Below are 144,179 nucleotides of genomic sequence, written 5' to 3'. Positions count from 1 at the left end.
AATCCCAAATGCAAACTCGACGAAGGTATTTTTTCGTACTTGTTCTACAGTCTTGTTCATGGTGACTTTTTTTTTCAGATAAAACCAACAAAACTGCCCCATTCCCTGGATGTTGTCCAATCTTCAAATGCGAAGAAGGAGCGAAATTAGAATACCCTGAAATTCCAACCGTAGCTCCAGTTCCTGCCGACGCGAGTTCGACAACACCTAAAGCCTAAATTTTAAATTCTTTTTATCTGTTTCTTCTTAGTTGTCTTTCTTACTTTACTTTTCTTTGTTTTCTAAAAGAACAACTTGTCTCCTTCTTTCCTGATAACGATGAAAACTTAGTCATAGTGAGACAAATTAGATGTCTTTTATATGTGATACATTTTTAAGTTTTTTAGATGAGTTTTCCGGTTCATAGTCATATTGACATTTTTACTGTTCTAAACTTTTCTATGAATTTGTAGTGATGATTCGGAAATAAAATTTATTTATTGACGTAGTGTGTTTTATCATTTACGACGTACAGTTTCAAATTCACTACAGACACACGTTAATCACTGCCGTTAACAATAATAACTTATTGATAACAAAAAAACTGAAAACGTGTTTTCTAAATTTCGATAACTACTTATGGTTATTTGTCATAAATTTTAATGTCATGATTTGTCCTTTTTGCTTTCATTTATTCACAATGTGTAGTGCTGGCAACTAATTGTTTTTATTTTTAAGTTTTCATTAAGTGACTCAAAAGCTAACCTTATAGCTTTGTATTTCTCCTGTAAACAGAAAATTGTGATCAAAATAAAAATAAGATAACAGTGTGTGTGTGTTTACCGAATGTCGATATCAGTGTCACTTTTAGACCAAGGAAAATAAGTATTTTTAGAAAAAAATGCCTAAAAACTGAAATAAATGACGAAGAAGTCTCAAAAAATCCCTCTCCCCCTTCCAAAATCTTCGTCAAATACAAAACTTCCTAAAATATTATTAAAAATGGTTTTAACTTGTGATCTGCCTAAAAGTTTGTTAAAAATGCATTTGGCGCAAACAAAAATACATAACTTTATGAACTTGAAAATTTAGGGTAAAAATTGTACATAACACGAGTTGATAAAATTAAGTTAAAAAATATAAATGGATTGAAAATTATGCAAATCATGTAGAACGAGAAAACTATTAACTGAATTCAATCATAACCACAATTCAACCACAACTAGACCAACGTGTTAGACATGTATAACAAACAAAAAATATTGATTCCATTGTCATGAATTCCAAACATATATTTTATCTGAGCAGGAATTTGGGCTACATATACTGAAATAGTTTCCTAATATTCCTACCATGAAAAACAACCAGCAAATTTTTTCAAGTACTATTTATAATTATTATTATTATTTTAAGAAACTCGTCCCACAATTGGACAAATATGGGTAAATATTTTTACCACTACCGTCAAATAATGAATTTGTGCTACATAAGCTACATTTAAAAAAACTGGTCTAAAGTGTTCACACAGTACTTCCCTCGCTGTCGAAAACGTGACGACTACTTGCCTATTATGTTTTTTTTCGCAGTAGATTTCAAAGCGTTCGGTTTTGTAGTTCCTGAATAAACCAAAAAAATTAATTTACGCATTCATTTTTTTTTACTCACCCGGTATATGCAGATTCAAAAAATATGAATGGAATGATAAATTACAAGTACAGACTCATCATATTTTGTATATTCTAGCTAGGAGTTATTCGGCAAACTTTTGAGCTGACGTCATCAGTTTTTTGGAGAAGATAACCAAATATATTTTGATTAAAAATTTATTATGCTCTTTATAACCTTAAAACACCTGCAAGACTTGAGGACCCGGTGGGTGAGGTGGCTTGGCATCTGCCCACTACACCTTGGGTCGTGGGTTCGATTCCCGCTCTGTCTCTGGGTGTTTTTGTATGTCCCCTTTTCCTGTAATTGGGCCTCTCGGCCTGTTGGAAAAGTAATTATTAAAATAAAAAAAAAATAAAAAAATAAAATATTAAAATAAAGACTTCAAAACATTCGGTTCTGTAGTTCCTGATTAAATCAGTAAAATACATTTATGCATTCATTAATTTTTTTGGGTCACCCTGTATATGCAAATCCAAAAAATATGAATGGAATGATAAATCACAAGAACAGACTCATCATATTTTGTACATCTTAGATAAGATTTATTCAGCAAACTTTCGAGCTGACGTCATCAATTTTTTGGAGGGGATAAGCAAATATATTTTGAGTGAAGATTTATGATGCTCTTTATAGCCTTAAAACATCTGCAACATTTCAAAACATTCGGGTTAGCAGATTCAAAATTAAATTGCAAAATGTTGTTTTATAATTTTGATTTTTTTTCCAAAAATCTGGACGTTTCGAGTAAAAACTCAATTCGGAGTCTTAAACTACATGTGTAGGACTATGTTATTTTATACAACTTAAAACCCATTTACTATGTTCAATTTTAAATTGACGTCATCGCATTAGTAGTGGGGATGATTAGACAAATTTTGGTTAGCATTTTACCATTTACATGATATTCCTAATATAAGTACAAAATTTCACAACAATGGGTACAGTATTTTCGGAGATTAACTGTCTAATCCGGGACGGCAGACAGACGGACAGACGGACAGACGGACAGACGGACAGACAGACAGAAACGAGAGACCTATTTCTTCGTCTTCTAGGGGTCATGAAAGATCAAGAAAATGTAAAAGTAGAGAATCGGCCGACGGACTCGATTACAATACTTCTTTTGCTTACGCTCGGGAAGTAAAAATTAAAGTCAATTGCAAAAAAGCAGAGTTTAAAGAACTACTTATTCAAAATATACCTCAAAAACTAAATCAGATCTTATAAAATTAATTCTAAAAGAAGAGCTCAGTGCTGGCGATTGGTTTAATAAATTAAATAGACCCAATACAGGTGTTCTTGAAAGGTACGTACAACAAAATTGACAGTTATTCGCGAAATCTAAGAAGTCTGAAAAACTTATTTTTTGTTATCAAAATTATAAGGGGAAAATTAACCCTTATCCAACCTTTTTAGACGTTACTGAAGAATAAATAGGTAAAATTAATTTATTTTAGTAAATCCTAACAACTGTAACAATAAAACTTTTGTCAAGACTAAATGTTGCTATAGAAACGAGAGATGATCTGTTTATCAGAGGCGTACAACGAAGTTGGGCAGAAATTTTAATAATTTTTTTCTCTAAAAGGAGAACATATTTACCTGAACTTTTTTTACTTTTAGCACCCATACTTCGAGACCAATTGCCGATTTTATTTTATACGTACCTTTCAATAACACGCTGTATAAATAAAATCGATTGCTAAAAAACTACACATAAAGATAAAACAAAATATTAAAAAAAAATAGATCTAGTGAATTGAATTTCAGAAAATATAAATAATGAGAATTTAAATACATTTCTCAACGAAATCGGATCATCAAGGTTAAAAGCATTATTAAAGGAATTCATGTCAAAAATCGTCTCGAATAAATCGATAAAAGAACTAAGAAAAATTGCCAAACATAAGAAAATCAAAGGTTATTCAAAAATGAAAAAGGCAGAAATAATTGGTGAGGAACCTTTTATGTTTGAAGATGATTATTTTACATAGTTTTTGAAAAAACCTAAATTTAAAATAATAGAAACAAAAGTTGAGCACACCAAAAAATGGAAAATTTACTATAAAATTATATTATTGAAAGACAGACAAGGCCTGCCCAGAGTGGAAGACGAAGATGAAGAAGAATCATCAGAGTCCGATATTCTTGACATAATTATGAAAAAAAAATTGCTGTCATTAGAGAGGGATTGAATGATATGACTAAAACAGTAAAAGAGAAAACAAATTTCAAAGAAAGAGACTTATTAAATATAGTAGTTAATCACAATGATCTTTGGACTCCTGTTTCCACAGGAAACATATTTATTCTTTGATTATGACCAGAGTTAGGCAGAGCCGAAGTGATGGGGAATCAATCAGACAAATATTAAATACGACAGCGTGGCGTTACGAGATAAATTTGGTTGGCCGACTGTGCAGTCTCAACCTCAGTGGCTTTTCATTCAGTTAAGGGTTTATCTGGTTAAGATCATCACGAAAATTGTGATGGTGAACAGTATTTTTAATTTTTAAATCATTTTAACATCTAGGAGAACTGGTCTAACAGAGGAAAACCTAGAAAAAGTAGTAATTGTTATTAAGAATTTACTTCCGCGATGCCGATGTCTGATAATTAATTTAGTTACAGCTCATGATTTTGAAAAAAAAAGTTAATTCTTTTAAGACTAACGAAGATTTCTGTAAATGTTTATTTTATAGACATCATTTAGGATATGCACATAAAGGATATACAGCTTTGCACATTATAAAAAGGGGTATGATTCTTATTCTATTTTAAAATATGGCGTAGAAAATGGTTTTAAACATTTCTGCATGTCTAATCGATCTAAAATTATGTTAATGGAAATAAAATCTATTAATTTAAGAATTATTTATATTTTGTTCTAGGACCTTTAAAAAACTTCCCTAAAACATTCGGTCTATAAGAACTTAAAAAAGGATGTTTATAATAACACGGAAAATCAGAAGTATATTGGAAAAATATCTGCTACAAACTGCTATGGCGTTAACTATATACGTTAATCGGTAATTAAAATCGGCGTGGGTAAAACTCAACAATTTATTTCTTAGGAACTCGAATTACACGACTTATTACACAGCGATTATATACAAAATAATGGACTTCTCCCATTGTCTGGACATAACTCTCCTGGTCCCGACGATGGGTCCCATTTAAAGAGCCACGCGGTCCTTGTCGAAACGCCTCCGTCACCGCTTCTAGACTTGTCTGGAGCACCCATTCGCTACTTCCGCTTCCAGGCTCTTCTCCGGCCGACGTCACCGTACCGGGGCGGCCTATGGGTTTATTTCGTAACCATATGAAAGAATGTAAAATATATGATTATGGTAATAGTCATAAAACTGAGGCATACAGAGTTGATGGCTGTTGCAATCATTTTTTAGAATGCCATAAAAAAAGAAAAGAAGATTATTTCTTTGATTTTAAAAAAGAACTTTATGATTATTGTAATTCTGATGTGGATGTATTAAGAAGAGGATGTCTTGAATTAAGAAAACAGGTTCTAGAAATAGCTAATACAGATCCTTTCAGATATATCACAATGCATGGACGTTTTAGCTGTTGCAATAAAGATTTTATTAATAATAAAAAACTAAAAATAAAACAACTATGAAAGATCTTTATGAACAAACAATAGAAAGACGTGAGTAATTCAAAAAAGCTGGCTATAATATAATATAAATGTGGGAATGCAATTGGATCAAATCTAAAGAATACAAAGAAGAAATGAAACGACTTGAAAAGGAATTTGAAAAATCGCTTTTGGCTCATGATGCTTTGCTGAAATTCGAAGAACTACTTAAGTCCTAGAAATGCATTCTTTGTAGGAAGAACTAATGCAACAAAATTGAAAGTTAAGGGGAAAAATGAAATACATAGATACTTGCAGTAGAGATCCTACTAAAATATTCAAAACCTTTTACGTATAATTCTAAACGGTATGGATTAATAAAATGTGCTATTTTACCACCTAGAAATTTATATAATAAAGTTAGAAACAAGTGAATGGAGAAATGATTTTGAATCAGAAGAAGAATATAAAGAGCTGTAAGAGAAAATCTAGGTATAAAGTTGGGTAAAATAGAAAATAATCCTGGAAAGAGAGCTGTAGCAAAAATTCCTTATGGGGTAAATTTGGTCAGAGACAAAATGTGGGCGAAACGGAATATAGGTTACAGATGTTAGGAGATTTTCTGAAGTTTTATTAGACGACAGACTTGATAATATACTCGTACATAAGGTATAAATGCATTAAATGATAATATGTGACAAATTGATTGCAAGTTGCAAGTACAAAATATGCTACGTAGAAAATTATTTCAATGCTAATGTATTCATAGCAGCTTTTACAACTACAAATGCAAGACTAAGATTGTACGAACTGTTAGACATATTGGGAGAAAGTGTGGTTTATTATGATACAGATAGCATTGTATGTAGATGATGGTAAAAACATTGTTAAAACAGGATGTCTACTGGGAGATTGGACAGATGAATTAGGTAAGGACGTATGGATTATTGACTGAGTATCAACAGGTCCAAAGAGTTGTTATAACACATACAGGTGAAGTTGCTTGTAAAATAAAATGATTGACATTAAACTATGAAACGTCCATAGTATAAATAATATTTTAGAAAACAAAGACAGTAAAATCAGTACACAATGTCATCGAATGACCAGATATCCCAAAACTAAAGAATTAAATAAAATAGAAACAAAAGAATTTGGTTATGTTTATATCAATAAAGTTATTCTAGAAAAGTTTGATACAGTATCAGTAGTATTAATTTATTATTTGCCTTACAGGCGTAATAATATTCCCAGTAGGGGTACAAATTAACTTAATCTACCTCTGATAAATCAATAACAATAAAAATAAATAAAATAAAATAAAAATTCGAGTGTTATATAATAAATATTCTATTCTTTCTGCTTGCCCACCCCTTGCCATAGTTCCCTTAACTTCCATACTTCTTTCATCCAGTCCAGTACTCTTCCATCCTCGTTTAGCACTTCTTCCCTACTTTCCTCCGATTCTCTCAATCCTTCACATCCTTCTAGCATATGCTCTATTGTTTCTCCCTCTCTCCAACATATCCTACACCTTCTGTCAGTTTCATCCATCCAAAAATTATTCTCTTTCTCTTCATTTCCACACCTAAATCTCGCCATCATTCTTTTCTCCTTTATACTTTCTCTATCTGTGTACTTTGGTACTTCATCCTTTACTATTTTTCTATAGTCTGGATTATATCTAGACTCCGATATTCTCGATCTACGTTCTTGACCGTACTTTCGTCACGGTCAAATTCAAAGGATGTTCCTGGTCTTTCATTAGGATTGTTTTACAGGAGGTGGACCATCAAGCGTTGCAAATTTTAGTTCAATATGATGCTTACACATCCATAGCAACGAAAATTTCAGTGGTAGTACGAATTTTTAGTTTTTTTTACTTTATTTGTGTTGTCAATGATAACAATGTAAACATATTCAACTAAAATTTGTAACGCTTGATGGTCCATCTCCTGTAAAACAATCCTAATGAAAGGCCAGGAACATCCTTTGAATTTGACCGTGACGAAAGTACAGGCAACTTAAGCAATTTACCTTTTTTAAATGTTCATCATATTAGTAATAGTACAATTAATATTTATGTAAATGGATTACCTAAACAATACATTTTTTCAAAAATTTTGCGAAATTAGAAATAATCTTGTATGATACACGTGAATAAACGAGTTTTATCCACTCAAAAACATTATCATACTCGGCTTCACATCGTGTGCTACACTGTTTTTTTGTTGGATAAAATTAGTTTTTATTCACTTAATTATAACATAAATAGCTATTATTAAATAAAACAGTTGGAAATTTGAAGTAGTATTATAGTATTAAAAATAACATCTTGCGTTTATTATAACTTATCATAATCCACACAATACAATACAAACTGTTATTTTTTTTTGTAGGTACACAGGACTCGAGGCACCTTGCCCTTTACCCGCATCATGGGCTACACCATCTCCACCATCGTCAACAAAATTTATATATTAATAACATAATTAAATTTATATTATTATTATTATTATTAATGCATAGTGTCCATGGGTAGGGAACCTATACCTTTTAATATGACCTAAAGTGCAATTAAATAAATCAACTTGATTCTCGATGTCCATTGCCTACATAATTAAGAACCATTTGAACAAGTGGAGAACCTGCTCTACTGATAGTGCGTATCACTGGACAAATAGAAGGTATTTTTACTACGTATGTTTTCTCTGTTGATTTTAACTGACAAATTTCAAAGTAAATCAGGACACTCTTGCAGTCTTTTGATAATTTATTTATATAACTATTTTGATAATAGAGCCATTGCACCAATAGAGATAATTACCTACATAAGTTTCTTTCTTTGGGACATACATTTGGAAAATCTCATTTAACGTTTGATAGAACTGAGAAACAGTTTCCTCGACAGTGTTAAAAGTCTTAAGAACCCACCAGTCCACAACAAAAGTTCTTCGTAGAGAATATTAAAATAACATTATTATCAGACTCCACTCGTTACCATTTAAAATATTATGCATTGTTTAAGATCGTAAAAAGAAATAAAATTTGTATGCACTGATGAGGAATAGAGGGTAAGGTTATGTTTGATGTATCTCGAATAAACTCCGGACAACTAAAGTCCTTTTCTATTCTAACAATGTTATCCAATTTGAATTTTTTTTTCGGAAAATCTGGACGCCCGGAAAAAAATTAAGACGAATACATAAACCACACATACAGAAGTATGTTGTTTTATAAAATTTAAATAGCATTTACTAGGCAAAATTTTGAGGTGACTTCAACAAATTGAGGATGATCATACAAATTTTGGTTATCGTTTTACTATCTACACGCACACGCTAGTCCTAAAATACATTTCAAATTGAGTTAAAAAGACAGAACTAAAATGTTGCTTACAGTGCACTATTACTGCTATTTTTAATTACGAAATTTTGCATTCTTGCTGTAATGCTTGGCTTTAAAATTAGAGACTAAACTGTCAAATACGACAAACAATTTTACTCCAATTAGTTCAGGTTACGATTATTATTAACGCAAGCCTACAAACCCAAAATTTAAGAGATAAAATTATTACACTATGTCGCCAAAAGAAAAATTTTATTAACATGCTAATGTTGAGAACCTGACCAAATATTTGCACTTACAAATACATATGTCTATGCTATTTATATTTGAGAACACGTGCAGTGGACTATAAATGTTTGTTCATGATCATGACTTTCCATTAAAATATTATTTTATCAGGTTTTTCTATAAAGAGTTTAGAGGTCACAAAAATGTTACTGGTGGAAACACAACGTTGCATAAATCAGCTTGGACAATGAATTAATTTATTACCATTAAATATACGGCAATTACTGAACTTGCAAAAATAGAAAATGTGATATGTAAATGGTTATTAAGTTTAGTTCACCTAGTTAATATTTCGCTTTACAGTTTTAATTTTAGTATGATTCATTTGATAATTTGTGAAAGTTGTTTATGTATAATTTTACGAGTTACACTTGCGTTGACATTTGCAAGGAGAGTATAAATTCGAATATCGGCGAAAAAATTTTGCATATTCCTGCTTGTTCTTATTTAAACTTGACGTGATTTATTACAAATTACAATTTCATAAAAAAATTGAGACGTGCAGCTTTTTACTTATACTATATTTCCCGACTGTAATAAGCAAGTTCACGTTTTCTCGACATTTCGTAGCTCATAGAATATGAAAAAGTAGGTTTACCGTTTCCATTTCTGTATCGTCGGTGCTTGAGAAAGTAGTATAATTTATTAAGCTAAACAGATACATAACAAAACGTAAAATGTAAATATATAAAAAAGATATAAGGATATAACCATTACTAACAACTGCTAATATAAAATGAAAATATTGCACAACTTAAATAAATTCGATTACAAGTATGTGACAACATGCTAGCAACTAATTAAAATTTGAGTGTAAGAAATTCTTCCACGCTATAGAAAGCATTTTGGAGGAAAAGTTTCCTAATATTATATTTGAAAGTATTGGAATTTAGGGTTCCGCAGCTTTGAGACAAGTGACTGTATGCGTTAGTTTATAGATAAAGTTTTTGTTCCAGTGTTAGCTGTTCTCATTTTATAGCCATATCTGATTTTGCAAAAGACATTGGTGAAGGGTTAGAGCGCAGTGCTGAATGAAATAATTATGAATGTGTTCCCCGCAACGAAGTTTTGTACGATATGAATAGCTCGTTTCTGCAAGAGAAAAATAATTATGGGGGAGGTCAAACGATCTTGTAAAATATATTTTTGTAGGTAGAACCCAAAGAAATGTTTCCTAGGAAAATTATTAAAATATGTACTCGAGTTAACCAATAACACTGGATATTTGAAGGTAGTAAAATTTATTGGGTTTTATATAGTTAGAGATAAAGCACTTTTATGGCTAAATGTTTTACTGACAAGATGTTAAATTTACGATTCGATGTGTCGAGTGTGGTGTTATCAACTCCATCTGCCTGTTAATCTATCTGCTGGCCGTCTGGAGCTCGATACTGTTGTCGATTTGTCAGATACCCGAAGACGAAGAGCAACTTCAATGCCACATCTCTAACTCCATCAAACACCAATTTACTAAATGAGGTGGTTGATGGACGCAATCAAAGACCAAATCTTGCACATCCAACATTGGAGCTATTGTTCAGGTATGAACAAAAATGTTTCTGCAAAAGTCAAAAATGATCTCATTGGAATTTCAGTCAGTTTAACGTCTTATAAAGTGTCTTAAAATACGTCATGTAAATTGTCAATTTCTTGAATCAAAGTTTCACTATTTCCTTGATTATTTTTCTGAAAACTCTTTTGATATAATCACACTTTCGGAAACATGATTAAACTCATATTCCCCTACCGAGTTGTTTCATATGAATAAACATAATTTTTGTCCACCTTGATCAACATGGACGTGGTGGTGGCGTAGCTATGTACCGTGTGTTTAGATCAAACGCATGTGCAATGTTGGTTGTATACTGACCTAAATCAATTTACAAATGAAGGTTAGCTCTTGCATGTTAAAAACTAGAAAAAACTATAGTGAAAGAAAATAACTTCTGCAGATTTGTGAATAAGTTTACTTAAAAGGCGAAAACAAAGTTAAAGAAACTTTTGGAAATTGTATCCATTCTTCTGAATACATAAATCGACACGTCTTTTCATGTTATCAAACACATTTTGTAGTGTAGCAGGAGTAATGTGAGCAGACTCTTCGGCAATTCTGTCTTTTAGTTCTTCTATAGTGTGAATGAGAGTTTTAAAAATATTGTTTTTTAGATGACCGAACAAGAAGTAATCCAGAGAGGTGACCTCAGGAACTGAATGTAAACTTATCACTCTATCATCCAAGAATTCACGTAAAAAATTCAAATTGTCTACTGTAGTGCCGTGGCACCGTCATGTTGAAAAAATCCGTCTTGGAGTTCATCATCTTGTAACTCTTGAACAAAAGCAGTTAGGATATTGTTTCGATATCTTTGTGCTGTTACGGTTTCCTCAAATAATTTGGGTCCAACAATACGTAAGAGTTAACATAACCTACAAACAAAATCTCATAATTGTGACTCAAATTGACACAAACTTAGTATCGGTGAGAAGAAACCAAGTTTCATCAGAAAGGATATTAATCCAGCAAGTTATCATCATTGAGATATTCAAGAAACCATCTGTAGTAGGCAATAAGTCTATTAAAATCCGCCGGCAGAAATTCGTGATGGCCATAAAGTTTGTACGGGAAAAGGTGGAACTTTTTTTTCACAATATTATGTCATGTACCGATGGAAAGTCTAACTATTTGCGACAGATACCTCAATGAAGTTGATGGATTATTTTCCATGCATTCTTCAACGTCTTCTATGACTTCAGTGGTACTGTTGGTCGTCCAGCACCTTTTTTGTGGTGGACACTACCTGTTTCACGAAAGACTCCACTGAGTGACTAGTGGATGTTAAAATATACAGGGCGAGGCGCTAAGCGCGTTCTTCGATACCTGATTAATTTTTAGAAATAGAAAAAGACCAAAGACATCCTATGTATCTTTAATATTTTGATTGACCTCGTCCTAGGGTTTAATTACAAATTTCTTGAAATTTTTTGGTAATTGAAAGGTCCGCAAAAAAAATAGCAATAAGGTTGTGTTTAAAATCTGTATTACAAATTTTGTAGAGACATAAAGAAAGATCCGCGCTCTGTTGTGGTATAAGTGAGATTGAATTTTCGTATACAGAGTGTTCATAAAAATGTTTTAGTGATTACAATTTTCATTAAATGCATCAAATTACTGCATCTTATTTTATTTTTTATTCCCTTGCTTTTTAGCTGAGTATTTTCTATATTTATAATTTATAGTTCCTGCAATTTTTTATTTTTTTAAGGAACAAATCGCCACATTAGAAGAATGGGGACAAATAATAGAGTAAGGTACAATAATAAAATCAGGTTGTTCTTTTTGAAACATCTGAAATATCGATATTTGAAAATTCTAAAGTTTTAGATTTTTTTATAAACAGTTTGTATACTTATTATAATTTGACTTAGTTTATCCTTCCACAAAATATTGTACGACAGACTTTAAAAAGAAGCCTATTGCGATTTTTTGTGAACCCTTCCATTGCCAAAAATTTCAAATTGGAATAACGTGGCAATGTTGCATCGGAAGTTCAAAAGTAAACTATAACTGTAAAGGCTAAGAACAGGGTCAATTAAAATATGTAGATACCAAAGGCGAAACTCTTCTGGTGGGAAGAATGTGGTTATGGCCTTTTCATGGAGACGTGGTGGGGGAAACTGTCGTGGGAATATTTGACAGATAATAACCATTGTTTCGGTTGAGATTATGAGGACAATTATGGATTTCAATAGCTTCACGGATTTTCCGGTCATAGAAATGTGGTGCTTTGGACAGAATTTGGAAATTGTCAAACAGAATGCTGTGATTGGTTTCATGTTGGTGTTCAGCTACGGCAGAGTGGGACAGAAGACCTGTTTTGAGACAACGTTTGGGCGAATTTTTATGGACCGATCAGTTTCTCCTATATATTATACACCACAGAAGCATGGAATGCTGTAGATTCCTCAACTTTGCAACTTTAGTTGCAGGTTTGAAGACTGTTTTAACTTTTTACCTTTTGAGTATTTTGGCCAGACCTGAGGAATGAATGCAGTCGATACGAGATTAGTTGGGCGATTTGAAGTATTGTCAGAGTTGGGATTAGACCGACGTTGAATGGCTGACTTGATAGTGTGGTGGTTGTATCCACTTTGTTGAAGAGATGTTTGGAGATGTTCTAATACTTTTTGGAGTTTGTCTGGTTGACAAATGGTAGTGGCTCGATGAATTAGGTTGTCAATGGCAGACCTTTTTTGTTGACTGTTGAGATGGTCGTGAAAGACTGAAAGGGCGTTTTGACCATGGGGCCATGTGATAAATGTGTCTTCAAAAGCTTCCAGGAAAATATTGGCGACGGCTGGTGACAGAGGAGATCCCATGGGAGAACTAGAGATTTGTTTGTAGAACTGGCATTGGAAGGTAAAATATGTGGAGGTTAGACATTTCTCCCCGAGATCGTTAAGAAGTGGAGCATGTCCGTCACTGGAAAGCAATTCACGGATTAATGTTAAGAACTCGGCTACAGGGACTTTTGTGAATAAAGATGTTACGTCGAAACTGACAATTCTATCTTCGGGATCAAGAGAGATTTCGGAGATTAGTTGCACAAAATGTAAGGAGTTAAGAATATGTGATTAGTTTTTGGGCTGTTTCGTAACTGAGAGACTCTAAAGTACTGACGATGGGTCTGCGAAGGCAATTGTTTTTGTGAAGTTTGGGCAGACTGTAAATACGCGGTGGTTTGCAGTTTCGGGGTACTAGACGTTTGAGTACATCGGTTGGGAAGTCACCCGATCTCAAAAGAGTTGGGATCTCATGTTCAATGCGGGAAGTTCGGTCGCGAAGAAGAATAGAATAGGAACCGTCTTGTAACAAGGAGTGTATTTTGTCGACGTATTGTGTTCTGTCCAGAATGAATGTGGTCTTTGTCGGCGGACAGGATGACTAGGTCGGTATTAGTTTTTAGAGAAGTGAGAGGCGGTCCTTTCTTCTTTAGACAGATTGGGTTTTGGGGCGCGTGCTGAGTGCAGGATTTTGGCTGTCTCGAAGCGAATAGTGTCTGCGTTTTCTCTTGGCAGATTTCTGATGGAAGTTTCGACAACACTAATAATTTCCTCAGTTGGAATTTTCTTAGGAGCGGTGGCAAAATTAAGACCTTTAAGGGTGTTCTCTGATTCGGAAAAGGGGTAAGAAGACAAATTGACGACCGTTTCAGTAGCATGTTTGGACGATTTTTTGGTTTTGGAGCAAGGGAATGAAATTTTCGGATATGGACTTGTTTCTTTTGGTCTAGAGTTTTTTGGGATTGGATGTAGGTGATTCGATCAAACGTTGAGCCCAAAAATTCAATTAACACGGTCCCAACCCAGAAAACGATCATATATTGACTCCGACCGTTTGGCGCAAATAGTGTTAACTGGCCTTACGTAAAACTACTACAGGGCTGGACCAGAAACTTGCATTTTTGGACAAACTGTTTTGATGATGGAAACTTTGTCGATTTAGTTTACTTCGATGTTACTAAGTCATTTGATTGTGTCCCTAATAAGAAACGTTCATTGTTAAAGTTATCTTGCCATAGGATTACCGACCGTCTGCTAATGGATAGAATCGTTTTCGACTAATCGCTTATTTAAAATTAAGATTGGAGATACTTTCAGTTCGTGCCTGTAAATATTAAGTGGTATCACCCAAGGTTTAGCGTTGGTTACTCTTTTGTTTCTTGTCTATACAGCTGATATAAGAAAGTATATTTCATCTCCTACCTCATTTTACGCCGATCACATTAAAATTTATACTAGTGATTACTTCGTATTGTCTATAAATATCCAGAATGTGTTTTTTTTGGAGAAAATTGTGGTTAATGCTCTTAAATATCAGTAAATGTCTCTCGTGGTAGGCTCACATTAACGAGCGAGTAAAGAAAGTTAATATATATATTTTTTTTTATTTCTATAGTCATTTAAAAAGTTAGTGAAGCTTTGCAATTGTTACGTCAGGCCTTTGTTAGAATTTGGAATTTGGTTCGACGACGTGTAAATAGTATGTATACCCTTTGGAATTACACGTCCTTCATTTCATCGAAGGCTTTTATTAATGTTTTTACAATTAGTTACATATCGTCAAATAAAGGGTGACGCAATTACCACTTTTCAAGTATTAACTAACATCGAATCTCTAATTAGATCCATTTACAACTTAAGTATCCGTGCATTAACGTGTGGTCATTCCTTCAAGCTTTTCGATCGATTCCACGTCAAATTTCCAAAATTTGACCAATCGTCCCCACCAACAACGGGATGACGTCATCTCCAAAATTTACAATGGTACATTTTATTTAAATTTTATGCAATAAGATTAGTACACTTATTGTTTTTGAATCCGTGCTGAGTTTTTATCTTAGTTGTCTAGATTTTTAGGAAAAAAATCGAAAATGTATAACATTTTATTAAGTTACAAAATTAATTTTGATTATCGCATGAATGGCCGCAGCCACTTCATTTAGTTTTATTTTAGTTGATATATGTTGAAGTTGCCACGCGTCGTTAGGGTAGGAACAGAACTTTGTTACCGCATTTCTCAAGATACAACTTTGTCAACATCTGCAGTTGTCCAGAATTTGCAAGTAATGTTTTGGTATAATTATGGCTAAAAAGTATGAAACAGGGACGGCTCCTAATATAGGACACACGGGCTTGGCCCCTAGTGGGGCGCGGCGCCGGGTTATGTGCCCTCGTTGTTTTAGTCAAATGTAGTCGTCGTAGGGGTGTGTGTTATACTCTGTCGCCCATGTTCTATTTTTAAAGCGATAGTAATCAATGCTGCGAAGTAATTGTTAAACTAAATAATTATGAAATGCGGTTGGAAATGAAAATTTTGAGGTCTTGGAAACAGTAATTAGGCACATAAATCGACAAAAGAATTTGCGATAGATTCCACCTTTTAAATACGTCTACAAGATTATGATTATGCTGTTGATACGAACATAGTTTTTTTCTAATTATTATTTAATTGTAAAATGTCAACATTTCAAATGTCATTTCGGTTTTGAAATGTTTTTTTGATCAGTAGCCTCACTACAGTACACATTCCTGCATTGGTATGATATACCATTTTCAGTAGAAATACAGTCCTTATTTTCCATTCTGTATCTGTGTAAGAAGTTGCATTCCATGGTTTCCAATCCATTATCTTATCTTAAGGGTGGATCTCCAATAGAGTCCTCAATTCGTACCGTACAACGTACAACCTGTCTTAATTTTATAATAGTTATTCGAGGGAAAAAAGCCACCACGGGTCCAAAAGATTCCCTTTATTCGGTGAGGCAGTCCGCTTCTGTGTGTTAACTCAGTGTGTTTTATTCGATCGTCTTGATGCTTTCCCGTCCTCAATCCCTTTTCTCCAGTCCTTGATCCCAAAATTCCTGATGTCCTCAAGTACTTGGTTCGTCCATCTCTGCTGCTGTCTCCTCTTTGGATATGCCCAAACCATCTTGGTCATTGTTTTTTTTATGAATGTTGTTATTCTTCTCCTCTATCATGTTTTGTAAGTCAAAATTCATCGGCCTTCTATATTCGTTTTAAGCTATTTTAAGTGGGCTGTGTATTCTTCCGGGTATCTTCCTTTTGCAGATCTTCAGCTTTTCCTCCGTTGGCCGACTTTCTATCTTTACGTTTTCTCGACCTTTCCTGGCCCCTGGAGTACAAAGAAATAGGTCTCCCTTTTCCGTCTGTTTGTCAGTCTGTCTGTCCGTCCGTCTGTCTGCCGTCACGGATTTTTATTAGACAGATAATCTCCGAAAATATTGGGCCAATTGTTGTCAAATTTTGTACTTATGTTAGGAATAGCATGTGGATGGGGAAGCAAGAACCAAAATTTTTCTAATCATCCCTACCAACAACGTGATTACATCCCCGTAAAATTTTGAATAATTAATATATCTTAAGTTTTATAAAATATTATACTCCTACACTTGTTAATTATTATTATAATTATTAATTATTATGCTCAGCATCACTGTTCTTTTACCGCATAATACGTCGCCTAGTAATAGCAGAAAATGGTTCAGCTCTATGAGAACGTGCTTTCCAAACAGAAGATCCGGTTACAATTCTCGGCGTTTTTTTTTTCCTTCAAATCAGAAACAGCACATCCCATTTTCAAAATGTGAGAATACAATAATAGAATAGATAACTGTTATTATTGCACTGTGGTTAATCCATGTTCTTCACAATGCATTCATATATTTCCATTATTGTTGGTACGATACAACACTCAATGCACTGGATATAATAAACAAAACTAAAGTAAGATTCATTAATGAATACATAAAAAAGTCTCTCCCGGAAACTTTACAAGAATAACGTAATAACTTTAAAGCTATTATTGAGTGATGCCTTTGTGGAGGTCGAAGAGGGCTATCGGCCAGTATTTTTTTCAAATCGTTGCATCGCGGTCATTTACTATAAAAAGGTTTTAAAAATCGTATTTTGAAATTCGCACCCGATCCGATTTGTCGCTAAATGTTCCGTCACACTGTCGAAGTTCGGCGATCGCGTCTTTGGATTAATCAGGCAAAATCTAAATGTCAAAGTGAAATTAGAAATTATTCTCAGAAATCAACGAACAACTCAAACTGAATTATTTTATACAGTGTGATGATTATTGTAGGACAAATTAAACGGAATAAATGCACAAATTGATCCATTCATTCGTCATAGTGCGCGACCCCGTCAAACGAGCCATCTCGAACTACACTCAGGCCGTATCCAAAAAGCCCGAGATGAAGACTTCGAGCAGATCATCTTCCTCCAAACCCCATCGGCAGCATTGTGACATGTTCTGGGAGCCCGTCAAGCTAGGAATGTACTCGTGCTGCCTCACTCAGTAATCACTGAACGAGTCAAATTGAATTATTTTATCCAATATGACGATTATTGTAGGTCAATTTAAATGGAATAAATGCATAAACTGTACAAAATATTTTATTAGCTTCTGTTGCTGGTGCTGGTCGAGTCTTTATTACTAAAATCTCATTAAAATGCCATGTTCTACTGCGATTAGATGAAAAAGAGATGATAAGATTTATCATAAAAACAGCTGGGGCTTTTGAAGAGAACCTCTTAATTAACCATTTAGATAACTATAAATAACAAACCTCAACAATTGTTGATGAATGAAGTAATGAAATATTGTACGAATCTGGAGAAGTATTGCACTATTTTCAAGAATTGCTCAAAAAGACTGCTCTCAGCAGCTGTACATTAAATAAGCCGATCTTCAAAACTCCTACGCGTGTTGATTAGCATTTGAGTTGAAATCTGAAGACAATATTGTTGGATTGCTTGTTTCAGCGCGTCTCTGTTTGTACAGCTGGTATTGTTCGAATACAGATGGTCGTGAAGAAATCTGCAAAGAAAAAATTCTCAGGGGTTTAGATCCAGCGAATGCACATGCCAATGGGGCGGTGCAAACTTTCCATTCCAACATTGCGGGAAAATACTGGTTCAAATAAACGACATTTATGGGAGCCCTATGGCTGGAGATTTGGTCCTGCATGTTAAAGGCCTGCTGCAGATGCCACACCCTTCGAGTCCCAGGAAGTATTTGCTGAGCTAGCAGATTGTCCTACTTCTGAGCATTCAATCCAGATTCGATGAAAAAAGGTGCAATGACATGATGTCCTAGAAGCCCCAGTTACACACTGACAGTTGCACGCCATTGATAACGATGGTCATGGACCACGTGAGGGTTGTGTATTGCTCAAATTTGATCGTTCTGACGATTATAACTTCCCATTAAGACCAAATGAACATTCGTCAGTAAAACAAATGTTCCTCAAAAACTCTCCATCAGCATAGATTCTCTCAAGCGTTCCTTTGCAAAACTCCATACGTGAGAAGTAGTCCTCAGGCTTCAATTTTTTGTCATGATGCTTTTTGAAACTCTTCTATCCCATCTGTTTAAGATCCCTACAAAACGTTGTGCCCACCTGATAAGAATCAGAGCCAGTGAATTGTTTCTACCACGGATCGTACAAGAGCTTGAGATAACCTGATTGGTGTCAATGACACGGCATCACTTACAATTAGTTACTAATTAGTAAAAATCATATTGGATAAAATAATTCAATTTTAGTGGTTCAGTGATTACTGAGTGAGGCACCGCGAGTACATTCCTAGCTTGACGGGCCCCCAGGACATGTCACAATGCTGCCGATGGGGTTTTGAGGAAGACGAGCTGCTCGAAGTCTTCATCTCGGGCTTTTTGGATACCACCTGGGTGTAGTTCGAGATGGCTCGTTTGACGGGGTCACGCGCTATGGCGAATGAATGAATCAATTTGTGCATTTATTCCGTTTAATTTGTCCTACAATAATCATCACACTGTATAAAATAATTCAGTTTGCGTTGTTCGTTGATTTCTGAGAATAATTTCTAATTTCACTTTGACATTTGGATTTTGCATGATTAATCCAAAGACACGATCTCCGAACATCGACAGTGCGACGGAATAATAGCTTTAAAGTGATCTGGGGAGATAGTATAAAATAAAAACCAATTCCTATGCTAATTCCCTATATCTAGACTTGGATGCGGCACCCTGTATAAAATACAAAATGAAATTTTACCTTCACCTCATACCAATTTTCGTTCAGAGACCATTCACACAATTATTTGGACTTGGATGTTTTTGGAGACAAGATGACGTTTCAAAAAGTAATAATTTTATAACACGATCATTTATCAATAGGCATCTTGCACGTTTTTGAGTAAAGTCAGAAAATGATTCAGCAGAACTCATAAAACAAGGGTATTGTTGTAAAAAGTGCATGGGATTATTCATAGTGTAGCAATAAATTATTAAAAATTAATATTTAAATCACGCGCACTTTTGGGCGTGACGTCATAAGCCATACATTGTTGCCAAGTCGAGGATGTTTCCGTATTAATATAGGGACTTTTTATGGTCGGCTGTACTGTCAAGTGCGGCTCTGCCAAAAAAACAGCGTTGGACAAATAGCGCGCGATTAAAAAACTGCGACAAAACAGCGCCGAGACAAAAAAGCGCTGTAAAAAATGGCGTAGGACAATATCATTTAGAGTCTAAAGGGCGCTAGGACAAATTAACACGCGACAAAATAATCTGCGACAATTAATAGTTACCTAATACATAAGACAATTAATAGTTACCTATTAATTGTATTATGTATTGTCTTATTACTATTAGGCATATAGAACACGTCAGAAAAGGGTAGACAAGCGAGAATGATGTCCTGATGTGAATATTAATATGAATATTGACGTAAATGTTAAAAATTACCTTTACTAGCCCAATAAAACGTCTCAAAACGGTAATACTATAGCCTCCAAATAGATCGGTTATGAATAAACCACACAAAATCAACTCAACTTTATTTCAGAACTAGAAACAGACTATTCAAAAATTAAACAAACAATAAACGATTAAAGTGATAAGTTTAACGCCACAGATTTCAAATAGTTTTCAACATTTGCAAATGAGTACTCCGAAACCAATAGGTTCAACCGCTTTCTCAGCTGAACATATTTACAGTTGGCCGATTCTCAAACTCTCATTCCCGATCTGTACCTCGCCATATGCATTTCTGTAGCACTTTGTTCCCTGTCTAATAAGCTTATAGATTTGAGGGTGTTGGCAATCCAAAGAGTGTTTGAAAGAGTTGGGCCAAGCTTCTAACTAGTTGTTCGTCCTTGGTCCGTTAACATTCGACCAAACAGATTCCAGATGTTGATATCGTACCTAGACCTCAAATTATGCATTCGTTTTCCGACGTAAGTTTTCTCCCAATATTCTACTAAAGGTAGCAGTTCATGGGGAAAATTTTCATCGATAATCTCCAACGCAAAATGCACGTCCCTTTCAGGTACAATTGCGAGAGCAAGCAACATCTTACATCCTATTCTGACTTCGCTGTTGTTCCGTTAGATGGGTTTGCTGAATTGTTCGCCATAAATTTTGGCGTAGATGAAAAAACCGCCGACGGTTCTTGCTTGCCCGAAACACCTTCTGACTGCACTCAAAGATGCTATTTCGAAGTCCACGAAAACTGTTTCTGGGCCCAAGTTTGGTTCCACTTCCACTATGCTTTCGAAAAATTTCATGTAAGTTTGTTCTTGCTTGTTGGGCAATAGACCGAATATCACAGGAATCGCTTTTCCGTCTATTATTACGTGCACGGTAAATAATTATTGAAATAGTGGAGACGAGGTTTTGAATGTACCGTCGATCGCCCAGTGGCGAAACAAACTCCTTTAATGTGTCCAAATTCGTTCTGGTGCCAAAAACAAGAATTCTTCGGTTATCTCCCAAGTCTGTGTCTAAGAGCAGAAAATTTTCACCTCTTTCCGAAATCCTGTGGTGTTCTTCAATTACGACTTCCTCTCGGCAAGTAAAATTACCAGAGCTTCTCGAGTCGTATGTCGGTAAGAGGACTGCGGCTTCTTCGAAAGTACCTCCGATGGAGGTTTGAATTATCTGCCTTGGTTTTGGAAGTTTCTGCCAATTCCCTCATAGATTGCCTCACCCTTCCGACTTCTCTCTTCGCCGAATCTGAGCCGTGACTATGAGCCGTTGTTGAAGTCGGTTCACTTGAATTTTCTGACACTAGCAATCTCCCTTTCCATCCTTCTTGAGAACACCTCCAAGAAACGGAATGGATGTTCTCTTTGTCTTTGCGGTAGCGGTAACCACCATAAAACAATATTTTTCCACCTTTTTTGTGATTTCGCAAATTCCATGACGGGCGTTTGAAAATTTGACAAAATGAGAAAAACCTTGGATTGGCACAAACCTACTACAAAGCTAAAAATGCTGCGCTATTTCATGGCGCAATAAAATGTCCCAGCGCTATTTAGTCCCGTGCTGTTTTGTCTCGGCGTTTTTTTTTTTCATATTATTTAATTACTGGGCTTTTTTGTCTCGGCGCTCTTTTGTCGCGGTTTTTTTAGTAGCGCGTTATTTTGTCCAGCGCTCTTTTTTGGCAGAGCCGACATCGTAAAATAGGTTATACAATTATAAGAGGTTATGTATGACACGTACATAACCTCAAGTTATGTACTCGTCATTGAAGAACAAGTTCTTCAATGTTGCCATGTTCAGCACTGATATGATTGGACTATGGCTTATGACGTCAGAGACCAGGTTCCGCCTTTAAAATAAAACTCAAGAATTAAGACTCTGGATATTTTTTACAATTTTTTTTTTCAACTTTTGTTGAGGACTTTAGGTTCTATATTACATAGGGAACACTTGCACCAATTTTTATTAAAATTGGCAGTTGAGTGCAAGTACCCTATTCTACTTAAAACGATATGATAACTGAAAATTGATTCGAACTGAAAAGAAAAATTGCCTGGCAACAAATTACACTAGAAAATACTCAGTTAACTAGTTTCATCAATGCCGCAACGATTACGTTCGTAATTAACAAAGATGGTGAGGTTTTAAAATGTGTTATTACTTCATTTGATGTAATAAAAATTATAGGTATAGCTTATTTTTAACCACACTTCTATGACTATGCGTGACGTATATGATTTGCGCCTAGTGATAATGTCTACATCAAAATTTGAATTTTGGAAGTGTTTACGGAAACATGCTGTCCCAAAATTTTTGAAACACAATGGTATGATTAACTTCTTGAAACTTGTTTAGTTTCGATTTTGTTAGTTTGGAAACAATTATTGTAAATAATCTTACCTGATAAGGTATCCCTACCTTTCCGGCTATATGCCTACGTATAATCGGTGTATATATACTGCAACAAAAAATTACATTTTTCAAGTTTTGCTTTAGTCTTGTGTCGTTGGCCACTGTAGGTAAGATAAGTGTTTTGGGTTGATAGAAAAAATTTCGGTAAGTGTGTAGACATTAATTTTGGTCAAAAATAAGAAAATATAACAATCCCAGATTTTACTTCCCGAGCTACTCCTGGACTTGTGGTCTATGAACCCATGTTTTCTTTATTATTATTATTATAATTTTTATTGATTAATTCTTCTACTTTAGATATATAATGAAAGGCCCGGATTCTAAATCGATCCCCGGGCATTTCCATTTTTTTATTGATCAAATCAAGAACGGTTGACACCATTTTGCCGAAAATCACTCAAATTTAATTTTCTTTGATCTATACGTGGTAATAGTCGAATTCTTTGAAATATACACATAAACAGGTGAAGTTAATATTATTTCTTCCGTTGCTTATCTGTTATGTATTTCATAGTGGTCATTGGTTTTTAATTTATAGAGGTTATCACGAAACAAGAAACGCAATTTCAAATTTTATAATTCTTCATTGGTTTGAAAAGAAGTTCTGGCGAAATAATTTTAATTGTAAAATTCAAAATATTTGTTCTTTATTCATACATACGTACCGAAAAAGATTGATATAAATGATACACAAACATGTGCTGTGTAACAGTGTATTTACTTGTTGTTGACTGTTCGGAGTCTATGTACAAAGTTGTTAAAATCGGAAGCGATACATTGCAGGTAAAAGAGAAAGTTGGGGACGCTTGTTGACAAGGGTTGCGGTTGGTAGGTAAAACCGAAACCCGAACATGGTCCGGCGCCTTGAAAGAACTAACTTTCAACATGACAAAGTATAACAATTGCAAATATGAAATACATAATATGTGTCTACATGACAGGTGCATACATTGACAATGAAATAGAGTACAGAACACATAGAAAAAAAGGGGTAAATTTAGACACTGCACATTTGTTTATGTCGGAAGCACACACAGCTTAGTCACTTGCAGGTTAATCACATCATGCGCGGTTCTCACTGTCACTACGCGAATGGGGGCATGTAGACCGGGATGAACAGTAATAACGCGTCCCAGTGGTCCATATAAGCGGGGGTGTGTGGTCTTCCTTAACGACCAGCAAATCGTCCACCTTATGCTGTTGCGGCTGGCCTTGGTCCATTTTGGGCGATGATGAAGTTGACCCATATGTTCTGCTGTCCACCGTTTCCAAAATTGCTGCTGAATGCGGCTGAATTGTTGCCACCTGGAGAGCCGGTTCGTTGAGACCGTGGTGACGTTATCCTCTGGAATAACAGTTAGAGGGGTTCCAACGAGGAAGTGACCGGGAATTAAAGGAGTCAGGTCATTTGGATCTTTGGACATGGCGGTTAACGGGTACGAATTCAAACACGTTTCGACTTGTAAATTAAATAAAAATATACCAGTAACGCGCTTCAACTGACTTTTCGCAGATTTGACCGTTGCTTCCCTGATAGTCCCCATATGTGGCGCGGAAGGCGGAATGAAATGAAAATCGATGTGGTTAATTGTCAAATCATTCAGCAAATTTGTATTCGAAGCCCATTTGGCTAAAGTGACACGTGCTTGGCAAAGCACGGGATCATCCCGCAACAAAATTCTTTGATATCGTCTGTCTTCGGGATGAAATAAAATTTGATGATACATGTTACAAATGTCCGCAGTAAAAGCGACCTCATGCGTCCTAGATCGAATTATTGAATCGGAAATGTCGTTTTGTATTTTTGGCCCTGTACTCAGACAAGCATTTATGCTTTTTCCGACTAATGGTTTGACTGACCCGTCAAACACTACGCAAATCTTTTCAGTGACCCCGTCATTTTTGAAAACCGCGTGGTGAGGCAAGAGGTAATAGGGTTCACTTTCGATTCTATGCTCTGTCAATGGACCTAGTAAACGCATGTGATCTAAATTAATGTTTTCTTTTATAAAATTATGATAGTTGATTTCTAACATAATATTTTTTGCGAACTTAAGTTCCGATGAGTACAATCGTTGAAGCGCGATTTCTTTCGAATTCCTCAAAATTGGGAAACTCTTGCTAAAGGTTAATCTGACTTGAAATCGTCCGTTGGACAATCGAGTGGCATTGTTAATAAAATAGTTCTCATGTTGTATTTCAAGAGCTGTGGGCGGCGTATCATCGTTTGAATAACTTTCAAGTTTCCAGAACTTTTCAACCTGGTTTTCTAAATTGACATTATTGACCGCGCAATGTAGATTTTGACGAGTGTTACTGGTGGGGCATCCATGCAATGGCCCTCCTGCAATCCAACCTAATAAAGTTTTTTGTAATATTAAGCCATGTCCTATCGTTTGAATTTGACCTACACATAACAGTTGCCAAAATAATCCAGTTCCGATTAACAGATCGATTGGCTGTGACAAATTGAAATTAGGATCGGCAAGTTTTACCGCTTCAGGTATGTCCAGCTCATCTTTAGAAAAGGTACGGACAGGTATGTTCTTCGAAATTTTTGGGATTACCAGACAATTTAAAGCTGTTGTAAATGAGTAATGCAACGACTCGATCTGTACCTGAACCTTTTGTTTAGCGGTCGTATTTGAACATTGAATACCTGCTACGACCACATTTGCATTTTCTGTACTTAAACCCAATTTGTTAGTGGCGGCTTCAGTAATAAAATGCGATTCTGAACCCACGTCTAACAAAGCCCGGAATTTTTGAAATTTGTTTTTACAATCCTTTATTAGAATTATTGCTGTAGACAAAACGGCTTGTGGAAAAAGGGCGGATGAGCAATAAACTCCACTGGTACTAGGCTGGTTTTCGTTTGAATGGGAGGGTTGGTCACTATGTAAAAGTGTATTATGTTTCAATTGGCATAATTTACATGACATAGATTTACAGCTATCGGACGTATGCGATGGTTTGAGACAATTTTGACATAATTTCAACCTATCTACCTGAGACCTTCTTTCCGAAACACTGAGTTTTGAAAAGGTAACACAGTTGTAAATTAAATGAGATTTTTTACAAAAATAACAAGTGGATTGTGTACTATTGCGATTTACTGCCGCTGTAAATGTAGACAACTTTTGTGTTTTAAATGTATTATAAAAAGGTAGCCATTCAGTATAAATTCCGCTAAACGGTTTAATAACATTCGGGAGCAACTGCACCGATGGTGACGGTGTGCTCGTAGGTGCGTTATCTTGCGGTGCAGGTGAAGATGTGTTAACGCGTTTTTGTTCAATAGCATCTTCGACATCTGCACATAAATCGTAATACGCGTTTTCGAAATAAAGTCTTGTGGTAGCTTGTTCTAAATCGGGGGTGGCGTCATCAAGAGCTTCAATCTGAGAATGGATTTTGTCAAACTGAGCCTTAATACGTACAAAATCGCGCAATCTTACTCTTAATCGAGAAGCGGATGTACTTAGATTGTTTGTTTCAAACCACAACTTGAAACGCGATATTTCGTCGTGAATGCGATCTCTTTTTAAGAATAAAATTTGTAAATTTCCTGCATCCTCTGGTGTAGGATTTGAGTCCGAAAATGTTTCGGCATTGTCGTCACCTTCCGCGCCTGCCATGTGTGGAGTATCGAAAGTTTGCGAACGCGTCATAACCATTTGAAAAACCGCTTAGTTGAAATACGTAAAACTGGTACAGTTCGGGCAAGGTAAATGGTACTTGCCAATGAAATTTAAATAAAATGACGTACAATTACGGTCGAATGCGTGCTTGACCGGAAATAGATAAAGAAAAGGAATAGTTGGAACCCACTCACCGCAATAAGGCCCTCTGGCACCTGGGACGGCTAGACTGATTCGCTGCTCTCTTGTCCGGTTGGGAATTTCCAATGGCTGGATCCCATCTCCCGATGCAGGCGTCGAAAATTGCCAAAACCGTAATAAGATCACCTGGAGCCTGGGTGAATTGACTGGATGGGCTGAATTCGCTGCTCTCCTGTTCGGTAGGGAACTCCGATGGCCGGTAGGTCACGTCTCCCGATACAGGCGTCGAAAATTACCAAAAAACGTGATAAGGTCACTTGGAACCTTGGATGAAACGACTGGATGGGCTGGATTCGCTGCTCTCCTGTCCGGTAGGGAACTCCGATGGCCGGTAGATCACGTCTCCCGATACAGGCGTCGAAAAATGGCACCACCGCGTTTTATTGTTGAATTCACAGCACTGGATCACACATGTGGAGAGATCCGGCTCGAAGGACCAATGTTGGATGTATGATTATTATTCATACATACGTACCGAAAAAGATTGATATAAATGATACACAAACATGTGCTGTGTAACAGTGTATTTACTTGTTGTTGACTGTTCGGAGTCTATGTACAAAGTTGTTAAAATCGGAAGCGATACATTGCAGGTAAAAGAGAAAGTTGGGGACGCTTGTTGACAAGGGTTGCGGTTGGTAGGTAAAACCGAAACCCGAACAATATCGAAAACTGACTAACACAACAGCTAAACAACTTAAAATTCTTTAAAAGCTGCTGATTTTAAAAGTAGGGTGTTATCTGTAAACCTTTGAGTAAAAACAATTTTATGATCCATGATTGGTATGGAGTGTGGGATCGCTCAAACACTTACAGGGTATTTATAAACGTAAATTGCAGCATGAACGTACTTAAAAAACTTGAACTTGTTATTACGTAACTTTTTGTGTTTCTATCGCCATAATAATGTAGCCAGTCTAATAAACAACAAAGAAACAGTTTTAATTACCGCTTTTATCATTGTTTATAAAACAATGTTCTTTTATTAGAAACAAACGACTTTAAAAGGGTTTTGTTGTTTATTTATGTTACTTTATTTTCAATAAACTATAATTTATATTCACGACCTTTTTATACCTTAGTGGTGCATGTTTGTAAGTATTGTAATCGAGTCCATGTGGCGACTGGCTACTTTGATGTTTTCTCGATGTTTCATACCTATAGAGTGCGGAAAAATAAATCTCCTATTTCCGTCTGTCTGTCGTCCGTCCGGATTTATATCAGACAGACAATCTCCAAAACTACTGGACCGATTGTTATCAAATTTGGTATGTATATTAGGAATATCATATAAATGGTAAAACGCTAACCAAAATTTGTGTAATCATCCCCACCAACAATTTAAATTTCATAAAATATTAGGTAATAGTACTCTCATACTTGTGTTTTGTTTTATTTTCGTTTGTTTGTGAAACATAAACTGCATCGAACTGATTATATATACATAAAGGTTTTTCACTTTTATTTTATCTTATTCATGTAAACCGTATGAAAACAGATTACAAATTGATTTTAAAATGCTAAAATGATAACGAAAGTTGAAGGCCAAAAATCATGATTATAACTGGGTTAGAAGAAACTAACTGGTTATTTAATTTATACTTCATTTGTTGTGCTGAAGTGAGTTAGGAAACTAGTGGTTTTTGGGTAAAACTTGTTTACAGTAAAACATTATGCATACATCAAGTGAAATTAATTGCGTTCATGGTAAGTAAATTAAAAATTGAAACACACTACAATCAATATTTTATTACCCTATTTGAAAACGATTTGAAAATTGTGTCTTATAAAATCATTAACAGATAACGAACAGAAAGCGGACATAGAGATGGCAACTGGAAATTGCATTGTATTGTACACGCACAAAACACCGAGTTTCACACACAACACTGTAAATATCCTGAAGTATTATCTGGTGTGTATAGGTTAACTAAGTTTGGATTGGTTTGGCACTTGACACTAACACTAACTAACTAACTAATAAATGTAGCACATACATCAACATTAAGTGACATAAAGAGATGGAAACAGGGGTTAAGAATTATCCGATATTAATCATCCATCATTTACTCCGGGTCTTGCAGTACTTCCTTTACTCATCGTTCAGAGAGTAAAAACTTGTTTTTTTATATATTTGGATGATATTGTTAATCGCAATTTTTATTTTCTGGATGTGAACTAAGCGTGTCACTTTTAGGAGTGTCATTTGTCTGTAAATTTTAGTTGAATTTTCCTGCTGTATGGAAAATTGGAAACGATGTCTGCGATAGCTATCTTCTGATACCGATGTGAACAAGTAATTGACTGAATAGCAACAATTACAATTAAAAACAACAGAGTAGGTTAGCACAAGTAGACCAGAGTAGTGTGGGTCATTTTCACGTGATGCGCCGATAAATGATCGGTAGTCATGCTCATGGGGATGAGACGAGATTAGCGAATATTTTCTTGTAATGTTCCCGAATGACAAAATTTAAAAATCAAAGCTCTTGTCAAGCTGGTTTACCTGAATAGTAATAGGAAGTATTACAATCATACAAATAATTGGATCGTATTTTTTGAACATACAGATAAAGGTGAGCAGCATGATAGTAAAAAACAAATTATTGAGTTATGTACATGCATCTTAAAATAAAATAACTTCACAACTACTTTAAATGTTAAAAAGTAACATAGTCTTGAACTTGTGGTTTATGAATCCGCGTTGAATTTTTTTTGTTGACATTGAGATTATTCGATTTTTTGGCTCTTCGATTTCTTGCTTTTTCAACTTTCGAATTTTCAATTTTCCGAAATTTTACTTTTGAGATTTTTCAGTTTATTTATTATGTAATTTTTGGATTTTATAATTTTTCAATTTTTAGTTTTTCGATTTTTTAATTTTCCGATGTTTCAGTTTTACGTTTTTTCAATTTTTCTCCTTTTCGATTTTAGTATTTTTAAATATTTCGATGTTTTAATTTTTCAGTTAATCGATCCAATGTTTTGATCTTCCCATTTTTTGTCTTGCGACTACTTCGATTTTCCATTTCTTCAATTCTGCAATTTTTCGAATTTTCAGGTTTTTGATTTTTCAATTTTTCGATTTTTCGACTTCACTTTTTTGATGTTGCGATTTCTCAATTTTTCAATTTTTTAGATCCTCAGTTTTTGGATTTTTCAGTTTTTCCATTCTTTAGTTTTTCTTGCACTTTTCGGTTTTTCGATATTTCGGTTTTGAGACTTTTCAATATTTCGATTCTTCGACTTTTCGATTTTTCAATTTTTCGATTTTTCGACTTCACTTTTTTGATGTTGCGATTTCTCAATTTTTCAATTTTTTAGATTCTCAGTTTTTGGATATTTCAGTTTTGGGATTTTTTAGCTTTTCCATTCTTTAGTTTTTCTTGCACTTTTCGGTTTTTCGATATTTCAGTTTTGAGACTTTTCAATATTTCGATTCTTTGAATTTTCGATTTTTCAATTTTTCGATTTTTAAATTTTAGATTTGTCGATTTCTCAATTTTTCATTTCAGTTCATCGATATTTCAATTTTTTATGTTTTCGAATTTTTCGAATCTTTTAATTTTTTGACTTCCCGGTTTTAGTTTTTCTTTTTTTCAGTTTTTCGTTTTTTCAAATTTTCCATTTTTTAATTTTTCATTTTTTAAACTTTTCTATTTTTCAATGTTTTGATTTCCCGATTTATCAGTTTTTCAATTTATAACTTTTCAATTTTTACTTTGGCCTATTCGGTTTCTCAATTTTTCTATTTTTTCCGTTTTGTTATTTTTCCCCTTTGAGATTTTTCGATTTACCAATTTTTCAACTTTTAACTTTTCGTTTTTTCGATTTTGACGTACTTCAGTTTCTCAATTTTTCGACTTTTCGACTTCTTGATTTCTCGATCTTTTGATTTTTCGATTTCTCGGTTTTTCGATTTTTTAGTGTTCGGATTTTCGGTTATCGATTTTCCAGTTTTTCCATGTTTCGATTTTTCAATTATCCAATTATTCAATTTTTTGATTTTTTTAATTTTGGAGTTTCGATTTCTCGTTTTTCGGTTTTTTTAATTTTAGATTTTTGAATTTTTAATGTTTCGGTATTTCGATTTTTAGATTTTTCGATTTTTCAGGTTTTTGATTTCCCAATTTTTCGATTTTTTTTTAAGGTTTAGATTTTTCGACTTCACTTTTTTGATGTTTCGATTTCTCAATTTTTCAATATTTGAAATTCTCAGTTTTGGATATTTCAGTTCTAGGATTTTTCAGTTTTTCCATTCTTCAGTCTTTCTTTAATTTTTTGGTTTTTCGCTATTTCAGTTTTGGGATTTTTCAATATTTCGATTCTTCGACTTTCTGATTTTTGACTTCTGGATTTTTCGATGTGTCGTTTTTTCAATTTTTGGATTTTTAAATTTTACATTTTTCAATTTTTGATATTTTAATTTTTCAATTTTTAAAATTTTATATTTTTTGCTTTCTCAATTTTATATTTCATTTCCTCCATATTTCAATTTTTCTTGTTTTCGAATTTTTCAAATCTTTCGATTTTTCGACTTCCCAGTTTTAGTTTTTCTTTTTTTCAATTTTTCAATTTTTCAGTTTTACGATTTTTTTATGTTTCAATTTCTTGACATCTTGGTTTTTCGATTTGTAGATTTCTCAATTTTTCAGGTTTTTGGTTTTCCAATTTTTCGATTTTTTTTAAGATTTCGATTTTTCGACTTCACTTTTTTGATGTTTCGATTTCTCAATTTTTCAATATTTGAGATTCTCAGTTTTGGACATTTCAGTTCTAGGATTTTTCAGTTTTTCCATTCTTCAGTTTTTCTTTAATTTTTCGGTTTTTCGCTATTTCAGTTTTGGGATTTTTCAATATTTCGATTCTTCGACTTTCTGATTTTTGACTTCTGGATTTTTCGATGTGTCGATTTTTCAATTTTTGGATGTTTAAATTTTAGATTTTTCAATTTTTTGAAATTTTAATTTTTTAATTTTTAAAATTTTATATTTTTTGCTTTCTCAATTTTATATTTCAGTTCCTCGATATTTCAATTTTTCATGTTTTCGAATTTTTCAAATCTTTCGATTTTTCTACTTCCCAGTTTTAGTTTTTCTTTTTTTCAATTTTTCAGTTTTACGATTTTTTTATGTTTCGATTTCTTGACATCTTGGTTTTTTGATTTTTAGATTTCTCAATTTTTGAAGTTTTTGAATTTGCAATTTTTCGATTTTTTTTAAGATTTCGACTTTTCGACTTCACTTTTTTGATGTTTTGATTTTTCAATTTTTCAATATTTGAGATTCACAGTTTTGGATATTTCAGTTCTAGGATTTTTCAGTTTTTCCATTCTTCAGTTTTTCTTTCATTTTTCGGTTTTTCGCTATCTCAGTTTTGGGATATTTCAATATTTCGATTCTTCGACTTTCTGATTTTTGACTTCTGGGTTTTTCGATGTGTCGATTTTTCAATTTTTGGATTTTTAAATTTTAGATTTTTCAATTTTTTGATATTTTAATTTTTCAATTTTTAAAATGTTATATTTTTTGCTTTCTCAATTATATATTTCAGTTTATCGATATTTCAATTTTTCATGTTTTCGAATTTTTCAAATCTTTCGATTTTTCGACTTCCCAGTTTTAGTTTTTCTTTTTTTCAATTTTTCAGTTTTACGATTTTTTTGTTTCGATTTCTTGACATCTTGGTTTTTTTGATTTTTAGATTTCTCAATTTTTGAGGTTTTTGAATTTGCAATTTTTCGATTTTTTTAAGATTTCGATTTTTCGACTTCACTTTTTTGATGTTTCGATTTCTCAATTTTTCAATATTTGAGATTCTCAGTTTTGGACATTTCAGTTCTAGGATTTTTCAGTTTTTCCATTCTTCAGTTTTTCTTTAATTTTTCGGTTTTTCGCTATTCAGTTTTGGGATTTTTCAATATTTCGATTCTTCGACTTTCTGATTTTTGACTTCTGGATTTTTCGATGTGTCGATTTTTCAATTTTTGGATGTTTAAATTTTAGATTTTTCAATTTTTTGAAATTTTAATTTTTTAATTTTTAAAATTTTATATTTTTTGCTTTCTCAATTTTATATTTCAGTTCCTCGATATTTCAATTTTTCATGTTTTCGAATTTTTCAAATCTTTCGATTTTTCTACTTCCCAGTTTTAGTTTTTCTTTTTTTCAATTTTTCAGTTTTACGATTTTTTTATGTTTCGATTTCTTGACATCTTGGTTTTTTGATTTTTAGATTTCTCAATTTTTGAAGTTTTTGAATTTGCAATTTTTCGATTTTTTTTAAGATTTCGACTTTTCGACTTCACTTTTTTGATGTTTTGATTTTTCAATTTTTCAATATTTGAGATTCACAGTTTTGGATATTTCAGTTCTAGGATTTTTCAGTTTTTCCATTCTTCAGTTTTTCTTTCATTTTTCGGTTTTTCGCTATCTCAGTTTTGGGATATTTCAATATTTCGATTCTTCGACTTTCTGATTTTTGACTTCTGGGTTTTTCGATGTGTCGATTTTTCAATTTTTGGATTTTTAAATTTTAGATTTTTCAATTTTTTGATATTTTAATTTTTCAATTTTTAAAATGTTATATTTTTTGCTTTCTCAATTATATATTTCAGTTTATCGATATTTCAATTTTTCATGTTTTCGAATTTTTCAAATCTTTCGATTTTTCGACTTCCCAGTTTTAGTTTTTCTTTTTTTCAATTTTTCAGTTTTACGATTTTTTTGTTTCGATTTCTTGACATCTTGGTTTTTTTGATTTTTAGATTTCTCAATTTTTGAGGTTTTTGAATTTGCAATTTTTCGATTTTTTTAAGATTTCGATTTTTCGACTTCACTTTTTTGATGTTTCGATTTCTCAATTTTTCAATATTTGAGATTCTCAGTTTTGGACATTTCAGTTCTAGGATTTTTCAGTTTTTCCATTCTTCAGTTTTTCTTTAATTTTTCGGTTTTTCGCTATTCAGTTTTGGGATTTTTCAATATTTCGATTCTTCGACTTTCTGATTTTTGACTTCTGGATTTTTCGATGTGTCGATTTTTCAATTTTTGGATGTTTAAATTTTAGATTTTTCAATTTTTTGATATTTTAATTTTTTAATTTTTAAAATTTTATATTTTTTGCTTTCTCAATTTTATATTTCAGTTCCTCGATATTTCAATTTTTCATGTTTTCGAATTTTTCAAATCTTTCGATTTTTCTACTTCCCAGTTTTAGTTTTTCTTTTTTTCAATTTTTCAGTTTTACGATTTTTTTATGTTTCGATTTCTTGACATCTTGGTTTTTTGATTTTTAGATTTCTCAATTTTTGAAGTTTTTGAATTTGCAATTTTTCGATTTTTTTTAAGATTTCGACTTTTCGACTTCACTTTTTTGATGTTTTGATTTTTCAATTTTTCAATATTTGAGATTCACAGTTTTGGATATTTCAGTTCTAGGATTTTTCAGTTTTTCCATTCTTCAGTTTTTCTTTCATTTTTCGGTTTTTCGCTATCTCAGTTTTGGGATATTTCAATATTTCGATTCTTCGACTTTCTGATTTTTGACTTCTGGGTTTTTCGATGTGTCGATTTTTCAATTTTTGGATTTTTAAATTTTAGATTTTTAAATTTTTTGATATTTTAATTTTTCAATTTTTAAAATGTTATATTTTTTGCTTTCTCAATTATATATTTCAGTTTATCGATATTTCAATTTTTCATGTTTTCGAATTTTTAAAATCTTTCGATTTTTCTACTTCCTGGTTTTAGTTTTTCTTTTTTCAATTTTTCAGTTTTTCAGTTTTACGATTTTTTTGTTTCGATTTCTTGACATCTTGGTTTTTCGATTTTTAGATTTCTCAGTTTTTCAGGTTTTTGAATTTGCAATTTTTCGATTTTTTTTTAAGGTTTCGATTTTTCGACTTCACTTTTTTGATGTTTCGATTTCTCAGTTTTTCAATATTTGAGAGTCTCAGATTTGGATATTTCAGTTTTAGGATTTTTCAGTTTTTCTTTCATTTTTTGGTTTTTCGCTATTTCAGTTTTGGGATTTTTCAATATTTCGATTCTTCGACTTTCCGATTTTTGACTTCTATATTTTTCGATGTGTCGATTTTTCAATTTTAGATTTTTCAATCTTTTGATATTTTAATTTTTCGGTCTTAAAAATTTTAGATTTTTCGGTTTCTCGATTTTTCATTTCAGGTTTAAAATTTTTCAAGTGTTTCCACTTCCTAGTTTTAGATTTTGTGTTTTAAATTTTTTGTTTCTTCAAATTTTCGATTTTTTAATTTTTCTATTTCTGAATGTTTTGATTTCCCGATTTATCGAGATTTGGATGTTTCGATATTTTGATTGTTCAGTTTCTTGATTCATCAGCTTTTCAATTTATAACTTTTCGATTGTTTTTCTATTTTTCCGCTTTTAGATTTTTCGATTTTTAAATTATCCAGTTTTTCCATGTTTCGATTTTTCAATTATCCGATTTTTTTGATGTTTTAAATGTTGGGGTTTCAATTTCTCGTTTTTCGGTTTTTAAATTTTAGATTTTTGAATTTTTGATGTTTCGATGTTTCCATTGTCAGTTCTTCGATATTTCTATTTCTCAATTTTTGGATTTTTGTTAATTTTACATTTTTCGATTTTTCAATTTTTCGGTTTTACCATTTTTTTGTTTAGATTTTTCAGGTTTTCGATTTTTCAGGTTTTCGATTTTTCAAATTTTCGATTATTTTAATTTTTCATTTTTTTTTCTTTGAGTTAATATACAATGTATCGAAAATAACCACAACAATTGTCATTAAAAACATTTAAAATTTCATACAAAGTAGAACATCATGTTTCGAAAACATAAAAATAACTTTCTCGAAAAAAATCCATTGGATTATTATGATTTCAACATAACCCTGTATGAAATATTAAATGCACCCTTAGCAGACTATTTCAAAGTCAACTATCGCAAAAGAATGCATCTCTATTTTGTAAGAATTTTGTTTGTTATGATATGTTATCAATTCCTACCAAGAACTTTCGTCGTTTTCGACGTTTAAATGTAATTTATTTCAATTTATTCGTAATGTCTGAATACATGTTAATTTTTTAAATTTAATTTAGAGTTTCGTGTTGTGTTTATTTAATTGTCTGTGTATTTTTAGGTCTTCGTATTTAATAATGATTATCACTATTATTATTATTATTATTATTATTATTACTGACTGATGAGCACACCTAACGTAGCTAAAGCAAGATCAAGCAGTCTATTACAGTAATGATAACACAATTTTATTTTATAGAATAACTCAAAAATTTTGAAAAAAAAAAACAGTGTCAAAGTATTCAAATTCTCCATTAGTGCTTTTATCGATCCTATATTTTAAACTGATGATTGTGTGTTTTGTAAATTACTCAACTTTATTAACTGACCAAATTAACTTAAAAACCAATTAAATTACTGCATGTTGTATAAAATTGGAACACATTTTCCAGTATAGTCAAATTCTGTGAACCATTTTTAAAATTTTCACCTGCGCTTTATCCGAGTTATCGGGAATATGTGGTTCCTAGTTCATGCCGAAATAAACTCGTCCAAAGAGAAATACCTAAATATAAAGACATATCATCGTTCTATAGATTTCTCCAGTTCAGTGGTGTATATCTGGGCCAAGCAGTCACATCGGGGGCGGCCGTGGCGCCTGCGTCGGCGACATCCACCCTGTGAAAATACCGACGCCAACAAAGACCGTTTCCCTCCTTGTTTTCCACGGACGGTTCGACCTTATCCATTCTTGCTGTCGGTTCACCAGCAAACCTTCCATCCTTGTCTGGCACGATACTGCCACGCTGATGATTCAGGCATTCCACTGGCCGTCGCCTCGCTGGCACGAACGTCTTTCTTCTTAGTAGGCGGCGATACGTTGTGGTGCAATAACGGTGGCCAAAATGGTAACTTGATTCGCTAAAAATGTTCTCGCACAAAAATATAAGGGGTTGAAATGTTCGTGGAAAATGTAAAATTGTGCCAGAGTATGTGGAACGATTTTTAGACTGCTAGTGTAGGGACACCGGTCAGTGTGAATGTTCGAATGGAGCAGGTAACTATTAATTAGATGAATTAACACGTTGTCAAGTTTGATGTAATGGGGGTTGAAAGTTTAATTGAGTGGGGTGCAATGGGAAAATTTGCATAACTATGTTGTAGCATTGTTTTTTTTTTGTGTGTGCACATCAGTGAAAACTCATTATGAACATTTGTTCCATTTTTTATGGTCTAATGGACAGTAGATATGAAAAGTTGTGAAAGTCATCTCGTTTATATAATGCCTTTTTTGAAATATCTCTATTACGGTTTCTATGGTTCCACCTGCAGCTGCAGCTGTCAGTTGTGTGCAGATATGTACCGGTATATGTATAGTTATGTAGCTATAAGTATAGTGGCAAATATTTTTTAGGCATTTGGTTTACTATAAATATAAATTCATATACAGTCATATCGATCAAGTCAAGAATATTTTACTTAGCAAAAATGACAATATTTTTATCATTATTAGTATTAGTAGAAGTATTTTGTCCACAACGTTGGAATACAACTGTTCTTTACGCTTTTATTTAACGTTTCTACATTATACAGGGTTGAAGGGAGCAGTTTAATATCGCGAGAACGGTTTGTTGATTTTTTTTTAAATAGTGCATTTTTTTTCTTAATTCAGAAATGGCTTATTTTATTTTTTCCAAATATGATAAAATAAATTGTTAAATTGTTAAAATCAAAATACTAAAATCAGAAAATCATAGCTAGCCTTGACAATACAATCACCTGTCATAGTCCTAGCGTAGGACACTTATTCAAAAACTATACAAGTGACCAATCATTGTAATAATGTTTCCAAATAATTTACAAAGAATATATTCTAGAAACTAGCTGACCCCGTGAACTTCGTTTCACCTACAATTTAATTTTGAATCTGCAAAACCGAATGCTTTGAAATCTTGCAAATGTTTTAAACACATGATAAGCATAATAAATTTTTATTCAAAATATATTTACTTATCTCCTCCAAAAAATTGATGACGTCAACCCAAAATTTTGACAAATGAATCCTATCTAAAATGTCTAAAATAGGATGAGACTATACTTGTGATTTATCATTCCATTCATATTTTTTAGTTTTGCTTATAGGGGGTGTTTCAAAAAAATTAATCACTGAGTCAATTTATTTTATTGATTGAATCAAGAATTGCAAAACTGAATTTTGAATTATTGCAGACGTTTTGAAGTTACTGTTTGACATGGTAGGTTTTTAATCAAAATATATCTGTTTATTAAGTCCAAAAACTTGATCACGTCATCTCAAGATTTTGCCGAATAAATCCTACCTAAAATGTGCAAAATATTATCAGTATATTTTCGTAATTTATCATTGCATTCTTATTTTTTTTATTTGCTTTTACAGTGACTCAAAAAAATGTATGGATCAGTCAATTTATTTTATTGAATAACTCAAAAGTTGGAGATCTTGCAGACGTTTTAAAGTTATTGTAAGCATGGTAAATTGTTTAGAATATTTATTTATTCCCCCCAAAAAATTGACGGAACGGCTCACTCGATTTTCGCAGATAATACAATACAGTTATTTTTAGTATTACACTGCACCAATCCAAGGTGGTATACGTGTTGATCGTAAATGTTGATTAGGTCATCACAAAATTGTGTGAAGAAAAGACTCAACTCGAAAATGCTGAATATGTTTCATTATACTTTTGGTGCGAAGGAAGTTCTGTCGAAACAACGTTCGATCAATTTTTTGACAATGGTTGATATAAATCAAACTCAGTAGATGCTCAAACTCGAAATACGAAGTATCTACTCGAATAATATCAAATCAAAATATTTCTAGTTTTTCTAGATGATGCTAATACTTCAGTAGGTAACAGTTGATGCTCAAGTAGCATCTCGATACAACAAAAAAGGAAAACAGTGACAGTGTTCAACCATCAGGACAAAAATCGAGTCACCAAAATACATATAAGTTAGTATGGGGAAGACACCTTGAGATGGGAATCTCTATGGCCAGTGTTAGAAAGAACGCACTGCGCAAATTATGCATAAATAAAAGTTAATTACTAAAGTTTTCGATATTCCCGCTCCTAATGTATTTTTCAAAGTGAATGCGCCTTTTGACGACGTTCCACGTTCATGAAAGTCGCCATGTTTAGTCAAAATTCACTCTTACAACGATTCTACTCGTTTTCTAAGCTGCTTTACAGACAGCTCAGTCATTTGCCACGCCGATGCTCATTATTAGATTAAATGCTCACAAAACGCGTAGATGTTCAATTTGTGTCCGGGGAGATAAAATGTTTCCAAGTAGGTACTCAGTAAATAAAGTAGATCCTCAGGTATATAAGAGTAATAATGAAGTAGGTACTTCGTACTTCGAATATGAGTATCTACTCAGTTTTATTCATAGCACCCAATGTCTCGCTTCAATGTTTGATTATGTTGATTATGAGCACAACGCTGATCAACTTCCTTATCCGAATTACCCATGAAATAAATGATTGCGGTTTGCACCTGAGGTAGTTCGTCGCACATTTGATTGACTTGGTGGAGCTATGTCAGCTTGTCGTCTTCTCGGCATTGTAATGAACTTCATAAAACGACACAGTCACAGTCAATCAAATCTGTAAATTTTGTCTTGAGAATTTTTAAAATATTGAAAACTTCGAATTAAATCCTCGAATAACGGTAAAGTTTGAGGTTTTGTCGAAACCAACAAAGCGAATACAGGTAAATAGAATGGCAGATCAAAATTAATAAGAAACTTTCGCAATGTGTAACTAAATTCACTTTAACCAAGACTTTTCTTAAAATAAACGACTTTTTTTTTTACGAAAAAACAAAGAACGATTTGAAATGCAATATACTTTTCACAATCGCACGGAAGAAATAGTTTTGTATGACACGTCAGTTAGACGATAGGTCCGTCAGGAACGCCAACTATTGAAATTAATTCGAAGTGGTGATTCCCATACAAAATTTGTAGAATGTTTTATTTTTTAGCTGTTCATTTTTTTATAAATTTTCTTACACAAAAACCTTGCCCTGACAATGAGGAACACATAAAAAAAAAGAATCATCCAATTTGGTGCAGTCGTTCTGAAGTGATGCACGTACATACATTTCGGCGATTCATTTTTATTTATATAGATAGTTTTTGCCATTTCTATTGAAAGACCACCTGTTGATTTTGCCTAAAATTTAGCAATTGCTAACAGTTTTCGGTTGATTGACAACGGCTTTTAGTTAGAAAATTGTGTGAATATGAAGGTTGCCAAATTTACGATCAACAAGTGGTGTTTCAATAGAAATGGTAAAGACTATAGATGCATTATTATTTTAGAACAAATTTCATTACCATAAAAAAGGTTATACGGAACAAATTCGTCATACATGATTTTTACGTAACTTTAACCGTTTAAGCAGCGTAAGCAACGGAAGCTGTCAAAGGAGGAATAATTTTCCCGTTTTTCCGAATTTTTCATTGCTACTTCGCTCCTATTGATCGTAGCGTGATGTTATATAGCCTATTTGTAGATACGATAAATGGACTATCCAACACAAAAAGATTTTTTGAATTCGAACCAGTAGTTTCTGAGAGTAGCGCGTTCAATTAAACAAACACTTCAGCTTTATAATATAAGTATAGAAGTATAGATAACAATACTCCGATTTAATGATTGTCAACAGTGAATCCATTGTTATGAAAGTTGTTTGAAAAATTTAAATAAAAAATTACATTACTGAAAAAAGATCAAATAACATTTAAAAAACAATAATTTTACAACAAATGTTCGAAATGCTCTCCATTTACTTCCTGGCAATAGTAAATACGTTGTACAAAGTTTTCAAATAAATTTAATATGCTTTCTTGGAGTTCTTCCATGCTTTGTGGTCTGTAATATAAACTCGGTTTTTGACAGAATCTCATAGAAAAAAGTCAAGTGGGTTTAAATCGGGTGACCTAGCTGGCCACTCAACTTGTCCCCTTCGTCTTATCCACCTTCCAGGAAAAGTTTCATTCAAGTAATGCCGCACTTGACGTCCGAAGTGAGGTGATGCTCCATCTTTCTGGAACCAGATCGACTCTGCAGGTAAATTTGGGTTTTCATAGTTGTCAAGTATTTGTCCAAGTCAAGTCATTCTCATTCAATTCTTTAAATGAATTTTTTATGTATGATATTTTTCCCGTTTGAGTATTTTTTGAATTAAAAAACAATAGAAAATATAGCCCAAATTTCAAGAACAATATACGAGAAGTAGAAAAAGTAACGTATCAAACAGTTATTCAAATAGAACATTTAATTTATTGTGTCAATGATATGCATCTTTTAGCACCTTAAAACAAGACCGGTTTGCTTGTCACTTTTTATTTTGCTCAACTTGTAATAAATATCTTTATGGAGATTATACGGTATAAGATTCGATCACACTAGTAGAACATGTTGTAATCGTGATGTTATGAAATACTGACCCTGAAAAAATTACTTAATACTGTTTCAGCGTCTTTGACACGACGTAACTTTTTTCATTAATCACTAAAATTATGTTATGTTTACTTTTATATTCAAATCCTTGTTCTCTACTTTAAATTGAGACCAGGGTTTTTAAATGACAACTAATAACAATAACTATTATTCCAGGCGTATTCATTAGTAAGTCGAATCTAATTAAAATAATCAATTTACTAGAGCAATAAAGAGGACCTTAAGGTACAGTCTAATTACTGAAATGACTCCCAGGAGTCTGACGCAATCTAAATATATTCTAAAAACGTATCGTTTAGTTATAATCATGCGATGAAAACCATACAGAAACTATATGGAAAGAAATCGACCCTGTAATTTTATAGAAAGTCAGTCACTTTTTTTATCTTGTGTACTTTAAAATTCCGAAAAGTTTGATTACTGTTGTAGAAGTTATTTCGTCTTTGATATTTTTACTTCCCGGAAGTTTGTTTTGTCGAAGTTTTATGGCCTCTAGATATGAAAAAATAGGTCTCCCATTTCCGTCTGTCCATCTGTCGTCTGTGACGATTTCTAATAGTTGATTGACTAAGAATGTTTTTGCCTAAAAATACAAGAAGTTGAAATGTTCTTGGAAATTGTAAAACTGTGCCAGAATAAACGTGGTTTAAAAATGTAATTAAATGGGGAGCTATTTTGTTTCATTTAAATTATTTAACACTACTTTGGCGTTTTTAACACGGTGTACTTTTTTATTAATCAGTATAGTTATATTATGTTTACTTTTACATCCTTTCTCGTAAATCTTTACACCCTTGGTTACCATCCTACTTTGGGTCTCGGCTTGAAACTGCGTACAACTTTTCCATATCAGAACAAATAATAGTTGTAATGAAGGCGTAGTTATTAATAGACACTTATTAAAATGTTCAATTCCTAGAGCAATCAATTTATTAGGATCTTAGGTTATAGTGCAATTATTGAAATGACTCCCAGGAGTTCGACGTAATCTGTTCTAAAAACGTATCAGTTTAATCATAATCATGCGATTGAAAGTAATACAGAAAACATTGTAATTTGATAGAAAGTCAACTGTGGTTACAACTGGTAAAATTGACAAAAAAGTTCGGTTACTGTTTAGAAATTATTTCAATCAATGTATGGGATTTTTGTGTTAAGTTGGCAGCATTCAAAATGTTATAGTGGCATACCTGATTGTCAAATTGAAATTGACAGCTATGAATTGACATACCAAGCATTGCTGCCAGTATAATATTTTTATGTTTTATTTTTATCAAATTTCCATATTTGAATAATTAGTTGAACTGACTCAATCGAGAAATGTAATATTAAATACCTCACTATACAGATTTTTGTTAAATAAAAAATATTATACAGAATGTTCATAAGGTCCAAATAAAATTCATAACCCCGTTAATTAATCAAATTTGCGACATTTTCTGACATAAAAATGTATTTTTCGTAACCAGCCATTTAGCACAGTGACGTTATCAACGATTTTTTTTAAGCGGCAGCCCCAACTTCTTTCGGATTTTAATAGATATTTTTATTAGTTAAATGGTCGTAGAAAAAAGTTTAACGGAATTATGAATGTTGTTGAACTTTATCAACACTCTGTATATCCTTATGTAATACAAAATACGGTGGGCAAACTGTTGTGTAAGGACTTAGAATATGAAAAATGTGAAACTGTGACAGAATATGTATTTGGAATGATATTTAGACTGCTAATTGTGTAGGGACACTGGAATTCGAATGGAGCAGGTAACTATTAATTACATGAATTAACACATATGGAGTACCGGTGTCGGGGGTATTGAAAGTTTAATTAAGTGGATTGTGATGGGAAGTTTAAAAAAAATCTATTATGTTGCAGTGTTTTTTCCGGATGCACATGAGTGAAAGCTAATTAGTAATTATGAACATTTGTTCCATTTTTTTATAGCTTTATAGATAGTAGTGTGATGAACTGATGACTGATGAGTTGTGAAAGTAAGTCGTTTTATTTAAGTAAGCCTTTTTTTATAATAGGGAACTTTATTATAATCTCTAAAGTATACACAGAGGTATTTACTCATTTTATGCAGCTGTCAATCTGTGTACTTAGATGGCTACATAACGCTATTCACAATCTATTTGGGCATTTGGCATTTTTTTAGTTTAAAAACGGCTTTAAAAATGAGGTTATGAATTCAATCATTTAATGTCACAAAAGTTGCCAAAGTTAGATTTCCTTTATAAGATGGTAAGATAAACTTGGCTGTTAACGAATCTTTATCATTTGCTAATTTATTTGATGTTTCATTACTCTGTTTAAGATCATAGGTACAGTTTATTGGTTTTATACGTATCCAACACTGTCAGTACGAATAAAAAAAGCAAATAATTAGAATTTTTATAGTTCGTGATTTGAAAACTTGCTTCTTCCAATTTTACATAAATCATTTTTGAAATTCATCTTTGCTGCAATAACGATAAATAGGTTAAAATTTGAAAACAAAGAAGAGTAAGTATACTGGCTGAGCGTAATCTTTCGCTACAATCACTTTAGAAAATTGTATCACTCGGTGCATTGTCCAAAACCACTACACCTTGTCGCCCTAGCTTATTCAAACTAGGAATAAGCTGATTATTTATTCAAAAAAATGTTGTCAATTTGACATTTTTTTTTTGTCGTTTTTGAATTATTCGAAATTTCGCGCCAGATTTGTCAAAATTATTAATTATACAGGCTTGCTAAAAAGTACGAAACAGTTGAATATCTTGGGAACGGTTAGTTGGATCTTCTTGAAATTTGAGCTATACTTAAAAATACTCAAGCTGTGTTTTCTGGCTAACTTGATTTTTTTTCAACAGCACTAATAGTCAAATCGTCAATTTTTGAATAGAAGAATTTTTTTCTGGATTCATAACTGTAACACACTTTTTTAACATTGTGTAGATTTAACGAAACCGGTAATGTTAGAAATCGCCATCGCATCGGAAGATCAAAAAATGTTACAAATGACGAGAACTCTTTTAATATCATGTTAGATGTAACTGAAAACCCAAAAACTTCAGTGCAGCAATTGACATTAAACCACAATATGAGTAGAGGCTCAGTTCGAAAAATACTCAAACGGGAATAATATTTATTATCCATACAAAATTCATTTACTACAAGAACTGAGTGAGAAATGTTAAATAAACATTTCCGTACTAGGAAAACCCAAATTCGAAAAATGTACCATAAGAACATCGTCTGTGTAAGATTGACAACTTTTTTCTTTGCACCAATCAATGAAATTCTGTAGGCAAATTCATACATTCTACGAGACTTTGGTGAAGGCAAATTGAAAGAAACTTTTTTGCACAGTCCAATATATCTGCAGGTATAGTCTGTCAGATACTACAAGGTTATATGGCTGTTGTAAAATTAAGGTATTATGAAGATGACAATGGAGAAGTTAATAAGGCAAACCCACAGTTGTAAATTGTGTTTGTGTTGGTTTAATGTACCATAAATGTTTAAGCTGATTACCCAGCAGTAGATATTAAGGTGGCAAGATATTGAGACAAATCCTTGATTTACGACACTTGGATTGAACGGGTAACCAGCCACACAAAAGGAATTATAACATCCCATTATTAAGTTTAGTGGGGCCATGTAACCTTATAGTATCTGACAGACTATATTTAAATCTTCATTTGAACTCATTTTTATGAAAATTTCACAAACTCAACACTCACAAATACAATCAATTACTTGTCAAAAAATCTTGCACTTTTATTTTAATATCATAATCTACTAAAATTTGATACAAATACTGTTAAAAGTAGGGTTTTGACGTCTGTCATGAAACGTTAAAAGTGCCATTTTCTGCCACCAATGTTCGAAGTAAAATTGTTCATAAAAGTCAGTCCAGGATATATTTTATTTCAAGGTTTTATCTAAATATTTATAGTATAATTACTGCAATTGGACATTGAAGCACCTTGAAGGATAGGTTTGCTGGCGATCTCTCCTACGTATGTGGCAGCAGCAGGTGCGGAAACAGTAGATAGATGCATTCGTCGAGGCCACGGATATGGAAAGAATTTGACAAACAATATTCTTGCTCTCAGTGTCCCAGTTAAAACTCTGCGGCCTAATATCTTGAGAATGGATACAGATATTGAAATTCTGTAAACGCCATTGAATGTAGCTTGAAGGGGAAGCTTCATTTAGTACATTTCAAATACGACGTATAAGTGTCGGTGTTTCTAACGGATTTTAATTGAGCAATAGATTACGATTACATTTATATTAACACTTAGATTTTTTTCGGCAAAAAAAATAAAATTTATAAAAATAATAAAACGAAAGTTGAGTGAAATAAAGTACTCACGCTTTATTTTCTAAACAACAAAGCAGTTATTTTATCGAATGTTTGAACTGGCGCGACCTATGCGTCCTATTTACAATGTACCAAATTAAGCTTCACCCTTCAAGCTAAACATAATGGCGTTTACAGAATTTCAATATCTATATCCGTTCTCAAGACATTAGAGGCCGCGTAGGTTTAACTAGGACACCTGTATATCCCTCTACTATCGTTCTATATTTCCATCGCCCATGTCTTTTTAATTGTGGTGAGGTTAGGACTAGCATCTACCAGCACACTAACCGAATGCCGACGGAAACAGTGTGCAGTATAACTTGAGAATCAAACAATTTCAGGAATTGTGCTTGTTGACAGGCATCCTCCCAAAAGTGTTGATTCCAAGCGGAATTTTCATACACGTATTTAATAAAAACTCCTCGATGGTTGACATTTCCTGGATGTTGTTACTTTAAATCGTAACAATGTTTATAAAAATTGATGTACACTTCACCAATAACGGTGGTACTTTGGTGTTCGTGCTCCAAAATCTTCAATATTGTCCAAAGTTAATGAATAAAATAAAAATAATAAAAAAAATAAAGTTAAACGGTAAAGTTGTAACAACAAAGCGAGAGTTTCTGTGAATTTGTTCACATCTGCCCCCATGTTGTTCATTTCATTTGTAAAAATTAATAATAATTGTGCGTTTTTGTTGCTTTTTACAGTGTTTGTATAAAAAATAGTGTATGATATATTAAAAGTGATTTTATTTTGTTCGTTCTCCAAACTTCCACACGCACAAAATAAAATCTCACTTTTAACATTTAGGTACATCATAAATAACTATTACTACAAATAATATAAATAATATGGTATTTAGAACTAACATTTTCTAATTAAATGTAAAACAGCAATAAACCAAACTACGTTTTTATAAAATACAAGAAGTAAAATTACAAAACATAAAGCTGTAAGTGTGTATGTCTTTTACTATATTCTAAGGGAAAATTGCAACTATTATAATCGCAGTTTGGTATTCTAATAAGTGTTATATTTGGTCACATAATTTTTTGATCTGTCCATTTTCATGGAAGAATGGTTTGCCTTGTTACCTTTTTATTTTAATCAAAATATAGTACTTTAACTTATACAACTTTAAAGAAAATTTAAGAACTCGACCCTTGACCAGTTTAAAAATAGTATAGGTATAAAGGTAAAAAATATTTTTGTCGCTGGTTGCTTTGAGATAAATATAAATTCGATTAGTGTCCTGTCAGCCAAGTCAATTCAACCAAAAATAATAATTACGTACCTAGCAACAATAATTACGACTATTGTGTCAGAATTTTGTCACTAATTCAAAGGGTACCGGCAGAAATGTATTTCTATCTTATCACTTTCAGGTGTAATTTTGGATAACTATCTGAATTTGTATACACTTACAATGGAGAAGTTACACCTTTATTGCCACATTATGTAATACTGTTGTTAGCCATTCTGTCTTTTTTTAGCGAATATAATGAATGTAGTAATATGTAGTCATCATACTTGGTAATGTGCCACCGAATCCGAAAATGTTTGGCAAACTACATGGACGTACATCGGAAAGAGCTGTATATCATGCATACCAAACAACCTCTCCTGTCAAATAAACGATTGCAAAAATTATCACACATGGGTTGGGTTCATTTTTTCTGCTCGCGTAAGCCTAGTTCGTCATTCTTTTTGAAAGTCTGAGATTCAGTATTCAGTGACCTGATTATTACGGACACAAAAAAATTTCTCTTGTGCTAAACTTGACCAGTGCACTTTTATCACCATAAAAACTAGACTCAAAATACACTTTAGTTTATCATTTTCTATGTGATTAATTAACTATGCCATGAAGAAAAACATAAAAGGTGCAATTACACTGGTCAAGATTAGTATTCTTATCATTCCACATGTTCTTGTCCTGTTGGCGCAAAAACCTTTTGGTCTTCATTAACTGTTGCAAACTGAAGACAAAAACTGTAACAGGTTTAAACTACTCCAAAGACATTTTTGCCATCATTTTGTTTTACGATAAGCGTAATGATTCAATGCATGTACCTCTAATACATTTTGTTGCTTCCGCTCAAAGTAAAAGGATACAGTGGTTTACCTAAATTCGTGTTTCCTAGCTAACGTGACTACAGTTGCGGTCACGAAATAATTTAATTACAGTATGATTTTTCCACTAAAATTTCAAGAAATGTTACAGTTTTTATTTTATCTTCTTATTTATTATTTTCTAGAAATCATTAACTAACACATTGTGGTGAAGTTTGCTATATAGTACTCATGTACACAATGGTGGTCCGCGAATGTAAGCTAACCGAGATATACAGGGTCATCATAAAATACTGTAGTGAAAAAATAGACACGAAAATACGCCAGAGCATTAGAGTTTGCAGTGTTATCGCTATTGCAATACATTTGACCTTCAAAAATTGTAAATTATCAGAAAAGCTTTTAAGGGCTTTGTCATGAATTACACGTTGAAAGTCGATTAGAGTTGAACAGAATAAATCGTCTGGTCTGTTTGTAATGAAACAATAATTTTTCAAATAATGAAATCCAAAAAGTGAGGTTAAATTTGTCGAAACCAATGAACTCGGTAATTAATTGAAAAATTCCATTTTTGTAGGTATTCTGAAGGTAAAAATTGTAAAAAATCATGTAATGGACAATGGTAGATCAAGTCTTATCACAATTCAACAACAGTACCACTGTTTTAAAATGGCAATGAGTAATTTTTGCATTAAATAATTTTGCCAAAGTTGTGATCCCGCGAAAGTTCAGTTTTTAAATTGTAAGGAATCGTCAAAACATTGTGCAGACGTGGTTTGTAACCGGTGCTTTTCTCTTGAAAAAACACAACTGAAAGCCTTGATCTTCGTCTCTACAAGTAGGTCAGAATTGTCATGCCCAAGCATTACCTTGAGCTTTGCAGTTTCTAGATACCTGAAACATGCCAGATCTGTGTAACAAGAATGTCAAAGAAATTCTACTCAAAACACGCCCACATAGCCATCTTAACATCAGAATTTTTCAAAATTTCTATAATAAAAAAATGAAAAAAAAACAATAAAATTTCAGGAACATAGAGTTAAAAGTTGTGTAGATGTTTAATAAAGATTTTTTTCACTAGCAGCCTGGACGCATGCAAATGTCGACTCATTTAGTGGTAGCAAATTCAACTTTTGCTACCACGGGTTCAAAAAGAAAAATTGAGGTTATGTACCCAATGTTTGATGTGATTATTTCTTAAAAAATGAATAAATGTGTGCTACAAACATTACTTGAATATACGCATGGTAGTTGGTAGACGGTATAAGATAAAATGATTAACTCAGCGACAAGTATAAACGGTTTTCTTTGTGTTGAAGATTTAGATTAAATTTGATTAGAAATCAAAACAAAATCATGTTGCGTCAAAAAATTGAACGTTTATTCTTCAGTTTATTGTCTTATGGTTTCTACTAGTGCAAAAAATAGTATATTAACCACGGTTGCAAAGCCACTTCTAGACCTCGCACTTAGAACCCTCGACGCTGCGCGTCTCGGGTTCTAATTTGCGCTCGGTCTAGAATGCTTGGCTCTGCAACCTTGGCTAATAATATACTATTTAACCCTCCTGATAGTAAAGTTACATTTATTACTAAACAGTAAGTTGAAGTAAGTTTTAAATTAAGGGAATACATCTACCACAGAAAGAAAAATGAAAGTTACTGAAGATACAAAAAACTTTATTGCAGTACATACATGCACTTTTTACATCCAATTTTGTATATTGATCGCATTCATTTACTTAGCACAAATGTAATGAAATGTAAAATGCACATGTATGTATTTTATAAAATATGTTGAAACTGTTGTCCATTTTCCCGCAAACACAAAGCCACTCTTCTTTTTTTATTTTCAAAAATGTCTTGCAACACTTTTCATTAAGATTTTCATTACAAAAACATGTAATTTTATCCATTAATTCTTCCAATGTGTGGATTCTATTCTTATAAACGCTGTACTTCATCCATCCAAATATTGAAAAATCAAATGGGCTCAAGTCAGGAGATGGGGGGGGGGGGGGCACCATCTTGCTGAAAATTACCGGACTCTAATTCTTCGGCTGGACGCGACGAGGAAAATGTGCTGATTGCAGCTCCTGAACCAACGAAATCTTATATGGATGCACATGTAACTTCTCTTTTACGATTTTCTGGCACGTGCTGTGTGTTACTCCGGACTGTAAAGAGAGTTTTGAATTTATTCCATTCTCGTCCTTAAATCCTCAACAATGTCTGCACTAACTTGAGGTCTCCCCGTCGGTTTTCCCTTAGAGACGCACCAGTGTCGTTAAACCTGGCCACAATTCGCCGTATGTGCGTCTTCAAAGATTCTTCCTCGATGACAACAGAATATTTCACCAGATACTCGTCTTTACACGCATCCACAGAGTACACCCAGTCCTCATCCTCATTTAACACCCCATCGCGGTAATAGGACATGATGATGAACGGGTTCTGCTCCAAAGAATAACCCATCCTAACCTAAAAAAGTTATTTGTAACACTGAGCATAGTCATTTCTCTGTGTTCATTACCTGAGATTATTCCACAATGATCTGAAGTTTCGATAAAAACTGTTTTTTGAGACACTTAAAGTTCGAATTAGTGTAATCGTTTCCACAAAACTGTGAAAGGCGGCACACACTGTCAACAAAGTCATGGCCTTCCTTGACTACAATATGTTATGATGACCCTGTATATTTAATACAATAATCATAGTGTTTCACCTAAAACCTAGCTTATAAACTATGAGCTTTTAAAGAATTCTCAAGTGTATTAGTCGTTGTTTCAGTCGGTTTTCTATGCATCCCATCTTATCACTATAATTTTTTTGAAGATTATCCTTAACAGTAAAAAAATAGAAGGATTCACTAGACTACACTTGTTTATGAAGGTTACGCCATTCGCTTGTTAAAAAGATTGATTCCATTTATTTGAAAAGCATTTTTCAGTGTTGTAACTCCGCAAATTTTTCAGTCTCCAGTCAGTTAAATTCGGTAAAAAACTGAATTAAGCTTTTTTGATATTGAAAGTGTAGCTAGCTTATTGAGTATATCTTGAATCCTCTTTTTTCTTAAAACACTAAAACAAGAATGAAACTGTTGCTGGGTAGCTGTGAAAACAACGGTTCAACGACATACAAGCTAAAAAACGTACACAACTGTCAAATGTCATTTATAAACAATCGTATAAACCAATAAAACATGCTTTTTTTAATCTATTAAAAAATATATATCCCAACGAACTATTGTTGAAGAAAATCATTCATTTTCCGCAATTTGCACATACTGACACCAAAATTCTTATCTATAGTTCCAAAAATTCTGGTTTTAAATTAAACTTTGCTCTTACTCGTTTTTTAAAAAGTGTAACATAAAACTATGGCTTCTAAAAGTAGAATATCTGAAAAAAAAACTCAAGTTTTCTTCTTGGACTTTAAATAAGTCTAGATGGTTGGTTGATTAATTTTGGTTTGTGATTTCCTGTTTTCTATACCATAATAAATGTCATCTAAGCATGGCCACTTCCTGTTGATTTCACTGTTTTCCATTTCCTTTATCTTGTTTTTTTTCTTTGTTATCTTCAGTTCTGTTGTCAACAAGCTTACCACAAAAGAAGTGTCGTCATATTTAATAATCACATAATGTTTTCGACTTATTTGAGTTTCTTTTTTGCAAGCTCCAATTCTCTCTCTCTTATTACCTATTAAAAGTTGCATTTTTACTTCCCGAGAAGAAGTTAAGGAAGTATTGTAATCGAGTCCATCGGGCGACTGGCTACTTTCCTGCTTTCCCGTTTCCGTCTGCCTGTCTGTCTGTCTGCCGGCTGTTTGGATTTGTATTATAGACAGATTATCTTCGAAATTACTAGACCAGTTGTTGTCAAATGTTGTATGTAGATATATTAGGAATTTCATGTAGGTGGTAAAACCAATTGACATAGTTCCAGAAATGATTGCTATTTAGATTATTCTTATTCTCTGCAAATTCTAGAAATTTTTTATAATAATTAGAATTTCTATTTTTTTGTTATTGATCGTAATTCTTAAATTCTGTATAGTATATATTCTCTTTTGGTTTCTTAAATTTTTTGTACATTTTGTTTTTCGTATTAATTATTGTAATGTGGAATTTGACATTCATGACCCTTTGTGAGGGAGAGAAAAAATAATTTAAAAAATTCTTTTGTGTAAATGTAATCATTCGTTTTAAATTTTAGTTCTGAAAAGACGACCCCTTATTCAAATTTCGACTCATTTTCGACGATTTTCGAAATTTAACTAAATATATTTTCTTGTAGATTTGGGGCCGCAGAAGTCACTTTCAGCCTCATTTCTTAGATAATTCCAAACGTTTTTCCAGAATCTCCCACTGAATTATCGCAACTTTTAAAAATTTCAAAAAACCCGAATTTCACTTCGGAATTTTCGAAAATATCCATGACCCTAAACACGTTATATTTTTGGAATCAGCACGTCAAAATCTATGATCTTGAATTTTTTGAGAATTTTTAGACGAGTGTTTCAGAAATGAAATTTTCTACTTTTGGTTTTCTTTTTTACTCAATAGTCTTAATATATATTGTTTGCTTTCAACAACACGATTACGCAACAATAAGTTTCACATAACAAATTCTCGTAGAAAAACAAGGATTTTGCAATTAAGCTCCGCCCCATGACTTACGACGGCTAAAAAAAATCATCACGATTGAGATCGGGTGGGTGGGCGGGGCTTATGTTATACCTTTTTTTCTTAACATACGTAGTCGTCTGTTTTAAATTTTTCTTGTGAAAAGATGCCTACGTATAAGAAAAAAAAGGCATTCAAAGTTTAGTTTTTCTTTTCGAAATTTCACCATTTAGGATGAATCTGACCACAGTGGCTAACTTTTCACGTTTTTTGAAATATCTATCTAAATTGATATTTTGTTTTTGTAAGTGAATGTCAAATTGCCGTAAGGCTTTTTTTAATGATTTCTTTCGAACTTAGACTCGGAGAGGAACATATAGAGTGTTCATTTCCACATCTGAACATATCATCCCAATCGATTGTTTAAAAAAAATTCGTTAATCTTTTCATAGTTTGCTTTCCTTAAGTTATAAATAGAATTATTGTTTTCAATTTCTTTACAAGAATTTTAATTTTTACATTTAAATTATAAATTCTCGAAATGAAAGATGGTCCATATACCTATTTATATCGGGTATGTATAGAGTTTCGACTATAAAATGAAGTTCGCCTAATGAAATTGACACATATATGTCTTCACAAGTAAATGAGGGAGTAATGATACGTTGTAATCTGAGTCTGGATGAAACTGCTATTAAAACATCTCCTCTACGTTATTTAGCACTGGTTTTACTGTCACGATCCGGAGACACAATCCAGTTCCTATTAAAAAGTTCAGAAGTTAAGATGTCGTAACTTAGTCCTGTTTCGCTTAACACGATCAGATCGAAATTGAGATTTCATGTTTCTTGATAAAAGATACTTTTGTACTTAGCCCTCTTAGATTTTGACAAAAAATTGGGCTGAAGTTATTTAGACAGAACTTCCCGCTTCCGTGGAGCATATGCATATTTTGTAATGCACATCAATTTGAGTAGGTGCATAATATGTACTGATAATAATAGCAGTATTGTATTCCCGGATTTTCAGGAAAATGAATTGAGTCATTCCTGATTTAAAAACTCTTATCATCCTAACCTCTTGGCACCAAGATTATCTGACTAATAAAAATCGACACAGACGTTAGACAGACGGAAAACCTATTTTTGGTCTTGATAACCAAGACCTCTTTTAACAGCAAGCTTAATAAATATAATGCTCAAATGTATAAATTTAATATGAATGTTGTTTAAACAAAAATTAGGTTGTGTGACGTTTTTCCGTAAACATTGTTTTTATTATCATATATTTGTGATTAAAAAATATAAAACTTAAATGTTGTCATTAAAAAGATAAAGATATTCTGACAGTGTAGCCGATTAGATTATACCTGATAATAAATAACGTAAATATCAACTTCCACATAAAAATATTACGAATGCACACTTCAGCGAAGAGTTATGAGTTAAGTGTTCTCTTTTGTCGCCGCTTCTGTGTACTATTTTATCATATTTCCAAATGAGCGTTTATCACTGTTGTGGAATAATGTTGTAAGCCGGATACGATATATTTATTTTTAGATAACTACTCACTCCACTAAGTCTTTTTTTTTACTGCAGGATAGTCCGCAGCAAGGGCTCATACCAGAAAACATCTTGAACCAAGTTCCACTGGTCTCCGGAATTGTGCCGGGACGTTTATTTTTTTAATAGTGTTGTGTGACATTCAGTAGCATGAAACACGTGTTAATATTCTTCGGTGTTGAAAGCTAGTGTAATTATTGTGTGTCCACATTTTCTAATCGACGATGTGTAAACGACGGCGATTTAAAACCGCAAAATTTTGATTAAAATGAAGCAAAGTGGCGACGAAGGGATGAAAAAAAAATAGTGAGGTGTTCCATGGTGGTTTATCACTCGTGGTAATATGCCAGGACTCGTAGTATTTCGACGAAGATGGAGTGTAGGATCGGACGATTTGGTCGTACCTGGGGCTTTTCTATTCACCGTCCACCTAATCTGGTAAGACATATTTAGTTTCGTGGAATAAATATAGACAGAGTATCGTAAATGGATTGACGTTGATCGCATTTTATCTTACCTTGGCTAGGAAAAAATGCGTGTTAACTTTGAAAATATTGCTGGTAGTATACTTATTGACAATAAAAGGTTCACTTAACGCGTCAAAATTCATTTAAATATTCAAACATAATTGAAAGATCAATCTTGATAAAGACGTATTGAGAAAACTTTTGGGTTTAAAGTGGAATTGGTGCAACTGGAACTTCTATCGACCTGCGAATGCAATAAAGTAGCGCCGAAAGGTCAAAGGTCGCGAAAGCGTTTCCTGCTGGATGTGAGACGTTGCGATCAATGCACCTTAAATAGGCAGATCAAATGATAGCTCAACAGGAAACCATTTACAGAGCTTACGCTTGCACATTCCCACCCATGCACTGACTTTTTTAATGTTATGAAGCGATGATACATCTCAACTTTATCGACATTCATGACTCACGCTGTTTCCGGACTTATGTATAAATCTTCCTGTCTTATCACTCTCTTTCCCCTTGCAAAACTTTCCGAACTTTGAACGATGAATGCATGGAATTATTAAACACTTACAAGTCTGATTTCTCTCCCAACTCGGAACTTCGCAAATATTTGTATTGGTTGGTCCTAGGGATGGGTCTGTTCTATCTTATCTATTATCTGTGTTTGACCAGCAAACCAGAACTTCCCCTATTTATCAAATATTTGTGATATACAAATCAAACCGATCGTCTTACAATGGTAACTGCGCATCACAGACGAAAAATGTAAAAATGTGGAGTACAATAACGCATTTTAATTTATTCGGTATGAATGAAGAGCTTTCATTGACTCTTTGTCGTGTATCGTAGCTTGCCCCGGACCAACTCAAAATCGATAGTCGACATCCCGGAGTTCTCTGCTCCACTCACATCTTTTGTTCATTGCCTTATCTTTTATTTCCTTCGTAAATGATTCTTGTATTCGATTTCGCGATAGTCATTTCTTCAAAATGGAGGCAAAAATGGATGCACGTTAGGCAGATAGCAAGAACTGATGAAAAATCAATGTAATATGTACATCGATAGGTTTTAAAAGTTGATGAGTTTTTTTGTTACGGTTCCCTAAAACTAGAAATCCGCATCGATTTAAAAAAAATCTGGCCCAAAAAAATTCGCCATTAAAGTGAGGTCATCATTTTGCTCATTTTTAATTTATTTACTTGAAACCTTATGACCGACATTTGTTTTGTTACAGGACTATCATTCTAACAGTGCTTCTCAGTCTGTCCACTTTTGCAAATTTAGAGAAGTGTGAATTACAACTGTTAGGTTTAGTTGTGGGTTACTTGGTTATTTTGGGATTATCTATGGCTATCGAACTGGCCATTTGCGTGGTAGCCATGAGGGGGAGTATTTTGGATACGACGCCACGATCCTCCATGCAGTACATCTTATATTTTCGATTAGGTAAGTAAGTAATGTAAACAATTGGTCCTAAATATGACTTTTAGTAAGGTACCTAAGCCAAATATTGTCATCTTAAAGCTGTTAACATTTTTTGGTAACTTGAGTTTTTAACCAAAAGCTGAAATTACTTCAGTAGTTTAACTAATGAGTATTCTTTCTTTAAATGAAATAAATGAAAAGAAAATCGGTAAAAATGTCAACCGTGACAGTTTTTGTACATTTTATAAATCTGCATAGATGTTGATTTGTTGGCGTACGCCAGTTTGTTATGTAAAATATAACTATAAAACTCTTTTTATTTAGCTATAAATAGTTTTTACCTTTATTGAGTAATGTTTTCATTGTGAAAGGAACAATGATTGGAAGTATTTTAAATAAAAATATGATGTAAGTATAAAACAACATAAAATTTCTGTGTCCTTCGTCATTTCAACGTTGTCATGTTAGAAACGTGATCCTACAAGCTTGATTTTTTTTTCTGAGTTTTATTGTTTTCATTGTTCTTGTTTATTTGTAAGTCTTTCGGTTTTCTTGCGGAAATGAGTTCTTAGTAACTTCTTATATTAATGGTAGTTCTTTCTTATTTATTTTTGGGAATTTTAACTACTGGAGTAACAAAGAAACCGCTATTTGCGAAAGTGTTACGTACTTCTTCAGATGGAACTGTTTTTTACAATCTTTACCATCACGGTGTTTTAATTTTCTCTTTTTTTCTTTATTATAACTTATAGTTTATAATAAATAAATAAATGCTTTAATTTCAGTTGGTTAAAATCAGTGATTGGAGCTATTACTTTTAAAAAGTAATTCATTACAATTGCTCATTACTTGTAAAATAATAATTCATTATAAATTATTTTCTAAAAAAAATTGCGAAATTTTTCTTTTTTGATAACCTCAATGGAGTAAGAACAATATAGAAGGCACTAGTCACAGTGTAATAGAAAAAAAGGTTTCACCTTCTTAAAAAAGACAGTTGGCAGCCCCGAGAAGGAAGATTCAATATTCTTAAAAAAAGACACCTGGGGCCCCTGAGAAGGTTTCGCCTTCCTTAAAAAAGGACAGTTAGGAACCCCGAGAAGGGTTTACATTCTAAAAAAATACATTTGGAGCCCCCGATAAGGTTTCACATTTTTAAAAAAGGTATTTGGGACCACAGGTTGGAACTTCCGAGAAGGTTTTACATTTTTTAAAAAGACAGTTGGGACCCTCAAGAAGGTTTTACGTTTTTCAAAAAGACAGTTGGGACCCCGAGAAGGTTTTACATTAAAAAAAAAAAACATTTGACGTCTTCGAAAAGGTTTTACATTACTAAAAGACAGTTGGGACCCCTGAGAAGGTTTGACATTTTTAAAAAGACAGTTGGAATCCCGAGAAGGTTCCACATTCTAAAAAAAACATTTGACTTCCCAGAGAAGGATTTACATTTTTAAAAAAGACAATTAGGAACTCCGAGAACGTTTCACAATATTAAAAAAATACATTTGGGGCGCCCGAGAAGATTTTAGATTAAAAAAAAACATTTGGCGCCCCCGAGGATTTACATTTTTAAAAAAGATAGATGGCACCCCCGTGAAGGTTTCACATTCTTAAAAAATACATTTGAGGTCCCCGAGAAGGTTTTACATTTCGAAAAAGATAGTTGGGACACCTGAGAAGTTTTCACATTCTTAAAAAATACATTTGGGTTCCAAGAGAAGATTCTACATTTTTAAAATATACAGTTGGTACTCTCGAAAGATTTTCACATTATAAAAAAAAAACATTTGACGCCCCCGACGAGGTTTTATATTTTTAAAAAAGACAATTGGGAACGCGTAGAAGGTTTCACATTCTTAAACAAATACATTTGGGGTCCCCGAAAAGGTTTTCATTTTAAAGAAAGACAGTTAGGACCCCCGAGAAGGTTTTACATTCTTAAAAAAATACATTTGGGGCCCCCGACAAGGTCTCACATTTTTAAAAAAGGCGGTTGGGACCACAGGTTGGGACTTCCGAGAAGGTTTTACGTTTTTCAAAAAGGTAGTTGGGACTCCTGAGAAGGTTTTACATTAAAAAAAAAACTATTTGAAGCCCCCGACAAGGTTTTATATTTTTAAAAGACAGTTGGGACCGCCGAGAAGGTTTCATATTAAAAACAAAATTTGACGCCCCTGAGAAGGTTTGACATTTTTAAAAAAGACAGTTGGGACCCCCGAGAAGGTTTTACATTAAAAAAAATATATTTGGGGTCCCCGAGAAGGTTTTACATTTTTCAAAAAGACAGTTAGGACCCCCTAGAAGGTTTTGTATAAAAAAAAAACACATTTGGCGCCCCCGAGAAGGGTTTACATTTTCAAAAGAGACAGTTGGGACCCCCGAGAAGGTTTCACATTTAAAAAAGACAGTTGGGACCTCCGAGAAGGTTTGACATTAAAAAAAAACATTAGGCGAAGGTTTTATACATTTTTAAAAAGGACTGTTGGGATCCCCGAGAAGGTTACATATAAAACAAAAAGATATTTAGGACCACCGAGAACGTTTTGCATTTTTAAAAACAACAGTTGGGACCCCCGAAAAGGTTTCAGATTCTAAAAAAAACATTGGCGCTCCTCGAGAAGATTTTACATTTTAATAAAAACAGTTGGGACCCCCGAGAAGGTTTCACGTTAAAAAAAGGGCATTTGGGGCCCCCGAGGAGGTTTTACATTTTTTAAAATGACAATTGGGACCCCCGAAAAGGTTTCACATAAAAAAAGACATTTGGGGCCCTCGCGAAGGTTTCATATTCTAAAAAATGCATTTGGCGCCCCCGAGAAGGTTCTACATTTTTACAAAAGACAATTGGGACCACCGAGAAGGTTTCACATTCATAAAAACATACATTTGGGGTTCCCGAGAAGGTTTTACAGTTTTAAAAAAGACAGTTGGGACTCCTGAGAAGGTTTAACATTAAAAAAAATATTTGACGCCCCTGAGAAGGTGTGACATTTTAAAAAAATTCATTTGGGACTCCCTATAAGGTTTTACGTTTTAAAAAGACAATTGGGGCACCCAAGGTTTCACATTAAAAAAAAAATTGACGCCCCTGAGAAGGTTTGACATTTTTAAAAAAGACCGTTGGGACTCCCGAGAAGGTTTCACATAAAAAAACATTTCGCGCCCCCTTTTACATTTTTAAAAAAGACGGTTGGGACTCCCGAGAAGGTTTCACATTAAAAAAAAACATTTGACGCCCCCGAGAAGGTTTTACATTTTTAAAAAAGACAGTTGGGGCCCCCGAGAATCTTTCACATTTTTAAAAAAATACGGGCGTATTTTCACGCTTTCCAGGAACTGAGGTAATTTCGTCCATAAAAAATTTGTTATGAGGTTATAAACGTTATAAACAGTTAATACACAATGCGAGAGAAAAAGAGAGAAAAGAAAAAGGAAAACAAAAAGAAAGGCGAAGTTTGGAATTGAACCCCCTCACGTTCGGTCCACATTCCTGATTCGTAACCACTAGACCATATAGGACTATATTGTTGTATAACAGTCAAATCAAATAAATATAGAATTCTTTCAAATGACGTCATCAAATTGTTGGTGGGGACGATTAGCAAAATATTTTTATCATTTAACCATCTACATGATATTTTTAATATACATACAAAATTTGACAACAATCAGTCCAGCAGTTTCCACTCACTGGTTGGTCCAAGTATTTGTTACGTACGCAATGTTTACAATACCTTGTACAACTCACTAAGGAATATATTATTGCTTCAGTTTACAATTCTGCAACATTTTAGAAGAATTAACATTTTTGTCACAATCTGTTGTTACCTTATTCATCAGTTGGGCAGATTTTTTATTAATTTTATCATCGTTTTTTAAATTTGGTGAAATTTTTCATCACGTACATACCTTTAAAAATCAATATTTCAATTATTTACAGAGATTTCGGAACCACCTTTTCACCGTTTCCAGCTTACAAAACTCTGTAATAGTAAAAAGCACAACCTGTTTTTTAGGAGTCCACAATATCTTCGGTACGATTTATAGACATTTGTCAGGTGAAAATACCGGTGAAAAGCGTGTCCCTAAATTTTCATAACTAATTGAGATATTGTTTTTAAAGAAGCGTGATCAAAAATTTCACAAAAATAAAAAAAACATGATAATCCTAAAAAAAAATTGCAGTTGCATTATACAATATATAGAGAATGTTATGGACAGCTTATATTTAAAATTTCATAACAATAAGTCTGTTAATAATAGAGGTCATCCGCAAATAGAAGTTTCTCACACGGAATATTTTAAACAATATCATTCGTAATCGTAAGTAGAATAAATAACAGCCTTTGGAAACTTGTAAGTTTTAGAATTTTCTGGCCGTACGGTACACCACAATGGCAATGTTACTTGGAAATAATTCATTGTTGCAAATATCATCTCATCAGAAAGCCAAGTCTCCCACAACGCAAATAAATTATGATCAGCATAGAAACATATACAATTGCAAAAATTTGTTAAGGTGTGATCCATAGTTTACCGAATGCGAGAACGATTATGATGGGTTTTAGATCGACGCGACGTAACCGTAAATGAAGTAATCGCAGTAGTAACTGTAGAATGATAAAGTAACGAACTTCAATGATATCATTTATAGTGGACCGTAACCATAATCGTATACGTAAGTATCGTTATCGTACGTATGGTCATCTTTTATCTTAACCGCAGTGACTAATGCGGTCAGACAATCCGATGAAATGAAGAAATCTGCCTGACACACTGTTATTTTATCCCTGACATTTATCTGATAAAACTCTGGATTTTTTAGCCGTAATTTATTCAGGATTAATCCGATAAAAAATCAGATACATATCCAAACTCTTAATAGAGAATGAATTAAAGTGCTATTATACCTAGGTATATTCATGAAGAATTGATTTATATTACAATAAATAGGTATTAAAGAAAAATTAAATGTATTTCCATTTATTTTGTATTATATTTCTTGGTTATAAGTTGAATTAATATCTTGACTTGTTGAATTGACTTTTAATTTGATTTTTTCGATTTGTGACCTAATTACTCAAGCATTTGTTGACGGTAGCCCGTAACTTGACACAGTTTTTTTATTGTTGTTAAAAATGTGCATTCTTGTGATGAATTCGCAATTTCGCAACATAACCTGAATATGGGTTGTGTATGTCTGAACTTAGACGGCTAGGTCGACAAAAATTAAACCCTCAAACCCTCGTTGGATTTAAAATGATTTATTTATCACGAGTAACATATTTAATTGAATTCACAACAATTGCTGGAAGTGTGGACTTCGTTACATAAATTGACCCAGCGTTTCATATTCGCAAATACTTAAGTAAGAACTTCCGGCAAAACACTTTCACACTCTTGTATTATTCTCACTTTTAAGTTCTCAATTGTATCTGTTGACTGTTTAAATATAGTGTTTTTTAAAATCATCGAGAACAGGAAATAATCTAAAGGTGTCAAATCAGGTGATTGAGGTGGGTAGATAATAGATATGGGAGCTAATTAGACGGTCGTCATAAAATTCCCATAGAAAGTTCAAACATTTGAGCGCTATGAATTGTTTCGCCGCCATGCTGAAAACACCTTTTCTGCAATTAATTCTTCAGGATCAAGCTTGTCAATAAATTCCTGCAGCATCTTCTGATATTTCACAGCTGTAACTAATTTTTCCTGACACACTAAACTCCAATTTCTTGTAGGTGTAATTGGGTTTTTTTTCAAATTGCACTCCAGGTCCTCATATTTTGCGAGTTTACATACTCTGATAAATGAAACCAGGCTTCATCAATATGAAACAATGCTTTATACTCCAGGGACCAATCAGCGAACTAGCAAACAGACAAGATAGATAGGTCACGGTTACTCGTCCCACTTAAAAGAACCTTATCAGATTCGGAAGGAAAACACTGATAATTCTGCACCGGATTGGCTAGGTCTGGTTCATTTAAATCGAAATTATCACTACTGTGACACCGATTAGCGTCAAAAATGTCGTCATGAAAACTCGAATTGGATGGAGTTTCCGGCTTTCGGGATGTATACCTTGAAGTTAGAGGAACACCCTGTCGCTAGATTGCTGAATATAACCGTAGATTCGTAGATCTGTCATAACAATACCATTTTTACCGCTTATTTACATAAGGTCAATTGATAACGCGGCATCAAGGCGGCAAAATTGGCGAAACTTGACGAAGTGGCTCTTCGACGACATGACGACGGTGAGGTTGAGGAAGCTGAGTATTCGGGTCAAACTGGACTATAGACTGACCGTCGGAGCTGAATCGGATAGACTCAATGAATAAGGTCTATTCCGTTTCTTATTTATAGGAGTTTTGGTCCCTGGGGATGAAGAAGACGTTTCCAACGATGTATCCCCGTCGAGTGAAGTAGGAAAAAATACGGTCAAAGAAGACATTCTTGAACGCTGGAGTTGCCCATGTTGTCAGGTCTTCTCAGAATTTAATTATGTACCTTTGTATTTGGGAAGAAATATGTTTCGACTAAATTCTTGGCTGTTTTAAGGACGGAATTTCCGATCCGCCACAAGTGTATCGTGACAATACATAAAAACTTCTACATTTCGGTGCAGCATACTTGCGTAATCGTTCCGCATTATAGAAACAACACTGTATTTTTTAGATCTGGCCAATACGGAAGATGACAATATATGGCTTAGGTACCATGTTAAATTTATCTAGTAGTCTATGTAGTAGGGTGTCCCTTGAACAATTTTTGTGATGCGTACCCTCTAATATTTGTTGTGCCTTTTTTAATATTTCGGAAAAGGCAAGAATTGCGCCAATTTACAGTAGGATAGAAGAAAAATCCTTCCATGCATAATTTTGAAGTCGTGTCGGTCGGGTCGCATCATCACAGAAAGCTGAAACTTCATGTTTGTGTTTAAGTAGTACTAAAATAATTAAGGGGTATGCATTATATATTTTGAAAAAACATTTGTTCGCCCCCTATGGTTTATTCTGTACACTCGAAGTGGAATAGATCAATTTCGTCCTCAATAACTAAGTGATAATAGCCGACGTAATGTCTCTGTTTCAGCTGTGATGTTTATAGAAGCTGGCTGGTTGTCCGTCGGAGTGGCATGGTTTTATGAGAATTACTTCACCTGTAAAACAGTGAACCCGATGAACCCGAAAGAAACCGTCCTGGGTATGGTCGTTTGTAATTGGTGTATATTATTATCTGTGCTAGTAACTGTTTGGTGCACATATGACGCGGCAGGCCGCTCATGGGTAAAAATGAAACAGTACCAAAGATCAATGCGGGAATCAGAATCCAAGTTTCAGTACAAAAGGTCCGGCAGTACTCGAAATTGGCGACAACGGTAATCCGTCACACTGCGAAATCCCCTACTAACTATCCCCTTCCAGAAAAGTCCTGCGGGCTTACCAGGACAGCTGGCAGCAGCGCTGCCGTTTCCTGTTCTGTTGCTCGGGAACGTCGGACCGAAACCGCAATTCCTTCGCCGACATCGCGCGATTGCTCTCCGACTTCTTCCGGGACCTGGACGTCGTACCATCGGACGTGGTCGCGGGCCTGGTCCTACTGAGGAAGTTCCAGAAGATCGAAAGGAAGGCCATCGTCGAGCAACGTAAAAATGATACTTACGAGTTCCTTTCGGGCGTAGCCGTAACCCCACGGACCCAGTTTCTGTCTCTGCACGAAGGTGCCGATTTAGAACTGTTTCAGACAGTCATACATTATGCTCACTTTGCCGTTCGGGCTTACGGTTGGCCCATCTACGTATGGACGTCATCTATGGGTCTGTGCAGGTTGTGCGCTGACTTGAAGTGTTGTTGCTGCCTGCCGTGTCAAAAACGCGTCTCGGCTGAAATTGTCGAAGACAACTGTTGCAGGTGCAACTACGCAGCCTTACAGAAACTCACCAGTTTGGGAGATATAGAGATTATATATGCCACTTACCACGTGGACGTGGGTGAAACTCCCTTTTTCGTTGCCTTAGATTACGATCGGAAGAAAGTGGTGATCAGTGTTAGAGGCACGTTGAGTATGAAAGTAAAACGTTGACGTTTCTCAAAAATTAAAGATTATAAACAGCAACTTTTAGGATATTTTAACCGATTTGAACGCCGAAGGTGAAACGCTTCCGTTGGATCCTCCACGAGAGGATTGGTTGGGACACAAAGGTATGGTCCAAGCAGCCCAGTACATTCTGGATAAACTTCAAGAAGAGGAGTTGATCGAACGAGCCTTACAACACTGTCCGGAAAGGGGAACCAATGATTTCCAAATCGTGATTGTCGGACATTCCCTAGGTGCTGGTGCGGCCAGCATTTTGGGAATACTCTTAAGACAGTATTATACTTCTCTTAAGTGCTACTGCTATTCTCCCCCTGGAGGTCTCCTTAGCATGCCGGCTGTGGAATACACCAAATCTTTCACCATATCCGTGGTGGTAGGGAAAGATGTAGTACCCAGAATAGGACTCCACCAGATGGAAGCGCTGCGGGCCGATTTGATCAACGCCATCAAACGCAGTGTGGACCCTAAGGTGGACTTGATAAAACTTCGCTCCAATTCATTGCAAATACTTTGTTTGTTTTCAGTGGAAGACCATTACCTGCAGCATCATTTGCTGCGGTTGTTCTCAGCCGACATCAGCCGTTGAATTATCCACAGGAGAAAGCGACGTTGGAGAGTATATGAGGTCTCGACGGCACGCCCGTGATGGACTACACCCCTCTGACAGTTCAATAGCTCTGACGTCGCATCAACCCCTCTATCCTCCAGGTCGTATAATACACGTGGTGCGCCATCACCCAACACGTGGCGAGTAAGTATCTTTCATTCGGAAAGTGAAACTAATCCTACACCGCTCCTTATTTCAGACAAAAGTATGAAAAGAGATGGAGGTAATAAAACATTTTGTGATTGTTGCATGATGTTCCCCTTGCACCACGTGATTTTTATACTTTTGTGGTAGTTTGATATGTTACTGTTTTGTTAATTGACCTGACGATGTGTGTATTTTCCCATTTCCATGATGATTTTTTTGTTCTCCAGACAAGCCCTCTCGAAACGGGAACCGGTATATCAAGCGCTGTGGGCTCATAATACCGATTTTGACGAAGTGTTGATTTCTCCGGTGATGATACAGGATCACATGCCTGATAAAGTATTAGATGCCCTCAACAAGGTACGGTCGCATCGTGTTCGTCAGCCCGATATCTACATGTTCAGTGACCAGGTAGATTAGCTAGCATGGATAGCATTTTCAATGGGAAACCGCTTATAACCGTGTATTTGCACCAAACAAAAAGCACTTGACAACACCGTAGAAATTTCACGTTTGGGTAAACTAGTCTTTTGTGTTTGTATAAAATGCTATTCTTCACTGGAGGCCGTACGGTTACAAATTTTCACGTAATCTGTGATTAGAGTGTATACTTTGTCTTATTTTTAGTTTGTTATTTATTTATTTTTAGTTTAATGTGACAGTGGATTCATTTTTTACATTTTTAGTAAATATATTATTTTCAAGTGTTCTGTTGTGTACTTTTTTTATTTTTCTATCATGTACTAGATACTCTAAGTATGTGCTTTTCTCTAAGTCTTTTGACTACCAAAGAAATCAAACTGCCAATGTAAAACTGGCGAAAGCGACCTGCTCACGGGTTGGTAACAGTTGTTGGTGTGTTTGATTTCACCAATTATGAAAAAAATTGTGCAGATGTCTGCTTTCGAGTATTTTCTAAGCGTGCATTGTGCATCCCAACACGCCAGAATATGTTAGTTGCAAGCAATTGGCGCAAGTCTGATAGGCCGTGTGTATGTGTGGGCAGGTGGAACGTGGTGTTCTAACCAGAGGGCGCCACCAACATACTTCATCAGGGTCGCCTCATGACCATAAACCTCCCCCACCAGATACAAGGTACTGACATTGTTTTCATCGCTATCCCTTTATACCTTCTTTACAGAATGTTTTTTTGAATGGACTTTCCACATTATACTTAATAACATTTTAATATTGTTTCGTAAAAAATTTTATAACTGGATTGTAATAATCTTATATCTCTAAAGAGGGCAGGGCCGTCGTAGTATCATAGAAGAGTATAAATGTATGAACGTACAATAATAATTGGCTGGACTAACTTACTAGATTTTAAAATAAAATGTATGCCATTTTAAAATTCACCATAAAATGAATAACAATTTTGAATAACTAACCTCTTACCTTTGAACGGTATGTTGGCTAAATTGATTCCCTCAAAGGGGAAATGATTCTCCAAGGCCAAACTTTTTTTTAATAGATCATCGAAGTTGACCGACCTTTGCAGAAAATATTCAAATTTTTAAAGTAACTACCTTTTCTTCATTTATATTTGAAAATTTGTGGTTCAGAACACGTTCAGAATAACTACTTGAACAACCAACTATACATTCAAATCCAGATTGCTCAAATATTTATATGTTAGTAAGTATGTGTATATGTACTGTGGTAGACTTTAAAAAATGTTTTACCACGTAATGATATAATAACTTTGTAACGTTAATTCATTATATGGAAAAAACTGCAGAGGAAGTTATTAAAAATATGCAGACATATACCTAATACACTATATATTGTGATAAACTAAGGAGTCATTCAGGTGGTAAATTAGTCAGTGATGTAATTCCTCCTTAAAATCGGCTATAATACAGGTGTTTCGTGTTTAAGACTTTTTGTGTTGTTTTTTTTTTTTTTTTAGTTTCTATAATAATCGCATCTTCTACGTAATTCTAATTATTGTAATAGGTTTCATTTGACGAATGGTCAACTCAATAATTTGATGACGTTATTTCAAAATTTGTAAAATAAATAATATTTTTATTTTATAAAATAGCGCGCCAATACTTGTGATTTATTAATTCGTCCTTATTTTTTGCCTTATACATGTAGATTTTTGTAAATAAAACTTGTATAATAATATTTTCCCATTTAAGTTGTCGTAAGCACAGCTAATTGAAATTGATCTCCTTATTTCCTCCAAAAAGTTGATGACGTCATCTCAAAATCTCACTGGATCGTTTACGTCTAAAATATGCAAAAAACTATGAGTTTGTTGTTTGTTGTCTTTAGTCGTAGTAATTCCTATCCAAGTTGTATTTAAATAGCCGCAAAGTGTGAGGTTAAATATCATTAATAAAATAAAAGGGCTGCAAAGCGTTTTATTTGAAATTTGGCGCCATTGGAAATGGAATCCAATAAGAGAACCACAAACAACTTGTTTCATTTAAAATTGATTAAATAGTAGGTAGTAAATAAAAAAGTTAACAAAATGAAACTGATAACCACAATGATCCAAATGATCACAATAATATTTGCAAATGAAACGAAAATCCTGATGACACAGATTAAACTTTTTAATAATTTACTGCTATAATTTTAAGAATCCTACTTTTGTTAAAGTTCTTTTATATACATATATTCACTTATTTCACTGTGTGGAAGAAATTTAATCAATACAAAAATTATTTGTTACCCACACTTTTTTTTCACGTAAAATGTTTTTGTATTGATTCTTTTAAATATTTTTATTTTTTGTATTGTTTACATGTAAAACTTACAAAAATGTTGTATTGTTGAAAATATGATAATTTTTCTTTAATATTGTAATAAAAAATTAAATCCTCATAAATATACATATAATATATTACCTACTTAATATTCTACTGACGGTTTGGAAAGACATCCGGAATTTTTATCAAATTAATCTTAATAGATGTCGGCTAAAAATCCGGATATATAAATATTACGGAAAAAACTCAGCTATTAAAGCTATTTTTAAAAATAGCCGGCTAATTAACAACACTTTAAATGTGGTCTGTGACTTACCAGTAGTGATTTTTTCCGGTTGGCACACCTGATATTAAACTCAAATTTTGGGCATCAAGTCAGTAGCTGCCAAATTTAAAACTTTATACTACCCCGTCACCCAAATCTCTCCTTTAACTTTGCAATTTAAAATCATTATTGAACATTAAACCAAACCGAAAAAGAAACCCTAAGTTTATCTAATAAAGGTTTTAGTGAATAGGAGTTATTATGTTCTTAACAGGTTTTTTTTGCCTTCTTTATGTAAAAATTGACAACTGGGAACTGACATGTTAACATTGCTGCCAATAATTCAAAATTGCCAACCCAAAAATTTGCTTCAATTAATACTAGGTACTCAAAGATGAAGACTTCTTTACAAAATTTTATTTAAAAAAATATACTTACAATTTTTTACGTCTAGTTTAACAGTCCATATTCACCTTTATTTTTACTTAAAGGCGGCAATCATAAAAAATAAAATAAAATTTGTAAAATAAATTTTTACTTCCTGAGCGTAAGCCAACTTGTACGTTTTCTTGACCTTTCATGACCCCTACAACACGAAGAAATAAGTCTCCCGTTTCCGTTTGTCTGTCTGTCTGTCTGTCTCCCGTCTGTCCGGATTTTTATTAGATAGACAATCTTCGAAACTACTGAACTTTGTCTAATCATCCCCACCAATAATGTGATAATGACTTCAGAATTGTACATAGTAAATGGGTTTTAAATTATATTATAAAATAACATAGTTCTACACATGTAGTTTATGACTCCGTGTTGAGTTTTTACCCGAAGTATCCAGATTTTTAAAAAACAAAATAATAATTTTGCAGTTTAATTTTGAATTTGGAAAACCGAATGCTTTGACATCTTGCAGATATGTTAAAGTTATGTCAAGCGTGATAAATTTTTAATCAAAATATATTTGCGTATCCCCTCCAAAGAATTGATGACGTCAGCTCGAAATTTTGCCGATCAAATCAATAAATCCTACCTAAAATGTCCATACATGTCTATACATGTGATTTCTCTTTCCATTCATATTTTTTGGATTTGTTTATACAGGTGACTCCAAAAAAATGATTGCGTGAATTTATTCGATTGATTTAATCAGGAACTGCAAAATCGAATGCTTTGAAATCTGAGATGTTTTAAAGTTATCATAAGCATGGTAAATTTTTAATATCAAAATATATTTGCTCTGCCCCCCCCCCCCCCCTAAATCCCGTCTCAAATGTGCAAAATATGAAGAGTCTATAGTTGTGATTTATCACTGCATTATTATTTTTTAGATTTGCTTATACCGGGTGTTTCAAAAAAATCAATGACTGAGTCAATGTATTTTCTTGATTAAATCAAGAATTGCAAAACTGAATACTTTCAAATCTTGCAGGTGTTTTAAAGTTATTGTGAGCATGGAGCATGGTAAATTGTTAATAAAAGTATATCTATTTATTTCATTCAAAAAATTGAAATGACATCATCTCAAAATTTTGCTGAATAAATTCTTCCCAAAATGTGCAAAGTATGATGATTGATAAGTTTTTACTTGTGATTTAGGTGAATCAAAAAATTAATGAATGAGTCAATTTATTTTATCAATTAAATCAGGAACGGCTCACTCCATTTTCCCAGAAAAGTTTGAGAATACAATACTGTTATTTTTAGTATGTATTACATTGGGCCAATCCTCCAAGTTGATATACGTGTCCTCGCAAAAATGTTGATGACGTCATCACAAAATTGTATAAAGAAAAACTCAACTTGAAAATATGCTGGATATGTTTCATTGTATCATTGTACTTTAGGTGCCAGGGAACTTCTGTTGAAACAACCTTCGACCATTTTTTCCGTCAGGTTGGCACACCTGATATCAAAGTCAAATTTTGGGCACCAAATTAGTACCTAGCTGCCATCTTCTTAACAAGTTTTTTAGGCTTGTTCATGTCAAAATTGACAATCGTGAACTGACGTGCTAACATTTCTGCCAATGATTCAAAACTGGCAAGAAAGGGGTTGATCATAAAAATAAAATTAAATTTGTAGAATAAATTTTTATTATTGTTGTACAGGGGTAACGAAAATTCTGTCTGAAAAACAGTTGTTTTTGTTGTAAAACTCTACTAAACAATACATATTCGTAAAAAGCGTGATTAAATTAAAATGGAAATTCGACACCAAATATCGTCTTACTCAAATTCAGAATGTTAACAAATAATTTACATTTAGAGAATCGTAAACACCACTTGAAAAATTTGGCACTTTCGAAAACTACAGTTTTTTGGCGGCAGAATTTGAATATTGCCATTCTGCAGCAATTTCTTACCTAAACCCAAAATAGGCTTGGGTAATAAATTTATGTTCTTTTAGAGCCCACATTTTTCCGTATCCTTGGCGATTTAAAGAAATAAACGTTAAAAATTGATTCAAAGTTAGACAACTAATTGACCGATTAATTAATGCAACAAGTTAAATGAAGCGGCACAATAATAAATAAATTTCATAGCCCACTAGATATAAATCATTTATTTAATAAAAATAATATATAGGTACGTATAATTTTTAAATTTAGAATTTTACTGCAGGAATTTATTTATTTATTCTTAGTGTACCAAAACCTTTTAAAGATTTATTCTAACAGGTACTTTTGAATGTATTCATATTTTTCGTTGTTTTCAAGCGTTAATAAGACTGTTGTGTAAATAGTTCTGACATGTACCTCGTCATTATTGAAAGAAACCTTTCCAAAGTACAAAATTATTTCTTCATTCGTCATTTCGAAAAAACTAAAAATCACTTTAAGGAATGCATTGACGTAACGGTTTCCATATTGCCCTTCCATCTTTTAAATTAGTTTATGTTAATTAATTATCAAAATTAATTAACCACTTAGGAGTTTCAAAACTGACCACTACACCAAAATCAAAAAATGAAAAGAGACGGCCCTGAGAGAGAAAACTCGAATAGTTATATAAATCGATCAATACCTAAAAGTTCTTATTTTTGGCATTATTATAAGAACATCAACTTTTAATAACAGACATTGACGAAAATATTTTAAACACTTCAGTGTGCGGAAGACAATCTCCATAAAAAGAATCATGTTTCACCCAACGGTTGCAACTACTCACAAAAAAAAATAATATCAATTTGGTGTGTTCCAGTAAAACCAAAGTAATAGTTTACACCAAGTGAGTGTCTCTGGATGCAGATGGCGCGCACGTCTCTGCATGTTTTTGTTGATTAAAAAATGTAAACCGTTGTAGTGAGTGTTGCATGTCTTCAAAGTTTGCCCCCAACAGTCTTTTAAAAGCATCATATCGTTTGTAGGTTGTAACGACGCTGGGTCCTAGAAAACCCCAACGCTCGGGTTCCAACAGCAACCCCCAGAGGTGCTGGGAGGAAGATGGTCTTCTGTCTGGCTGCAGTCCGACGCCACCTCAGCGTCTTTACCTGGAGACCAGCTTCACATCCTTGCAGAGCCCTTCGGGAGCCCCCAGCAACGCTTCTTCCATTACCAACGGCTATTTCTCGAGCAGGAGTCAACCCTCGCCGATTTTTCCTATAACTAAGAGCTTAAGTTTGACGCTGAAAAGACAAACACCAAGTCCCGGATTAAAGTTAGATTTGATCCACGATGACTGGTTTGGATTAGCGCCTTTAGCGAGTCCGGAAAGTCTGTCGGAGGTATCGAGTATTAGTTCAAGGACTGGCGTTCTAGTAACTCAGACTACGGTTTGCGAAATTAATACTCCAAAAATTATGAGACGTACTCCAAAAATAATCGGGAGTCTGAGTACTTGTGCCGATGATATACGTAACGTGAGGAACTTCCAGATGGCCAAAATATTCAGAAGGTGTTCAAACAACGGTAGTCCTGCTACTAACTCCAGTAGTAATTTAAGTTATGAGTCGGCTGCTTCCAGCAGCAAATGTAACAACTGTGATAATGTCACTGAGACGAAGTGTTGTAGCGGTTCTTCAGACAAAATGATCAGTGGTGAAAGTGATGAGTTTCAGTCAGCTGAAGACATACTAGACAACGTTTTGGCGAGTGCCGGATGTAAAGACTTTTTTAACAGTAATTCCGTGTTTTTGGAAACACATTTCGACCTCTTGGAGGAAGCACCCACCAAAAGCGACAGAGGTGCCCAGTCCCCTTCCACGTCGCAGGTATGGATCCGACTTTCGCGTGTATTTTCGGTGTTTAGCAATTACATAATGATTTAAATAATTCATTCATTCATTATTATTAATAGAATAGTCAATAATATTTAATGATAATTACAAGGTCGCACTATGTACAATTCCCTTCCACTCCAATGGGCAGTGATTCAGGATATTCTACTCTATTATTAATCTCCGTTGTTTCCCATTGTCATTTCTTATCTTGTCTATAGGAAACTTTTTATAAGTTCGTATCAATAAATAAGAACGACGTTGCAGGAGATGGATCCTGACATCATCTCGAACTTTGCCATCGACCTTAATTTGGACGAAGAACATCGTTCGTTCCAGTTCGTCTCCCGAAATAACGACACTTCCAAGCCCAACAGCGTTGATTCCGGCAGCGTCTGCAGAACACCCTCCGATACGAAAAACGTCACTTTCAATCCTCAAGTCATCAATATCGACACCAGCATAATGCCTAGCGATTACAGCCCCTCTCGTAAACATTGGCATATATTCAAGACCCGAAAACATAAAAACAGCGAGACCGCGGCACGAATGGCTGCTGCACGCATTATCAGCGAAACACCAGTTCCCAAAACTATATTGTGCGTGAAAAGACGTAACAGTGAGGAAGAATGTTTTTCTCGTAACGAGGCATTGCCTTTGTTGAGCGGTCTTAACGTTACCGGTGAGAGGACGTCCCCTAATTTCGTAAGACGGAAAAAATATATTTACCCTGCCGATATGACTATCAAAGGGGAGAGTAGTGTGTAGTGCCTCTTTCTCGTTTAGTGATTGTTAAATTTCCTTCGACCAAAAATCAATTGTGACTTTGAATTGTGCGAAGTCCACAGCAAGACGAACCGAAGCCTAATATGAGACTCGTAAAATGATGTATGTATTCATACTCGGGAAATAGTAGGGTCCAAGAACGTACCTACGGTAGATTAAGGATATGAAATGTGCAGAGTGTGTATTTAATAATAATAATTATTATTATACATATTAAAGTGAAATATAAAGATTCATAGATTTCTGTCTTGGTTTACGTTTGCTTTATTATTATCATATTATCCGCAAAAAATAACTCCGCCAAATTAACTAATTGCGTTTTACAGTTTCTATATGGAGCGATTTTATTTTCTTTTTGGCTACTTTTATATGCATGGGTCAGTTGCGCCCTGCGGTCGGAAAGATTTGCATGTAATTTTAAGGATTAATACTATTTTCAAATACTTTGATATATTTTGTTTTTGTTGTTAAACTGCGTTAAAGAATTTTGGGAAAAACCGTGAAAAAAAAACAAAAATGAAGCTTCTACACCGAATATCTTGTTAAAATACAAGGGGTTAATAAATGATTTACTTCGAAAAATACAGGTTTTTAGCGGCAGAAGTTGAGCATTGCCATTTTGCATCAATGTCTTGACCAGAACGAAAATAGGCTTCGATAATAAATTTGTCTTCATTTAGAGTCCATAATTTTCCGTATTCTTTGTGATTTAAAGCAATAAACGTTTGAACTAACTGTTTCATAGCCCACTAGATATAAATCATTTATTAATACCCTACATAATTGAAAACAACGTTTTTTTACAACGTTCTTAAGCGTAAATAATGTTTTACCACGGAGATAGAACGAGAGGAGGGAATATAGTTTGGAAAAGTGCATGGTACCGCGCTTTCGACTAGGATCATAAATGGCTGTTCCAGCTCTTCCGAGAAATTGGTTATTCATAAGATTGTGGTGACCGAATTTGAATTAAAATTTCGCGCTGAAAAAAATTAACAACGACGCGAAATCGCATTTGAATAATTAAAAAAAAAAAAAAATCAGTCAAAAAAATCGTTAAACATAGGCAACCATGTGCACGTTAGCGCTTTTTGGGTAGTTGGTAGTTCTGCTTGGAAATTTTAGTTAGAGCGTGGGTAGAAGATGGAGGTTTGGTAGAGGGATGAGAGATTTTACTGTGTGTTGTGTTGTGAGTGTAAATTGGTAGTTAATAAAAAGGGAGGAAACCTTTGTTTAACGACAATTAATAGTGACGACGACGAAAGCACAGTTTCCCCAACACGCGTTGCTAATTCTTGCGGCTTACTAATCGGAAACATGCGAATTTTTGATGATAATGTAATGTCAGCTTCTTCCCCATAGCTCGTATGGCATGTCTCTAGTGGGTAGGAGAACAGCCACGATCAGGAACCCCAAACTCCGCGCGATACTCTTGTGCCGCTGCCGCTGCATAGTTTTTCATTAAAAATGTTGTTCTCTTGAGTTTTAATTTGCTGCCACACGTCCGTAATAACTTGTGGATTTGCATCCATTTTTATTAAAATTGTGATTTTCAAATATTTGCATTGATTCCAGAACGTTAAATTTGATTTCATTCCAAGTCATTCAATTTTTTTTTTGTAGCTGCCCATTAAGCGGTGTCTTCAACGGGCACAACTTAGTCACTTTCTTTTTTTTGTCAGTGGAGGAATAAATAATTTTGTGTCCTCCATATATTTTGTGTTTTATTTAGCGGTACTTTTCCAACGTGGTGGTCCACACACGCATTCCGTCATTTCAAAACACAACGAAGGGTTCCCATTTTGTTAACGATCACAGCCAAGGCCAAATTTTTTAATTTTTCGCGGGCTTTCAATTCTTTTCACATGTCAATTTCAGGCGGGATGTTTGGGTTATCGCAAGATACAAAAATAATTTAATAATATATAACATAAGTAAAAGCGGTAAAATTTTCTTGAATTTTTATGTCGCAGTAAATATATTTGCTTTTAGTCCAAAATTAAGCATATAAATAAGACCTTTGTATTCCCTATGAACATATTTTAAACTAAACGACACCACCTGAGCCTCTGTTGTTAACCGACTACTCCTGTAGTAGTACGGAAAGGATTATTAACAGCTCTTGCGTGGAGCCGTTTTGTCGACAAAATTTTAATATTGGTACAATAAGGCATGTTCCCTCCTGTCATTCTACATCCATGGGTTTTACGAAAAAATTGCAACAAATTTAGTTTTTTTTACCACAATCAAACAGACTGATGTCTAATTATTAATCAAATTTTGATGTATTGAACACCACCAATTGTAAAAAATAAAAAACCAAAATCACTCTCAAAAGATTATTGTTAGGTGGGGTCCGAAACATTTATTATAATTTGAAGGATTAATACAATAAACAGTTATTGCCTGTTCTAATAGTATGTGTGGGTGTCGTTAAAAAATACTAAGTACTAGATGAAATAGTATTACTTTCACAGACCCACTTGCAATTGTATTTATTAATGATTAGATATGCATATAGAGCTTAAACTATTTTTTATTGTATTGATAAATTACTTTATCTTTTTACATATCCATACGAATACTTTTTGTAAAAACAAATCAGGTGATCTTGTTGTTTTTATACATTTTAACTAAAATACTTTTTTTTCGTTATATACGTAGTCTTCTAGTCAATTTGAGGTTAAAATCATATTCAGCTGCGTCACCAGTAGTGTCAAATTTACCGATTCGCGCTACAAATTTACAGCAAAGTCAAGTTGTGGATATGAAAGCTTTTATTTTTGTATAGTTTCTTTTCTTCTTTCGATCTCCTTTTGCTTTTGAGAGAATAAGAATATTCATTCTCTAGTTTTTCTCAAAATAGTCTATTTTCTACAATACGATCATGCCTCAAACTTTTATGGACTTTGCAGTTAAGCTCCGCCCCTGATTTCATAACGAATAAAAAAATTATCACGATTGAGATCGGGGCGGGTAGGTGGGGCATAATTTTTGACTTTTTTTTCTTAATATGTGTAGTTATCTTTCAACAACACGATACATAAAATGTGTTCCACATGGTATTTTCTTGTAGGGAAATATGAACTTTGCATTTAAGCTCAGTCCCCGCCTCACGACGAATACAAAGATTAATCACAATTGGGATGGGGTGTGTGGGTGGGGCTTATTCTTGGATTTCTTTTTGTAAATTACGTAGTCGTCTTTCAAGAATAAAATACTTAATATCAAATGGTAAATTTGAGGTTAGAATTGTTTTAAATATCGTATTGTTGAAAATAGGTATAGATTAACAAGAAGAAGCCAATAATTAAGCCCTACCCACCCGCCCCTATCTCAGTTGTGATGCATTTTTTATTCGTTGTCAGATAGAGGGGCGGAGTTTAATTACAAAATCCATATTTCTATACAACAATTTACCGTTTTAAACGTATTTTAAGTTTCTTCTTCTTCTCATCAATTGGGGTAGTACTATTTTTTTTTAATTAATCACTGAAATGGAGGCGGCGTTTATTATGTTCTTCTGCAGAGTGGGAGTGATAAGTAACTGACAGAAATTAGCCTGTAAAAAAGCGCTAATCGTATTTATTTGTTGTACTATTTGGTACAAGATTTATTTCTTATTTAAGAAAAAAAAAAAGAGAGAACGGGTGGGTGGGGGGGGGTTAAGTTTAACTTTTTCCTAGAGAGTCTTTTATAGGTAAGCAAAATGCCCGCCCACCCACCACCTCTTCATTCTGGTGACTACTCTTAATACTGTTACATAATTATTGACAATATTATTGTTTTATTAGAATCTTCGGCAAATCTGTTAAACCGTTGGTAAAAAAACAAACTTAAATTGTTATTTTCCTACTATAAATTATTCGGTGTACACCTTTTCTTCGTTTATAGTGATTTATAGTGGTGTTTTATTCGTCATATTACATATAAAACATACGTTAATGGGATGTTAGATAAAAACAAAAAAATAGAATGTGTAATAAGAAAAATATAAAATGCAAAAAATGTAAATCCAACATTTTGGACAGTTTGTCATTAATTTTTAAATTCTCTAAATTTAAACTGCTAACTTTTTTATAAAATTAATTACCGAAATGGAGGCGGATGGGTGGGCGGAGTTTAGTATATGTTCTTCTGTAGAACGCGAGTGGTAACTAACTGATAGAAGCTAGGTTGTAAAAAAAGCGCTAATCGTAATTTTTTGTTGTACTATTTGTTATTGTATATCTAATATACAGAGTGAGTCACTAAGCGCACGGTCCTCAATATCTCTTTAATTACTATATTATTTGAGATATAAAAAAGTTAAAGACTAAAGTTGCACGGTTATATGTTGGATGAACTAAAATTGTTTTCGAATATATAGAGTGTTACGACCTATTCTCAGACCTGCCGAATATACACAAAAAATTTCATCAAAATCGGTGAAGACGTTTCGGAGGAGTTTGGTTACAAACACTGTGACACGAGAATGTTATATATTAAATAGATTTATATAATAATATAATTAACACTTGTAGAATAAGACTCAGTTTTATTTATATCACTCCAAATCGCATACCTTTATTTATCTTTCCACAAAATATTGTGGATTTTAAAAATAACCCCATTGCCTTTTTTTGTGAAAATAAAAAAAATGGCATAATCTAACGTGGTTCCATTTGAAAAACCAAAATTGTGAATTGTTTCCAAACCAAAACACTCTGTATAGTACGATAGTAAGTAAGAACCGTATAACTTTATCTCTAACTTTTTCCTGTTTCTAATAATTAATGAAATACAGGGGAGCGCGTCTTAACAGAAACTTTGAAGTCTAGGACAGTCTTCGAATTTTTTCGTTCCTTCGTTGTTAAATGTCAAACTGTAATGTAGGAGGATAGAAGGAGCGTGTCGATTTTTTCTTATCAGTTAGGTATCTCTCCCAAAGTAATAATAACCTTTATAATCCCTACGCACGAGCAACGATATGACTTTTTGGCACTCAGACCACCCACAGGGGATAAATTAACCGCTGCGCGCAAGCGACCAACTCCCATAAATTACGGCCGAAAATTTGCTTTAAACCTTCTTTTCTTTCAGATTTCTTTGATTCTTGATTTTGTGGCCTTATGACATTTTATTACTGATGCTCTACTTAACAGATGTTCAACTGAAAAAGTCATCAAGTTCGCGTTGTTTTTTATACGAAACAGTGGGGTCAAGTTGTACCCATCCACATTATTAAATGTTATCATTTCAATTTTAGGTGGATTACTTCACAATGTTTACAAAAATCAAGGCCAACTTGACGATTTTTTCAATTGAACATCCAATATATCTGGCGAGCAACATAATCGACTTATCCTTGGAAAGCATTTAGCATGTTGGTGATTAAACCGCACTGATAATGGTCAAGAGTATCAAGTAAAAGGCAGATATAAAAGTAAAAATGACCGAGTAACATTAAAAAAAATAGTGTGAAGTTACAAGGAAAATGGGTACAAAGTAAATTAATTTTATTAAATACTTTAATTTAATTAAATTACAGTAAATGCTGAAATGAAGTTTAGTCAGCAAAAAAATTTTCTCCAACAAATCGATCATCACATGTGTCCAAAAACAGTGCTAAATCTTTTCGCAACATTATATATGTGATAATTCCATTTGCTACGCCAAATGTTCTGTGGATGTTGTAGGGGTCTGCTACATTACCTATCTAACATTTGTAATATTTTCTCGAGTTTTCTTATCTTATTTCGAACTTCCAGTTTCCTCATTTCTGTATAGACGAGATTTCTCCGAACTGTCACATACCGTTGTAATACGTTACAAAAACGGACGTAGTCTACGGTGTTGTTGGGAAATTCTCTCCAGAATTCATCTCAACCCGCTTGAATTGAGTAATCTCACACACGGTTTAGCTTCTGTCCGTTTCAAAAATATATATAAACGCTCTCTACTTAAGTGGAAATAATATTTTTGAGTGAATACGCAAATATGCAAAAAAAGTTTTGATAAAAACTGTTTTTAATGTAAAAATTATATGTCTAGGAAGCAAGAGTAAGCAAGAAAAAAAGAAAAGTAAAGTTAGAAGGGCGTTTCATAAAATTTAAATCATAGTTAAATAAAAAATCACTTTATAAGGATGTTAGTTTATGCTTTTTTAGATGTCTATTCTAAATATTAGGTTTACAAAATTATTTGAAATTAAAATTATTGTTAAAAACTTTTTCACCTACGTATCTTTACATGTAGCGTTAACACACTATTTCAGAAAAGACATACGGATTGAATTCCAAGGATGACTCAATTAGAAATTCTGTAGCTCGCACGATATTTCCAATGCTTCTGAAACATCTTTCTATGTATTTCCTTTTTACTTTGTATCGTCCTCTCGATGGCTTGAATTATTATGAAAGTAAGGTCTTTCCTCTCTAAAGCCATATTGGGTGTTTTTTCATACAGGTGTCTTTTTTATTTGACACAACTCCTGTAACTTTTTTATTTTTTAAGATAAACCTATAGTTCTTTGAGTAGATTTGTATCATTTTAAAATCTCTGTCTAATGATAAGCACACACTCTTGTTATCACTTTCGGTAGAATCGAAAATGGCATCAGCTTCATTTTTTTAGATGGAACACTTGGTATATTTTCTTATAAATGGTAAGTTTGCTTTTTTGTTACAAAAAATCAAATAGAACCAATATTCTAAAATGAATAACTCAAAAGTTGTTTAGTAAAATAAGTCAAAAACTATCTATTTAATTCAATTCTAGTTGCTTGAAAAAATTATAAAATTTGATTTTGCGATTTTTGTTATTTTGATAATCTATATAAAGTAAAAATTTGCGACATAAATAACATCCCCACAGCCCTTGCGCCAAGAATTTGCGTTCACAATTGCATGAACAATGTAAAATGTATTTAAAGCAAATAACCAATGGGAAAAATATCGTCTTAGGACTTAAGCTTCAGTTCAAATGTTTATGTTTATTCATTGAAATTAGTTTCTCTCCTCAAAACAGAGCACTAAAATTATGTCGGTCAAAATGTTTTGAATATTATAATTTTTTTTATCATTATTAAATAATTTAAAGATTTTCGAGAAAAATGGGGTGACTCGTTCTTAATTTGATCAATAAAAAATTTGTGATGACTTCATCAACGTAATACTAGTCATAGTACACATTTAGGGAAAAAAAGCATAGTAACATTAAAATAATTTCAAAATAGAATTCTTTGACTTGGCGTCATCGAATTGTTGGTGGGGATGATTGGCCAAATTTTGGTTAGCGTTTAGCCATCTACATGATATTTCAAATATACACACAAAATTTGACAACAATTGGTCCAGATTATGTGTCTAGTCAAAATCGACACAGACGGCAGACAGACAAACAGACGGAAACGGGAAATCACTTTTTTCGTTTACGCTCGGGAAATAAAAAGAACATTAAAAATGCGAGCGCAGCGAGCACGTTTAGGTGATATTAAAAATTGTTCATCTGAGAAGCTAGACTAATTTTAATGAGATAATTTTGACTACCAAAGAAAGGTGAGCAAAAAAATTTGTTTGTGATTATCTGCTAAATTCGAGGTGATTTTAACAATCTAAACGTGCTCGCTGCGCTCATCTTCTAAGAGTACGGTTTTTTAAGTCTAGAGATTTATTCTTACAAAGAAAAAGAGAATCTAAACAACTTCGCTGAGATTCTTTCCTTAACACTTCTATGAGAATAAAAGCGAAAAAAAGCTGAAAATGCGAACACAACGAACATGTTCAGGTGTACTTAGTTTAAAAAACTTCTTACTGATTTCCCTGAGAAGCTAAAATATTCTCAAAAAAGTGTATTTATTGTCTACAAAAACTGAATCTTTAAAACCACTGTGTTTCTTAAAGTTGGGGAGACTCTGGGAACCTGAACGTGCTCGCTGCGCTCATATTCCAAGGGTGTGTTTTTTTTTTTAATCAAGAGATTTATTATAAGTTGGATCCAAACAATTTCGCTGAGATCCTTCATCGAATACATGTGAGACTAAATTAAAAAAAGAACATATAAGTAAGTATAATGGACTGGCTCATTAATTAATTAATTCTTTTGAGTCACCCTGTATACCTGTATAAGTGATTTTAAACACAATGTTGATAAAACCTGTACTACCATGTATTGATTTCACAGTTACGTTGTATTGTTAATTTTCGAAATATAGAAAAGAGTTAGTAGTTTCTAAAGACACAAAAGTGAAAAAAATAGTATATTATTATACGAGTTTAATAAGACGTCTTATTGTGGCACGCATGGGTTTGGGGCACGACGAGCGCAGCGAGGAGTGCTCCAAAGGAATAAGTGCCACAATGCGTCTTATTAAACGAGTTAATATACTATTTTTTCTACTTTGCATCTGATCGGACACAAAAAATTAATAAAAATTTAAGGTTATAATTTAGGGCCTTTTAATTCGAAAGGTTAGTTAGCGTTGTGGCTAACTTCACGATGTCAAAGTTTGACATCTAACCACCGAACACTAACAATCTAACCTAAGTTTGCCTCAAAAAATGGAAGAAGAGGGCCCCACTTATTGCACGCCACCTGAAATACAGTTTAACAATTGATCCCATTATTAAACTGGTTTCGGTTTAATAATGAGGCCATTGTTAACGCAAAGTAGAAAAAAGACTTATTTGGGCAAAAAAAAAATTCTTTAATATGATTCACAAAAAGTCTCATTCTGTTTTAATTAAATTAGACCGGGATAGCGCGTACGCAGTCCCGACTACCAAAAATTGTGCGCCCGAGTTATCCACATTAGGGATAATCGCAAGGGTCAGCCCGACCGTAGTGCAATGGAAGGGCCTCATCTTGGGGGAACCGCCTTGTTGATCACGGTAACCCCTACGCCAGGTAAGTATGCTTTGACAACCGTCCCCTATGGTAGTTATGATAACAGGTACGTTTACTGTACGGGAACCATACAACAGGGCGCCCTCTTTATTTCAGTAGCTAGTATTACAAAACGAAATATGGTAATCTGGTCTTCACTGGCAATTTTCAGAAGCTCCATGTATCATAGAAGCATATTAAATTATTTAAAAAATATAATAATGCACATTAACTCCTGTAGCCTAAAGCTGAAAGATGTCCTTGAGATTAATAGTTGTTCTCTTAGAATAAATATTAAGTGTATCTCACGAGCTAAGTACAAACAATAAAAAATACAAACGATTCAGTTATTAAAAAATATACTGAATGTTCCATTTCCGGTGTTACCGGAAGTGAGAATTAAAGAATCTAGTTACCAATAAAGAGATCTTGTAAATTTGTTCAATGTGTAAAAAATCTATCTTTAAAAATAAAAAAGTTACAGGGAGTTGTATCAGGTCAAAAAGACACCTGTATATTGCCGAATTCTTTTTTGATTCTAATTAGTTTCTACAAATCGTGCTATTATTTTTCTGGTACGTTCTTGGAAATGATTTCATATATTTTATCTTTCTTTTTGGTAAGAGACTCTTCCTCTTTTGTCTAAATATTTGATCACTTCCGTTGAGATAATATCATTCTTTACCCGGTACTTTCCCAATCTGTAACTGTGTTATCGCTGATGCCTTTTTCTTCCTCTTCTTTGGTTCTTTCTATTTGTTCTGTATTTCGTCGGTACTAATTCTTTAAAATATTCTGCCAACGTTCTATTATTTTTCTTTCGTATTTCAATAGTTTTCTATATTGGACATTTACATTTTGTACATGGTATTTTTTTACTTTTTAGCCATTTCACAGTGCTATTAAACATGATTAGTTCTGATTTTTAAATTTCCTTCGACAAAAATAAATTGGGACGAAGTCCACAACAAATCGAACACAGTAGGCCTTAATACGTACATACCTGCGATAGTTTAAGAATATGTCGTGTGCAAAGTGTATATTTAATAATAATAATAATAGTAATACATATTATACTGAAATATAAAAATTCATAGATTTCTGCCTTGGTTTACATTTTCTTTATTAAGTAAATAATATTTTATTTACATACAATAGGTGTTATAACAACCTCTTTGATTTTATTTACAAACATCACAGTACGACATCTACGTGAAATTTCAATTACCAAAAGCAACGCAACGACCAGTACACGTTCAGGAATGGATGATATGTCAGATGATGGTAATTGATCACCAAATATTCAGCTTAGGTCATAACCGAATGATGTTTTTGACTTTACGCATGTTCTCCAGTCGCACTTCTAACCAAGCGAACGGTACGACTGCCGCCACGAGGAAAAATCCCAGAGCGTACAGTTTATAGTAATTACATACAATTCCATGAAAGACGAATGCCACACTCATACCCAAGAATCGAAAAAGTGTCGAGTTTGCGAATGCTGATTCCCAGTTGTCGCTGTATAATCCGGTTAGAAGAGCTGAAATCGATAAGAGGCTATAATTAGTTTTTTATGTCTCCATTTTCAGTCACATACATTCATTACTTTAATCACCCACACTAATAGTTAAGGCGAAATTGTACTTATTTGTTCCGACGTCACGGAATTGTTTTTTCACTTTAATTAATTAAATTGAATAATTCATTCTAGTTCTTCATACTATAATAGATCCTATTCATTATTCAGCAAATATTTAAATCAGATAAACGTGGGCAAAAAGTATTTAAAAAAGCCAAAGTCACATTTTAACGATCTGGCTTGAGAACACAACAGTTAATAACTTTGTGTCATAAAACCAAAAACTGTTTAATCATATTTCTTAGATTCGGTATACAGGTTTTGAAAATAGTATTTAAATATACTGATATGTGTATGCGGATATCAGATTATTTTTTGTACAAAAAGTGTTTTAAATTTTTCACGATTAATTAGGTCAAGTTAGTTGTCACTAACATAATGTTTAATAAATAGAAATAAATTAACATAATAATAAACTGCCGCACGCGTGGTAAGCACTGGATTCAGAGTTGACGGTGATTAATGTTTTTCATTTGGCGTCACTTATTTCAAAATGAGAAAAGTTATATTCTTATATCAGAAGAGTATAATCTTTTTCTTGCACCATAAATAAGTTAATGGCAATACATCGAACAAGATTTAGAAATGTGTATGTTTGAAGCCGACCGTTTCCCTGCAATGTATAGTGTTTTATTATAGCCGACAGGTTCGCCAGATTTAACGTCCCTTAATTTTTTGTGGGGTGTTTAAAATCTAAAGTCTATATTAACACATCTAACAATTTGGACAATCTGAAGAACCAAATTAAATGGGTAAAACAAAGTGTTTACAGACGTGCTGGTATGTGCCAAATGGTTAGTAGATGGCAGTTTGAACATTTACGGTAGTTTTGTTGTTTTACTATAGAATTTCAGTAGGTTCAAATTATATCATTATATCGAATTTTTGTTTTTCCAAAAATGCTTATGTAAAGTAACAACTTTTTTCTGTGACCATTTACTAATAAAAAGATCTATTAGAATTCGAAAGAAAAAGTTGGGGTTTCTATTTAGAAAAATAATTGATGACGCCACTGTGCAAAAACGCCTGGTTGGAAAAAATAAATTTTTCAATTAAAAAGTGTCATTAAAAAAAAAAAATTGGGCTGGCCGAGATTTTTTCGAGAAAAGTGAATAACGGAACCATGAATTTTGTGTCGTACTCTGTATAAATGGTACCACTACACGAGCAACACATTTTCCAGACTCAATAAGAGCAGCTAGCAAAAGAATTAAGAAAACTGAGCTAGAAAACAAATAATTTTTTTAAGTCAGGCAAATAAAACGAAAAAGCTACGTTTTTCCCAAGAATTTGTAAACAATGGTGAAAGGAAGCAAATTTTCGGCAGACCGTAAGTCGCGATGAGGGTACTGATAGAAGAGGGGTTTTATGACAACCGCGCCGCGCCAACGCTGAATGAAAGGTATTGAGTTTTGGTGACGAAGAACTATTGGAAGTAGGAGGATCCGTGTGTTTTTGAAACTTCTTTTGTAGTTTTCACCTACCACAACCTTTCAAATTTTTGAACTGCCACCAGACCATACCGAAAGTATCCTACTGGGTTCTGAGTGATACCGATAGCCGTCACTTTGCGACCGTCCCATACAACCGCCACCGATAACCACCCCTTTTCGGCCTATCGTCCCCGTTTCCCCAAGATCTGTTAATTGCTGCGAGTTTTTTTTAATCAGTCGGTGATTAAGAAATAAAAGTCGAATCTTTTTAAGTTTAATAGAAGTAGTATTATTTCTGTGGTGGCCGCTCACGAGACCCTTTAGAGATCCGTTTCTGCGATTAGAATACCTCCCACTAGACTAATGCGGAGAAAAATCACCTGCTTTCAAGTTTTTCGTCTATGTGCTGCCAAATTTGCTATGGAACTAATGAAACTGCAATGTAGAAAGGTGAAAGGACTGTGCCGAGTTCCTCTTATCAGCTAGGTACCTGTAGGTAATAATAACCCTTATGATATCTCATGACCTTTGTGGATTAGATAAGTCACCGGAGGTAAATTCACCGTCAGGGGCAAGTGCCCTACATTTGTACAGTTGTACTAATTTACACGACTAACCATACAGCGATTATGTACAGAATAATTCCGGCGCAACGTGCATTCTTCTGGATGGTTCGCGAACGCCGCTTCGAGGTTTCCGGCAACCCGCTCCAGGAGAACCTCGCCCGGCCGCCGTCACCGATGATGAGTCACCCGTCATCGCCGCACATACTAGAAGACCCATAGGCGTCCTACCGGGGTGGCGTATGCCTTTATTTCGTAACAATATTGTCGTGTAGATTCAAGAAAAAAATGTACACATATATCGTGTATACACATTTGACATCGTCCGTTAAGTATAAGATTCTAAGTCAGTCTATTTCTTCCCATTCTTTTATCTCTTTTTCACACCTTTCTGTGTTTTCTTCCCTATAGTATTGCTTCATATACTTTCGTTACAAGTTTGTATTCTGACATTCTGTTTACATGACTTATTTTCACCTTTTTTTATTATCGTTTGTTTCTAATTTAATCTTTCATGATTACTGTGGTGTCCCAGTTTGAATTAAAATTTTGCCCTGAGACAAAAAAAAAAACAGAAGCGCGAAACCGCATTTGATGAATTTGAATTTTAAAAAAGAATTAAGAAAATTGCTGAACATAAGCAACCATGTGCAACTTCAGTTTAGTATCCTGTTCCCAGGGAATTAGTCGATAGGTAGTTGATGAGGAGTTGATAGTAAAACTTGTGAAAGCAGACTCGTTTTGGTTTAGATACAACACTCCTGAAGTAACGGTTGTAATGTAAAGACGTAGTCAGCATTAAAGGTACTTAGGATAAGTTTAGTTTGGTTGACGCCACGGTTTCCCCACAAGCATATTTAATTATTATTAATGTTTTTCTAATCAGAAATGTGTGAATTTTTGACGATGTATTTAACACGGAGTGTAAAATTTGTTTATTGATCGTAAATTCACAGCTCATTTTAAGATTTTTAACTGTTCTTGGTTCTAATATAATTTACCAGTCATGAAATTGTACATATAAACCACATGCTAGGAAATTCACTTAGTCAGGCTTCGTTCTTTTATTTATCAAGTTATAACTAAGGTTCCTGGATCTTTTACTTAAATATTACATTATAGTACACTTTAATTTCTCATTCGAGATTGTTAATAGTTCCATTATGGCATTTAAACTGATTTAAATATTAAAAAATATCTGTTGAGAAAGAGGACCTTGAAAAGTGTGGTTAAATTCATACTCTCTTGGACTCGAAAAAGGGGAGGGGTTCAATATTTTCCTAGAGGTTTAATAATTTGTTTCAGGTCTAATAGGCCCCAAGCGTAACGTTTCCGACACCAGGTGTTTTGATTTTGACTGTATTATGTGTTTATTTTTTTGTTTGTATGTGATGTGGGGTTTTTCGATCCACGACGTAATCTGTGAATGCGATTTGATATAATGAATCACTTGAAATAACACCCGATTTAATCTCGTGTAAATTCTTTGTTGTTTGAAATTGTTGATAAAGTGTGGCACCATTTAACATCATGTAAATTTTTTGTTGTTTAAAATTGTTGATAAAGTGTGCCGTAATTAATTTAAGTAATTTGAATACTCATTTCGAGAGACATAGAATTTGAACTTAATTGAAATAAAAGGGTCCAAGTTCACGTGGGGAAAGCGGAACACATGGTCTCTAGTTAAAGTCTGCAGTTTTGTCATTTCCCAAACAGATGTTGAAGTTGAGCCTTCATGGGGAGATCAACGTTGGTGTGAAACGTGCAGCTTGGTTTAATAGCTGGCTATAGTTAGAGGAGAGCGGGTAAAGAGTATAATTACGCGGCAGGTTTTTTCAGTATATAAGTGTGGAGTATGTTTTGATACCTGCCTATAGAGTAAAATCACTACGACGAGGAACTTAAATCCCGCTGTCGTTACAACATCCGCTGTAGCTCGCTTGCTGACTTCTCGACTGCCATAATATTTAAATTTACCGCCACTTTCTCCTGCTTTTTTTTTAATTGTAATATTCACATATTTAACTTGATTCGGAACCTTTAATTTGAGTTCATTTTGAAAGCTAAGCAGGTCACCATTTTGCTTCTGGACGCGTTCCGCCATAAAAAAAAACGAAATAGGGTTCCATTTTATTGACGATTACAAATCAAGGCCAAATTTTTCGCGGGTTTTAAAGTTTTGTTCATATGTCAAATTATGGTGGGATGTTTAGGTTATTGCATTACCTTTCCTTTTTCCCAGGAATTTCATCTGTGTGGTATTTATCATACTAATATTTCGTTATTGTCCATGTAATTCATTTCCATATGGAAGCCTCAGAGTTATTACCTTTTTTTACAACCTCTACTTTACCTATTTCGGAATTTCTTTATTTTCAAAAAATTATATTTATTCTTCTTGCTATCAAAAAGCTTTCCTGTGATCCTTATTCTTTCTATTATTTCGTTCTCTAAGTTTCATTTGATTTCTTCAATAATTCCTAAATACTAAATACTTAAACTCTTTTACTTGTTCTATCTTTTCCTCCTCTATTACAGTATTAGAAGTTTTTGTTTTAGAAACTTAGAACTATTGGCTTTGTTTTGTTGCATTTTATTTCCATATTTTTCTTCTTGAGCAGTTTATTTAGGGTGTATGTATATGCCATGGGCAAGTTTCTTTCTGATTCAGCATCTATAATAATTATAGTACTATACCATCTGCAAAAATAACTCCACTTTCATTTAGTAGACCTCTTAAGATATAATTCTTAACGGGTCTCTTTGAATTTTCAATTTTGCTGTTGCTGTTGCCAATAATTCATCTTTAGTGATTTGCGGTTTTTCTTGTTCTTGTTTTCCTTTTACTTCCTCTTCTTTTGCCTTCTATGTTTGTTCTGCATCTAATAATAGTTTAAAATATTCTATCCAACGCTCTCCTTTCATAAATGTCTATATTTTCCATCTTTGTCTTTTATACAGGGTTATGATAAAGTAATGCACAAAATTCATAACAAGAGCAGCATATAAAGCAGGTATATAGGTAAATTAAATATTGCATTATTTGATAAAGTTTATTTTTCTGCATATGAAACTATAGTTTGATATAGGGGTTCCATAACAAAAAAATTGGGCAAATTAATAGCAAACAAAATAATCTAGATTTTAATGATCAATAAAAAACAGAACAATACATTGGAGTAAAAATTTATGCTATATTTAGAAATTGTTCAAACTGTTCCTCATTCACCATCTGATATAATCCCTGAGGATGGTAGACCTGACTGACGGAATTTTCAGTACTCTGAAGACTTATACGAGTCATTTCATGACGAATTCGTGCTTCCAAGTCGTCTAAATTATCGAGTCTGTTCATGTAAACACGACTTTTTATATGTCCCCATAAAAAAAATCAAAGGGTGTCAGTTCCGGAGACCTAAGTGGCCATTCTATTGGTCCACGCCTTCCATTAAATTGATTATCCAAAAAAACTCTTACGTTTACGCCATGATGTAGTGGTGCCCCATCCTGTTGAAACCAAATTATATATTTTTATTTCTTAACAGTTTCATTGTGCTATAAAACATTTGTTGATTGTCCCTGAAATCGCCTTTCATTTTTTGTCCACTTTTCAGTTTGACCGTTTTTCTTTTTCTTGATATTCCTGATGGTACTATATTTTCTTAGTACCCAGCTATTTTTCCAATCTTTATTTTTCCTTTCATATCTTTTTTCACAATGCTTCTGTTTTTTTTACAGTTTTTCTTTCTGATAACCATTTTTTTTTCAAAACAGTATTAACTTCTAATTACCTTTACTTCGCAGACGAATTTCCAATTCTTTTTCGATTGATAATTATTTTTTTCTTGCCAGAGTCTGTGTAAAAACTTATATTTTATATTATATTCCATAATAATTTTGAGTTTACTTGTGTTCTTTATTCAATTTCTGTAACACATACGTTATTTGTCCGATTTTCTTAGTTTCATCTTTAGTTCTAAATGTCTTTCTATAAAGTCTCCTGTGTTCTGTCCAATATGTGTTATTGTTATTTGTACTTGTATTTCTTTTATTATTAGTTTTTTTTATTACCTTTTTCTTGTCCTTATATCTTATTTTTGCTTTTGTAAATAGATATTCGTTTTTCTCTTTCAGTTCTACAATCACATATTTAAACTTTTCGTTTGTTCATTTCTTTTTATTTTATTCATTAAATTCATTATTTTCATCAATATTTCATCATTGTTACCTTCTCCGTTAATTGTTAATTTGTTCTTCTCTTCCTTCTTTTCTTTTGGTCTTTTTCATAAAACTAATTAACAATTTATATTCATTAAACAGACACCTACTTTAACATATAGTTAATGAACTTTTTATCAGCCATTTAATAAATAATTTATAGTATTAAATTCCAATCCGGCGTTTTGTATAATAGATTTCGACAAAAAAGATCATTACCTAAATATTCACTGGAAAAATAGGTCACGAAAATCCGGTATTAGCTGTGTTTCGGAGACGAACGAGCAAATAAATAAAAATTACTAAATAAATTTATGAGTTAGATCAAGTCAGGTCAGATCAGATTATCAAGACAATCGTACGCAAGTTTGTAACGTAAATGCCAAAGTTCCAACAGTATACTTACTAAAATTGAGCATTTCCCAAATAGCGTTGCAGACACCCCAAGCAGCAGAAATGACGTAAAAAAGTGCAGGATCGTCCTCAATGGGTTTCCACAGTATTAAAACCATTAACAAACATGCATGAAAAGTGAAACCCACAGCTAAAAATGGAAAAGTAAGCGCAATGGTACCATTAGAACCCAAGTTTAAACTTACCAACAACGTAGTACCTTCGGATGGTTCTTAAAAGCATGCTTAAAGTACACGCTGCTATCGATTGCAGTAAACCCATCGATAAGAATACCAAATTGAGTCGATGGATACCCAAAGTGCACACAACGTAAGACTGAAAAAATAATAAATACAAGATTAATCATGGGAGCCACCCTTTTTTCTTAATTAAGTAAAATAGAAGCTGTAATGAGGCCTTCATGGTGTTTAATTTTTGTGACGTGATTGATGTTACGAAAATAAATTGTGTTTTAAATTATTCATTAGATAATGGGACTCACGTCAATTTAAATTAGACTATTTGATTAGGTAATTTAATGAAAATTTATTTCTAAGTATTTGTCTTGAAATCGAAAGAAAAGTATGTGTTAGATTCATACTGAACACTATGAATGAATTAGCAATTTATTATAAAATTTTGGCAATAACTGCAAAATGTTAAAATGCAAATTTTTGTTCCATACACGTGGAATTTTTACATAAAAATCGAGGCCATCGGTTACAAAAATAATTAGTAATTAGAATCTTAACGATGTTTGTTCTTTTTTTGTAAAATCCAAATAAAGTATATCGAAATTTTAAAATAATAATAACCTTTATAACGATGTAACCTGTTCACACCAAGAATTACTGATCCGAAGAAAATGGAAATTAAGGAACCAAAAAACGAAACAATGTTGATTCCTTTCTAAAATTGAAATATTCGAATACACTAACCTTGCTAAAATCTGCGTACATGAACGCCTGTTCTAATCCAATAAACAGCGCCAAAGGAGCTGCCATCTGCAGTCGAACGTCCCGGAAGGACTCTTTCACTGCCCGTAAAGCAGCAAGTCCTTCTGGCCTTTCCAAGGGATCTTGATAAACGTACATTCTAATTCTGTCTAGTCCTGCTGCACTCGTCATGGCTGCAACTAGACAAAAACCGGCGTAAACGACGGCCAAAACTGTGGACGTGTTTTTTGGCAAAACGTGGAAGAAACCCTCTTCGGACATGTTGAAATGTAAAAGAAAATTCGGAGGACATGCCTGGGCCCCACAGAGTCTTGTTCCCTCGAAAGTGTCGAAAATGTCGTCCAGAAAGGCGTTATAATCGTAAACATTATGCGACGAAAAAGCAGGTTTCTCCCTGAAAGTTACATTTAATGATTTTAGGACTGTATCTACGTTAAAGATTCGTCTTTGTCACCATGGTGCGAAATTAATCACTAGCGTGACACAGTTTATGTAACTTGGTTTTTGGTCTTAACACTTGGATGGTTATTAAAAATACAGGTCATAAAAAAGCTCCATTTTACCTGCTCGCATCGATTTACCTTGAAAGTTTTCAAGTGATTACCCGTGCGTTTGACATTTTTTGCATCAAATTTAGATAACAGTTATAAATTTAAAGGCAGATTTTTATGACTGGAATGTTGGTAAAAGTGCATTTATTTCGAAAAACGTAAGTTTTTTGTTGGTTATAATTTATAATACTGGGTAACTGTTAAAGACTGAAGCAATTATTGTGTTGGCAATTCAGAATTATTGGTATCCATGCTAGTACGTCAGTTTAAAAGTCAATTTTGACATAGGCACGCTTAACAAACGAGTTGACAATCAGGTATTCCATCATAAAATTTTAAATAGGTTGCCAACATGAAAAAAAAATCGCAAACATTAATAGTCACTCGGTATTTAATGTTAATGTTGTGAGATTAATACTTATTTAAAAAGTTGACCCCCTCCTGTAAATAAAATAAAAACCTATAGAGACCATAACTTCTATTATGGTGTCTATTTATTAAAAAATGATTCATACATGCAGCAAAAAAGAGATCAGTTTAGATTAAAAATTTTGCCGCTTGTAAAAATAATGTTCTGAACATAGAATTTTCAGACATATTTTGAAACATTTGTTGAGCAGTTCATAATTTGTGACACTAGTTCATCCAAACTTCATTTTTCAGGTAACCAACTAAAGAAAAATCAAGTGAACCAGAAGCGCAGTATGCGCTGTTGCACTATATTTTGAAAGTAACCAAATCCTAATTCGTCATCATGCAACTGATTCATAAATGGCTCCAACCTTGGTAGTATTAATGGTATCATGAAACAACATGGGTCCAACCAGTCTTCGGTGTGAAACCGCTGTCCACACGACCAGTTAAATTTTGATTAATGTTAAAGAGGCGGCAAAATGTCTTTGTTTTACAGAGGTATTGCGACGTATGAAACTTTTATAGACACTTTGTATAATTATTTTCCATATAAATTTCAGTAAATAGTGTTATTTGAGAACATGATCATTTTCTTTTTTAAAATTATCCAACGAAATTCCAAGTATAAAAAAATATTGCTTGGTATTGTAGTGTCCTGAATTTGAATTTCAAATTTCGCGCTGAGAAAAAAACCGACTCTGCGAAACTGTATATGAAAAAGACAAAAAATCATTCAATAACGTAGGCAGTCACCCATGTATGTTCTAAAGCATGTAGGGAATTAGTGAATGCCACCATTTATGTTGGTAGTGGTTTTTGGCGCTACCAAAACACGTATTAAAATTGATATTTACAATTTTTGTTTGTAGCTGCATAAAAGCGAAATTGTTTAAATAAAAGTGAATCCCATTCGACATCACAGTCCTCCTCAATGAGTGTAATTAGTGGAATGTTTTTAGTTGTTCATGCTTCTAATACAATTTAACTGCAATCTTGGAAAATGTTCCTGAATAATACGTGACAGGAAATTCACTTATTCGGGTCCAACTTATTACTTCCCGAGTGTAAGTTAAGGAAGTATTGTAATCGAGTCTATCAAGCGACTCGCTATTTTTAAGTTTTCTCGACGTTTCATGACCCCTAGAATATGATTAGATCTCTCGTTGCCGCCTGTCTATCTGCTGTCTGCCGTGTATCCGCGTCTGTGTCGATTTTTATTAAACAGATAATCTTCTAAACTACCTGAGTGATTATTGTCAAATTTTGTGTGTATAGTAGTAATATAGTGTAGAAGATAAAACGATAACCAACGATGATATGACATCATCTCCAACTTTAATAGTAAATGCTATTTAAATTTTATAAAAATAACATACTCCTCCACTTGTAGTTTATGAATCCGCGTTGAGTTTTTATTTTAACCATCCATATTTTTATATAAAAAAATCAAAATTCTATAATAAAAACTGAATGCTCTGAAACTCGTTGACGTTTTAAGATTATCGGAAACATGGTAAATCGTTATTCAAAATTTATTCGTTTACGATCCCCCTAAAAACTGATGACGTCATCTTAAAATTTTGCCACATAAATCCTTTCTAAAATGTACAAAATATGATGATTTATCATTCCATTAATATTTTCACTTCCTGAGCGTAAGCAAAGGAAGTATTGTAATCAAGTTCGTCGACCGACTATCTTCTTTTACGTTTTCTCGACCTTTCATGCCCCTATAACATGAAGAGATAGGTCTCCCGTTTACGTCTGTCTGTCATAGATTTTTATTAAACGGATAATCTCCGAAAGTACAGGGCCGATTGTTGTCAAATTTTGTATTTATATTAGGAATATCATGCAGATGGCAAAACGCTAACAAAAATTTGTCTAATTATTCCTACCATTAATGTGATGACGTCACTTCAAAATTGCACACAGCAAATGGGTTTTAAATTGTATGAAATAACATAGTCCTACACATGTAGTTTATGACTCCATATTTAGTTTTTACCGGAAAAGCCTAGATTTTTGGAAAAAAAATCGAAATTATAAACCAACACTTTGCAATTTAATTTTGAATCTGCAAAACCGAATGTTTTGAAATCTTGCAGATGTTCTAAAGTTATGATAAGCATGATAAATTTTTAATCAAAATATGTTTACTTATTTCCTCCAAAATATTAATGACGTCAGCTCAAAATTTTGCCGTATAAATCCTACCTAAATTGTACTTACAAAAAAATAATATAAGTCTGTACTTGTAATTTATCATTCTATTAATATTTTTTAGATTTGCATATACAGGGTGACTCAAAAAAATTAATGAACGCATGAATTTATTTTATTGCTTTAAACTGGAACTACAAAATCAAATGTTTTGAAATCTTAGAGATGTTTTAAAGTTATCGTAACCATGGTAAATTTTTGATCATCATGTAGTTGCTCATTCCCTTCTAAAAAATTGATGACGTCACCTCAAAATTTTGCTGAATAATCTTAAATTGCAAAATATGATAAAATTTAACGTTGCATTCATATTTTTTAGATTTGCTTATACAGGGTGACTCAAAAAAAAAATAAATCAGTGAACTTATTTTGTTGAATAAATCAATTTTGTTAAAGTTATTGTAAGCCTGGTAAATTGTTAATCAAAACATATCTGTTTATTCTCCCCGAAAAATTGATGACGTCACCTCAAAACTTTACCGAATAAATTCTACCCAAATTGTTCTAAATATGATTTTACTTGTGATTTATCATTGTATTCATATTTTTTAATTTTGCTTAAACATGTGTGTCAAAAAAATTAATGAATGAGTCAATTTATTTTATAGATTAAATCAGGAACGGCTCACTCAAATTAAGAACGAGTCACCCCATTTTCTCAAAAATGTGAAGCATACGCACGTCTTTATATAATAAGGATACAATAAGAATTATAATATTATGTATTCAGAACATTTTGTTCGATTGCGCTTTAATTAAAAATTTTAGTCCTGTGTTTTGAGAAGACAAGCTCATTCAAATCAAACTGATTTCTACGTGACATTCTTTCGATGTATAAACATAAATAAACAGCGTCAGATTGTTATTACCTAGCGTTGAAGAACAAGAGTTGTTAGAGGTGGATTATTTTAAGTTCAACATGGTGAGTCATCAGAATTTGTCGACGGACTGTCAGTCAGTAGCGTAATATGCACACTTCAGAAGGGGATGGTTTTTAAATTTATTTTTTCAATCACAAACAATAATACGCCGAAACATAAACTTAGTGAACTGGTCAACACGCTATCAAGAATGCGGATGAATCTATTAGGCACCAATCTAAACAGGTATAGGAACACATCGCAGGTAGAAAAGTTCACTATGACAGAGAAACCATGATGGTATGTACGCCCATTCGAACATGCTGGATATGTTTCATTGTACTTCAGGAGCTAGGGAAGTTCTGTCGAAACAACTTTGGACCAATTTTTTAGAATTGCCTATACAGGTGACTCAAAAAAATGAATGAATGAGCCAAATTATTTTATTGATCAAATCAGGAACTGCAAAACCGAATGCTTTGAAATATTGCACACTCTTTAAAGATATCGAAAGTATGGTAAATTTGGAATCAAAATATATCATAATAGAATAAAATAATTAAAAAAAATAAATAAAAATATCTGTTTACCCTCTTCAAAAAATTATCTTATTAAAATATGCAAAACATAATGAGTCTATACTTGTGATTTATAATTACATTAATATATTTTTGAATTACCTATACAAGATGACTTAAAAAAAAATTAATGAATAAGTCAATTTATTTTATTGATTAATCAGGAGCGGCTCACTCAATTTTCCCAAAAATTTTGGAATACAATACTGTTATTGTGTCAATAAAAATATGTACATTGATGACGTCATCACAATATCTTGTAAAGGAAAAAAAAATCATTTGAAACCTACGTGAAGCACGCTTCTTTACATTTACTTTAACATTACATACATATCTTTGTTTTAACTTAGAGGGGTTGTAAAAAAAAAATTAATAAAAAATAATGTAATTTGTCGAAAAAGCTGGATATGTTTTATTGTATTTTAAGAGCGAAGGAAGTTGTAAATAACATTTGACCATTTTTTTAACAATGATATCTCACAGTTCTAGATGTTCTTATATTATAAGATTACAGTACACTTCATAACATCTCACTCAAGATTTATGACAGTTCATCTATGCCACTGAAACCAATTTTGAAAGCTTAACTCGTTTTTAGAGAAACTGTCTTGAAAATTAATAACATTGTGAACTGGGGAATGTAGAGCCTAATTTGTGCACATGTAAATTCTTTGTTGTTTGAAATCCTCGATAAAGTGTGGACTATGGAGTAACTAAATGTTGCTTGCTTCATTTCTTGTAATTCTAATACTTATTCACTTATCGCTATAGATTCGATTTGAAGATAGGATTTGAATTTTACACTGACATAAAGGTGCAAAAGCCGTGGCGAAAGCAGAACACACGGTTACTGAAGCTGACGGTTTTTCCCTCGTGTCAATTTTCCCTAACAAATGTTAACTTAAAAAAAAATTATGGAGAGAACCGCGTCCACGTACAAGGTGCAGCTGGGTTAAATAGCTAACTCTTTAGCGAACGTGGGGTAATGCGTATAATATGCGGCAGGTTTTTTGGGCTTAGAGATGTGGTGTGTGTGTTATACTTGTCAATAGAGTAAAATCGTCGAGAAAGGTGACAGACTACGGTAAGGAACTTAAATTCCGCTTTCGTTACATAATTTAAATTTGTCACCAGACCATGGTAATAACTTCGGTATTACCATCCAATTATTTTAATTAAGATTTCACTTTTTTGTGTGTTTTAAACTTGTAATGTTCAAATGTTTGTATTAATTTGAAAAACTTGATTTAATTTTTGAAAGCTGACGCTAATATTTAACAAGACTAAATACATATTATCTTCTAGTTTAGATGCTGACCCTGATGAAGAATGTTATCAATAAAACAAGTTTCTCTCAGCACAGTTTCCTTTGGAACAAGATTTGACAAAATTTGTGGAATATTTGAAAATTCTGCCGTATCCCCATTTATGCTCTTAGTGATCTTCCACAATTTATTCATGAATCATGATATACTTGATCTAAAAGTTTTCGTATTAGTTTACGGACTACTGACGATATCGTCCTAAACTACTTATATAGTATTTCAAACTAAGGTCTAACTGTACTGTCTAAACTGTGTAAATGACGTAAACATATTTTCAAGAATAAATCTTCAAGTGAACATCAAAAAATATTCTGGTTATTTGGATCATAGTATTGTTACGAAATACACCCTTACGCCGCCCCAGTACGACGCCTATGGCGGTCGAGAGCCTTCTGGACGTACGCACGGCGCTGATGGGTGAATCATCGCTGTTGACGGCCGAGAGGCGGGCGCATAAAGACAGGTCTGGAGCGTCTCGAAGCGGCGTCCAGGGGAGTCTCGAAGCGGAGTCGCGATGGATGTTCGTGAAGGATCTCGATCAGAGACTATGGGTTTAAATAGAGGCGACCGTAGGTAATGGATTCAATCATCGAGTGAAGACAGTCGAGAGCGCCGGAATAATTTCTGTACATATTCGTCGCAATAGATAGTGTTGTAATTCGACCTGAAGAAATAAATTTTTTTTTGAGTTTTACCAACACCCGATTTATTATTCGTCCGTCAATCGTAACACTGGTGTCAGAAGTGGGATTAATTGTGAAATAAATCGGGATTCGAATTTGGTTGGTGCTACTAGGGGAGACCGGAACAAAGTGAACTTTCGAGAAAATTCTCTCCCGCGGTAAGAGTGGAATAACGGAATTAGACTTTCATCACCTGACATTGGCTTCGAGAATTGACATCTGTCAAGGCTCTAGAAGTTTCTAGAAGAAAATTTTATGCCGACTACCACAAGAGCGCAAACAGCCAACATGGAGGAACAACTGACAAAAATGATGAAAATGTTGAGCGAAAATCAAAGAATAATGGAAGAAAGTAGAAAAGAAGATCGAAGAATAATGGAAGAAAATAGAAAAGAAGATCGCAGAATAATGGAAGAAAATCAAAGAATAATGGAAGAAAGTAGAAAAGAAGATCGAAGAATAATGGAAGAAAATAGAAAAGAAGATCGCAGAATAATGGAAGAAAATCAAAGAATAATGGAAGAAAATTTAAAAGCTATGCAAACTACACTTTTGAACAGCCGAAGCGAAATCCTCCAAGTCGTGCGAAATGAAGTGGACGAGGTGAGAAATGAAATGGAAAACAAGATCAAGGAGCTCGAAGAAAGGTTGCAAACACCACGACCTACAATTGCGACCCCTGCAGAATTCAGTCCGGTGAGAGTTCAACCCCCTATTTTCGATGGGCAGACGTCGTGGACTACTTATAAGAAGCAATTTGAAGCTGCGGCCTTGTCGAATAGCTGGAATGACCAACAGAAAGCGACCGCTTTGGTAGTAGCACTACGAGGTGCGGCCCTGGAGATTCTACAGACATTATCAGAAGAGAACCAGAAGGACTATACCGCTTTGACGACCGCCCTCGAACTCAGATTTGGAGATGAACACCTCCGGCAAGTTTTCGTAGCGCAGCTTAAATCTAGGATTCAGAAGAGTAGTGAATCTCTTCAGGAGTTTGCGACTGATGTTAAACGTTTGGTATACCTCGCCTATCCTGAAGCTCCGCAAGACTTCCAAGACAGACTGGCAGCAGAAACCTTCGTAAACGGCGTAAGAGATAGTGAGGTAAGAAGAGTCCTGCAAATCTCCGGGTTCAAGAAACCATCCGAGGCGCTGATTCGAGCGTTAGAAGTGGACGCCGCATACAACAGCTCACCTCGTTCCAACGTTAAGATACGAGGCATTGGGGTTGAGGGCGAAGTAAACCCTATTCAAGAGAGTCTCGACAAAATGAGCGAGAACTTTGAGAAACTCGCCCGCGAAATAATTGCCGAAATCAAGACGGGCAGTTTTAGACAACATGGAGGGCGCCTAGAATGTTACAGGTGTGGGCGTCAAGGGCATGTTAGGAGGGATTGCCGTGTTAGATCGCCAGGGCCGATGAGGAGATCGCAGCCGCGACCTCGTCTACATCAGGAGCAGGAAAACTAAAGGCAGTCGGTACCTCGGGGCGCGTACTGGCTGCTAAAAGAGAAGCCCCAACAACTGTAATGGTTAGAAGTATCGCGGGGAGCGTCGATAGTCCGACAATCAGCGGAAAAATCAATGGACGGGAATCGAAGATCATCATCGACACAGGAGCCGAAGTGTCCCTTGCACGCAGATCCAGGTTACAAAATTGTCAGATTAAATCAGTATGTACCGCCACGAATGTGAAGACGGTCACGGGAGAAACAACACCGGTTCTGGGTACAGCGGTGGTGAATGTAGAACTCGGTCGACTCCGAATAAGGCATGAAGTTCTGGTGGCGGAAATCGCTGACGATTTCATTCTGGGAATGGACCTAATCAGCCGGTATGGTTTAATGATCGATCCAGAACAGAAAATTCTGCGTTTTGGAGCCGAAGAATTTGTGCTGGGACGTCCGAATGTGGAAGCTGCAACGGTCAGACTAGTGGTCTGTCAGACAACGAAGGTAGATGGTAATGCAGAAGTCATCGTCCCCGCCAGAGTAGAGACGAACCCCGGATACAGTTTGGGGATGGTGCAGCCGGCACATGACTCGACCCACAAGCTCCTGATCGCAAGCACCCTAGTCAAAACCGATCGTGACATACCCTTACGTGTGGCAAACGTGTTTCCCAATGCAGTCAATATTAGAAAAGGGGAGATTATCGGAATGTGTGAGCCAGTCGCCCGAGTATTGAACTGCGAGGAAGAAGACGTTGAGAATGAGTCTAAGGAAGGGGATACCAAAGGCTTGGAGGTCAACTGGAACCAGCTGTCTGCTCGTGAGAGAAAACTGGCCAAAGGACTCATTCGTAGGCACCGTAATGTCTTCGCCTCAGAGGAGGAACCATTCGGGAAGACCAACATCGTAGAACACCGAATAAACACTGGTGACACGCAACCGATCCGTCAGGCTCCTCGAAGACTACCCCTAGCCAAACAAGAAGAAGCTACAAGACTCGTGGACAACATGTTGAGAGATGGGGTAATTGAAGAATCCAACAGCGCGTGGTCATCTCCAGTAGTCTTGGTTACCAAGAAGGACGGGACTACCCGATTTTGCGTCGATTACAGGAAACTGAACGACGTCACGAAGAAAGACAGTTACCCCCTTCCTCGAATAGACGATACCTTGACGACCTTATCCGGCTCGGCGTGGTTTTCGACCTTGGACTTGAAGAGTGGCTACTGGCAAGTAGGCTTGCACCCGGACGACAAAGAAAAGACTGCGTTCTCCACCGGAAGTGGCCTCTATCACTTCACCGTTATGCCCTTCGGATTATGTAATGCGCCAGCAACATTCGAGCGGCTGATGGAGATGGTGCTGAAAGGATTGACATGGAAGACCTGTCTGGTATACCTCGACGACGTCATGATTATGGGCAAAACGTTTGACGACCATCTGAAGAATCTCGAGGAGGTGCTAGAACGAATGGAGAAGGCTCGTTTGAAACTAAATCCCAAGAAATGCTCGCTCTTCCAGAAAAGAGTCGAATTCCTGGGCCATATCGTGTCGGAGAAAGGAATAGAAACCAACCCGACGAAAGTTCTTGCTATCCGGGATTGGCCCATACCAAGAGACAAGCATGAACTACGAAGCTTCTTGGGACTCTGCACATATTACCGACGATTTGTAGAAGGGTATGCCGACATCGCAGCACCGTTACACCAACTGACGGAGCAGAAGGCGACTTTCAAGTGGAGCAGTACATGTGAGATGGCCTTTAAGAGACTGAAGACGGCTTTGTGCACCAGCCCCATTTTGGCTTACCCCAGGGACAAAGGAATGTTCGTCCTCGATACCGATGCGAGTAACTCGGGAATTGGGGCCGTATTGTCGCAGATACAAGATGGGGAGGAAAGGGTTATCGAATATTTTAGCAAATTACATTCCAAACCAGAGAGAAATTACTGTGCCACAAGGAAGGAACTACTAGCCATTGTCAAAGCCGTCAACCACTTCCACAAGTATCTATACGGACAGGAGTTTCTGATCAGGACCGACCACGCTGCCCTCTCGTGGCTACTGCGGATAAAGAATCCCGAGGGCCAAGTAGCGCGTTGGCTGGAAAGACTACAGCAGTACCACTTTAGGATCAAGCACCGAGCGGGTCGACTTCACAACAACGCTGACGCTTTGTCAAGACGTCCGTGTGGAGAGTGCAAGCACTGCGACAGGATCGACGCGGAAGAAGGGAACCTGCCCGTTCGTCGGACGATTTTTGAGCAAGATGAAGAATGGACAACGGCGCGGTTAAAGCGTGAGCAAGAAGCAGACGACATAATCGGACCAATACTAAAGTGGAAGGAGGAAGGAGTCGAACGACCCGGCTGGGCAGAATTGTCCGACCAATCCCCCAGTTTGAAGGCGTTATGGGCCCAATGGGATTCCTTGGTCATGGAAAATGGGCTCTTGAAGCGAAAGTGGGAGAGTCCTGATGGGCGTACCTCTAAGACGATGCTGGTCCTCCCCAAGGTAAAGGTTTCCAAGGTCTTAGAGGAAGTTCATGCCGGAACATCTGGAGCCCACTTCGGAGTGAACAAAACTTTGTCGAAAATCCGGGAGAGGTTTTATTGGGTAGGTCATCGTGACGATGTCGAAAGTTGGTGTCGCAAGTGTACGACGTGTGCGGCCAGCCAAGGTCCTCATACCAGGGCGAGGGGAAAGATGAAGAAATATAATGTTGGGGCACCTTTCGAAAGAATCGCCATCGATGTGGCCGGTCCGTTCCCTGTAACAAACGACGGCAACAAGTTTATCCTGGTGGCTAGCGACTACTTCAGCAAGTGGCCAGATGCCTATGCCATTCCAAATCAGGAAGCCGTCACGGTCGCGAAAGTACTGGTTGACAATTGGATCAGTAGGTTTGGCGTCCCCTTGGAACTTCACTCAGACCAGGGACGCAATTTCGAATCCAACGTCTTCCAAAGAGTGATGCAGCTACTGGGAATACGTAAGACAAGGACAACGCCACTACACCCACAGTCCGACGGCATGGTGGAAAGGTTCAATCGGACTATGGAGCAACACCTTTCGAAAGTGGTAGAAGAGCACCAAAGGGATTGGGACCAGCACCTTCCACTATTCCTGCTGGCCTACCGCGCAGCTATCCACGACACCACGGGCCAAACACCTGCTCACGTTGTATTTGGGAAGGAACTGCGGCTGCCCTGTGACCTAGTCTTTGGATTGCCATCCGAAGAACCAATGGAAGTACGTGACTACGTGGACGAACTGAAAGAGAAGTTGGTCAACGTGCATGAACTAGTGAGGGGCCGGATCAAGATTGCCAGTGACCGAATGAAGACCCGTTATGATGTGAAGGCCAACTGTGGCGGATTCCAGGAAGATGACTTAGTGTGGCTGTATAACCCCCGACGGAAGAAGGGACGTTGCCCAAAACTGGCTCCTGACTGGGAAGGTCCATACACTATCGTCACTAGAATAAATGACGTAGTTTATCGGATCCAACGTGGACCAAAGACGAAGATGAAGATCGTTCATCTCGATCGACTAAAACGGTACGAAGGAAACAACGAAGACGCTTCCGATCGGGACGATCGGATTTGAAGAGGGGGGCAGTGTTACGAAATACACCCTTACGCCGCCCCAGTACGACGCCTATGGCGGTCGAGAGCCTTCTGGACGTACGCACGGCGCTGATGGGTGAATCATCGCTGTTGACGGCCGAGAGGCGGGCGCATAAAGACAGGTCTGGAGCGTCTCGAAGCGGCGTCCAGGGGAGTCTCGAAGCGGAGTCGCGATGGATGTTCGTGAAGGATCTCGATCAGAGACTATGGGTTTAAATAGAGGCGACCGTAGGTAATGGATTCAATCATCGAGTGAAGACAGTCGAGAGCGCCGGAATAATTTCTGTACATATTCGTCGCAATAGATAGTGTTGTAATTCGACCTGAAGAAATAAATTTTTTTTTGAGTTTTACCAACACCCGATTTATTATTCGTCCGTCAATCGTAACAGTATTATATCACCAGCTCTCCATGATCCTTATATCCCACATTTACCGAAGCGATAATTCTGTTATGCCGAATCGTGGTAGAAATAATTTCGATAAGCTGTACGAGGTGCCTAATTTTTAATTTTTGAACTCAAATTTCCAATACTGTCGGCAACTGTATCAAAGAGTAATAGCCGATGAAAATGTCATCAGACTAAAAGGTCGAAGTTCAATAAAGCAGTAGCTATATGTCAAAAAGCCGGTCAAGGCTATGAGGTATCGATGTTGGTAGAACCAACAGGCTATTGTTGGAATTTTGAAAGATACGCCAGAAAAGCGGAAACGAAGTAGAAAAAGATTTGGGCATTGATATCCGAAATTAAGACAACCTTCAAATAAATATATCCCTATACATAACGTGCTGTTATAAATTCCTCCAGTAAATATGCTATTTGGTCATATGTAAATCTGACAGAGCTGCGACGAGAACAGTGTTAGTGATTTATATACTAGCAGTTTCCTTATCTAAGTAATTATCATAATTCGTAGGTAACCCTGAATCTAAGACTATAACAAAAAGTCAAAAATTGTGGCCTTTTTATTGATTATGTAATTATGAAGAGTTTATTGCATATAAGTTGCTGGATGTGGATTTTAAAATTACTTTAAAAAATTTTCAAAGGATAATAGAAGGCGTCGTGGTTAACCTTTTCGTAAGAAATCTATATTATATCACGTAACACTGTGTTTGGGAAAATCTAAATCTTTTTTTGAATCATACCACGAAAACAATTTTTTGTAATCCACAAATAACTTTTCTATAACAACAAAAATTGCTCTTATTAAAACCTCTTCTTGTAAAAGTTGAGATTAAATTTATGTTTCAAAATAAATTTCATTATGTTAGATAGTCTTCGTCAAAGCTATTCCCTAGTCCCCTAGGTAAGTTACAGTATTGGGGTTAGTTTCTTTGATAGAACCTTTAACATGAAACATCATGCCTATAAATAATTCATGCTGTAAGTGTTCTATTCAAAGTTCAGTACGAACAGTGGCGGCTCGTGGGCGTAATTTACACACTTGTTCTGAATATAAAGATCCAATAGTGACAATGCGCCAGATGCATTTCGAAGATCTGTTCGAGAATATATTTAAATTACTTCGAACTCTGTGTTTAACCTCTTAGTTAATTAGTGGAAAAGCTTCTGTTAAAGTAGTAAATTCATTAGTTGGAATTTTTTTATTAATCGTCCCAAAGTGAACAAACTTCTACAGCTAAGACGAGGTAATTATTAAATTATTACACTCGAGCCATTCATTTTCATTCAGTTTGCCTTTTAGCACTTTTTGTCGTCAAAATGCCAGGTAAATAGATTTCGTTGAAAATCAAAATTTATCCCGCTAAATGAATTGTAATTGTGTGTGCTTGTGTAATTAATTACAGTCGCAAATTATTCTCTTTTTGACAATGTTGACATAAAAATGTTTTGTTGCACTGAAAGGTACGTATTTGATTTCGATAAAAACGGTATAAACATGAGTGGCCCATTTCTAATTTTGATAATAAAAATGGAAAATCATTCCGAAGAAGCTTCTGAATTAGTGGCGGCGGACGAAACAAGGTATAAATTGCTGCCTCAAAAATCTAAAAATCGTTGTGAAATCGAATATCAGTTGTTTAAGTCTGGATGAGAGAAAACCAGGTAAATGTAATTAAATTAACGAGACACTGATACTGGCATACTTTAACGAACATGTATGTTATTCCCCAGCTTGTAATTATCAGAGACTGAGTAAATCTTTTTTCAGGCTAAAACATATCAATTTCTAATTTGAAACACTCCATTAGTTAAAGGAAAAAAAAACGTAAATATTAAATTGTACAGAAAGTTCATATATTTTCTGAAAATTAATCGGGTTAGTCACCAGACTAAGAAAGCAATGGTAAATGATAAATAAGGAAATGTGCTTTAGTTTTTTTGAAGGTTCCTTATGAGATGCACAACTTCAGTCATGATTAAAGTAAGAAAATCACATATTTGCTTTCTATAATATCCATGATTTTAGATTATAGATTGCTCCTTTATGTGGAATTTTTGGAGCTTGTCGAAGGGAGGATGGTTTAGAAGACGGAGGCTCTGTTCTTGTAATTAATTAATCTCCGGCTTCGACTTCTATAAAAAAGCTGTTGCTTTGCACACATCGTCGTTGTTTCTTACAATACATGAAGAATGGAGCACTGTACAAATCGTGGGAAAAATATTTTTGGAAGTACTCCGAAAACAGTTGCACAGTATCTTCAACTTCCCGACGCAAGCAAGTATACTGGTCACACCTTCTGCAGGACCTCTGCCATGTTACTAGCCGGTAATGGATATTACACGTATAGAAGACTCAATCGCACGACAACCAAGATTGTCCAATTAATTTCGGGTTCAGAAGAACATCATCAAATAAACTTATAGAAAAGAAAATCAGTATGATTTCTAAAACATGACCATTGACCATTTGATGAATGTATCTAACAGGGTTCCGGAAATGATTGTGAAATTACGAGAAATTAGTCTCGTCAAGGAATTATATTCAACAACGTATCAGATATTGTACTTGTATTATTATCTTTTCAATCAAGCGTTTGCCTGAAGTATTTTACGGCCAACGGTCTTTGTCTGTTTTTTTTTACTTCCCGAGCGTAAGCGAAGGAAGTATTGTAATCGAGTCTATCGGACGAATGGCCACTTTATTGTTTTCTCGACATTTTATGACCCCTACAGTACGAAACAAGTAGTCACCCGTTTCCGTCTGTCTGTCTGTCGATTTTTATTAGACACGTAATCCCCAAAACTGCTAAACAGATTGTTGTCAAATTTTGTGTGTATATTAGAAATATCATGTAGATGGTTAAATGTTAACCAAAATTTGGCTAATCATCCCCATCAACAATTTGATGACGAAATTTGAATGAATGGTATTCTAAAATGATTTGAATGTTACACAAAAATATACTGATTTACTTGTAGTGTACGAATCCACTTTCAGTTTTTTCGCCAAACGTTCAAACTTTCGCAAAAACATTAGCAAGGTATAATAGCGTTTTATTCCTGACATGGTTTGAACGTCTCTGTGGCGCAATAGGTGTATTGGAGATAATGGCGACCTGCGGTACTGCGATTGTGGTTCGATGCCGGACTTGGCCCTTTCCTTTTTTTATTGCATTGGTATAACGCTGTGACTATTTTTCTTTTATGCTGTGACTAGAATTATCCATGTTAATGACGTCATCATAAATTTTTTATTGGTCGAATTAAAAACGAGTCACCACATTTTGTCGAAAATGTGAAGAATGCGAACGTCTTTATATTTATAATAATGATAAAATAAGAATTCAGAGCATTCAAATAGACCTAAGTTCTACGTGACATTCTTTCGATGTATAATCATAAATAAACACTTGAGCTTCAGATTGTTATTATCTACTGCTGAAAGACAACGAGTGTTATTTATGGCTCAGGTTTTTACTTTACGGTGGTTAACACAGAACGAAAATCGTAAAATCAAATTTTATAATTTTTTTAAAGAGCTGGATTTGTCGGATTATGCATATAGCCTTCGAAAAATTTTTTACTGATCAAATTAAGAACCTCATTTGTCAGATTCGCTTATACAGTCACTCAAAAAAATTAATGAATCAGTTAATTTATTTTATTGAATAAATCAAGAATTGCAAAACTGAATGCTTTAAAATTTTGCAGACGCTTTAAAGTTATTGCAAGCATGGTAAATTGTTAGCCAAAATCTATCTGTTTATTTCCCCCAAAAAACTGACGACGTCATCTCAAAATTTTGCCGAAAAGATTCTACCCAAAATGTGCAAAATATGATGAGTTTTTATTTGTGATTTATCATTGCATTCATATTTTTCAGATTTGCTTAAAGAGGTGGCCCAAAAAAATTAATGAATGAGACAATTTATTTTATTGATTAAGTAAACAACGGCTCACCCTATTTTCCTAGAAAATTTTGGGAATATGTACAATATTATTATCTTTAGTAGGTATTACATTGCACCAATGCAAGTTGATACACGCGCCCTTGCAAAAATATTGATGACGTAATCACAAAATTGTGTAAAGAATAATATCAACTCGAAAATGCTGGATATGTTTCATTGTGCTTCAGGAGCGAGGGAAGTTCTGTCGAAACAACTTTCGACCATTTTTTTCAACAATGGTAACCCAAACGTAAACTGTCCTTTTTATTAGCGTTGTTCATAAAATAGTTATTTTTGTTATAAATAAACATAGTTTTTTGGGACGAATTTTGCTGTTTCCAGATGAGGCGAAGCCGAGTCCCAAAAAAGGTTTTAGGAACGTGTTACAAACATTTTTTTTGTTCAAGCTCCCGAAAACATCTCAATAAATCTCTTAATACGACTAATGTGACCAAAGCAAATACTTCTCGAAAATACATAGTGGACTAATAAATATAACTAAATCATCCCAGATGATTAGCAATAGTTGCCATGGTAACTTTTTGGGATTGAGTCCAAAAAAGACTCATTTTACGGACACATTTGAATCCGTAAAATAGCAGGATACAATTTTTTTTTTTGTAACCAGCCGTTTTTGCACGTGGTGTCATCATATTTTTTTAAATAGCAACTCCAATTGTAAATACGCATTTTTTCTGGGAAAAATTCTATTAAATTTGGAGAAATAAAAATTCGATTTATTGACACAATTTGAATCGAAATTCTAAAGCAAAACAACAACAAAACTACTGTGTTCAAACTGCCAACTACCCATCATATGGCATGTACTGGTGATATTGCCTATTTCTATTCGAATTCGGTTTTTGAGATCGTCCGAATTGTTTGGTTTGTTAATGTAGACCTTGATTTTAAATGCTCCCATAAAAAAAATCCAAAGTGTCATCGTCAGTCAGAGTAATAACCGCAAAAATATTTTAGGGATTGCTTTTGGCAGTTGGAAATTACAATATTTATTTTTTCCTCCAAGAAAATTTATCCTAGAACATTACTGTTAAAAATAGTAAGCTTCTAACTCGAACAAAGTTATCGTTCTTTGTAAAGGCTTTTCAATAGACGCAGAATGTGGTTAAAACCACAAGAAATAGTGTTCGATGAGCTCGACAAGACGCAATAAATATGAAAATAAGCTAGAGTAGGTCAGATCTAATTACTATTGCACGTCACGTCGACGTTAAAAAAACGCAAACATTATGAAAAGTGTAGCGTATCTAGTCTAAAATATAAATTATTCCAGTTGCGTTAAAAATACACGTTTCAATATATTGCAAAAATGCCATATAATTAAGTTTATTAAAGATACAGGCAAAGTAAGAGTAACAAGACACAAAAAATAAAAGTTGGTTTTATACAGGCTGTTTTTGAAATACATGTATGAAACAAATTGGTAACAGGTCTTGATGAGTATACCCCAAAAATAAAAAAAAAGTTCTAATAGAACTCTTCTCGTTTTTGAGACAAAAATCATTGAAATTTTACTCAAAAATTGTCCAAATAAAATTGAAGTATTTCCAATAAAAATGGCAAATTACACCAATGCAATATAAAATGGCAGATATGCCACTCTGAAACTTTAGTTTAATTTTTGTTTGGAATTTGTTAAAATTAGTTAATACGATTTGTTTCATTTTACTTTATTTGATTTTATAGTTTTGGAGTTAGACGTTAGACAAATTCAAAGTTCTTGATTTTTATTTACTTTGTTTTAAAAAATAATTAACGTTTCCCGATTTGAGTGTTATTGGACTAAAACTCTTGCCATTCACACAATATAGAAAAAATGCTTTCTGCAGATATCCGGAAAAATGTCCTAAATTAACTCCTTTTTCGGAGGTTTTACGGTTGTTGGTGAATGTCAGAAAACTTCAAGTTATTATCTTTCTTATCATAAATTCGTTTGATCCACTAAGCAAGTAAATTTGTATAAGATGCCTCATTTTTTTTTTTTTTAATGGCTCCTAAATATAGTTTACACTTTGTTTCGTTTTAGTCCGGCTAAAACGTAGCCAGCGTATATAAAGCATTTTGTGTGACATTATCAAAAGTAATACTATTATCCTTTCGGTCACTTGGCATGTTTACCTCTTGTTGAGAAACCTAATTGTTTTGAACTTAGAGCCTGAATTATTTGATAAAGGATTAACATTATTTTCATTTGTAGTTATTAACTTCCTTTTTACTTCCCTAGCGTAAGCAAAGGAAGTATTGTAATCGAGTCCGTCGACCGACTCTCTACTTTTTCGCGACGTTTCATGACCCCTACAGTACGAAGAAATGACTCTCCCGTTTCCGCCTGTTTGTCTGTCTGTCTGTCCGTCAGTCTGCCGTCCCGGATTTTTTTTAGACAGAAAATCTCCGAAAGTATTGGGCCGATTGTTGACAAATTTTGTATTTATATTAAGAATATCATGTAGATCGTAAAACGCTAACCAAAATTTGTTTAATCATCCCCACCAATAATGTGATGACACCACTTCAAAACTGTACGCAGTAAATGGGTTTTAAATTGTGTAAAATAACATAGTGTTACACATGCAGTTTATGATTCCGTATGTATTTTTACTCCAAACGTTCAGATTTTTGGAAAAAAGATCAAAATCATAAAACAACATTTTGTGATGTTATTTTGAATCTGCTAAACCGAATGCGTTGAAATTTTGCAGATATTTTAAGGTCATAATAGGCATGGTAAATTTTTTATCAAAATGACGACGTCAGTTCAAAATTTAGAAAATATGATGAGTCTGTACTTGTAATTAATCATTCTGTTCAAAGTTTTTGGATTTGAATACACATGGTAACTCAAAAAAATTAATGAATGCGGGTATTTATTTCATTCATTTAATCAAAAAGTACATAGCCGAATGCTACCAAATCTTGGAGAGGTTTTCAAGTAATTATAAGAATAGAAAATTTTTGATCAAAATGTATTTGCTCATCCCCACTTAAAAATTCATGACATCACCCCGAAATTTTGCTGCATAAATCCTATCTAAATTGTACAAAATATGATGAGTCTGTACTTGTGATTTATCATTTTATTCATATTTTTTGGATTCGCGTATACAGGGTGACTCAAACAAATTATCATTGTATTTCAGGAGCGAGGGAAGTTCTGTTGAAACAACTTTCGACCAATTTTTTAATCTTAGGATCCAGACACTGAATAATACAAAAAAAATCCGTAAACATCTGAATTGCAATGATTTCTTGTCTTTGTTTAAACTGCCCATAAACTTTGTAGAGAATCTTGGCTAAATTTCGAGGTGCACAAAAATTTGTAGTTTTTTGTGTTGAGAAAATAATCTTGTAAGTCTAAAATACTGTTGGCAGATAAATCTATTTTCTATATTGATATGCTTTATATTTCGCTATGTTTAATTCTGAAATAGACAAGATGTTACTTCTGGAAGATATCAACTCGAACCATTTACTAGTAGTTTTTAAAAGCCAAGCAGTTGTTGAATCTTTTTCATCTATTTCCCTATCTTCACTGCTCCTTCACTAAAATTTATCAGAGACTTTCATTTTATTTTTGTTAAGATGATGTACATAATATAAATCGGTCGTTAAGGAAGGATCTACTTTCAAATCATGATCCTTTCCAAAATTTGCAAAAATTTTAATATATTTCATTTATACTGAAAGGTAATTCATATTTTTGTACAATCTCTCATCAGGTAATATTATAATTTTGTTATTTACTAAAGCTGAACGAAGATTTTTAATTTTTACTTCCCGAGCGTAAGCAAAGGAAGTATTGTAATCGAGTCCGTCGGCCGACTCTCTACTTTTACGTTTTCTCGATCTTTCATGACCCCTAGAAGACGAAGAAATAGGTCTCCCATTTCCGTCTGTCTGTCCGTCTGTCCGTCTGTCCGTCTGTCCGTCTGTCCGTCTGTCCGTCTGTCCGTCCGTCTGTCCGTCTGTCCGTCTGTCCGTCTGTTGTCACGGATTTTTATTAGACAGATAATCTCCGAAAGTACTCGACCGATTGTTGTGAAATTTTGTACTTATATTAAGAATATCATGTAGATGGTAAAACGCTAACCAAAATTTGTCGAATCATCCCCACCACTAAAGCGATGACGTCACTTCAAAATTGTACATAGTAAATGGGTTTTCAATTGTATAAAATAACATAGTCCTACACATGTAGTTTACAACTCTGAATCGACTTTTCACCCGAAACGTCCAGATTTTTGGAAAAAAAATCAAAATTATAAAACAACATTTTGAAATTTAATTTTTAATCTGCTAACCAGAATGCTTTGAAATGTTGCAGATGTTTTAAGGCTATAAAGAGCATCATAAATCTTTAGTCAAAAAATATTTGCTTATCCCCTCCAAAAACTTGATGACGTCAGCTCAAAAGTTTGTGGAATAAATCATATCTAAAATGTACAAAATATGATGAGTCTGTACTTGTGAACTATCACTCCATTAATATTTTTTGGATTTGCATATACAGGGTGACTCAAAAAAATTAATGAATGCGTAAATATATTTTATTGATTTAATCAGGAACTACAAAACCGAATGCTCTGAAATCTTGCAGATGTTTTAAGGTCATAAAGAGCATAATAAATGTTTAGTCAAAATATATTTGCTTATCCCCTCCAAAAACTTGATGACGTCAGCTCGAAAGTTTGCCGAATAAATCATATCTAAAATGTACAAAAAATGATGAGCCTGTACTTGTCATTTATCACTCCATTCATATTTTTTGGATTTGCATATACAGAGTGACTCAAAAAAATTAATGAATGCGTAAATTTATTTTATTGATTTAATCAGGAACTACAAAACCGAATGCTTTGAAATCTTGCAGATGTTTTAAGGTTATAAAGAGCATAATAAATTTTTAGTCAAAATATATTTGGTTATCTTCTACAAAAAACTGATGACGTCAGCTCAAAAGTTTTCCGAATAAATCGTATCTAAAATGTACAAAATATGATGAGTCTGTACTTGTGATTTATCATTCCATTCATATTTTTGGATTTGCATATGCAGGGTGACTCAAAAAAATTAATGAAGGCGTGAATTTATTTTATCGATTTAATCAGGAATTACAAAACCGAATGCTTTGAAATCTTGGGAATATTTTAAAGTTATTATAAGCATGGTAAACTTTTGTTCAAAATGTATTTGTTCATCCCTCCTAAAAAAATTGATGACGTCACCCTTAAATTTTGCTGAATAAATCCTATCTAAAATGCAAAAAATATGATGAGTTTGTACTTGTGATTTATCATTCCATTCATATTTTTTAGATTTTCTTAAGAGGTGGTTCAAAAAAATTAATGAAGTCAATTTATTTTATTGATTAAATTAAAGGCAACACTTATTATTAGTATTACACCCCAACCAACCCAATTTGGTAGACACAAAATTTGTTAAAGGAAAAACTCGGTTGAAACATAAGGGTAGCACGCTTATTTACATCGACTTTAACATTACAGACCTGCATTTGTTTTATGCGTTCACTTGATTCCGCGAATGTGAAATAGACATGTTTATAATCAACCAATTGTGAATTTCACCGTCAAGAATTAAAATAAAACCCAATGTTTTATATAATAAGCGGAAGTCGAAGCAATAAAACCGACGGTCGTTTTGTTTACAGTTTCTGTGTTTGGCTCTCACGTATGCTGTTACGCCTGTCATCTTAAATTAACAATGTTTATACATACACGATTTTCAGTTGCCTCTGATACGTAGGTATACGTGAGTAAATTGTTTCGTTATTTTATTGATTATTACAAATCAATATTCAAACGACCCAATTCATTTTCCCGAAAATTTGAGAATATAATAATTTTATTCTTAGTATTACACTACATCTATCCCAACTGATATACGTGTCCTTGCAAAAATGTTGATGACGTCATCGCAATTTTTTTTTAAATTCCCACTACAAAAATGTAATGAGAAAAAAAACACAATAGGCATGCAGTCGTCAAGTTTCCGACAGCGAGGGAAGTACTGTCTAAACTCTTTAGACCAATTTTTTTTTTACTGCTGTCAACTAGATTCAGCATAAAGTTTTGTACCCCAAATTTACTGCATGCTATGCCAAAACCTTTTCAAATTGATCGATTTCAGATGTTATATTTGTCAAATTAAGTCCAACACAATATTGATTTCCTGGAGTTATTGTTGTTTCATCCAAAAATAAACAGCAGTCTTTTTCAAAGTGATTTAAAGCTTCCATTTTAATACATAGTTAATTAAAAAAAAATCATAGACGACCCTTGGCATAAATTTAATATCCTGCCCTTTTATATTTAATGTGCTTAAGTACGCCAGTGGATAGTTAAATTTTGAAAGAGTTAGATAATAACCAGAGTATCCGTAGCAAAATTTAATTTTTAAGATTTTTCTAGATCTTTTTATCCCATCTTCTTAAATTTTTAGTTTTACATAAATTTCACCTTTATTAACATTATTTCCAAATTTTCCAAACATGTGTGGGAAAGCAGAGAAAAATGTTGTGCCTCGGTGGGATTCGAACCCACGTCTCCAAGCAATCCGGGCTGGTATGCTAACCGCTACACTACGAGACGACTTATCTTTACTCTGCTTTACCCGCGTGTTATTGTGCCGCCACAGTACTCCCCCCCCAGCGACACAGCGCGCGGTCGTGCTGGGGTGCGAAGGAGATAGTTGCTGGCGTCGCTCCTGCCACTCTTACGTTCGTCGTTCGAACCCTGGCGGTGCTGCGGACCCCGAACACAGCGGGCACAGGGCGGTGGCAGAAGGATGTTGCGTGCGCGTTGCCTGTCGGTGGTCACCAATGTGGGAAAGCAGAGAAAAATGTTGTGCCTCGGTGGGATTCGAACCCACGTCTCCAAGCAATCCGGGCTGGTATGCTAACCGCTACACTACGAGACGACTTATCTTTACTCTGCTTTACCCGCGTGTTATTGTGCCGCCACACATGTTTAACTTCAAATTCAGACTTGAAATTTCAGATTTTAAATTAATAATGTCTCTGTCTTGTTCAAAAAACAGCTTTTGTTTACTACTTAATTGATTTTTTAACTTAGACACTTGAATCTTTAAACAGACGACTCTTTGTTTAACGATTTCTTGTTTCAGATTTTCTTGTTTAAGGACTTCGTGGTTAAAATCGTGTTTTTAAGTGCATCAATAATTTTTCGTTGAGTTTTTATACCAATGAATGGGATTATTTTTAAAGTCGTCCAAAAAACATGTACAGGAACTGTTCTCTTGAAAATGAACCTAAATAACGATAAAATGTATATACTAAAATAAGAAGTTAGATTCTTATAGGTACTTCACAAATTTTATAATTTTTAGGCTATTTCTAAAAAAAATTGGTCCAAGGTTACTTCGACAGAACTTCCATCCCTTGAAGTACACTAGTCTTCTTTAAAAAAGTATAAAAAATGTTTTTTATCTGATAACCTTTATACAGGATCTGTGGAATTCACACAAATACATCAAATAAAATGGCAACAGCTCTGCAGACAGCACGACTTCGCAAGTACGACTGCTACGTTTTTGTTGTGCAGTTTTTCGAAATCACTAAGTGTTATAGCACCCCCCAATCTATGCGCCACGGGAACACAAATTTCACTTATTATTTGATCATTATTAAATATCGCCGGGCACATTCTCTACTTTCAAGAAAATAGGAGGACTCATTCTTAATTTGATGAGTAAACAATTCTGTGATGGCATAATTAACATAGTCAAAACAGGCGGTTAAAGTTATTGTTACAGTCGAATAGGATGGTGTGAATATATTATTATTATAATTTTTATTAAATAAAGACAGGCATATTCTCACGTTTTCGAAAAAGTGGTGTAATTTGATCCAAATAAAAATTGCTCTGATGCCATAAATACACAATGCGAAAGAAAAAAAAAAACGAAAAGACAAATTTGGAATCAAACGCGCGATGTCCGGTCCGTATTTCTCACGCTCAACCAGTAGGTCACGATCCGCATGCTTTACGCTAATGGTAAACTACCAGTCATTATACCGTGCATTATGTGTTTGCAAAAATTTGGACGGTTAGGGAAAAACTCAAAGCGGATTCGTAAACCACACTTATAGGAGTATATTGTTGTATAACAGTTAAACCAAACAGAATTTTTTAAAATGACGTCATCAAATTGTTGGTGACGATAATTAGCAAAATTTTGGTTAATATTTAATCATTTACATGATACGTCTAATATATGTACAAAATTTGACAACAATTGGTCCAGCAGTTTCGGAGATTACGTACCTAATAAAAATGGATACAGACAGACAAACAGATAGTCAGACGGAAATGGGACACTACTTTTTTCGTACCATAGGGGTCATGAAACGTCGAGAAAAGATAATTCGTCCGATGGACTTGGATTATACTTCTTTAGCTTATACTTGGGAAGTAATGTTATTAAATTGATTAAAAGTTAATTTGACAGTTACCTATCCCCTGTATAATATGATCTTTTCGTCAAATTTGAAGTATTTTTGAGGTCAGTTGTTTTAACCTCAAAAAAATTAGACGAGTCACAGTGACAAGCGTGTCCTCACTCGTTATAAAAATTCATATCAAGGCACTCTAGACATAACATTTTTTTAGCATTTTACTTGTTATTATCGTTGTAATGGGGATTTTTGTGGCTTTATGGTTGCTAAGATCATAAAAGTGCCTGATGATTCATCAGTGGTGTCGAAAAATTCTGAATAGGGATCGATTATCCCCACACTAATTTTAATATCAGAAGGATCTTTTTCAGACCTCTTAGGTTCACTATACCTAGAACTCAAATTTTTTATACATGTATTTCAAACACCTTGTATATACACCTAGTTTTATCAATATAGGTCGACTTGAAAACGAGTTTCTTTGTTATTATTACTACGATACTAAATAGTTGGAATGTTTGTTCGTTATAAAACTTTGCACTCATGGTTCGTGCGTTCGCACAAAATATGTTTTACCTACACATGTTTCTATCTACTTTTTGCACTATATTAAACTAACCTCGTGCAGTTGGTGTCAACCGTAAAATTACTGCAACTCTCCGTGTCGTTTTTGACGTTAACGGCCGTCGAGTTGTCGAATATGTCTCCATATTCTTGATTGCTGATGTTGACCGTGTAGGTGATAAGTAGAGCGGATAAAACAGAACCTACAATAAGTCCAAAATCATGTGCAGCTTTAAACGCCCTCGCTAACCTTCTAATAATACACGTTTTCCTAATCGCTTTTGAATCGTCGTCGTCTTCGGAAAACATGTAACTAATTTTCGCTGAAAGAGTCATCAGGAAAGTGATTTGTGACGAAGCCAGCGGACCCAAAACCAATCCCAAAACTACGCACACAGGAAGAAGTAAGTAAAGCGACGGATAAAGATGAGAGACATAGAAAACGAGGAACACGACGTAGGAACAAAGAAAGACTAAATTCGTCCCAAGCTTCTGCACAACCGAGGGTCCGAAAACCGAGGAGGCCGCCGCGAAAAAATGTACCACGGCCAGCAAAAAAGATCCTATGTTAATGTTGATGGGTTTGAGGTAGTGCCTCAGGGGCATCGTCCACACTGAAACGCTCGTTTGGAGGGCGAGGAAAGGCAGGAAGGCGGCAGTGATGATTAAATGCGAGATGCAGAGAACCACGAGATTCGTTAATAGGAGACGGCGAGAGTACGGTGGTTCTTGTCTTGCTTGCGGATTGTTGTGAGTGTTGGAGCGCACCACGGCGATCAAACGACGGACCGAAGTCGCTCCGATGGAACTGTTCATGGAGTCTGATGGCATGGGCTAAATTTCGGGTTGAGCGGTTGGAAATCGGCGAGTAAGTGGCCATATGCTGAAATGAAAATTACTCGCTAGTCCAGTCAAAGGGGCGTCACAAAATAAGCAACCGTGGATTATGGACAGGCAGCGATTTTCGTTTTGGGTTGTGAATGTCAGCTGTAATAATAATTTACAACCTTATTTTCAATAAATTTCGAGAAAAAACTTTGCTGCCTATCCAAACTGTATTACGCTCAAAAATGAGGACACTTTTTCGATTTTACCTCCAGCATGAAGTCGTCGCAGGCTATTTTTGATTCGTGACCGTTGCTTCTTGCCTTTGTCATCCGAGCATGACCAGAGTAGCGGTGCAGAATTTTTGATTTTTCTTCTTGTGACAAAGTGGGCTGGCCGCCTCCGCACAGGTGACCCAACGCCGGTCCTGGTCGGTACGGCGATGGACCGCTCTGAGAGTCCTTTCCTAGTTCGTGTAGATTTGGCAGACTACCCATTGCTGATTTTAGTATTATCACATGATGGTCAGAAAGATTTTTTTTCCTATGGTAATTTGAAAGAATGAAGAAATGCGGCTTGTTTACTACCTGGTATTCATTTTATCTAAATCTGGAAAAAATTAGAAAGTAGAAAAGACGTGGAGAAATTGCCGAGTATCGGTACTTTAAAACAAACTTTATCTGCTTTAAATGTGCATATATACGCGGGGACAAGTTATTTTAGCCATATTTTTTAATGTGATTGTTCTTTTGTAATATATTTTTAATAAAGATGAATTGATTCGGCATACAGATAATACAGGGCTGCTTTCATTAATGTTTGATATCTAGTAGGGATGGATTTTGAGAATCTGTCATTAGTACCAACTTACAAAGAAATTGCATGGCCTGTACTAAATACCAAACATTAGTTAAAGCTTTGCAGGACTGCAGGTTTTATATTTGTCTAATATGTATATTGTTAGTATTGGGAATAAATAAATAAATAAATAAATAAACAAATAAATAAATAGAATTTATTTCCAACAGGTGTGCATCCATCTAAAAAAATGGTCTAACGTTATTTATAAATATAAAACATGTTTGTTTTCTGATAACCTTTATACAGGGTCTCTAAAATGTATGGAAACGGTTAAATATCTTGAGAACCAGTTGTACAAATCAATTGAAATTAGGTACAAGGGTACAGGAAGTTATGCTCTAATTGTTCGTCACTCAAACACATCAACAAAATGGTAACATCTCTGCAGGTAGGACGACAACTAGACAAGACAAACAAAGTCATAAAAATTCCTTGATTCTTTTCAGTGAACGTATTTGGAGGTTATCTGTTTAATAAAACCGCCAGAAGACTACGATAAGCACAAATTTTAAAAATTTGACAACAATCGGTCCGATAGTGATAGTTTCGGAGATTATCGGTCTAACAAAAATGGATAAGGCGAAAGGTCACAAACCACAGATAAGCAGACAGACAAAAACGGGAGACCTATTTTTTCAAATTCTGGGGTCATGGAAGTTTGAGAAAACATGAGAGTAGCTACCCGACGAATGGAACCTATTGCAATACTTCCTAATTAGTTTAGGCTCTTCGTTCGCCGTTATAGTATCAATGTTTTATTCAGCAAGTGCTAAATAACCTAAATAATATAATAAAAATACTTTGGTTTACAAATTATTTTGAAAACCATATTTCAATATGCAATATTGTATTCATATCAGTTATTTTTAAATAAAAATTAACTGTTGTGCATTTCTTTTTATTATTATCAAGTGCGATAGTTAAGGTATATTTATATATTTTTAACAAAGTGATGAAGTAGTACGTAAGTAGTTATATTTTTTCGTGCGAAAATTTCCTTTTAGTAGTGATAAAACTTCAAGTGGGTACGAGTGTATAGTAAGCACGTAAGTACGTCTTGTTTACTTTTTGTTGCCAATTAGGACGCATTAACCCTATAACGTATATGGTGCTTCATTTCACTTTAAAATTCCTCGTCCTTGTTGATCTAGAAAAGCAAAAACATGGATAATAATTAGTCGTTACACGATTATGACCATTAATGAATAGTTAATTTCTGTAGCCACAATTTATAACACTATACCAAAAAATTGTCATATCGTTAATTAATTATACAAGTTGCTCCCGTTCAAACTTTAAATGTGATTTTGACAGTAGTTTACACAAATGTTTGACACTTATTTATGTTTCAGTGACAGTTCTAAGAAACTATATATTATAAAATAGATATAAAAAATTCAAAAAAAGTAATTAGCAAACTTTTGGAATACGAAAAAATTGAGATTAGTAATGTAAAATTTTTTGGCGATGGAAGTTTGTAGTAGTGGCAAGGAATAGTAACAATAGTAAAATCAAAGTGTGAAATGTCTGTCGCCAATTATTATATATCTATACTTATATAATAAAGTTGAAGAGTTTTTTTGGTTGAACGCGCTAATCTCAGAAACTACTGGTTCGAATTCAAAAAATCTTTTTGTGTTGAATAGTCCATTTATCGTCTATACATATAGGCTATATAACATCACGCTACGATCAATAGGAGCGAAGTCATGGAGGAAGGAATATTCCTTCCTCCATGAGCGAAGTAGCAATGAAAAATTCGGAAAAACGGGAAAATTATTCCTCCTTTGACAGCTTCCGTTGAACGTGGAACGTCGTCAAAAGGCGCATTCAGTTTGAAAAACACATTAAGAGCGGGAATATCGAAAACTTTTCAGGTAATTAACTTTCATTTATGCATAAATTGTGCAGTGGGTTTTTTCTAACACTGGCCATAGAGATTCCTATCTCAAGGTGTCTACCCCATACTAACTTATATTTTGGTGACTCGATTTTTGCCTTGATCGTTGAACACTGTCACTGTTTCCCGTTTTTGTTGTATCGAGATACTACTTGAGCATCAACTGTTACCTACTGAAGTATTAGCATCATCTAGAAAAGAAAATCTAGTATGAGCATCTACTGAGTTTTATTTATATCAACCATTGTCAAAAATTTGATCGAACGTTGTTTCGACAGAACTTCCTTCGCACCAAATGTATAATGAAACATATTCAGCATTCTCGAGTTGAGTCTTTTCTTCACACAATTTTGTGATGACCTAATCAACATTTACGATCAACACGTATACCACCTTGGATTGGTGCAGTGTAATACTAAAAATAACTGTATTGTATTCCCAAAATTATCTGCGAAAATCGAGTGAGCCATTCCATCAATTTTTTGGGGGGAATAAATAAATATTCTTAACAATTTACCATGCTTACAATAACTTTAAAACGTCTGCAAGATCTCAAAGTATTCATTTTTGCAACTCTTGAGTTATTCACTAAAATAAATTGACTGATCCATATATTTTTTTGAGTCACTGTAAAAGCAAATCTAAAAAATATGAATGCAATGATAAATTACGAAAATATACTGATGATGTTTTCCACATTTTAGATAGGATTTATTCGGCAAAATCTTGAGATGACGTCTTCAAGTTTTTGGGCTTGATAAACAGATATATTTTGATTGAAAACCTACCATGTCAAACAGTAACTTCAAAACGTCTGCAATATTTCAAAATTCAGTTTTGCAATTCTTGATTCAATCAATAAAATAAATTGACTCAGTGATTAATTTTTTTGAGACACCCCCTATAAGCAAAACTAAAAAATATGAATGGAATGATAAATCGTAAGTATAGTCTCATCCTATTTTGGACATTTTAGATAAGATTCATTTGGCAAAATTTTGGGCTGACGTCATAAATTTTTTGGAGGGGATAAGTAAATACATTTTGAATAAAAATTTATTATGCTTATCATATGTTTAAAACATCTGCAAGATTTCAAAGCATTCGACTTTGCAGATTCAAAATTAAATTGTAGGTGAAACGAAGTTCACGGGGTCAGCTAGTTCTTAATATATATACAAAATTTGACAACAATCGCTCTAGTAGTTTCGGAGATTACTTGTCTAATAAAAATGGATACAGACAGTCAGACAGACAGACAGATAGACAGACAGAAAAACGGAAACGAGAGAACACTTCGTTCGTATTCCAGAGGTCATGACACATCAAGAAAATACGAAAGTTACAATTCGGCCAATGGACTCGATTACGGCACTGTTGTGTCATTTTGACATAAAATATCCATTTTACACTACGAAAAAATTTAATTTTGACAACTGACATAAATGGAAACGTAAACTATTTCGTGCTCCCAACTGAACATATAAGTATAAAAATGTATAGCATACTACTAATAATAATAGCAGTGTCCAGGAAATACAGTGACTCTTAATAACTTTCTTCAATTGCGATGATGATAGTAATACCTAATAATGGCAGTATATCGTATATTGAGCGAGTCGAGGAAATCGGATGAAGGGTTAAACAAATGCTCAAAAAATATAAATGAATTGACAAAGCGCAATGCTATTCCTATGTTTTTTGTGAGAATTCCCATTGGAAAATGTTCCGATCGACATTTCATCAAGGACACAATCCGTCAGGAGTTTCTGTTGTAACATGAAATAGAAAAATGAGTTCCGACGAAAGGATTGCAGAACATTTTTGAAATTAAAAAGAGAGTGAACACGTGCCTTGAACAAAGTGGTGAATATTTTCAACATTTACACTGTTTTACTTTTTAATAAGTTGCGAACCATTTAGTAAAGTTCAAAACTGAGAGGCGGCACGAATCCATGACGTACTTCGACCCTCTAATCGTTTACAGAAACCCGATAGCATGATATTATTAATATTATATGGATATTTCACAAAGTTTAGCTTTTGGCTAAATGAGGTAACCATGCATTTAAGTATGTTTAAAATAAGCTTGTTAACAATACACCGCTTAAAAATAGCATCTATAAATCTTTTGAAGAGCTCATGTTCTTTTAAAATTTTCACTTCAACAAATAATTTTAAGTAATTATGGACACGACATATATTCTACTGTGTCGTTGACATATAAATAAACAGCAAAGGTCTGAGATTTGACCCTTGCGGTACTCCAGATGATGGATTGTAGGAATTTGTAACAAAATATGACCCAAAGACAGTGGCACGTCTTTTACAACGAAATTAGGAATTTCATGGAACCGCACTTTTTGTTTTAAATATATGTTGCTGATACTAAATTTGATTGATATAACCATAAATCCAAGTTTACACCAAACCACTACAGTAACCCAGAAATTTCTGAAGAGGATAATTCTTGATAGTTGAATCACATTGGACCTAGAATACGAGGTATTCTTTATAAGCATGGAAATTAAAGGTTTTTACTGTGGGTAATAATATTCCTATAAATTATAATAAAAAACAAACCAATTTGAAGTTTATGTGTTGTGGTACTAAAAATGTCATGAATTAAATTGGAATACTGGCAGACGCCTTGACATATTTTATTAATGATTTTTTTTTTCACAATTAATTAGCACCCATTCCTATAACATAAAAACTCAAAGCGGATTCATAAGCCACATGTAGAAAATTATGATCTTTTATAAAATTTAAATAGCATTTACTACGCAACATTTTGAGTTGACATAAAAAAGGGCGATACACAATATTTCCGGAATAATTCTAATTACACAGCAATCAGTCTAGCATTTGGAGATTATATGTTCAATAAAATCACCAGAAGACTACGATAAATATAAATTTTAAAAATTTGACAACAATCGTTTATAATAGTTTTGGAGATTATAGTTCTAACAAAAATCGATAAGGCGAAAGGTTACAAACCACAGATAAACAGACAGACAGAAACGGGAGACCTATTTTTTCAAATTCTAGGATCAAGGAATTTCGAGAAAACATGAAAGTGGCTACCCGATGAATGGAACCTATTGCAATACTTCCTAATTAGTTTAGGTTCTTCGGCCGCCCTTACAGTATCAATAGTTTATTCAGCAAGTGCTAAATAACCTAAATAATAGCTCTATTTCAGCACAACCGTTCTGCAACTATTGATAAAATACTTTGGTTCACAGATTATTTTGAAAACCATATTTTAGTATGCATTATTGCATTCATATCAGTTATTTTTAAATAAAAATAAATTGTTGTTGTGTACTTCTTTTTATTATTATCAAGTGCGATAGTTAAGGTATATTTACATATTTTTAACACGGTGATGAAGTAGTACGTAAGTAGTTATACTTTTTCGTGCGAAAATTTCCTTTTAGTAGTGATAAAACTTCAAGTGGGTACGAGTATATAGTAAGTACGTAAGTACGTCTTCTTTACTTTTTGTTGCCATTTAGGACGCATTAACCCAATAACGTATATGGTGCTTCATTTCACTTTAAAATACCTCGTCCTTGTTGATCTAGAAAAGCAAAAACATGGATAATAATTAGTCGTTACACGATTATGACCATTAATGAATCGTTCATTTCTGTAGCTACAATTTGTAACACTATACGAAAAAATTGTCATATCGTTAATTCATGATACAAGTTGCTCCCGTTCAAACTTTAACCGTGATTTTGACCGTAGTTTACACCAAAGTTTGACACTTATTTATGTTTCAGTGGCAGTTCAAAGAAACTGTACATTATAAAATATACATAAAAAATTAAAAAAAAGTAATAATTAGCAAAATTTTGGAATACGAAAAAGTTGAGAAGATTAGTAATGTAAAAATTTTTTGGCGATGGAAATAGTAGTTACAAAGAATAGTAACTTTGAAATGTCTGTCGCCAATTATATATAAATATATTATTGTAGACGTGTTGTCTTTTTCCTCATTTTTGGGTCACATATTTGACCCACTGCAGCGTGTAAGTAAAAAATAGAGTTATACAATTCTTTGAGTAGCGTACACAAAAATTATTTTCAACTGTACAACAGGGTTCTGTTTTTTTTTTTTTGATTAGTCACGTTATAGGCTGTATTACCATAGTGCATTTCTGAAATTTCGATACGACGTTTCCCAAGTGTACGCTAAAGAGGTTTTGTAAACTTTCATGTTTTCTGCACTTTTTGATGACCCTAGTGAACGAAAAAAGAGGTCTCCTTTTCCGTCTGTCTACCTGCCTGTCATAGGCCGGCATCAACTTATTAGTAGGTACTTTTTGAAATATGTCGACAATGGCTGAAATATTCCGGTTGATGGTGATGATAACAAATTTATTTGTCTTAGTTCAAAGGCAAATCACATAATATAGCATAACTTTTATTTATTAAAAAATTGGTCTAAAGAGTTTAGACAGTACTTCCCTTGCTGTCGGAAACTTGACGACTGCATGCCTATTGTGTTTTTTTTCTCATTACATTTTTGTAGTGGGAATTTAAAAAAAATTGCGATGACGTCATCAGCATTTTTGCAAGGACACGTATATCAGTTGGGATAGATGTAGTGTAATACTAAGAATAAAATTATTATATTCTCAAATTTTCGGGAAAATGAATTGGGTCGTTTTGAATATTGATTTGTAATAATCAATAAAATAACGAAACAATTTACTCACGTATACGTATCAGAGGCAACTGAAAATCGTGTATGTATAAACATTCTTAATTTAAGATGACAGGCGTAACAGCATACGTGAGAGTCAAACAGAGAAACTGTAAACAAAACGACCATCGGTTTTACTGCTTCGACTTCCGCTTATTATATAAAACATTCGGTTTTATTTTAATTCTTGACGGTGAAATTCACAATTGGTTGATTATAAACATGTCTATTTCACATTCGCGGAACTAAGTGAACGCATAAAACAAATGCAGGTCTGTAATGTTAAAGTCGATGTAAATAAGCGTGCTACCCTTATGTTTCAACCGAGTTTTTCCTTTAACAAATTTTGTGTCTACCAAATTGGGTTGGTTGGGGTACAATACTAATAATAAGTGTTGCCTTTAATTTAATCAATAAAATAAATTGACTTCATTAATTTTTTTGAACCACCTCTTAAGAAAATCTAAAAAATATGAATGGAATGATAAATCACAACTACAAACTCATCATATTTTTTGCATTTTAGATAGGATTTATTCAGCAAAATTTAAGGGTGACGTCATCAATTTTTTTAGGAGGAATGAACAAATACATTTTGAACAAAAGTTTACCATGCTTATAATAACTTTAAAACATTCCCAAGATTTCAAAGCATTCGGTTTTGTAATTCCTGATTAAATCGATAAAATAAATTCACGCCTTCATTAATTTTTTTGAGTCACCCTGCATATGCAAATCCAAAAATATGAATGGAATGATAAATCACAAGTACAGACTCATCATATTTTGTACATTTTAGATACGATTTATTCGGCAAACTTTTGAGCTGACGTCATCAGTTTTTTGTAGAAGATAACCAAATATATTTTGACTAAAAATTTATTATGCTCTTTATAACCTTAAAACATCTGCAAGATTTCAAAGCATTCGGTTTTGTAGTTCCTGATTAAATCAATAAAATAAATTTACGCATTCATTAATTTTTTTGAGTCACCCTGTATATGCAAATCGAAAAAATTTGAATGGAATGATAAATCACAAGAAGAGACTCACTATATTTTGTACATTTTAGATAGGATTTATTCAGCAAAATTTTGTGGTGACGTCATAAATTTTTTAGGGGGGACGACCAAATACGTTTTGATCAAAAATTTGCCATGCTTATGATAATTTTAAAATATCTTCAAGATTTCGAAGCATTCCGTTTTGTAGTTCCTGATTAAATCAATAAAATATATTTACGCATTCATTAATTTTTTTGAGTCACTCTGTATATGCAAATCCAAAAAATATGAATGGAGTGATAAATGACAAGTACAGGCTCATCATATTTTGTACATTTTAGATATGATTTATTCGGCAAACTTTCGAGCTGACGTCATCAAGTTTTTGGAGGGGATAAGGAAATATATTTTGACTAAACATTTATTATGCTCTTTATGACCTTAAAACATCTGCAAGATTTCAGAGCATTCGGTTTTGTAGTTCCTGATTAAATCAATAAAATATATTTACGCATTCATTAATTTTTTTGAGTCACCCTGTATATGCAAATCCAAAAAATATGAATGGAGTGATAGATCACAAGTACAGACTCATCATATTTTGTACATTTTAGATATGATTTATTCCACAAACTTTTTAGCTGACGTCATCAAGTTTTTGGAGGGGATAAGCAAATATTTTTTGACTAAAGATTTATGATGCTCTTTATAGCCTTAAAACATCTGCAACATTTCAAAGCATTCTGGTTAGCAGATTAAAAATTAAATTTCAAAATGTTGTTTTATAATTTTGATTTTTTTTCCAAAAATCTGGACGTTTCGGGTGAAAAGTCGATTCAGAGTTGTAAACTACATGTGTAGGACTATGTTATTTTATACAATTGAAAACCCATTTACCATGTACAATTTTGAAGTGACGTCATCGCATTAGTGGTGGGGATGATTAAACAAATTTTGGTTAGCGTTTTACCATCTACATGATATTCTTAATATAAGTACAAAATTTCACAACAATCGGTCGAGTACTTTCGGAGATTATCTGTCTAATAAAAATCCGGGACGGCAGACGGACGGACAGACGGACGGACAGACGGACAGACGGACAGACGGACAGACGGACAGACAGACGGAAATGGGAGACCTATTTCTTCGTCTTCTAGGGGTCATGAAAGATCGAGAAAACGTAAAAGTAGAGAGTCGGCCGACGGACTCGATTACAATACTTCCTTTGCTTACGCTCGGGAAGTAAAAAGTCGTTAACTTGACGTTAAACACACAAGTAGTCGTTCTTATCATAAGTTAAGAGAAAAAAATGCCAACTTGAGAACGTTTTTTGTTATAATATAACCCAAAAAAGAGCATCCAATACATTTCTTTCTCTAATGTTACGAAAATATTCCTGCTGAACAAATAAAACTTTATCTGGTGAAGGGCCACGTCAAAGCCGTGATTAAAACCACTTAACTAAAAATTTTTGTCGTCGCTAAATTGAAAGCAGACATTATTGCGGAGGTCACTAATTCGAAAGCTGCTGAAAGATGAGGTTGTTGTGGCAACTCTGACTGGCAGTTTGGAAAAGCTTTGATTGGATCTGGCCAAATTACTTAGCTGGAAAGAAGTCTTTTAACTTTATCTGGGAACTTTTAAAGATCTATCAAAGGGGCTAAGGATGTCACTTAATTTCCTTTTTTTTTTTTAATTTATCAAGATACGAAAAAAACGAAACGTTTCGATTGAAATTAAGAGAGATATATGTTATATTGTGAAGCATCGGAAATAGTGCATCAAAGAGGCGAAAAATCCTGCTATTTTTAACTCATGTTTTAATTTCGGGTTTTTTACGTTAATTATACCAAATTAAAACTTGGCGCTATGGAATAATTCTGTTTATGTAAAAAGCTGTGGTCACTTGTGGTTTCATCTTTTATTAATCTATGCTGATCAATAACACTTTAGTGTCTAGTGGAAGAGTTGACGCATTTTTAGCAAAAAGTGACACTAATGACTAATTTGACAGAGATTTCTGCTACTTTTATAAAGTTTAGGGTTGACTAGTAACGGAGTAGTAACTTTAGTAAATGACTCTAAACTTTACTTTAAATGTAGTGTAACACGGCAGGCTATCATCAGTAATAAAAATAATAATGCTAACCGTTTACAATCGTTTCAGATTCGCGCTATCTATCAAAATTTGACAGTTCAGTTGGCAGTACTCCGATTTGTCATAATAAATTTATTACACTTAGAACGTGACATTTTTTAGTAAATTTTCGTACGTGATTTCTTATATGTTAAGAATATGTTGCGATGGATAAGTCTAAATTCGTAATTATTGAAAGGTACAGGTACTAAAAAAGGAAAGTCAATCCAATCAGAGTCATGTTAAACACATCAACTAAAAAAATGGTAAATTTTGACTTTTCTTTTTTATAAACTGGGCCATTTAATCACTTCATTAATTGAATTTTATTAAAAAAAACGAAAAAAAGCTTTAATAAGAAAAAGTTTCAAGTTGTAACATATCGACATCTAAATCTTCAAGGCTACTGTTATCATCCTCACTTCCACTCTCACTATCATCCGAATTATTAACATTAATAATAATTTCATTCTGTTCTGAAATATCTAAAATTTTTTCATTTTCCCAAGAACAATTTATTATTATGTTATCAGTATGTTTAACGTAATCCACAACCGGAACTTAATCAGTCATATTTTTCCAAGTTGCACAAACATCTTTAGGGGAAGAGCTGGTTCTTGGAATGATGTTATCATAATTTCTTTTAACTTCCGACCATGCCATTTCAGTAGCGTTGAAATGACAGTGGTAAGGTGGCAGCCTCAATACCCAATGCCCATGGTGTTGTGCGTATAAATCTAAATGATAACGTTTTTTGGGATAATCTCCGGGATGGACATTAAATCTACAGGATTCACTTTTGTCTCTTATGTGACTAATTCTAGAAGACATATTTTTCTTGTATTGAAAGTCACTTAAACCTGGACTTTTTTGTAGCCTGTAGACAGATCTTTCCGAAATTTTCAACATTTCTGCGGTCAGTTCTGTCCCCCGTTTTTTCTTAAATTCCAAAACATCTTGGTTTCCATCAAGATAGTCTAACACTTTTAAAATTATTTGTTTTGCTTGGTCGTTAAATCGCTTCATTTTTTACTCGAACAAGTGACAAATATCAAAATTTCATATAAGACTTTACCGACCTACTCAAAATTTGGTCACTTTTTATCTCACATAAAGTACATAAGCTAGAAAGAGAAAAAATTTGAGTTGGGATAATTCCATGACTTTACAAAGAGTAAATTAGCTAAATTAATGACAATGTATGAATCATTTATAGACACTCTGTATATTGTTACCAAATAAACCCATACGCCGGTACGACGCCTATGGGTCTTCTAGTATGTATGCGTTTCTTCTCGTATGTAGTATGACTCATCGGTCGAGCGACGCAACGTTCACTAAAGGAAAGCCTGTAAGCGGATACTGCGACGGGCCCAAAAAAGTCTAAATGGGGCGCTCGAAAAGCCTGGAAGCGAAAGTCGCGATGGATATTCGAGAAAGACCTCGATTGCAGAAGTATGCGTTTAAATAGAGGCCACCTTCGGCAACGCATTATTATTCAGTCGAATTCAGTCATCGAGTGTCGAGAAAATCCAGACAAGAAGCGCCGGAATTATTTTGTGCATAATCGTTGTAATAGTTAGTCGTGTAACTTTAACTTCAAGTTAGTAAGAAATTAGTTGTTGAGTTTTACCCACGCCAATTTTATCCGCCCGCTCAACGCCACAAGATGTATAATATTCACGATCTTCCTGGATAAGGGTCGGTTATGTAAATTTGGCAGTTTCTTTGATTTAACCACGATTTTAAAAATCATATTATGATATCAGTCATTCAGTGTGGCAAATGTAGAAGCTGCGTTGCAAAAGTTAGATTTCTTTTATCGGATGGGACGATAAACATCGCTGTTCATGAATTTTTTATTTCCTTTGCTAAGTTATTTGATGATAACTGTCTTGGAATATATTATACAGGTGTTTCGGAAAATGTGGGCTAAAGTTTGGACATTACTTCTTTAATTAACACCGATGAAAAAAGTACAAACAAATTTGTTTTTAACATGATTCCTTCTCATTTTGCAGCTCTTTGGAGTCTTTAATTTAGTTTTATTATTGAGTAAAAAGTTAAATAAAAGAAATTTGAGACTTAAAAATTTTTTGGAGGGCGGGGGGGCTAGAACTGCAGGCTTAAAAAGTGGCACTTTTACACATGATTATTTTATTTATTACTACTTATTTATTTCTTGACGTTATTTATAAACCAAATTCTCGATCAAAGTATTTCAGCCAACCTTACCTAAATTTCTTGAGCAACGTGTTGGAATCGTTCTTATCTCTGTTCTTATTCACACTTTTTAAAATCTTAACAAAACTGAAATTTTGAAATTATTCTCACTCGTTAAAAACAAGGATCGTTAAATATGTATTGTAGTACACGCTTTCGGTTTTACCATCACATCAAGTCCATGACAACATATCCAACATTAACAAATACCAAAAATAATTCAAACATATTGACAATTTCATGGATTTACAAAATTCATATAATAAAACTCGCTGAGTACAGCCTATATGTATCTTTTGATACAAAATATTACTTGCATTTTATTAATTTTTCAAAATTACGCACAGTGAATACCTACTTCAAAACTCCAGAAAAAAAAGAGAAAAACAATACATGAGGTTTGGTTCTATTTCAAAAATAACGGAAGTTCGGTCTAAATATTTTTCTAATTTTGACATAAGCTAGAGCTAGGTGTCGTCATAACTTTCGATCAGGACAAGAACCGCTAAAAATGTAAAACCTGCATTTTCGTACTCCATAACCTACGAAATCATGAAACTTGACATTCATCAAAATTTCATATAGGAAAGAAAATTGCTCTGCATTCTTGTTCTGAGTTCACAACATGATCACTAATTAAAATTTCATTTAATTACACGTCCTGAAAGGTCTCCTTAGGTAATAATAAATAATACTTGTTATTCTTACATCCACACAAAATCTGAAATAATAGTAATAATTAAACCTCGGTAAACAATTATGTTTAACTTGATAATTACTTTACTATTTGAAATAAATGAGTTGTAGTAGAGACACTATAAAGCAATTAAAACAATATTTTTGTTCTTGCATTCATTGTGCATACTTATTTAAACATGCATTAAAAATAAATGCAACAATTCTAGTTAAATGCTCTAATGATAGATGCAACAAGGACGGTTTAAGTTACTATGTATTAACATGTAGCTAGCGGGGTGAAAGAGCACCTGAATGTTAATTTGCGCAACCAGCGACAGCGTGATCGAATATACAAAAAATCTGAAGTTGTTTAGAGAGAACTTTCCTCGTCCCTGAAGCACAATCAAATAAGTCCAGTTTCTCAGAAAAATCATAAAACCTGATTCTGCAAAAATTGTTAAAATAGCCAAATGATGAACTTAAAAACTCGAATACATTATTAAACCACAAATAAAATATATCAATTTCAAACGAGATTTACTCAATGGGACTCTAAGATGACGTCATCGAGTTTTATGGAAGGAATGTAGATAAATTCTGACTAACGATTTAGATTTTATATAAAATTTATTGCTGCGGTAGTTTCGGAAATTACGTGTTTAATGAACCCCCAACAGACGTACAGACGGAAATGGGAGACCGACAGCGATGGCCTAGTTTACGGATTCTTTGTTTTCAAGTTCTTTTTACAGTATTTTTATTTATAAAAGAATAAAAAAACTGGAACAATATACGTGTCAGCAAGTTTATCATCCTTCATAATTATGCGATCGAATATACCCATTATTTTAAAACAGAATACTGTGCTATGTAATTAATTTGATTATAATATACGGCTTTATTACTCCGATGAATATTCAGATAAACGCTTTATAATGATTAATGTAAGATTAATTTGAAAATGAACATCTCGAAAACCTTGAAACATTACAATCACAAAATGAACGTCTTGGAGGAAAAAAATCAAATACATAATATGCTACTTTAGTTTTTTTGTTCGAATAATTAGTCAAACTAAATTCTTTACCTCTCGTAGCTAGCAGTCAAAATACGTGTACACATAGTTAATATCTAAATTTAAATGGACATGATGAATTATTAAATAAGTAGCAAAAAAACTGATACGTATATCCGAATAAATTAAAACAACGATTAAAGTTTTAAGCTTCCGCATTTTTAAAACCATTTAATTATTTTGTGATTGATTGAGGTAAAAGACCTTTTTAATGTCACGAGCTGCTTCATGTAGTTTTAGTTTGTACATGCTTGAAACAATTTTAAAATATGATACATTGTGTGAGTGCATCCACCACATACGTGTCAATGTCAGGTTAAAAAAGTTAACACGTTGAAAATTGGTCTTATCCACGACAAGCCGTTTATTCCAAAGCTAACTTAGTCTGGAAATTTAAAGAGTCGCACGTTATATAGAAATGTGCTTTGGAACAAAGTAAACTCAATTATACTTAGGATTCCGGTTTAATTGTTTTGCCTCGTCATGATGACTGGAATAATTTTAGGGCGAAGTAGACATTGTTTGTTAAGCAGTAATCATAATCATAGTGTTATTTAACCTAGACGAAGTACTTCACCAAAATAATTAGCTGGGTCTACCTCACTGTGACAATAGTTGTCGGTATTTACCGATGAATTATATATTATGTTGGCTGCGTCTACATATTAAAGGCAATTAAGTAGCCACAATCCCACAGAATGCTGGGTTCTTTGAATTTCTCATTGGGGTCGGCCCAACTCTCTCTGGGATTTCCAGACGACTGGTAGGCCGGTTTTGTTCATTTTTTCTTAAACAAGTTGTGTTTATCGACTGCTCGAGGCTGAGCGCTTGAACTTCCGTTGCTTGAAGTTACGAGGAAAAGAAAAACTGGAAAAATGCCTAGTAAAAAATTAAAAGATGAGAAAGCAGACAAACAGGTGGGATTCTTCCGAATCAAAAAAATATTTAAATAAATCAAGAATTTATCGCACGCTAATAGAAACATAAAACTGAGAATGGGATTTCACGAATCTTGCCTTAGTGACGTCAAAGGCCGACCCCAATTTCGGAGCGACTTTATCTGCTGACGTTGTTGCCTCAGGCGAGTACGCGTATCATACGCATTTGTTGTTATAAGTGCAATTGTTAACATGAATAATTTATCAATACTTTCTAAAAAAATTGCGATGATTAGCTCACAGGTACTGGGATAATTAAGTTACAAGTGACCTTGGATGCAGAGGTGTGTGCAGGTGTGGTGCATACGTCAGGGATCGTGGTGCATATTCTACTTTTTTCGTCCCAGTCAAATTTCTTAATTTTGTATTTATTTAGTTAAAAAAATCGTTTTCTATACCACCAAGGTGACGTTTAACCAACAGTAATTTTGCTCGTGGGCGAGGGGTAATAAAACATGTATGAATATATACATATATATGATTACGATCATTGACATTGACTTTCCTTTTCGTTTAGCCAAGGCAAATCGCCTTCACCGAAACTTGACCTGTCTCTTATAATAAGACCGCATCCTGTATATAATCAGTGGCCGAAACGGAAGGACATTTATCATTTTTTGTGGCTTAGTTTTACACCATAAATCATTAAATTTTATGACACTTTTCAACTTGATAAATATACACTACCTGCAACTTGTGGCAGCACCTTTGGGGTTTAATTACAATAGATGCTGTAAAAGGGATCCAGGAACTAGATCATGGTCGCAATAATTGTACAAATAAATATATTGGCGATAAGAATGCAGCTGCGCCTTCCTGGCCTTTTATCCATGCGTAGAGTTCTCAGATTTAAAGAAAAGGAAATAAAAGGAGATGTAGTGGTAGCTGTAGAAAGTTGTTAATAACCCAAAAAAGTTGCAGTTGACGTCATAGATTTAAGTTGTTGGTGTTTTTTTGCCATTCCTATCACACCAGAGGTAATTAATTGCATAACACGTGTAATGTAACTGACAAATTGTTTTGTTACAAAACGAATAATTGCAGTCGTTTGTGATTTTACCGACCATAATTTTATCAGAAAATCTATTTTTACACGTTCTTGCATAGTTTTAAAGTATACGTCTCTATATTTGAACAAAACAAAGTTATTTTGTATAGATTATAAATTAAAATTTGTAAGTAAAAATGTCTTGCTTGTGATGGAGGTATTGAACGGGAAAACAGCCAAGTTTAATGAGATGTTGTAAATAACGAGTATAGAGAGTATACTGTCCTCGAACGTTTGCCTTCCAGTTATTTAAATTTTAAATACAATAAAAAATTAAAATAAAGGTAACTTTCTACATAGTTTTGTATTTTTACTTCCCGAGTGTAAACTAAGGAAGTATTGTAATAGGATCCATCAGTTTTAGTTTCATATTTTCTCGAGGTTTCGTGACTCCTATAGAATGAAAAAATAGGTCTCCGATTTCGGTTTAACTGTCTCGGAAACTGCAAAATCGAATTGAATTGCACCTATATTCACTAAATTTTCTAATTTTTCGAAAAAGTTCTATATGTTCTACCATATTATACTTCAGGGATGAGGAAAGTTCTGTCTAAATAATCCTAAATCAAGTTTTCAATTATTGCAATTATGATTTTATCTACATTTCGGAAACTGTCTCTTTATTGGACAGTCCAACAAAAATGTGTAAAATTTCATAATCAAAAAATATTTCTACAAGATATACTTCACAATGTTCATAAAATTAAGTCATATTAACAATTAATTATAAATTAAAATTTCTAAGTAAAAATAACTTGCTTATAATAATGGAAATATTAGTCGGAAAAAATCCAAGGTTAATGAGATGTTGCATACTATGTACAGAAGAAGTCGAAAGTGTTATATAGAGATTATTGGCCTCGAGCGTTCTCCCTCTAGTTGTTCAGTTTTAAATACGCCCCTACGATTTAGTGAAAAGTAAAGGCAGCTTTAGTTTTAATAAGTGAAGTATCTAAGTGTTCTTACGTGTTGCATGCACACAGCAGGATTAATTAAATTTAAAAATTAATAGTTATAAGTGGTTCCCTCGCTCCTGAAATATAATCGAACAAATACAGCTTCTTCGAAAAACTATAAATTTTGACGTGACCTCATCACATTGTTGCTGGGAATGATTAGACAAATTTCGGTTAGCGTTTTACTATCTATACGATATTCCTAACATACATAATAAGCACAGACAGACAGGTGAAAACGGGAAATCTACTTTTTCATGCTCTAGCAAAATCAGGTTTATGTAAGTTTATTAACAATAATTTTATAGTGTCGTACATTAAACGTTAAATCTGACAATGACAGTTGTCAAATACCATATTATCGAAAAAAAAGCCAGTCTAGTAGACCATGAAATTTATTTTTAAAATAATGACGTTGGTATTGCAGCTATTTGACAGAGTATTTGACCATAAAACTATCAAACTGAACCAGGAATGTAGTAGTGTTGCCAATGGCAATTTGTTTAACATAAAATTTCACTGGTTGCTAGCCAAGTTTTCTTCTCGATCGTACTGGTACCTGTACAAGATCATTATATTTGCCTAAAAATAAATATCTGTAATTATTCATTACAAATTAAAATGGTTATGTAGAAATCTTCTGCTTCTACTACAATGCGTGTTTTGGGATAGAAAAATGCCAAGTTTAATGAAGTGTTGAATACTACGTAGGTACGTTTGTAAAGAATTGTTTTTGTTCTTGAGACTTTATTCTCACGTTCTTTAATTTTAAGTACACTCTTAGCATTTCTATATAGTTTTGTAATTTTTATATTTTTAAGTGTAATTTTAATAGGTCGTTAATAATTATTAAAAATGGAAAAAAGTTACAGATCAAACTTGTGCGGTTCTTTGAGTATCATACACTTTTTTTTTTTTCAATTGTACAGAGTGTTCTGTTTTTGAGATATAATATAACTTAGTTTTTTTTAATAGGACACCTTATATATTTTTATATTTATTATTGGTCCCTTCTTAGACTTTAAAATTATAGTTTGTTTCTGAAATTTCAATGCGACGTTGCCACGTGTTTATAAAAAATCAAAAATACTACAAATCCATAGAACAATCTGTTGTTTATTTTCTTTTTCCTTTGTTAAGCATTTTCCAAATCTAAAGTTACAAATATAGATTTATCATATTTTGCACATTTTGGATATGAATTTTTTATTCGGCAAAAGTTTTTCGTTGTGCAGTTCCTGATTTATTCAATAAAAAATGACTTTCATTAATTTTTTGAGTCACCCTGTATAAGTAATTCTAAAAACTATGAGTACGTTATAAACCACAAGTGTGCAGTGTAATAGGTATTTTGCATAATGCAGAAAGGATTTATTCGGCAAAATTTTGAGATGATGTCATCAATTTTTTTGGCAGGAATAAACGAATATACTCGTATTTGGCTTAACGATTTACCATGATTATGATAACCTTAACAAGTCAGACCATTCAGTTTTGCAGTTTCAAAGTTAAATTGCAAAATATTGTTACAGGTTTGAATTTTTTTTCAAAAATTTTGATGTCTAAGGGGTAAATTCGACACGAATTCACACACCATAAGTGCAGGAGTATCATATTTTATAAAATTTGAACAAAACTTACTAGTATATATTTTGGAGTTGACTTCATCCTATTGGTGTTGGGAATGATTAGCCAAATTTCTAATATACATATAAAATTTTACAACAATTGGTCCAGCAATTTCAGAGATTACGTGTCTAAAAGTGTGGATATAGACATTAGACAGACAGCCAGAAACGGGAGACCCCTTTTTTCCTACTATCGAGGCCATGAAACGTCGAAAAAACATGAAAGTGGCTAGTCGCCCGATGGATTCGATTACTTGCTTACCTTACGTTCGGAAAGTAAAAAAGTAAGTTGTATGTTACTCCTCAAAAACAGAACGTTCTGTTTTGTTGAAAATGTGTTAATCTATAGCCTTACTCAAAGAACTATCCAAATTTGGTCTTTAACTTTTTTTCTATCTCTACTATTTAATGAGACATCGCTCTTACTGACTCATCCTGTATATTCCATCAACAAAGTATAGTCAAAGAAAATTGGCATTTACAGGTGTTAAGTTTGCCCAAAATCGTAAATATCTTCCGAAATACGAGTACATATATTGTTTAATTTTATTATTAAAAAACAATCATACTATACACAGTCTGTTCAAAGAATGGTGCATTAACTCTGTGACACATTGTTAGGCACTTATTGGGCTAAATGTTGTGTTGTTGGATATTTGAAATGGATCGGACTTCCATTATTCAAAATAATTCAGGTACCTCGTCTTTATCCTTTTCTTCATTTTACAATTGAAAAAAATTGGTTGAAAGTTGTTTCAACAGAACTTCCCTCGCTCCTGAAGTAGAATGAAACATAAAAAATAAACACCCAATCAGATTTAGGAATTTAACTCGTTACTATGGAAATTTGCAATTTAACATCTTTTAAATTTAACAAGTTTTTACAAGATTAATATAGGCAAAATCAGTCTTTATCTTAGCAAGTACTAGCCCCGCCCACTCGCACCTTATTTTCTCAAAGGGTATGTTATTTGCCAAAATAAGTCTTATCTTAGCAAGTACTACTCTACTTTCTTAAAATAGAGAAAAAAAAAAACTTTTCTACCGCGCACGTTTTTTGGTTGGTTTTCTAATAGAGCTATTAAAGCACGCAAATGACGGCACAGCAGTTCATTAATAGCGGAAAGGCGTTCTTTAATAGATCTGGTGTAATTTAGATCGATAAGATTGGTAGCCATGACGAGAAATGTCAGGTGAATGTCAGTGGCAAATGTAAAATTAAAATTTGCCGTATTTCCGGAGGTGTAAGGACTTCGCTAACTTCTTCACAAGACATTTTAACCAATTTTAATTTACAAAAAGTCGAATTGATTCGAATTACAGTTCTTGTTGTGAAAATTCAAACCTCAAATATTTCGTGATTAGTGTCAGACCAACCCATCACCAACCACGACAAAATTTCCCAGATTTAAAAAAAGGCAAATTTCAATTAAATTTTGCGAAAAAACGTGCGCGATAGAAAAAATAGTATAAATTACTAGTTCATAAGGTCATTGTGGCACTCATCTTTTATATAACTCGCGGCTTCACCGCTCGTTTTATAAACTTGGATTCCTGCTTCAATATTTGCCTTATGAAACTCGTTCTTTAATATACCACATTAAGTATTTATGTTTACCTTTCCACAAACTAGTGTATTACATAAAAGGAAATTGGAATAACGTGGCAACATTGCAACATCAAAATTTCAAAAATAAGCCAGGTTGTAAAGGCTACGAAAAAGCCAATCAGAGTATGTAGAAAAATGTGATGTACTTATTCGTTCCCGATTTCAGTAAAATAAATTGACTCGTTAACTCATTTCACCTTGTATAAGAAATTTAAAAACTTTTAATGCAGTGATAAACCACAAATAGTCTTCTCATATTTTGCATATTTTGGATAGGATTTATTTGGTAAAATTTTTTGAGAGGGATGAACATTTTTGATTAAACATTTAGTCATACCTTAGCAAGTACTAGCCCCGCCCACCCAGCCCTTATTTTTCCAGAGGATATAAATAAATCTTATCGTAGCAAGTACTAGTTCTGTTCACTCGCCCTCTATTTTCTTAAAAGATATGTCATTTGCCAAAATGCTAGAATTTGCTAAGATAAGACTGATTTTGGCAAATGCCATACCTTCTAAGAAAGTAGAGGGCGTGTGGGCGGGGCTAGTCCTTGCTAAGATAAGACTATTTTTGGCAAATAACATTTCCTATGAGAAAATATGAGGCAAATCTAAAAAATATGAATGCAATAATAAATCACAAGTAAAAACTCATCACATTGTGCACATTTTGACATTCGGCAAAATTTTGAAATGAGGTCATCAATTTCTTGGGGGGGAATAAACTTAATAAATTTTATATTTTGGTTACATGCTTACAATAACTTTAAAACATCCGCAAGATTTCAAAGTATTCATTTCTGCAATTCCGATTTATTCAATAAAATAAATTGATTGATTCATTAATTTTTTTTGAATGACCCTGTATAAGCAAATCTAAAAAATATGAATGCATTGATAAATTATACATATACACTAATCATATTTTGCAACTTTTAGGCAGGATTTATTCGGCAAAATTTACGTTTAGACGTTTCAGCATTAGCAACAAAAACAGATTTCTGTAAGAACTCAATCATACAGAAATAAGTTAAAAAATATTATAATTTTCGATATTTAAATTTTTTCAAGTAGAACAATTTTTTTTATATTTTTTTCTCCTTTGTTAAGTATTTTCTATATTTAAAGTTAATAGTTTTTAATAGGTTACGATCTAGTAAAAAATATAGTGTGTTAAAACTGAAATATGGATAAATATCCTATTAACTTTAGATATAAAAAATACAGTTTTCAAATGAAAACTGTATTTTTTCGGGATAGTAAAATTTAATTTGCCTGATACCACATTAAGTACTTATGTTTACCTCTCCACAAAATAGTGTATTACATAAAAGGAAATTGGAATAACGTGGCAACATCATAATTTCAAAAATAAACCAGGTTGTAAAGCTTAGGAAAAAGCCAATGTAGAAAAATATTATGTACTTATTCGTTCCCGATTTCAGTACGATAACTTGACTCGTTCATTTATTTTATCTTGTGTAAGAAATTTAAAAACTTTTAATGCAGTGATAAACCACAAATATATGCTTATCATATTCTGCATATTTTGGATAGGATTTATTCGGTAAATTTTTTTGAGAGGGATGAACATATTTTGATTACAAATTTAGTCTTATCTTAGCAAGTACTAGCCCCGCCCACCCACCACCTCTCTTTTTTCAGAGAATATGTCATTTGCCAAAATAAATCTTATCGTAGCAAGTACTAGCCCTGTCCACTCACCCCCTATTTTCTTTGTCATTTGCCAAAATGCTAGAATTTGCTAAGATGAAACTAATTTTGGCAAATGCCATACCTTCTAAGAAAATAGAGGGCGGGTGGGCGGGGCTAGTCCTTGCTTAGATAACACTAATTTTGGCAAATAACATTTCCTATGAGAAAATAGGAGGCAAATCTAAAAAATATGAATGCAATGATAAATCACAAGTAAAAACTCATCATATTGTGCACATTTTGGAATTCGGCAAAATTTTGAGATGACGTCATCAATTTCTTGAGGAGGAATAAAGAGATATATTTTGGTTACATCCTTACAATAACTTTAAAATATCTGCAAGATTTCAAAGTTTTCATTTTTGCAATTCTTGATTTATTCAATAAAATAAAATTGATTGATTCAATAATTTTTCTGAGTCACGCAGTATAAGCAATTCTAAAAAATGTGAATGCATTGATAAATTACAAGTATAGACTGATCATATTTTGCGCATTTTAGATTGGATTTATTCGGCAAAATTTACGTTTAGACGTTTCAGCATTAGCAAAAACAGATTTCTGTAAGAACAACAATCATACAAAAATTAGTTAAAACCCATAATCATCCAACACTGAACGTATCTTCAGTTGTTTTGGTTACAAGCAAAAAACGGATTTCACAGTGCTGCAATGAATAAATTAGAGAGTAGTCGATTGTAAAAAAAAACATTCGTTGCTTTTTCTGACGTACGTACACCTAACTAGTACAGAGTAGACATTAAGACTGCGTCATCATTTCTCAATCAAAATTTGTTTTTCTCCTGGGGCTTCCCAAATGCCTACACACATTAGTGGAAGAAGATTAGTATATTAAGAAATAATTAACATAATTTTTACACAAACGTGGAAGTGTTGTGGCTATATTCACTACGTGGAAATGAATTCAAATTTAAACGTAAAAAACTTCGGGAACGAAACAATAAAAATGATTTAACTAATTCTTCTTTGAATAAAAGGAGCGTCAAAGTTCACGAGTAAGCATTAGGTTGAAGGACACAAATTCGGTAACTGCACAAACATTAGTAGTAATATAATTATTAATACTAGCACAAAACGAAAAATAATGATAATGAAAAAGCATATTCTTCGTCATTTAACTTGTCCACGACAGAACGAAACGAAAAAACTTTTTTTAGACACAATAAGTATCACTCAAATAATCTTTCGCCTGATATCACGTACGTCATCCATGTGAGCACACAAAAGGTGCGAACATATTGTTTGTCTACCGTCAACCTACAATCTTTCCTTCCTTTGAAGATAACTCATCCCGAAAAACTTAGTGCACAGCAGATTCCGTTTGTTTTATTGGCAATAACAAAGTCCACAAGTCCTCGTTGTTGTTTACTCACCTAACGACTCTCATTTGCGAGAATTTTACATTTTGATGCATTCAGTAAAGTCAATCACAATAAATTAGGCACATTTTTGAAAAATTTGGACACTGACAGTCTGAGTATCATGAGATGAACACGCGAAAAACGATGGCACTGTGTTTGGCGAGGGTGTCAGGGTTGGGTTGTATTTGGTTCATGGCCAGATGGGCTGTGCGACGCTGATCGATACTAAAGCGTTGTATTATACAACGGGAGGGTGGAGGATACCTGCCCCTCACAACATATAGGAGCTGGGGATAGAAATAAGGGTTTTTTTTCAAACATGTTTTGCCTTTCGTCTCATGCTGAAGTAAAGCGTGAACAGTAGAGGTATGAGACGATTAAAACAGTATCAGCTCATCTGAATTTCATACAACAACAAAGCGCAAATTTACATTAATGTGAGTGCGCAAGAAGTACGATACTGGGAAAGCAGACACACTAGATAATGCTATTTCCGAGTGTAAGCTACGGAAATATTGTAATAGGGTCGTTTTGGTTAATTTCTGTCTGTCTGTCGTCTGAACTTTGCTATTGTATAAGTAGTGAAAAGCTAACCAAAATTTGTTTGATCATCCCCACCAACAAATTGATGACATCATCTTACTTAAATTTTATAAAATAACAAACTTCTGTTCCTCTACTGCATTATTTCGTCCTCATTTTTACCTTAAACGTCTAGCAGGTGTAATTCAGCATCTTGTGGAGCTCTTGTCCGGGAAGTAGCTGGGTAGTGTTTTAAAAAAAATGGCTAAAATTTGAAGAGTACGTCTCTGGTACCAGATCTTACCTGCTGTGCTCTCGTTTTAAATTAACTTGGCTGAATTTTGGAATAATTTTAAAGAATCTATTGGTCCAGCCTCTTTTATCTTTTAAATAATCTATAAAGATCTTGGAGGTTCTTAGTACATATTTTGTTTTTGAAAAAAATTGAAGGAAGCTTCGGGGGTTTAAACATTATTTTTTGTTTTGTTTTTAGAGAATCTGGAAGTCCTCGGATGTTCTATTTGTAAGAATTGTGAAGATTCTCGGGGATTCCTAGTGTTCTGTGTTCAGAGCAATTTTAAATAATCTTTAGAGGCTGTTCTATTTTACAACAAAAAATGTTTGAAGCATCTGTTGTTTTTGTTTTAGAAAGAGTTTTACAGAATCTTGTGGGCCCTTTGTGTTATATAGCGCTTTTTGAAAAAGTCCTAAAGAGTTCCAAGTACCCCCGTTATTTCGTTTTTGAAAAACAATTAAAGAATCTTCGAAATTTAAAGCCTCTTGGAAACACCTACTTAGTATTTTGTGTTTGCAAAAAATTAAAAATATATCGTGAATATCTGATGTTTCGTCTTTAAAAGAAGTTTAAAGAATCTTGTGGTCTTCAGATGTTTTATTTTGGAAGAATTGTGAAGAATCTCGTGGGTTCCTGATCTTTGAATGAATACTTAAAAATCTTAGAAGCCGGTTGTGTTTTTCAAAAAAATATTTAAATCTTCTGCTGGTTTTCTCTGAAAAATTTCAGAACTTCTCGGGAGTCCTTTATATACTTTTTAGGAATTTTGGGGTCTCTGGTGTTTTGTTTTTGAACGATTTTTAAAAAATCTTGAGGCTCCTTAATATTTGGTTTTTGAAACAAAATCGAAAGAATCTTCCAGAGATTTGGTGTTTATTTATAAAAATTTTAAAAATATATCCAAAATTGAAAAAATATAGTGGACTAGTGTAGTATATATAGTATTTACTCTCCAAAAGAACTTTAAAGAATCTCGTTTTATTTTTAATGATTGTAAATAATCTCGGAAGTCCCTAGTGTTTTGACGTTTGGCAGAAATCTAAAGAATCTTAGGAACCAACAGTTTTCCAAAAAATTTAAAAATGTTTGAAGCTTCTGGTGTTTTTTTTTTGTGAAATTTTAATGAATTTCAGAAGACCTTGGTGTTTTGATCGAAAGAATTTTAAAGAATCTTGTAGGTCCTTTGTATTTTGTCTTTGAAAAATTTGAAAATCTCTCAGGCACCCCTATTATTTTATTTTTGGAAAAATTTCAAAACATATTATGGACCTCTGGTGTTTGTTTTTGAAACAATTTTAAAAAATCTGAGGGTTAATTCCTTGATGTTTTGTTTTTGAAAATGTTTTGTTAAGAATGTGGAAGGATAGTGGGGTCACTTTGATGTTTTGCTAAAAAAAATAATAAAGAATCTCGAAAGACCCTAATGTTTTACTTTTGGAAGAATTTTAAAAAATTCAAAAATTCGTTAAAATCCTTGTTGTCTTATTTTGAGATTGTTTAAATAATCTCGGGGATCTCACATGTTTGTATTTTGATTTTTTTTTAATGATTTGAAGAATCACGTGGGCCTTTATTATTTTGTGTTTGGAAAAAAATTAAAGGATGTTCTGGACCACCGGTGTTTTGTCTTTAAAACGGTTTTCAAAATCTTAGGGTTTATTACTTGACGTTTTGTTTTTGAAAAATTTTCAAAATCTAGGGGCCTCTTTTGTTTTTTTTTAAGAATTTGGAAGAATCTTGGGAACCTCTGATGTGTTGTTAAAAAAAATAATAAAGACCTCGAGAGTTCCAAATATTTTACTTTTGGAAGAATTTTAAAAAACCTTGGGGGCCTTTGTTGGTTTTTTAAATTGTTTAAATAATCTCGGGGACCTCAAGAAATTTAAAGAATCTCGTGAGCTCCTGGTGTTTTATCTTTGGAGGAATTCTAAAGAATGTTAGGAGCCAGTTGTGTTGAAAAAAATAAAGAGTGTTGGAAGATTCTTGGAGAATCTCAAAGGTCTTTGGTCCCTTGTTAAAGAAAGAATTTTAAAAAATTTTGTGAGTTTTTTGTATTTTGTTTTTGAAAAAGTTTTAAAAAATCACATGTGCCCTTTAATTTTGTCTCTCAAAAAAATTTAAGAAAGTTCTGGAACCCTGATGTTTCGTCTTTAAAAGAATTTTCAAGAATCTTGGGTCCCTTGGTATTTGTTTTTGGAAAAAAATTAGAAAACATCGGGAGCTCTGGTGTTTTGTTTTTGAAAGAATGTGGAAGAATCTTAGGGACTTCTGGTGTTTTGCTAAAAAAAATCTTGAGAGCTTGTAATATTTTAATGAGTTTTGAAGAATCTTGTGTTGTTTTTTTGAAGGTTGGTTTGGTTTTTGAAAACATTTTCAAAATCTGGGGGGGAGGACTGGTATTTTTTTTTTTTTAATTTATAAGAATCTTGGTTTCCTCTGATGTGTTGCTAAAAAAAATAATAAAGACGTCGAGAGCTCCGAATGTTTTAGCTTTGGAAGAATTTTAAAAAATCTTGAAGGCCCTCGTTGGTTTTTGAAATTGTTTAAATAATCTCGGGAACGTCAAGAAATTTAAAGAATCTCGTGAGCTCCTGATATTTTATGTTTGGAGGAATTCTAAAGAATTTTAGGAGCGGGCTGTGTTGAAAAAAATAAAGAGTGTTGGAAGATTCTTGGAAAATCTCAAAGGTCTTTGGCGTCTTGTTAAAGAAAGAATTTTAAAAATTTTTGTGAGTTTTTTGTATTTTGTTTTTGAAAAAGTTTTAAAGAATCACAGATGCCCTTTTATTTTGGTGTTCTGAACCCCTGGTGTCTTGTCTTTGAAAGAATTCTCAAAAATCTTGGGTACCTTGGTATTTGTTTTTGGAAAAAAATTAAAAAACATCAGAAGCCCTGGTGTTTTGTTTTTGAAAGAATATGGAAGAATCTTAGGGACTTCTGGTGTTTTGCTAAAAGAAAAATCTTGAGAGCTTGTAATATTTTAAAGAGTTTTGGAGAATCTTGTGTTGTTTTTTTGAAGGTTGGTTTTGTTTTTTTCAAAATCGGGGGGGGGGGAGGACTGGTATTTTTTTTAAGAATTTGGAAAAATCTTGGGTTCCTCTGATGTGTTGCTAAAAAAAATAATAAAGACCTCGAGAGCTCCGAATGT

The 144,179-nt window shown here is 33.8% G+C and overlaps 4 protein-coding genes, 1 long non-coding RNA gene and 1 other non-coding gene across 10 annotated transcripts in view; 4 read left to right on the top strand and 2 right to left on the bottom strand.

The window, feature by feature from the left end:
- The window catches only part of LOC135138691 (uncharacterized), a 1,837-nt gene extending 1,350 nt beyond the window's left edge, over positions 1 to 487 (top strand). Inside the window, exons 2-3 of the mRNA XM_064068672.1 lie at positions 1 to 25; positions 79 to 487. The exon at positions 1 to 25 is cut by the window's left edge and continues 164 nt beyond it. Of these exons, the coding sequence (XP_063924742.1) occupies positions 1 to 25; positions 79 to 218 (165 nt within the window). The 3' untranslated portion in view covers positions 219 to 487. The remainder of the gene's footprint in view (positions 26 to 78) is intronic.
- Positions 488 to 36,303: 35,816 nt separating this feature from the next.
- Positions 36,304 to 65,078, top strand: LOC135137820 (diacylglycerol lipase-alpha-like). Of its 5 annotated transcripts, XM_064067570.1 has the most exons (10): positions 36,304 to 36,542; positions 40,432 to 40,602; positions 53,654 to 54,055; positions 55,322 to 55,533; positions 62,611 to 62,896; positions 62,943 to 63,588; positions 63,641 to 64,084; positions 64,140 to 64,366; positions 64,422 to 64,445; positions 64,597 to 65,078. In XM_064067570.1, exons 3-10 carry the CDS (start codon positions 53,961 to 53,963, stop codon positions 64,787 to 64,789), a joined length of 2,127 nt encoding a protein of 708 aa, XP_063923640.1. In that variant the 5' UTR covers positions 36,304 to 36,542; positions 40,432 to 40,602; positions 53,654 to 53,960; the 3' UTR covers positions 64,790 to 65,078. The 5 variants fall into 5 exon arrangements, with proteins under 5 accessions (XP_063923640.1, XP_063923639.1, XP_063923643.1 ...); XM_064067569.1 differs by lacking the exon at positions 40,432 to 40,602; XM_064067572.1 differs by lacking the exons at positions 36,304 to 36,542; positions 40,432 to 40,602 and adding an exon at positions 42,746 to 42,759.
- Positions 65,079 to 65,363: 285 nt separating this feature from the next.
- Positions 65,364 to 72,599, top strand: LOC135138668 (uncharacterized). Its single transcript, XM_064068643.1, has 4 exons — positions 65,364 to 65,464; positions 66,282 to 66,306; positions 70,721 to 71,563; positions 71,837 to 72,599. The coding sequence occupies exons 1-4, from the start codon at positions 65,364 to 65,366 to the stop codon at positions 72,335 to 72,337; spliced, it is 1,470 nt and encodes a 489-aa protein (XP_063924713.1). The 3' UTR covers positions 72,338 to 72,599.
- Positions 72,600 to 81,086: 8,487 nt separating this feature from the next.
- LOC135139164 (U1 spliceosomal RNA) lies at positions 81,087 to 81,249 on the bottom strand. Its single transcript, XR_010282131.1, has one exon. It is a non-coding gene; the product is annotated as a U1 spliceosomal RNA (small nuclear RNA).
- Positions 81,250 to 82,330: 1,081 nt separating this feature from the next.
- On the bottom strand, positions 82,331 to 140,408 carry LOC135138159 (UNC93-like protein). The gene is given in 8 exon segments (XM_064068051.1): positions 82,331 to 82,760; positions 89,480 to 89,617; positions 89,673 to 89,802; positions 90,405 to 90,816; positions 115,568 to 116,335; positions 116,337 to 116,395; positions 116,607 to 116,946; positions 140,227 to 140,408. Coding segments are annotated over 7 exon segments (1,962 nt in total). The 5' UTR covers positions 116,835 to 116,946; positions 140,227 to 140,408; the 3' UTR covers positions 82,331 to 82,533.
- Positions 103,762 to 105,027, top strand: LOC135139130 (uncharacterized). The gene is made up of 3 exons (XR_010282124.1): positions 103,762 to 104,261; positions 104,315 to 104,527; positions 104,573 to 105,027. It is a non-coding gene; the product is annotated as an uncharacterized LOC135139130 (long non-coding RNA).
- Positions 140,409 to 144,179: the final 3,771 nt, after the last annotated feature.

This window comes from Zophobas morio, unplaced genomic scaffold (assembly GCF_036711695.1).
Source record: "Zophobas morio isolate AGI-343-1 ecotype UQ-CSIRO unplaced genomic scaffold, CSIRO_AGI_Zmor_V1 ptg000030l, whole genome shotgun sequence".
NCBI lineage: Eukaryota > Metazoa > Arthropoda > Insecta > Coleoptera > Tenebrionidae > Zophobas > Zophobas morio.
The sequence above is the reverse complement of the archived record's forward strand: the minus strand, read 5'-3'. Positions and strand labels throughout refer to the sequence as shown.

Excerpts from the sequence above, each read along its gene's own strand:
- LOC135138668 (XM_064068643.1), top strand. The coding sequence starts at position 65,364 with ATGTGTGGGCAGGTGGAACGTGGTGTTCTAACCAGAGGGCGCCACCAA. Across the intron at positions 66,307-70,720 it reads ATAATAATCGCATCTTCTAC|GTTGTAACGACGCTGGGTCC; the intron begins GTAATTCTAATT and ends TATCGTTTGTAG. Across the intron at positions 71,564-71,836 it reads AGTCCCCTTCCACGTCGCAG|GAGATGGATCCTGACATCAT; the intron begins GTATGGATCCGA and ends ACGACGTTGCAG.
- LOC135137820 (XM_064067569.1), top strand. The coding sequence starts at position 53,961 with ATGCCAGGACTCGTAGTATTTCGACGAAGATGGAGTGTAGGATCGGAC. Across the intron at positions 55,534-62,610 it reads CATCTTATATTTTCGATTAG|CTGTGATGTTTATAGAAGCT; the intron begins GTAAGTAAGTAA and ends TCTCTGTTTCAG. Across the intron at positions 64,367-64,421 it reads CATCACCCAACACGTGGCGA|ACAAAAGTATGAAAAGAGAT; the intron begins GTAAGTATCTTT and ends TCCTTATTTCAG.